The sequence below is a fragment of the Solanum lycopersicum genome, chromosome 2, assembly GCF_036512215.1.
Source record: "Solanum lycopersicum chromosome 2, SLM_r2.1".
Classification (NCBI taxonomy): domain Eukaryota; kingdom Viridiplantae; phylum Streptophyta; class Magnoliopsida; order Solanales; family Solanaceae; genus Solanum; species Solanum lycopersicum.
Genome location: NC_090801.1, coordinates 65775686 through 65892860, shown reverse-complemented (window position 1 = coordinate 65892860; position 117175 = coordinate 65775686). Strand labels below are relative to the sequence as shown.

Sequence of the window (117175 nt, the reverse complement as noted above, 5' to 3'; positions counted from 1 at the left end):
AATTAGATTTGATTTTTTAAAAAAAAATTAATTAATATTAAAAAAATTATGAAAAATAATTAAGAAAGAAATTCACACTCTCAATATTTTAATTTTTTAGATATGAAACTCATAAAATTAGATCTATTTTGACACTTATAGCATATTTTATCGAATCATCTTCGTAAATCTACCTATTTTGCTGAAACACCGACTTTATAGGAAAAATCAATCAAAGTAGCGAGATATCATACTTAACTTGTCCAACCATATCAAATTTCTCTAATTTTTTCTTTTAAAGAAATTAAACTGCTTAATGATTATGGAAAAAAAGTGAGAAAATTGTTATATTTTCTTTTATTATTAGCTTAATCTTTCCCCCAAATCTACGTAGTTTCCAGTCTCCAGGTTACATTTTTTAGACTTGTTTTATCTAAAAAGTTTGATGAATTGTTTCGGGTGAAGCCTCTGAATTAATGTATATGTATATATAATGCATGATATTATTTGAATAGTTTATAATCATGTATAGATAATGTATAATTCTATATATTAGAGATATTTTTAATTTAAAAAATTTAAAAATATATTATAGATGGAAAATTATTCACTTGAAACAATTCAGCCAGTCAATTTTTAAAGGACCTCTCGTAGAGTTTTGATAATTTTTTTTGCAAGTATAAATTATACATTAGAGCCCATTGAGATACAATCCGTTCAATTACCAAAATAGGCTTTAGTTCATTCTTGAGATAGAAAAGGAGCATTCTGTTGCGATTTTCAGTATTTTGTAGCCAATGATAAAATGTAGCAGTCAAAGCCTTCAAGTTGTCAAGTACTGCAATGGTATGTGTTTGCTTCAATGGTAAATTGTTGGAGAAGAAGCGTGAATATGATGAAGAAAAAGGAAGAATTTTTTATATCGGGTAAATATTCTAAATAAATTTATACCATTAATTTAGAGTCCAAATTATCGTATAATATTTTATTATTTTTATTTTAATATTAATACTATTTAAATACATTTAAAAAAAATTAAATATTTTTAAAAATAAGATACACATATAAATTTCTTTTATTCGCTATCTGAATGGATAATAATTAAACTCTTTCGAAATCGAAAGTCAAATACAGGAAAATTGAAAGTAAAAAAATATACTCATCCCCACCAAACACACCCGTAAGTGTTGGTTTGGTCAAACACGTTTCTTTCTAGGAATTGCTTAGAAGACTTCGAATGTTCCATTTTATTTTAAGAGCCTAGAAAATAATTTAAATCTTAATTTATGTAATTAAAAATATATTTTAAATTATCCTATTCTTTAGGTAACACATCAAAATTTTAGTGGCGGCGAAACTAATATTTACTTGATTATATAAAATTGTGCAAGAGGCTAAAATAACGTGCACAATTTATGCAAGCTCGAGTTCTTTCCAACAATGCTTTTTTATACAAATATAATCAAATTTGACTCTTTTTAAAAAATTAAATTAAATTAGTTATGATTCAACTTTTTAAATACTAAGAATGTGTTTGAAGGAAAACTTTCTCTAGAAAATATTTTTCAATTTTCTCACGTTTGGTTGGGACAAAAGTTTTGGAAAATATTTTCCAAATTAACTCATTTTCCTCAAAATTAAGGAAAATGATTTTCCTTCAAAAATTAAGGAAAACATTTTCCAAAACTCTCTTCTAATTTCAAATTACATTTTTTTTTTGGAAAAATATCAATTTTAAAAAAATATTTTCAATTTCAAAATTTTATTTTTTTCACCCGATCCCTGACCCTACCCCAACCGACCACCCCCCCTCCCGAAAAGATTAATTTTGTTTTTCAAAAATATTTTCAACTTTAAATTTTTATTTTTAAACTCTTACCCCCTCCCAACCCCCCCCTCCCCCCCCAAAAAAAAAAATATCTTTTTTGTTTTTTATAAAATATTATCAAGTTTAAAATTTTATTTTTTCACTCCTATCCCTCTCCTCCTTCTCCCCACCCCAAAACAAAAAATATTTTTCAATTTCATAAATTATTTTCTACTCTAGTAAAAATAAAAGTTGTCTCTTAAAAATATTTTTCATTCATAAATCAAATACTAAAAATCATTTACGGAAAATATTTTCTACTCGTCAATCAAACATGAGAAAATAAATTCAAAATTACTTATTTTTCAAGAAAACATTTTTTATGAAAAACATTTTCCTTCGTACCAAACACACCCAAAATGCTTTATGCTAATGGAAAAAGAGAGAAAATTTGTGTACTAATTTCTTTTATTAATTAGCTTAATCTTCCCCCAAATCCACTTTTCCAATCTCCAGGTTACATTTTTTTTTTGACTCGTTTTTTTTTATAATCTAAAGAAGTCCAATGAATCGTTTCGGGTGAAGCCTATGGATCAAGTAAACAAATGGATTGGGCCAATTAAACTGCAAGTTACCAAAATGTGAGTTTGATTTTAGGGTTACTTACCAATATGTAGGGGTAACAAAAATTATTTTCAACAAAATGGACATATGTATGTAATGTATCGAAGGGGCGATTTCTTATCGTAAAGTTACACGGTATTATATAAAGTCTGATTTTAGTTTAATAAATATATATAAATATTGACATTTTTGACATAAGGTAAATTTTTAGTCTAGTGGGTTAAGGCATTATGAAATTTTTTAGTCTACTGGTATCGATATTTGCATATAATGCATGATATTGTATAAATAGTGTATAATCATATACACATAATATATAACTATGTATTAAAGATGGTTTTTTTAAAAAAAATAATTAAAGATGTATTAGTAATGTAAACTTATTCACTGCAAAACGTCAATTTCTAAAGGACTCCTCATTGAGGTTTAATAATCTTTTTTAAGTGTAAATTACATTAGAACCCATTGAGATTGAGATACAAAACTGTTCAACTAACATTAACTAGCAAGGCCTTAATTACCTGTTCCCATTATATAGATACTTATAGTACCAAAATAGGCTTTAGTTCATTCCTGAGATACAAAAGGAACATTTTGTTGTGACTTTCAGTACTTTGAAGCCAATGATAAAATGTCAGTAGTAAAACAAGTATTTTTCCAGAATAGCTGTACAGAACAAAGGATGGATATATATATATCCAATGATAAAATGTCAGTAGTAAAACAAGTATTTTTCCAGAATAGCTGTACAGAACAAAGGATGGATATATATATATCCAATGATAAAATGTCAGTAGTAAAACAAGTATTTTTCCAGAATAGCTGTACAGAACAAAGGATGGATATATATATATATATATGCCAACAATTTTGCTACTCCTTTTTTTCCCATAACGGCATATTGTTTCTTCCTGTACAACCCCATACTCGTTTTTGGTTCATAAAAGATGGTGTAATTTTTCCTGCCTTTTGTGTGACGTCCCATTCTGCTTTCAAACTAATGGTTCACTTGTTTGAGATGCCTTCATTTTTGTAGTTGTGTAACAAGGGGAACTTTTGATCTGGAGACGACTCGAGATCACTAGAATCATTATATTCAGACATCTCTTTTGCCTTTCCCCACATTACCGTATAGAATCCAATTGCAATTACCGTTGCTCCAACGATGCTGATTGTCAAACAAGAAAGTGGTTAATTAGATTACTGTACTTAAAGAAAATAAATGCAGAGTTGGGCACTTGAGTTTGTACCTTCCCAAATAAAGAGTATCTCCTAAGAGAATGACTCCCATGGCAACTGCAATCGCGATGGACAATGGTTTAAACATTGCTACATATACTGGTCCTTTCACGCGCAAAGCCCAGGTGTGAATTGTATTATTTAAGGATGAACCCAATATTCCCTGGGTGATGCAATGCATATCATTTCATCGTACATGAACAGAAGTAGCAAAACATTTAGTATAAAGATATAAAAGAAATCAAACTTATTTCTTGTTTTCACTTACAGAGCAGAGGATGGAGGCCAGTGCGATATCCGGTTTAATTATCCATTTGTTTGAGTCAGGTTCAGATAAAAATCCTACAATAGCAGCTAGGATGCTAACAGTTAAGTTGTAGAAGAAAACTACCGTCACTTCTGCTGGATACACCTTCATAATCCATGTCTATCATAAAAAAAAAAACACTCTATTCAGGGACTAAGTCTGCGTAAAAAAAAAAACTTGCCCGCACAATGAATCAGGAGTCACAAAATAAAGCGAGAATATACATATGAAAGAAAATTGTAAATAAGACACGTAGGTGGCGTAATTTGCTTGTTGTAAAAATTGAGTAGGAGTAAAATAAGAATATCATACCTGAACTATATACCACATTGGGACTAAAAAATATTCAGTTGTGAGGAAAAGGCCACCAAGCATCCAATTCGATTGAGATGAGCTGAGAGGTTGACGTAGTAAATTGGGTGTGGCTGTGGTAGGCACTAATATTTTTGGGCCTTTGTACAGAGTTACTACGAATGCTCCAGCTATGGACACCACCGTGCCCAACACTTTGGCTCGAGTGGTTGATCTTTTCAACTGTATCTTCTCCATCCTGTTTAAAAGATCCACTCATCAAATTTCTTCTTCTAAAACATAAAACCAGAGAGACATTTTTTGAACTTGACACCACAGGTCTAATAATGAAAAGTGACGAACATTTAAATACAATCCACACATGAGTTTATTTTTGTAAATTAGCGTGAAATGAATCAGTTATACCGTTGGCCTGTTTTGAGGTCACTCTTTAAATTTAGTCCCCGTTAGTCAAATTGAGATAGCTTTGCCCTTTGCAGTAGAGTTGGATGAATTTTTCTTTTACAGACCAGTTTAATCCAGGGACCTTATAACATCGATGCAATTATAATAGTGGCCTCGAAGGGTCATTTATGCAAATGATTCGATATTTTTTCAAGCCTTTGGCCTACAACCTTTTGTTTTCAAATAATGAATCAAATGGCCTACATGCTACAACTTAGATATCAGTAATCTTAGTCAAGTTTTTCCTTTATTTCAACTATTTTTTTCGGTTGGAAAAAAATGATGGATGCTGACAAAAGATATCAACAACTTGACAAAATTGGAGATTAAAAAAAAACAATCTAGTTTCATTATAGTGGGGACAAGAAAATGACCTGAAATTAGGACATGAGATTATAAAAGAGAACCTGAAAATGACAGCCAAGACGAAAGTAAAAGCAGGGACGAGATTGCTGATGGCGGAGGCAAGCGTTGGAGAGGCATAGATAATGCCTGTATACCCCATTATCTGTGATGTACACCTGCACTTCCAATTATGCACTATATTAGTATACATTATGAAAAGGTAAGAAAACATAATTATATTTTGTTATTGGACTATTTAGTTAAAATTTACTAGAATAAAACACCAGTGAATGATCATCAAAGCGTATAGTCTAAAATGTTACTGGTGTTTGTTGGATTTCCACTTTACCCTGAATAATTTGCACCGTATGGCCTTAAAAAGCAAGTGGATGCATTTTTCATTTTCACAGACAAATTTTTAGCCAACTGAATTAATGTGAAACGAATATATGTGGTGCCCTCAAAAGAGGTCATTTGCGCAAATGCCCAGTCCCATCTATATTAGTAATGAAATAAAAAGTAAAGGACAAAACTTTACAAGAATTCTTATTGACATTGTGCCTTAGTATATGAAATAGAATTACTATTGAAGTATCAATCAACTTGTACTTTAATCTCAAATTATTGAAGTTGACTTTTTGATCTCTCTTTATTGGTTCAGCACTAACTTTAACAATTGAATTCTGTCAAATTAGGCTTTGACCGAACTAACACCCCAAAAGTCAGCTCAATTGAACGAGGATTGCTAAGAGACCATGGTCCGGTCAAATAGATCTCTCTGATATTATGTCAAATTAGACTTACCGCCTAAATTACACCCCGAAATTGGTTCAAAGCAGAGGACTGTCCGAACCTTACAAAAGTGTAAGAGATATGTTCTCATCTTAGTTCGACGTGGATCATCTCATCAACAAATTCAATTGATTTAATCATTTATAAGACCAACAACATCAAATTATCCTAATTTTCTCAAAAACAAAAAACAATTTTTGGGTTTTAGCATATCTACAGTGAAAAAAACAAGAAAAAGAGTCAAATTATTACCCGATAACTCCAAGAAGAAAGATTTTGGCAAGAATCGAGCAATTGAGAGGTGGAAGAATTCTTGATCTGCAATTAGATAGGTTTCAATTTTTCAATACCCCATCAGATTCTTGATCAAATTTTACAAACATGCAATACAAAAAAAAAAAACAGAGCATGTACCTGGTGGAGAAGAAAGGAGAAGGAAGAAGCAGAAGAGCCGCAAGACCATAACTATAAACAACAAAGACATGATTACTCATGCCTTTGTTAGTAGCAGCTTTGTAAAGCGTATTTAATCCAACATTTATACATTCCATAGTCACCATAGCTGCAAATGGTAGCACTTCTTTGTAAAAAGTTGTCTCTCTGTTATTGCTTCCCATTTTTCCTCTGTTTTTTTCTTCAAAATCTTCAACTTCTACGCGTGGCGGACATGAGCTTTACCTAAAAATCTGATATTTATTCATACGAGTGTGTGTGTTCAATAAATACGATATGTTATGGTCCAGGATTAAAGTAACTGTTTTTTTTTCAGCTAAGCTTACATTGAAATTGAAGCAACTGTTTTTTTAGCTAAGTTTTATAGGGAAAATTAAAGATGAAATTTTTTACACTTTTTTTTTATTCCTAAGGTCCTACATTGAAGATGACATTTTTTTATTATTATTAAAATAATTTAGACCAAAGGTTGTGCAAATTTCGTTAATTTCTAACCATCTATTCATCAAAAAGTATGGTTTTTTTTTTTTTTCATTTTCTAATCCGACAGCGCTTTCAACTTGCAAAAGTTATTTTCGAATCAAACCGTCTTTGTACAATTTGTAACTAGACCAAGACTCAATATATTTAAACCTAGTTATGTTAGTATGATTAGTCGAACGAAGTTATTATTTGTGTTTGTTCAATTGATGTGGGGACATGCAAATAAAAATTGATTTATTATATTTATTTTTGTCAGTTTTATCTATCTATAATCTTAAATTGGAGTCCAAAATTCTTGTTAAAACCTAGTTATACAGAGAGTTTTGAGATTTTATATAAAGATATACTTGTATTTGGTTGAAATTTAATAATTGATAACATATCATTTTGCCGAAAGGGAATTAGTTAGTGCATATAATTGTGATGTAATTAAAGATTAAGAAAAAAAACATTAGATGAATGGGCACGCTAAGTGGGAGTTATCCTCATGAGAGATGAGAGTTGCTTGTGGAAGTGATAAAAGGATGAGTGACTATTATATTGTGCTTTTGTGTGATAAAAGGGCAATCTACTAACTCTACATAATTGGTTTCCTTTTGAATAAACGACAAAAGAGCAAGTGAAGTTTGAGTAACATTGGGGTCGATTAAATATGAATTTGTGTCAGCAAAATTATAGTATTTTTTAATAAAAGTGATTTTATACGTAGTTAAACTTAATATGAAACGTTTAATTAAATATAATAAGTAGCTACTACTCTATCCTACCTTATCGGATATAATTGGCATCCATTCAACTAAAGATTAAAAAAAAAAACAAGTGAAGTGTGGAGTGGAGCTCTAACACTGTGGAAGGTGAATGGTGACACAAATTGATTGTTGACATTTCGACAATTTATGCACTTTCCTTTCAATTATTGATACTTTCACCACTACAATAATGCTTATAAAAAATAAAAAGTCAGTGCTAGACAAATTGTGAAATTGACCTACTTCTTTTATCAAAGAAAAAAATTGCAAGGAATTAAAAGAGCTAGATTAAAATCAGAAATAATACTAATTAAGTAACACTGATATTCCTAGGCGTCTTCAATCATAATTTCAAGTTAAGATTATGCTTTAAAATATAATGATAAAAGTTTAATTAACTATAAGATTAATTCGTTGATCTTGCTGCTTGATCAACAGGGACATGTCTAGGCTTAATTTTTTTAAAATACAAACATGTAAATTTGTTATTGTGTAATGTGTGGCATGAAATTCAAACCTAGAACATCTAAATTCTACCTTCTTTAATATAAATTATATGTCATGCACGTCTCCTATATAGTATCTAAATTGGCATAATTTTGGGTTTTGTTTTTATATTAAAAAAAAATACTACAATAATCTCGATCCCATACCTAACATGATATCAATATGTTAGAAAAAAAATATATTTAGATAAAATAATCACATACTTCAACATGAGATTAGACGGTCACATAAATACGCCATAAAGAATATATCCAGTTCTCCACCCCTATAAAAGGATTACTTCTTGCACTCGTAATTAGAAGTGAAAGCTGAATGTACAATTCACTTTACATCTTCTCCAATGACCACTTTTCTCGTCTCTTTTGAAAATGAAAAACTAATTTCATGAATAACATATCTTCTTTCTTTCTTTAATTTCTTTTTTTTCTAACCTAACATAAGTATCTATCTCAACCAAATTATATTAGTGTTCCTTCTATGGAGATCAATTATTCGCACATAAATAGAGCGAGATTGAAAATTAACAAGACATATAATGGTCTAGTTACACTCTAAACTATTATTTTTAAGGGTTGTGTTTTATCGTTAACAACTAAATGGAAACAGAGGGAGTAGAATTTACCAACTTCTTGATGGCATAAAATGCGAAGTTACTAACAGAAGAAGCTTAACCAACTTTACTACATTACTTAGTCTTATGTTTTTCTTGCCACAAGTTACTTGTGCAATAGAGGGCTTGTTTGATCTGTTGAGTCAATTACACAAACAATGTCCTCAACTTCAACCATGGACTTGATCTCCTTAGCCTTCCCCCACAGAACAGAATAAAATCCAGCAGTTATAATTACTGCTCCAATAACACTGCACACAATATTCAAATAAATAATTCACTACATGAATGTTGTTCTTTTTCCGAAAAATGCTGGCTATGGGCTCTTCAAAATCAGAAGGAATATGTTATCACATGTTTAAAACCACTCGTTTCAAAAGCCATTTTTTTTTCCTTGTTAAACGTTGTATCCAGTCAAATATATTCAAATGGAGGGTGTATGTAATACAGGGAAAAGAGAGACAAGGGGTTAAAGGTTAATTCTTAGGAATAAGCATTAATCTATTTTTGAACAACAAAGCTAGTTGACTAAAGATCTATAAGCATGAGTAGAAGGATGGCGTTGTCTATATATTACCTTCCTAAATGGAGTGGATCTGCAAGGAATATGATCCCCAGGATTGCTGATATGACCATTCCCAAGGGCTTGAACATGGCCACATAAAGAGGACCTTTCTTGTCTAAGCACCATGTCAAAACGTTGTAACGGAAGACACTTCCGGAAACCGCCTAGAGTTCAAGAAGATTTATAACCGATGAGTCACATACATAATATATCTATATATAAAAAAAGAACAAGGAGAAGAAGAGACAGAAAACGAAAAATGCATCAAATATCTTACGGAGAAAACAATGGCTATCATCCCAATCCCAGGCTTCACCATCCATGTCTTTGGATTGCTTTCTAATGCCAGAGTTAAAATTGCACATTGAATACTCCCAAAGAAGCAAGTAAAAAACACTATTGTCATGTGTTCGGGGTATTTCTTCACGGTATCTGTCTGAGTAAATACAAACAGATATATATGAGCATGTGACTTATGTTCTAATTATGAGATATAAACATATTTATACCTACGACGCAATAGAGCAGCTACAGCCTACAGTTTAGTGTCTAAAATGATTGAGAAAATGCCCAACTAAAACTAAAGAAGTAAAATTTTATTTGAAGTATAAAATGAATCGATCCCACCAAAAGGTTGCTCGTGGGAAAATGTTTTAAACGAAGTATATTTAACTAAAGTAAGTCCTATATACATGAAATTACCTGGGAGATTTTTAAGCTGATTTTTAACTTCAAATAATTCATTTTCTCAATCTTGAATGGCTTTCTAATATGTTTACCTGAAGAATGTTCCATCCAGAAGACATGATGCAGGTGGTAGTAATCAGAAGACCTCCCAATATCCAGTTTGATTCTTGTGAAAGTACTAACTCGTGATGGGATGAATCAGAAGGTAAATTTGATCCTAGTACCCTTGGTCCTTTGTATAATGTCATGATGGATGCCCCCATAATTGCCACTACGGTGCCCACAGATTTTGCTTGACTGCTGGCCTTTGTTATATCTAACTTCTCCATCCTAAAAATGTCAAAAGACTGAAAGAATGAACAACTAGTTACAACTGAAACTTATGATCTAACATAGTACCACTTTTACTAGAAAAAAAGACATAGTGCTAGTGTCAATACCACATATAAGAGAACACAGATCAGTAATTTTTTAATTGTCCTCCGTCACACAATTGTGAGCATATCTATTAAGTTTAAACAAATACTCAAGCAATGGCAGACCTACATGTACACTACTGTATGCTCAAGCACACATTGTTCTTTACACGATCACTATATTTTTAATAGGAAACTAGCATTTACACCAAAATAGATTCACGAGCACCTTCTGTGATTAAGAGCAAATAACCTACAAATTCTGGGTCTGCCACTATATTGAAGACGAGAAACTATTTAGGTTTGCAACAGAAGAAAGCAACTTTTTTGCACATATTAAAGAATGATTTAGATACTGGAAAGTGGAAACCCCTAACTATGCACAAAAGTGAGCTTAATTTCTATAGCATTAATTAGTAAACCTAATGATAATGAATGGTAAACTATGTTGCCATAAACACTGTATATAAATCGAAGAAGAAATTAGGAGTTGGCGAAGCCTCACCTGAAAATGATGGCAAGCAAAAATGTAAAACCTGGCATCAAATTCCCTAAAGCAGCTGCCAGTGTAGGAGTGCTGTACTTAATACCTGTAAAGGCCACAGCTTGCACCAAACAAATTCTGCATTTCAGTTCACAAGTTAAATTTTCCCCAAATTTGATAACAATAAAACAGAGAAGAAAATTAGTAGAATACCCCAACAGGCCAAGAAGGAAGAATCTCCACAATATAGGCAAAGTAATAGGAACCATATTGCTTCTGAAAGAAAAGAAAAAAGTAAGACTTTTTTAAATTTGAGTAATCTCAAGAAATAGGATTGATGATTTTTGACAAACCTGTGTCTATGGAAGATTAAGCAAGGAAGAAGAAAAAGGGTACCAAGGGCATTATAGTAAACAACATAAACAAGATTGTTCAATCCATCATTCATGGCTGCTTTACCAAGTGTAATCATCAACATTTCACAACATTCCACCATCACCATTGCCAAAAAGGGCAAGAAATCAGTTGACCAACATTGCATCACCATTTTTCTTTCTTTACACTCCCAGTCCCACACCTAGTCAAGAATCCTTTTTTTTCTTCAGAAGAAAGACAACAACTTTTTCATTGCCGTACAAAATTTGATAATGTTTTTTTTTTTTTTTGGTTTCATTAATCAAGTTGGACCCTTTTTATTTGCCTATCGTGCTTAAACCTAAAAGAAAGAGAAATTTGACTACTGCGGCCAAAGCAGGGTAGGGTAGAGTTGTCAACTTGAATATTTTTCGTATTTAAATAATTTGTACTAATGAAAGTATGAGTTAGTTCATGACAACTTGAAAATATCAAACATATATTTAAAAAATAATCTTCAAAATCTACTCTTAGAACTTGTGGTCAATCAAATTAGAAATTTTTGTATGTAATAGATTATGTCAAACACAAAATCCTGCTTCCCACCACTTATGACTTCTCTATAAATAGAGGCCACAAGTAAAAGTTACTCGAAGGCACAACTTGTGTAACTCTTATTTCCCACTCAAAATGCCTAAACCCAGAAAGCCTGGAACTAAAGGATTCGTGATTCAACTCGGTAGAAATCACATATAGCAAATAAAAAATTTATATTTGTATGTTATAGCAAAGTTTGCATAATTGTTCTTCATAACAAATATAAAATTGTATAATTCGCGATACATATACAATTGTATAATTCGCTGGCCTAAATTGTATAATTCGCTGGCCTAAATTGTATAATTCCCTAACCTATTTCGCTGCAATTGTATAATTCACTATCCTATTTCACTGCAATTGTATAATGCACAATTGTATAATTCGTTGCCTATTTCGCTGCAATATTTTCATAAAATTTGCTTTGCATATAATTGAATCGAATTAAGATGTATGTATATTGCATAATTATAAGTGTATAGCAAGAAGATATATGTTTCTCTCTCGCTTTATACAAAAACAGAAACACAATATATATACTTCTGTTGTATAAAGCTAGAGAAAATTGTATTTCACTGTAATTGTATAATTCGCAATTGTATAATTCGTTGGTCTTTTTCTCTGCAATATTTATATAGAATTTGAATTTGTCTACAATTGAATTGAAGTAAAATATTTGTAAATTGTATAATTAAGTGTATAACACTATGTTTTTGCATGTGTACATACAATTTTCTCTCGCTTTATACAAAACAAAAACAGAATTTATACACTTCTGTGTATAAAGCGAGAGAGGCGAGCAGAGGGAGAGTGGCGAGCGAGATTTTGGAGAGAGAGGCGTCTGGGAAACTTTGGCTAACGTTTGCTATGGAGCACAATTAAATCAAACCTAGCTACTCCATTTATTTTAGGTTATTAGTTTGCTATTATATACAATTTCCCCCTTTTTTTTCTAGATCTTATTTATAAGGGGTGTGCACTGTTTAGATTAAATTGAAAAATCAAATCAAATCAAACAGAATTTTAATTTGGATTGGTTTTTAGATTTTTGGTTTGATTTTGCATTTATAATTTACTTTATTTGATTTTTTGATTTGATTTCGGATTTAGAAAAACTAAAATAAAAAAAACTGAATTTTATATAAATATATAGAATTATGATGGAGTTAACCACTTTTATCCCTTTTTAGTTATTTTCCACATGATGACATTTATAATTGATATACTTTTAAGTATTGTATTTTACGTTTTACTTGTGATTTATATTAAAAGGTGTATTTTAATAAATATATAAATTTTATATATATATATAACTTTATTGTAATTCTAATTATTGACATAACCGATTAATCAAGCCAAAACAATTCGAACCAAAAAGAGAAAAATCAAACTAAACCAAATTTATTTTGGTTCGGATTGGATAATTCTTCTTCAAAATCCAAACCGAATAGTATAAATCGAATCGAAAAATCAAATGCACATTCCTCTATTTACTTATAGAATATGTTATTGTTATTATTACAAAAATCAAGATGATACAAATGTCTATTATAATTCAAGAAAAAAAAAGCAACTTAGCTTATTGTGTGAAGTCATAATCATGAAAAAAAAATAAAAACACTTTCGTCCATTTATTTGAATAATTCAAGAAGATAAGCACATCGTGTGGTGCAATTTAGGGATTTATAATGTATGTTTTCTAATCTAATCCCTTTTTCAACGACTAAGACTTGTTTTAAATAAAATTTCTTCACCTGATTATAATTGCCTTCTTATAAGGACAAAATAATTTGCTTTAAGTAAGAGGTTTGATGTAAACTTCATTGTGGCAATAATCTTATTCATATTTAATATTATTAATTTTTGTATGGAGGGCAGATTGCAAGACACATATTGTATTATTATTGCTAAATATAATATATTCATAATATTTTTATTGCTAAATAATTACTGTAATATTCTTTATTTATTGTGATGTATCCTTATTATATAGATAGGTAATATGTAGATATATTTTTATTTTTTTCGTTTTGGCTTGATAAGTCATAATATATGCTACTTGACTCTTTTGAGAACTGTTACAAATGAATTTAAAATTCTTAAAAAAGAATATCTTTATATCTAACAATTATTTATGCATTTCGATTTATTTTTTCTCAGATCCTATGCAGTATAAACGGAATCTAATCCTCGGTAACTTGCAAAAAGTATGTTACATTTGCTTAAACTTCAAGAAAGTTAACATTTTATTTATTTGTTTTAACATAGAGTATCTTAATATAAAGTCTTCGATTTTGTTAGAGGATATTTTATTCTTAGTATATGACTTTTTAGCATGAAAATTTAAATGTAGTCAGATTTTAACATTGTTATCATAGAGTTGTCTATGTTAGAAAATGGTTTATCCCTAACATATGATTTTTTGATGCAAATCTAAAATTTAATAAGATTTTGATATGAATATTGAAAAAAAAATTGTGCTGAAAATGAGGCTATCAAAATTTGTAAGTGGTCCAGTTGGCAAATGACAAAGAATATAAATTGTTTATTACCCAATTTTTTTTTTCAAAATGAGTAAAGAATATCGTCAACATGCCTATATCAAAGGAATAAATAGTAGTAATTTGCTAATTGTCTAATTAAATTTTATTTATTTCATATTAAATTAGAGATTTGAAACCTCAAGAACATTGCATTAGATTGATACATTCACATCATAATATTTCCATTTCAGTTTTTCATCATTAATGTTCTCCAAATAAATTATATTTAATTCCTATTAAATCTTATTGTTTTCCTTTTTAGCTTTTTCTCTTTATCTTTTTCTCCTTTTACCTTTTTTTTTTCCCTTTATCTTCAATTTTTTTTTAATAGGAAATTAAAAGGTGCAACAGTAGTAAGTATTTCTTTTTGTCATTTTTTACTGTTTATTTTGGAGAATAGTGAGACTTGTCAGTTGACAGCTTTTGGTTTCCAAATAAGTCAATGTCCTTTTTCAGTTCAAAATCACCCCTCTAACTTCTCTGTTTTATATTTTACACACTATTTTTTTCTATGTTGCTAAAAACTAGAAATTGTTTAAACATAGAGAGAAAAATAGGCTCAAAAATATTCAAACTTTTTTTTTTCTATTTATGTTGTAAAAGGGATTTCAAGATCCTATAAATGTCTTAGGGTTTTGCTGCAGCCAGAAGTGATTCTTTATATAAAGGGATTGTTATAAGTATTGTTTTTCTGTGTAATGGTGACTAAGTGGGAATCAAGACAGGTAAAGATTCTGTCTTTAGCATTTTCTGTTTGGTTTCATCACTATCTCTTGTTATTTGCTCTGTCACTAAATTGTGTTTTCTTTTGAAAAAAAAACAAAAGACTCCAACTTTTCTTGAATCTGAAGGGACAGTGATTCTGAATGTTTGAGTTTTTCTAAGCTTCTGAGATGGTGAAAGGTAGATAAAAAAAGTTGGTTTTTTTTTAATGAGTTGTTGAGATGATTTGTTCATTTGGTGAAGTTGAGTCACAAAGATGGGTTTCTGGGCATACCCATCTGAAAAGTTCTTGGATTCAATATAGAAAAGATGGTGTTTTTACATATCCTCCTCCTCTGTTTCCCCCATCTCCTCCTCCATTTGGTGGAAGTTCTAGTTTTCATAAGGAACCAAACTCATCTTCTTCATCCCCATCTGGAAACAAGATTAGTCCAGCTGTTCTTTTCATTATAGTTATATTAGCTGTCCTGTTTTTCATATCTGGTCTGCTTCATTTGCTAGTTAGGTTTCTTATCAAACACCCTTCTTCTTCAGCATCATCTCAATCTAATGGATATCCTGAAGTTTCTAGTTCAGATGCTTTGCAAAGACAGTTACAACAGTTATTCCATTTACATGATTCTGGTTTGGATCAAGCATTTATTGATGCATTACCTGTCTTTTTGTACAAAGAGGTTGTTGGTCCTAAAGAGCCCTTTGATTGTGCTGTTTGCTTGTGTGAATTCTCTGATAAGGACAAATTGAGATTGCTCCCTACTTGTAGCCATGCTTTCCATATCAACTGCATTGATACTTGGCTCCTCTCTAACTCAACGTGCCCTCTTTGTCGAGCAACTCTTTTCAATCCCGGGTTTCCCATTGAAAATCCAATTTTCGATTACGTTGAACCGAGAGATGATGATGGTTATCATGGTAATGGGGATCACGAGTTCCCCACTTCTCAAAAGACTATGGAACTAGAGGAAGTTGTGGTTGCTAAAGCAACATTTCCTGTGAGACTTGGTAAGTTTCGAAGATTGAATGATGGGGAAGAGGAAGTAGAAGGAGTGGGAGAGAGCAGTAGCAGTAATTTGGATGCAAGAAGGTGCTTTTCAATGGGTTCATATCAGTATGTGGTTGGTGATGCTAATCTTAAGGTAGCCTTGGACAATGAGCGGAAGACGAATAATATGAATCAAGCCAATTTGGCAGAGCATGGTCCTAATCCGTCAATTGATGAAGAGATTGAGGGGAAAAAGATAGGTATCGGCACAAAAACAGATAGTTATTCTGTTTCCAAAATTTGGCTTTGGTCGAAAAGAGGCAAATTCGCAAGTTCTTCAGATTGCCAAATGGAAGATCAGCCTCCTTCTGGTATGGACTTTCCATGGCTTAGAAGAACAGAAGGCATGTAGTGAATTCTGATCTCTTGTTCTCTTTGTTTTATCCTTTTTTGTTAAACGATAACAGAGAGGTGAGTTTGCCTTTTGGCTAGTATTCTTTTAGATGCTAATTCAACAAAGCATGCCATACTTGATAAATGATAATCAGCTTGATTCAAAAGTTTGTTCCGCAACTGCTATTTACTATTATTCTTATGTTCCTTAAGTTCTGTAAATGTATAGTCATCTCTTCATTCAATTGGTTCATGAATTCTTTCATGATTAATATATGAAAAGCCTAATGATCAGAGTGTTGGGATAACATTTTTTTTTTCATTTGTCATGAACTGTATTAGTAACCACCTGTAACATGCCCAAAATTTGCAACTTAGTCCTTAAGCAGTTTCAATCTGAGTCGTTATGTGTTATTTGAGATGAGGGTCTTTTGGAAACAAACTCTCTATCTCCACGAGGTAGGACAAGGTCTCCATTCACTCTACCCTCCCTAAACCCCACCTGTGGAAATACACTAGGTATGTCGTTTCTTGAAAAAGGTGGATGCTGTAGTTACCTTAGAGTCACGAGTGTGAGATACACAGTCATCTTGATTCTTTTTTGATAAGGAGAGATGTCCAATTGCTAGTAGGCTCAAAGTTCATGTGTGGCAGTACTCGAATTTGTGACATGTGCTCAACTCAAATATCTCTCACGGGTTGTTCTTTTACCCTTGAATCAAACCAATGCCCTATGGCACAGTGGTCTTAGTTAATAGAAAATGAAGACTGGGATTCTCTTTGGTTCTCTAAGCATCCTATTAATTTGGCTTACATGGTCTATATTTTGTATCTTTTGCCTTAAACCACACACATGCGCAAACTTCACTCTTTCTTTTCTTCTTTTATCTTTTCTGTTGCAATGGAGGAGGGGTGCTTTGTGGGGAAGGGCGGTGTTTGAACACATATTTTTGGTGTAGTGGTGGGATCCATGAAAACAGTGGCTTTGTTGGAGACCATATTAAGTGGCATCAGTTATGTGTCATTTGTCTTCAAATATGACCCTGTTTGTAATTAAAGCCTTGTTGATTCTCCAAGAAAGAGTGCTGGCAAAATCATTAAGTTACAAGTAGAGATTAGATATCATAACCCCCTACTAAATTATTAGTTAATTGACAATAATAATGTAGCCTCACATGTTGCACTGAGGCTTAAACTTTAATAATTATCTGAAAATGTATTTCTCTTTTAGTACAGTAACTCTGCTAAATTTCCCAAGTTTTTCAAGTTTGACTTCCTTTGCTTAGCTACATTAAACTTTCCTAGGCCTACGGATTTAGATGATTCTACTGAAAAAGTTTTTTTAAGATGTGAGAGAAAAGTTCCCTAAATTTTCCCTCTATATTTTGCTTCTTTGTACTTTTCCTTTTTCTTCTTTGCGTCCCTAGATGTAGGGTAAAAGGTGGCACAAATTATTTATTGCAACAGCTTCTATATTGTTCCACATTCTATTGTGGGATCAGTTAGATTGTCCTTCAAAGCTCTCCTTGCTCCTTTTCTCTCTTCTTTATATCCGAATCTCCGGCTGGCTCTACTATAGTTGGCCATTTGAACTTGTGACATGCTCCTAAGTCCTAACCAACAAGATATCGCGTGTTGTATATATGTACAAAGTCATGTGACCTATAAAGTTCCCTATGTTATAATCCAACCAGAGTGAGTGTAGCAAATAATTTGTAGTAAATGGCATCTTCACGAGTGCAGATTATAGTAGGACAAAGTCCTTATCAAAGACTATATCTTGAAAATCTGCACCACATGACAACCCACAATAGTTTTAGATTTATTCAACTACAAGGGTGGGGTGTTAGCTTACTTGGACTTGCTGCACATTGTATTTTCCTTTGGTTTAGGCAATGAATTGTCAATATTCTGCAGTGACTGGAAAATGACTTAGTTATGTGGTCCACACATCATATTAGTTAGTACTAATAATAGCTGAAGCTTCACCTTTCAATCATGCTGAAGTAGGTCCATTATTGGTCATTCATCATACTTTTTTTTGTCTCTTCTTCTGCTTCATTTCATCATCACAAATTATGAATTTCAATTGTTTAACTTATTCTTAATTTCAATTATAAATGTCGATTTTATTAGATTAGGTAATGACTTTGTCTCCTCAGATAACCCCAAGGAAGCTGCAACTACTACCCACCGTATAATCAAATAATAATAATAATAATGCTAGTTGAGATGGAGAATTACTATAGTATAATTGTGGCTATAAGAATTAAAATGAAATAAAGTTGGTAGCAATTAGCAAATCTTGGTGGGGAGTTGAGCACTTCAGTAATAGTCAAGAGGCTACTGGATTCCAACCCTTTGTCACCATGGTTTCAATGAAATGCCTCTTTTCGCATATTTAAATTCATAATATTCAAAAGTTAGCGTGATGCTTGTTATTAATTTTCAACTAAGTTGTCGATTACATTTGAAGAAAATATATTAATTTAGCCCTTAAACTTAGCCTTTGTGTAGAGTTTTTTTTTTTTTTTTAGTAAACATGAATTGATGATTCAAGTAACAGCGAAAATCAACTATAGAAACGCAGTCAATAGTGTTACTATTAGTTTATGCGGACCTACGATGCTCATGACATAAATTGAGGCGTAAAGTTTATCCGTATCGAGTGTTTACACTAATTTATTTTAATTAATTAACATATATTTTATTTTATTAAATTACATAATAATAAAAATTGATTTAGTTTGATTAAACATCTAGTACATAAAAATTTTTTCGAAATAAAGTATTATAAACTACGGAAAATTTTTACATTTTTTCGATCCAATGGAGACAGCTGTTTAAAGAAAAAACTTACATTTGCTTTCCACAGTATAAAATTGGTAAGCGACTCTCTATCTATAGATTTAAGCGCCATTTGATGATGATTCATTCGGAACTCAATTAAATTCTTTTTTTAGAACTCAATTAAATTCTTTTTTTTTTCCAGTTATTTTCTTCATTTCAAAAAGAATGATTTTTTTATTTTTTTTAGTTTGTTTAAAAAAAGAATGGTCCCTTTTATTTTTTTGCTATACTTTTAACTTTAACTTTTCACCTGACTTTTTTTTTGCTATACTTTTAACTTTTCATGTGGCATATTTAAATCACAAAATTAAAGGGCATTTTGGTACATTTGACATAATTTTAATTTTGAACAACATAATTAAAAAAATTTCATTCTTTTCTTAAAGTCCGTTCCAAGTCATACTAGGTCATGCTTTTTAAAAGGGAAGGAATATATCTTTTTATAGTCCAGATTAAGTTAACATTCTCATCTTAATCAATGCCATAAATATAATTAAATTAACCTTCTGTAGACATTATCATTAATCACTTTAATTTTATGAATCATCCCATATAAAAGATCAATGCTAATCTGATGTAACAATTCATCAAAAGAAACTAGAAAAATAATGTGATTTATCAAACTGTAAACAAACAAACAAATAAAAGTTGGTAGTTACATTTTTAAAGAATTAAATCGAATAATACCAATTGACTAATCAAATTCTCAACTAAAAAAATAAAATAAGAGTACTCAAATCTTTTTTTTATTTCCCCAACTCAATCAACCGACCAAATTTTATGTCAGAGAGAATCAAAACCACCTGTATCATCACCGTCACAAGCGTTGCAAATAACAGAGCCCTGCCCAATTTCTCCGCCGCAATTCTCGGCCCATCGCCGCCGCTTGTCCGATTCCACATCATGGCTTCCTAATTCGCCGCTTCAATCAAGATTCCGGCGGCTGAGGAATTCACAACAAGGATGATGAGTCTTTGCCCAAATCCATTGAAGACTTGGCAGAAACCGGAATTGAAGCGAATCTCGACGAGAAATCACGAAATAAACGATCGTCTTCCGATTGATCGTTTACCCCTGGTCCATCATCGAAATTCAAGGAGTAACTCATGGGGTCGTAATTGAATTTATTAGTTTTAGAACGATTTTTATTGAATCGTCTAATAAATGTCTTCCATTTTGGACCTGCCACAAGTTCCGACCACTCCCTGACTTTCATAACAACGTTTAACCCCTTATCCCACCAATGCGTTTCTTCCTTTTGATCACTGGTAGAGACTCGTTCCCAAACGCCTCTTCCACATGTGAAAGATGGAAACCAAAAACAACAACCCCTTTTCGTGAATTCGAGCTCCTGCAATTCTTCATTCACGTCCGAGTCTTTTGTGTTTGTTTGACCCGCCATGTTTCAAGAAATTGACGACAACAACAAGAAAGGAGAAAATATCACACAATCCGCAACCCCTTTAAATTAGGGGTTTTGTTGTTTGCAGATAAATATGGAATTTTATCAGAAACCCTAAAGCATTCGGGTCTGGATTTCTCTCTGTCCATTAAGTTGCGAATGTTTATAACGGAAATATAGGAAGAGATAAGGGAAAACCGGTAAATGCCGGTGACAAATTATTAGTTGGGAGGGTACAACTGTTAGAGGAACACAGCTGGAGCCAACTAATTTTCGGCTTAGTTATGATTTGTACTCGTGGCAATTTTTTATTGGAAAGAATATCTATACAACTGTGGGCCTGTGGCGCCTCTCCTAGTTAATTTGATTCCGTCTTAACAATTAACGGATTGTTTTGTTGAAAGTCACCTATTATTGCCGGTAATTCTTGAGGGTATTAAAGTCCTCAACGGTCGAAAATCGAAGTAACGATAAATTTTTTTTTTGTCAATCTTCCTTTTTCAGTTTGGTCTTTGCTTTCACATTTACTTCATGTATTAAGTCACCGTAATTAAGATTTATATACGCTGTTTATAAATTTTCAAAACGTCATATTATTATTTTTATTATGTATCTTATTGATTGATATTATATCATTTGTGAATATATGCAATATATATCGTATCAATTTTTTCATTTCCTCTATTACTTAAAAAAAACAACAAGCTAATGATGCAACATCATCATGATCGGCAAGTTAATTATTTGGTGTAACTGTGTGATATGAGTAGTTTTTTATTTGTTGACAATGATAGAAATTATTAAAATTGAAACTTTGTTACTCTATGATATACTCATCCAATTTAAGATGGACAATTTTTATATCATATAATAATTAAGAAATCATTAATAGATTAAATTTTACTAATTCTTTTTCTTTGTTTATATTAATAATCCTCTTGAAAAAAATTCTTATGTCTTCAAAATTTGTTTAAACTTCCAAAGTTCATATATTTATAAGTGTAAAATGAAAAAAAATAATTAATTTTGTTTTGATAAAGTAAGTGATCAAGTAATGTGAGACAAATAATTTTAATAAGAAGCTCATCTAATATGAGACGGAGTAAATAGCTCAGAAGTGAAGGATTCACTTCTTCTTCTTCTTTTCTTGTTAACTTCATAAAAAATTGAAAATGTTTTACAATTAGTTAAATTAAAAGAGAAAAAAAAATAGTTCAAGGTCCAAGATATGTTGAGGATATAGAGTTTTAATGGTGATTATGATTTGAATAAGGGAAATGATATTCTCAAAGATTTCATTAATTTATTTATCGCGATCTCTCATCATAAAATGGATCATATTATTAAAGAACATGTGTATGATGGGGAAACAAAATTGATCTGCCATGTACTTACTAAATGTGAAATTAAGTGCTTATATATATGTTTTATACTTTATTTCATTGGTGTCAAACTATTTATCATGTCATATTTTTCTAGAGTTAAAATAATAAAAATTTTAATTGACATTTAAAAATATATTGATTTATTATATTGATATAAAAAAATATAATTTTTTAATAATTTTTTGAAATAATTAATTTTAATCTAATCAATTAACATTAAATTTTGAAAAATAAAATGTGATCCAAAATACTTTTGTATGGAGAGATGGAGTAGTAATTAAATTTGCAAACACTATATAGAAGTCTTGAAGTTCGTTTCTTCCACCTAATAATTTTCTTGAAAGATGAACCTTTAAATTAATACATATAACTCTTGAGTTCATTTATTTTCACCTAAAATAATTGTATTTATTATTCATAGTAGCAGTAGCTTTTAGTCAACTTAGAGGAAAAAAATAAGGAGAATAATTCTGTCTTTATTAAATTTTTAAAACTATATAATAAAGAAAGTTATAATCCACCAAACTCTTTGTGTGCAAATATTAGTATAGCTGGAGAAGCAATTGATAAGGGAGTAGGACACACGCAACCAAATGCTGAGCCTCTAAATAAAGGGAATATGGAATCTAGTATAATATTTTTATTTTTTTTTATTATATGTGTATTTGTTAGCACTTTAATTAGTTGAAGAAAAAAAACTTAACACTTTGATAACAATAATAATAATTAGAGTGCTTGGTGGATGTTATATTCTAATCTATCTCTCTCCAAAATAATTGTATCAACTCACACCTTCAAATCTATAATCAATCTTTTATGTTCTATATTTTACTCGAGAACATTCATGATTTGATTAATTACCAGAGGGTATATTTGAAATATCTCATAAGAATGTATGTTAAAGAAAGATTTGAGAAAATTGTGTGCTATGTCATTCGGAGCCTAAAAGGTGAAAAATGTTAACAAAAATTTCAAAACGCTATATGAATTATTATTTTTAACTAAAACGGTAAAATCGCTCAATAAGTAGCGAATTTGTCCGTCGGAAAAAGTAAAATCGGTAGCGATTTGTTAAATTTGAAATTTAAACAAAATCGCTCCCGAAGGAGCGGTTTTCAATATATATATATACATATAGTATTATATTTTTGTTATGTGGCTGTTGAGGCAGCGTCTTGAGTTTTTTTTTAAAAAAAGTTTAATAACTTTTTAAAAAAAATATCAAATCGCTGTCAAGGCAGCGATTTTAAATCAAAATCTTTTTTAGCGATTTGATTTTTTTTTTAAAAAAAATTAATCAAAAACCACTGCGATTTGATTTTATTTTTTAAAAAAATTATATAAACTTTTTTTAAAAAAAAAAAGAAGCAAAAAAAATTAAACTTAAGTCGCTGCCTTAGCAGCGATATATTAAAAAAAGAAAATTTTAGTTTGGAAATCGCTCCTTTGGGAGCGATTTTGTTTAATTTTTTTTAAAAAAAATAATCAAATTTAACAAATCGCTGCTATTGCAGTGATTTTACTTTTTCAAGCGGACAAAATCGCTACTTCATGAGCGATTTTACCGTTTTGGTTTTAAAAGAATTTCATATACAGTTTTGATATTTTTATTGGCATTTTTCACCCTTTCGGCTCCAAGCTCTGCCGTTGTTGTGTGGTGTATAAAGAAAATCGACTGATTAATTCATAATTCACAAGTAGATAATATATATTGGAAATTATCAACATTAATGAAGGTTGAATTCATAACCTTAGATAAAGTGGATGGAGAAGTTAAATGACTCCGTCGATGAAAACTTCATTTTGGCCCAAATCGTTGATGTTATAGGTATATCTAGTGACGGTCAGACGATAATTAAAAAGGCAAACAAAAAATCTTATCATATATGATAAAGGTATAATATCATTAGTAAACTATATTTTATAGTGAAATTATCATAATTGATTATTTCAATTCATCAAGAAATAACGTGTCAGATTTACTTACATAAAACTTTATCACAAAAATGGTTGAATGATCATTGAAGAAACTGAGATTATGGCTGAGGACAAATTATCATGATGATAACTTTACCTATATATAAGATTGAAGATCCTAAGACCTAGCTAGGTTCAAAAAGATCAAACAAAGTGATTGATAACAATTTAATATTATCAAATTAAATAATTTTTTGATCTATTCTCATGATGAGATGACGTTCATAAGCAACAAGGATAAGATGTCAAGGCCTTATAATGGTTTATATATATATATATATATATATATATATATATATATATCACCAAAATAAGTGTAAAGAGTAAGTTGTTTGAAGGGAAAATTTGTTATGTCAATTATCTACGTATTTATGAATCAAGCAATGTTCATAGATGAAATAAACAAAGTAGTGAAGTTCAAAGGCAATAGTGAAGCATATGTTCATACTATCAGTCAAGTGATGGACTAAAATTTCAGAACTTTATCAAACATTTTAATAAACAAATATTGAGAGTTTGTGTGATTTATATTACCTTATTATTTGCATTCGACAAAGTGGTGGGCATTTAAGGTACAATTTTGTAGTCTCATATATTCAATATTTCAAAAAAAAATTTCATGAGAAATATGATTTAGTAGGAGACTTGAACTCGAATTGTTTTGACCAAATTCAAAGTTGAAAAAGGAGAGAAATATTTTGAGGTGAATTCCCCTGTTGTTCGCGGTAGTTGTTGATTAGAATTTAGTAGTAAGTTAACGTTAAAAATGCAATTTGTATGGTAATGAGTCAAGTTTACGCCATCATTTTCGACCATTTCCCACATCAAATTCATAAATACTACTACTCATTCTTCACAATTATTTTTTCTTTCAACTTTTTCTCACTAAAGCCATTCACAATTATCTATCAAATCAAATATGAAAATGGGCACAACAAAATCTTTAGCTATTTTCTTAACCTTCTTTTTGTTAGTCACTTGCATCCAATGCCGTCCAATCACAAATCATCCTAATGAATCAATCAACAATTCAAATTCTCATAACCAACGCATGAAAGTTCATCAACTTGGTGGCTCATCAGTTTCTCTAACTGAAGCCAAGAACTCGGGTCCGAGTCCTGGGGAAGGCCATAATGTGGTACACAATGAACACAATTGATATTATTCTAATTGTTAAGTGTTTCATATTCGTTGATATGATAGAGAGAATTATGTTTCTTTTTATATTATCTTGAACAATTTTGATCCTTATATAATTTATCTTTTTTGAATGGACTTTATGTCCGAAGTTGCAATAGTACATACACAGTTCGTAATTATTCATCACTGCGCATTTGCTTTAAATTTTTTAATTTAATTTTTCAAAATTTTATTCATGAGTACTCTAATTTAACCGGCAGCTAACTATATATTCTACTTTGATTTCTATTTTTTTTTTGTAAACGCATCAATAATGTTAATTTGATTTGTTTTTATCATCTATGTGAATTTATTTATATGTTATGTTTACAAAATTACTTGCTATACGTTGTTGTTTCAACTTTTCATCGTATTGGCAATTGCTTGACGAGCCGTGGATTATGCTCGAAAGAAATAGAAATAGAGAAGAGCCGCATCACATGAATCTATTATGATTTGTACTTAATTTTATTTAGTATTTCTGCAAAAGCTTGTTTCTATAACTATTGTAAATTTATATTTTTCGGAGTATAAAATTTTGGGTGCTAAATTATTGCATTACACAAAATTTTGCGTGCCATGATATACTAATCAGTGACCACGATGCATGTGTCCTATTTCAGTTTGTTATTCACAGTGATGTTACTTGAGAAAAAAGCGTAACTACTGGTCAAGTTGATGACTCTTCTCTTAAAAGCTTTGAGTGATTAAAAAGTCATTTTTGTAACTTGTAGTAGTACTAATTAAATGAAGACCATTTGCTTCAATTTAATGAAAAAAATAAGAGGTACTGGATGAAATAATCGAGATATGAACAAAAAGTTGAGGGTGAGATTGATCCTCTTGCGTCACACATTCCATAAGTCATTTCAGTAATACCCAAGTAAGAAGGTATACTGAAGTTATTTTCATGTGTTTGCTTGGGGACAAATTAAAGTTCCTTTGAAAACTCAAGTTAGACCTGTTTTTGGACTAGTATGCATGAGAGATTTCTTCAAGTTTACTTTATATTTAGGTCATTATTGATTGTTTTAAAAGGAAATTGATCTCCACACCACTCAATGTCTTATCAAAAGCATTTTCTTCATGTCGTAGATCATCTAATAATTTTTTATTATTATTAATTCTATATTTGAATTTATCTCTAAACAACATCAAATCAGGCTGAAATAGGCCACAATTGCTTAATCTTTTAAATTCATTCAACTTTTATAGCTTATACATTTCGTTATCTCGACAGATTCAATTTACTTGTCCTGCCTCTTTAAACCTCACGTATAAATTTAACTGTATAAATTTCAATCAAAACAAAATATACTTAATTCTCAAAAAGATTCACTATAAGTTATGGATTACAAAAGAAATTCAGAATTCATATACTTTGTTGGTGCTGTTTTCTATGATCATATCCATTTCCCTATGAAAGATACAACAAGTGAAATCCAGACAGAGTACAAGTTGATGTTTTTCGCAATGGTCGTCTAGCTATTACCATCAGAATGAGTAACGCGTGCTGTAGTTGTACCTGGATCGAACGTTGTGATTGTTATAAGCAGGATCCCCATAATCAACTGCTTTTATCACCATTGTTTCATGTCGTCCATCCTGTTCTTGAACTGCTCCAAACACAATCTCTTTCGTTTCACAGCTTTCCTCGTAGTATGTTTGAGGACTTGATGACTGGTGCTTGTCGTGATGCTGATACACTTGTGGAAGAAACTGTTGTTGATGTTGATGTTGTTGTTGCTGAAAATTGCCATGCCCATGTGCATTGCCATTCCATCCTACATAATGTGATTGACTTTGTCTGATATGTCGTGGTTTCTCCGGGTCTTTGTTCATGATTGGATAGGTTTTTCGGGGTGTAGGGTCTCTGGTATCAAGGGGTGGGGCCTCATCTTCATCTCGAATTACATAGCTTTCCTGCATTGGCCATGTACTCGATTGTTTGTGATTGTAATGGTAGTGCTGCTGTACATGATGGGGGTAACTGTTCTTTCTGAAACCTGAGAACATTCCTCCAAATATTTCAACCACAGTCGAACCAGTGTTCATAACAAGCCTTCCTAGTGATAGAAACAGGTTTTCATCCTGTTTCTCGTATTCATCTTCTGGCGGAATTATGGGAGGCCTCACTGACTTCATATTTCTCTGATATGGTGGATGTTGCATGCCTCTGACAGGAGCCCGCTGATCGTCCTGCCAATCAAGAAGGAAATGCATTAAAGATTTTCATGATGCTCCGCACTAATTGCTCCTTTCTATTAATCCACATTTGTAGGGAGCTTGGTGTTGACATAAATAAGGAATTATTTTCTGATTCCTGGTAAATTTTATGCTCATTGCATCCATCTTTCATCTTTGTTCTATCTCCTTTTCGTACATACTCCTAGGGAATGATAATTACTTGATAGATTCTATGATTAGGGAAAGAACAAAGAAACGGATTCTCAAGGTCATAGTTGCTTACACTGTTCGATGAAAAAAGGGCTCCAATTCTACGTTGTAACAAGGCCAGCATGTAACCAAAAAATACAGCCGCACAAAGCAGTGCAACACCTGCAGGGACAACATATATTTTCTTCTGAACTTCTTTCATAATCAGTGGTGAATTAATTGGTAACACCAAGAAGCAGAAGAGTTGGGTATACCAAGTTGTAGATTGTTATCGTCATACTGGTGTGAACAGTCATCATCATTGAGCTGTATCTCTCTAATTGCTTGGTTTCCTCTGTCTATAACTAATAGCGAGCAGCTGCTACCAACAAAAACCACATCAAAGTCATCGGAAAATTGTGCATCTTCACTTGGCCCATCAAGATGACCTCCACCTCGGGCTGACTTTCCTCCAGCAATAGTTACAACTCCTGCAGATTATATAAAACATGCTGGAGTCATGAACGATACTTGATTGAATTTCTAGTAACATTAATTTTCTTATCGAACTAGTAGTACCGTATGATATTACCATGATCATGTGCATGTTAAATTAGATGTGCCAGCCAAATGCTGGTATGGGTTAGATTTCATAGCATAAAGAGTTTATGCATAAATCAGGACAAATGTTAGGCAGACATTCAAAAGTTTACCAGCATCGCTGATTTTTCTGATTGCCATATTCATGGTATCCGCAACATATATATTTCCTTGATCATCCATTGCAATTCCTTTAGGATGGTCCATCCTTGCTTCTCGTAGCCTCCCATCCACATGCCCTGAATACCCTTCAGGAGATCCAGCAACCAATTTTGGACGGCTATCTACAGTTCAATCATCCGCGTAATCACAATGTCAAAATTTGATAGAAGAAAAACAAGATCATGTAGAAGTGCTTATCAACATCTAAAACACATGCATTCCTCCAAACCAAGAAAAGAAGTGAGAGAAGCTGAACTATACAGCAGCACAGAAGAAATAAGTGAGAATGAAGACATACATCCTACACAACTAGTTAAGGCATTTGATTAACTGAGAGTGAAAACACACATCTACTTTTGCTCGGAAAATTAAGAATGAGTTCATTTTAATTTAGAAAAGGGATCATAAGCAATTAAACAGTAAAGTGAAAGACGTTGGTCACAAAATAAGATGGGGGGAACTATAGAGTTTAAATAGAAAGAACCACCAAAGCTCTATCTGCTTCAAGAAGTGGCCCCATGGTAAGGAAATGAATGTGAACCTCGGAACAAAAGGAAAAGAAAGGAATATTTCAAAGTAATTTAGAGCATGAAAACTGAACAAGTATTTGAGATTTTAGAGTGAGTGTTGTAAAGCTATTCAAGCATCTAGACTGTGATTATTTCTTTCTTTTATACTACTAAAAAAACTTTTGAGCGAAACGTATTTGAATAACAATTGTAACTCCCATAGTAGGACCACCTAGCATGATTCAAAGCTTTGTAGTAATAATATACAAGGGAACAATGAATAGTGCAGAAGCATGAGTTCATACTTTACCCACAAGAGACACAACCTTTTATTTTGGATTGGATTAGAAAAACATATAGGACCCCATAGAAATGATTACCTCCCTCTTCAGTAAAGAATAAAGCAGAGAAGTTTAGCCTAGCACTCAAGACTCAAGGAACTTGGTCCCAATACAAAAAGTATAAATTAACAAATTTAAAAAAAGATGGGCTTCTACATTTAACTTAACTAAAACAAAGAGGGTAAAAAAAGAGAGATGTTCCATCTTCACAAAAGCAAAAATGAACCCCAAACATAGAAGTCCATTGTAATAAAATTCAGATTCGCATAAAGCTTGTAAATGAAGTTGTTCGGCTAAATCAGCTCAAAGATACTTTTTACATGGTGTGATATTGTCCGTTTTGGGTCAAACCGGTTTTCTTCTGAAGGGCTCCCACTGTTAAGAGATTGCACATATTATATGTAGTTTTCCAATCTTTTCAGCTATCAATGTGGACACTTTGTTCGCACACGCAACAAAAACAATTAGAATAAGAATATTATGAAAACTGACAAAGAGAGAGAGAAACATTAACTCCCAGGATTAAGTCCTAGAATGTGTTAATCACAGCCATAATGGACATAAAACGATACTGATTTTGTAGTTTGAATTAGACAACACTAAACGAAACGAAATGCTGTAAGACAATAATTAAAAACTTACATCGAGACAACGGTGTTGACACTCTGTAAATATTACTATTCTCACAATCCAAAATGAGAACTTCTCCAGTTGAAGAAACCTCCACTGAATAAGGTTCAATTCCCATCTTGCTTCCATCAAACACAGTTTCAACAACGTATCCACTCTCAAACTTTATCATTGAACGGGTAGAAACAGCTGCTTTAATCAACACAAACAAAAACACTGATAAGGCACAATTGAAAAAAACAAAAACAGGGGATATACACCAAAATACCTGTTTTTGTCGTCGATTTTAGTGACCACGCCCACTTAAACATCACAGACGCAACATTAGCAACAACCCCACCAACAATCTCTGCAGAAAAAACATAAAAGATTGAAACTTTATATAAAAAAAAAGATTTGAATGAAGAAAACAGAGAATTTAGTTAAGAAATGTACTAACTTGCAGCCGGGGTTGCTGAGGCTGATGAGACTTCAATCAATAAAAAAAAGATAACAAGAAATAAGACAACCCAATTCCTTTTCATGATTCTTGCAAGTTAGGATCCAAGATTACAACTTTGAACAATTTAATACAAGGTAAGACAAAAAGCTCACATTGTTGTTAATTTAAGTGAAAGAAACAGAGCAGACAAATATACAGAGAAACAGAGCAAAAAGCTAGTAGTAGTAGTATATTAAGGATACTAAAAACTTGAAGTTAACTCTTATACAAAAATTTGTTAAAATATAAAGTAAGAGAGGAATCAGATGCTTCTTTACTTTTTTGTTGTTAATTTTTGTTTTAATAAAGAGTTTGGTCAGTAAATAAAGAGCGGATTTGCAGCGCATGTGTGAATTGACGGAAATAGCCTTGGGTATTGAGGTACTGTAATCGAGAATGATAAGGTTAAACGCGACCTTTATAGAGTAGAAAGTGATGTTCCCAAGACAAATAAAAACAACAACAAAGACAGGTGCAGAATATCAGAGCTCATGCGTGCGTCTGCTATGCCGGTAACTCTAATTATTTCTACTTTCTTTTTTCTCATATTACTTTTATATTTAAATAAGTAATATATAAAAAAAATTAAACTAACAAAAACATCTTATTTTACCATTGTTTCTTAAGTTTTCTATCATTTATAATAAAATATAACTAATAATTTGTTATTTGAAATCTGGTGGGTATGGGGGTCCAAACCTTGAGGAACTTGCCTGAGTTCTTTTTATTTAATTCGTGATCTAAAAAGAAAATAATTCATTCTTTTTATTTATTCATTCTTTTTGTTTAATTCGAGACTTAAAAAACAAAAATGATTCATTTGCTCTTTTCCCTCGTCATCACGTTTTGTCAAGAAAGAATGAGTAAAAGATTCATTGCGTCTTATGTACTCTAAGTAAAAGATTCATACTCATCCCAAAATTCCGTTATTTAATTTCCATCGTTTCTTCGCAACAAAAAAATTATTTAGCGTATGTTGGATAAGAGCTCATAAATTTAAACGAATTAATAATTTTTTCATAAATCTTATATGTATATTAACTTGTAAATTTTTAATAAAATTGATTGACAGTTATTGTTCAGTGTTAAATAATGGAACGTAAAAATATTTTATACTAAAATCGTAGGTTAAAGACTTAGAACCCCTATCTTTTATTTAAAAAATGAAACAAAATTTAGAACCGAAACTCTTCCTTTTCATTTTAAAAGAAAAAATTTAGAACGTCCAACCCTAGCCCCGTTAGACATAGGCCACGTAATAAAGTAGTTATACATAAGAAGAGACATAGGCCACGTAATACATAACAAGATAATATTAAACAACTTGTTAAACTCATATTTCCATCTCTTTATTCAAACGTACATGCCTCTAAAGTTCAGTATTTCCTTTTAATTTATTGCCTTGTATAAAGCAAAAACTCGTGTACCATTACAACATTTACAAAGCTTTTCGAATTTGAAATACAAAAAAAAACAAAAAACATATGCTACAATTCTATCCTTTAATTAGAAAAAAAGTAAAGCATAAATTATACATGGTAGATCATTCCAACCTCCAATGTTGAAGCTTGAGGGAAGCTCAATGCATATGTTGGTCCACGACAATTTCTTCTTAAAAAGTCATATCCTATGTTAATCACCAGCTTTTTTATCAAACTTGAACCCCTTTTAGCTCTAACATAACAATGACCAAGTATAAATGCCATCCCTGCTTCCCTAGCTTCCATAAGTTCTTGCAACTCTTCGCGAACACTTGCATCCATTTGTGGGCTCTCAGGCACCAGAAATCTTACTCTTTTTCGTGGAACTTCTGGCGAGCTGATCTCTATCATTTCTGTATCTACATGAGTCAACTCTCCGTTGTCCTCGCATATTCTTATCCCATCAATGTGTGTTGAAGTTGTCCCAATAACAGTCAGCCTTTCATTCGCGTCTATATCTTCTACAGCTTCAAAACTATGTCCTCGTCCCTCTGAGCGGATGAATTCAGCTATGCTACAAACTAAGTCCTTTTCAAACTCTACGTCATCCATGTGAATGTCTCGATAACCATATCGTGCTATGCATCTGTAGACACGGTACTCTTTCGGTCCAATTCTTCCAACAAGGAACCTTTCTTCAGGTCTCACGTGAGGTACTGGGACGGACTTGATGCAAAGGAATACAAGAACCTGGTGGAAAGCAGGGAGGTTGGTGACGAAATGGGAGAAAATAGCTGGAATTCCTGTAACAAGCTCGGTGTGAATGAGGCCAATGCCACGGACCCGTGTAATACCCAGGTTGGGACTCAAGGTGAGCAGCCAGTTGATGGGAATTTTGTTTTCAACATCAAACTCGTACTTCTTCAGGGTTCCGTAATGCCAACTATACATGACTCCTAGAAATATAAAAGACAGAACAATCGGTACCCAGGCCCCTTCGAGGAACTTGATTAGGGATGCTGAAAAGTAGAGGGCTTCAATGGAACCAAAGAAGAATATAAAGCAAATGGCGAACAACACGTTTTTGTGCCAGCAGAGGACAATGACTAGAGACATGAAGCAGGTAGTGACCAGCATAACAGTTATAACTGCCAGACCTGAAAGAGGAAAGGTTGCACTGTAATTTCCAACAAAATTTAGTCCTACCAACCATTCTTCAAACCTCAGCAAAACACAAGCATTCAAGAAACGGTAAATCTGCAAACGTAATTACATGTAAGCATTGCAGACACTAAACCAACATTGTCATTGTCATCTATCACATTCTATGAGATTGAGAGTTAATTAAATTCCTCAATAGTATATTTTTAGAAGGCTGTCTTCTTAAATTTTGTAACTTGCAACTTATCCCTGCAGTTTCCGTACTAACGTGTATCTAACCAAGTGATTCTAATGTTATAACAAACCAACAGGACCAATTTAAAATCAGAAAATAACAGGGAAGTGAATTTTCTGTTCTGTCCACGAATGTATTAAAAGAGAGTTCTGTTCCGGTCAGGAAAGAAAAGGAGGAATAAGCTGTGAAAACATGAAAATCAGGCATTTATATAATAAAGCATATTATTTAGCTGTTGATGATACCTGATGCATTGCTTATGTGTTTTGTGTCGCGGAAGCCAATAGTAACTGCCAAGCACAACACCATCAGCGTCCAGTTTACCTCTGGAATGTAAATCTGGCCATGGATTTTGGATGATGTATGTACTATTTTGACCCTTGGGAAGCAACCCAAAGCAGAACATTGCTTGATTATGGAAAATGTCCCAGTGATGATGGCCTGGCTTCCAACCACTGCAGCAAGTATTGCAATAGCCAGAACAGGATAGCGTAGTTTTTCTGAGACAGTGATGAACATATGAATATGCTGAGATGTTAAAAGAGATAACAATGCTGCAACTTCAAATGCATTAAAAAAAATGAGGATGTAGAGAAAAGAGGAGCAAAGTACTTACCAGGTACTGATACATAGAACCCAATGTGGTAATCACTTGCGATAACGTGATGCTTGGAAAGATACGCAGCTTGTCCCATATAAGCAAGAATTAATGATGGGTAAACAACAAAGGTAAAAGCTATCTGCAGAGAAGCAGCTCTTGTTAGGATTTTGGTTGCATTTGCAGTTGCCAAACATAAAGCACTTTAACTTGGTACATCTACAAGGACCTTTATTCATATTGAACAAAACAGCAGAAAATCTCATTTTGACGATAAAAAGTTTAACACACATTAGCTCAGTATCCTCCAAAATGTGGGATACATATTTGATGGCACTCTTTTGAAGCAAAGTTCAGGAAACTGATGCAAAACCGTCCTGTGTCAAGACTCGAGTTAATTACCTTAATAGACAGCTGTGAGAAGTGTCCAAGATCAGCAAACATAGCCTCTGAACCTGAATGATGGACAAGCACAGAGAATACAATATTAACTCAAATAACTTGAGGAATTTGACAAGCAAAGAAATGACAAATCCCACCGTAAACATCAAGACAACAATTTCACATCAATGAATGGGCTACCTGTTATACATAATAAAATCCCACCCAGTGACATCCATCCTCCTCTTTGGGTCTTCTTCAAGAATTTGTACATGTAGTATGGAGATAATGCTTGGTAAACATGGGGATTCCAGTGGATGATGTTGTACACCCCGATTGCACTAATGCACAAAAGCCACGTAATCACAATCGGTGCAAATAGAAATCCTAGTCGATGTGTCCCATAATGTTGGAGAAAAAATAAGAACACAAGTATGACACAAGCAACTGGAACTTCTACATCTGCAGATACAAATCATTTCAGCATAATATTCATTAGTTCCACAGTTATTGCTTCTTGTTTCAACAAAAAGATTTTCAGTATGATCTTAGACTATAACAATAATCAGTGACATCTTCATCATCCATAGAAACAAAATAAGTTTGCTTCTGACTCCCATAATTTCAAAAATTAACTCGAGAAATCATCAAAACTCCATACTAGTTAAGCAAGCATCATCAAATAACTGTCCTGTATCTGTAATTATATGATTGGTTTGAACCACATTTTCAGATTTTTTCTTGATACAGAAATCCATAAGTTGCTAGTATGAGTCCATTTTAGAGAAGGAATATCCATATTATGGGCCACACGCAATATTTATATGAATAATAAGATTTCTTAGCTTATTCTCCAAACAATTGCAACAAAACTATCAGTTATCATTTTGCTGTCAAACAGACACACCCAACTATTTAGGTAATTAGTTTCTACAGTTCCTTATCATAATCACTATCTACAATTTTAAGGCATATCAGTAAATCTTTTGCTGCATTACTATGTTCCAATGTTAGATTACTATGTATAAAAGCTCATAGGTGTACTTGTCCAATTCATTCCCCCATTCTATCTGCTCATTTCTCACATTCTAAATACCAGATATGCAAATCGTGACTCAGGCACAACAGAGAGGGCAATTGTCTTTAAGGAGCTTCAAGAGACATCATACCAATAGTATATTTTCTTTCCTTCCAATTCAGTGGAATACGCATTTTAATCAGACTAACATACTTTATACCTATAATAGTGGTTGTACCAAACTAACTTAATCTTTTTCCACTAATTCTATTCAATTTCGGATATAACCAAACATAATCCCGCAGCCTCTTGCTTTATGAAATAATACTATTAGTCTCAAGTTGAATCCTTACTTTTAAAAATAAGGATAACATCAATATGGTCTACCACAGTGGGGAAAGAACCTAACTTTATTTATTTATGGATGTTGATCTGACTTTGATTACCATATACATTTTTGTCTTTAATTTAGTATCAAGGGACCCACAATAATGCATCTTCATCAGATATTGGCAACCTCTCCATGTCACAAATTGCACGTCCATTAGAAAAAGTTTCCAGATAAAGAAAACCAACTTTAAATCCCTGAGTCTCGTTACATGTAACCCAGATATATCTGATTAAACTATGCACAAACCAAATTATAATAAGATAGTGGCATCAGGAAAAGCTAAAGATAATCAGATGAGATCAGCCAGAAGGAATTGATCTCTATCTTAATATTCCCTCGTTACAATATGTTTGTCTTACTTTCCTTTTAGTCCGTTTAAAAAAAGAATGTCTCTCAATTCCAATTGTTCATATGACATGCTTAAGATCACAAAATTAAAAAATATTTTAGTATAATTTACCTGTCTTTAGTTTAAGAACACTTCACTTTTTTAAACTTCATGTCAAGTCAAAACCAAACAAATAAATTTTAACAAAGAAAGTAGTTCATTATGACTACTTTAAACCAGACATACACTAGACCAGAAACTATTTTCAATTATTATATTCTACACTTTGTCATAAACACTCCTAGGTCTTTTCAGTTAATCAGTTAGCTAGAGCATCAGAATATCATCTAATAAGTACTGTTTTGACATAACAAGAATGAGCATCTTTTAATAATATGGAAGAAAGCTGTAAAATATAATAGATATGACTTATGATTCTTCATTTTCTTCACCAAGGGATATGGGCAAGGGGGCCATTAGGGAACAACAGATCTGCCAAAAGATATGGACTCACATTGGTGATGATGCTTTGCCATTGAAAGTTCTAGTCCAGAGACAGCAGAGAACACTGCAGATTCAATGCACCATAAATAAGATTAAAAAAAGGGTTAATTATCAGCAAGATCACATCTCCAATCTGGCAATAAACTAAGTCAAACAAGCATTATACACGAGGCAGATCCAGAATTTAAATTTGATCGTTCAACCTACCCCTGAACTCATTGCACTTTTATGATTACAGGTTCACAGCATGATAATTGTAAAAATTTAATGATTTTTCACACACATATTGAAATCTCTGATCATATATACCTGAGATTGCAGGCGTAAGGACTCCATCACCGATAACCATACAAGTACCAATCAATGCTAAAATGAGCAAAATTTTCTTCAAAAATCTGTGTTTCTCCAAAGTTGATTTCAAGCTCATCCCAATCCTATCAGCTGATAAATTTCTATCATTCTTGTACTCATACAGATCCTCATCAGCCAATTGGCCATTAGGCAAAGTGCTAACCCGGGTATATCGACACAACAGGGAATACAAGGCAAAAGTCCCACCTTCACCATTGTCATCAGCTCTCAACACAATGAACACATATTTTAACAATGGAATAAGAGTTAATGTCCAAAACACAAATGATAAAACTCCAAATATCTCATCATTAGATTCAGAATGTTGAATGTCCTCTGCGAAAGTGCTCTTGTATACATATAGAGGTGAAGTACTCAAATCTCCATAAACCACACCTAAACTCTGATAAGCTAAAGCTATTACAGTCCTCCATGATTCTTTCTGCAACAAAATTGGATTATCAAAAATGACTCAAAACCTCAATTTTTTTTCAAACATGGGCAACATAATATTGGCAAAGTTCTGACCTTTATGGGATTTTGACGGCCCCAACTTTCAATATCCATTACTGGAGTTATCAAACACTTGAAGAGAAGCTCATACTATAATCTTGAAGAAATTAATGACCCAATAAATGGGTAGTGGTTCCCTTAATTTGAAGATATTGGAAGCAAAATCCAAGAATTTTATGAGTGGACTGAGCAATTGAGTGACCCACAGGAAAGAAGATCAAAGGGACAGACACAAAACACCACAGGGAAAAAAACAAAGATGATAGTATTGGGACGAGGAACAAAAAGTTGGTGGGAAATTGGAAGTAGCTGCTTTTTCTTTTTATACAAATGGAATAAATGATGACAAAAAATATATATACATATATGTGACACTAATCCTTATTAATATCACACAATGGAATATAAAAATCTCAACTTTTTATATGACAAGAACCCAATATTATACTTTCAAAACAAGAAGGGTGGCCTCAATCCATATTAATGTGTGAGATTTGGGTTATCTACCACACCCACTTTTGTTTCTTGGCTGGAGCTTCTCTAATGGAGTCGTAGAATATTTTTGAGTGGGGGCCAGGTAGAGGGTAAGAAATTTACCAGTAAGGTGCAGAGCAAGAAGGTGGGGTGAGTGAGTATTTGTCAGTGAATGAATGTATTGACAGGAGGCACCAAATTAGCTGATATTCTGACATATCGCACTGGACATAGAAAGCAACCTTCATTTGCACCATAAGCAAATATTTTTTTTTCTTTCTTTCAAATATACTATGTTATAATCCAAATTACAAATATTTATGTGTATAAGTTAAATTTTATTTTTAATAAAATAAAAGGAGAAAGTGTTAAAAACGGAATTTTCATTTATCAGCCTTAAATATGACAGCGTTCATATGCTGTTATAGTTGGTCAAATAACTTATGGCAAAGTTTAAAACTTCTACTAAATTGTTTTAAATATAAGTGACTTTTATTAGTCTTTTATGGTATTTTACTACCATTCGACGTTTTGAATAGTATGTTTTTCTATTCATACTTTTCAAATGCTCATGAAAGGAGGAGGAAAAACAGCTTTAAATTTATTTTGCTGCATTTTCTTTCAGATTTAAAATTTATATCGAATTAAATCGACACACCTCAAACTACATAATTTATTGTGATTTCTAATATTTTGCGACATAATAACTCAGGGAGTTGGCTCGGACGGTGACATGACAATTACAAGAAAGAATGTGGTTATATGCTGCTATATTAGAAATAAAAATAAAAAGTAGATCAGACTCATAGAAAACAAAATTATACAGAGAGAGAATAGACAATGAGGAAAGAGAAGTGATCGGTTATTGTCGGACCAATATGTAGAAATACAAAATATTTCTACATTTATGAAAATTGAAATATTATATGCCAAACGAATCTCAATATTCATGACACTCCTCTTTAAAAAAGATGATTGAAGTAAACATCTGTTCTTTTAAATTTATACATGTAATAGTTTTATAGTTAATTTCTATGAGCTAATAAATTGTCTTCCTAATTTTTTGAATTACTATGTGTTTATCGAGGTTTGACAGTAAAACTAACAATGTTGTCTATATGAGTTGAATAAGACTTGAGATGATCAAATTAACTGAAGGTTAAAAGTAATATATTCATACGACGAATATTATTTGAGTACTTAGGTTATTTATGACGTTTGGACAAGTTATAGATAGGCAGTCATGTACTTATATGTCTATAATAATATTACCCAAATGTGTTAAATGAGAATAAAATAAACTTGAGCTAATTTATATAAAAATCTCAATCGAGTCATTTAATATATGATTAATATAACGAGTGATAATCTTTGACACTTATGTGACATGAGCACCACAAATAAAGCAAAGTTTTTTTATCTTAATGGATGTTGAAATATGTGAATGCGAAGTGACGATTAAATTGGGGCAAATTTGTTTGCTTATGTAAATTGTGGACCACAACTTTTAGGATTGGAAACTTCAAGAGAGGAAATTGATAAACTAAATTGAAGAAAGGGGGCTATCAAGTAATCCTATATGGCCCCTACCTATAAAGCACCTTTAGCTTGCACTCGACTACTTATCATCCTTTCTTTAAAAAAATAAAATGAGAATTTTCAAAAATCAAATAATTTTGGAGTATAGGGTGGCTATTATATTATTGGCTTGTAATATTAGACTCTAAATTTTATTTTAAATTTTAATTTTAATTTTTAATTTTTACGGTGCATAAAAAGAATTTAATTATCTAAACTTTTAATAAATAAACATGTGAGTTCTACGTAGCAAAACGCGTGATGTGCACATATTTTGCGCAAATTAAAAGAAATTTTGAGGCTCACAATGGTAAAAAAAAATGTTGAAATGACAATGCTATCCTTAATGAATTCCTTTTATTTATATTTTTATATTTCCAATCAAAATCTCATTTTAATTCTAAAATGGACCTATAAAACATTAAATTAGTCAGCAATTATTGGGTGACTCACTAATACACATGGAGCGTTTGCATTTCACTGATCTCTTAGGCTTCAAAAATTGTGTGTTTATTTATTTAAAGGTAGAATAGTTAAAATTTGAAACCAAGTTTAGAATCAAATATATATATTATGCATATATTAAATATGAAAAATTTGTATATATTCAAATAAGTGTGGAATTCAAAATTCATAAATTTTAAATTTTAACTCCGATCTTATTTTGAAAATTGAAGATTGAAAAGTTTGGATACTATACCAAATATTTTTTACACTTATAAGTTATATTTGTCAATTTTTGCAAAGACCTAGTACTTTGAAATTCTCCTTCTAAGTATTTGGACAAGCAATTTGCTTTTTCCATGATCAAAGAAAACAAAATTAAATAGGTTCTTGGCCACAAAAAAATAAAAAAAAATGAGGCTTTGCATATTTGCTAGTGTTTCAGTGCTCAGCCTTTTCCATTTATTTAACTTTTGAAGAAGTGGTGGGGATTTTCTTTTTAGTTCTAGTGGTGTTTCCACCTTGATCCACAAAATTATGTAAATCAAAGAAAAGCAGAAAATAAGAAAGAATGTTTAGCACTCTAACTGTTTCAATTTTGTTTGTTTTTTTAATTTATGAAAAAATAGAAATTATGCTATTACTTATCCTCGTTTCGTTTTATATTACTCCTTCAGTTTTTCTTTAATAAGAAATCATAAATATAAAGAGAATTTCAACAATTTACCTTTTTTTTAAATCTTGTAGTAATACTAATTTGTTTATGAAGATTAATGAGTATTTTAAGGAAGAAAACAGGCGTTCGACAAGATTAAGGTAACTCTACTTTCTTGAAGTTTGCCCTAACACTGGCCGGCCATCACCAGATTCAACATATTTTGTTTAGCTTAATTAGTGGCATTAACCACTAAACTAGGGCATGTAACTTACTAAATTATTTTTAATTACATAAAAGCGAGCAAATTTATACCCATTATATATATTCCCTTAATTTCTATTAATATATCGTTCTTACTTTTTACTAAACATAGATTAGTACTTATCGTTTCACAAAATTAAAAAATAAAAAAAAGTATTTTTTATATTTCTTCCTTAGTAGCATTGAAAATACAAATTTAATTACTATAGAAAAATGAAATAATGTTCATTAGTTAATTTAATTAATTAAAATAAATTAATTTATTTAAAATTTGGGTAGTATTTGCGAGCATCTTCCCAGAAGATGTCATGTTTGTCTCTTAACAAAGCTGAATATTCAAAGTCAAAATTTTTGGCCGGCGAATTTAGGAAGTAATAGTTAGTTTGACTGAATTTTTGAAAAATTAATTAATCTATTTAAAATTTGACTGAATTTTTGAAAAATTAATTAATCTATTTAAAATAAAATTCAGAGCTGTTTTTTCAAAAGTTTAAAATAGTAATAGTTTTTTCCTCGAAAGTATTTTTGAAATATTAAACGAGCACAAGGTCTTGTTTTAATATCGATAAAAGAAAATTTAATTGATTATTCAACTATTTACTTTCTTTTTTAAAAAATAGTACCTAAAAAGATATTTTAAAAAATCAAATTTGACAGTATTATTTATTAGCGAGTAGCGACTCTTGATAAATTTAATGGGGTGTTCACAATTGGCATGAAACACGAAATTATTGGAAAAACTTTGGTATAGTCAGAATAAAATAAAATAATTAGGATGTGATTGATACAAAGAAAAATATTTTTAATTTTTTGATGTTTGGTTGGATTAAATTTTTTTAAAAATATTTTTCATATTAACTCATTTATCAGTCCCCACCCCACCCCTACCATCCCTTCGCCCCACCCACCTACGTTATCAGCCCCCAACCCACTCCCTTACCACCCCCCTCCTACCCCTACAAATATTTTAAGTTTACTTTAAAAATTATTTTAAATTTTAAAATTTTATTTTTTCACTCTTACTCTTGACTTCCACCCCACCCCACTAGCCCCCTATCAGCCCCTCACCCACTCACAATTTCTTTTTTTTAAGTTTGTTTGTTTTAAAAAAATTATCTTAAAAATTAGGGAAAAGGGCCTAATATACCCATCAATTTTGTCATTTGGAGCTGATATACCCTCGTTATAAAAGTGGCTCATATATGTCCTTACCGTTATACAAACGGCTCACATATACCCCTGCCGTAAAAAATGGTTCACATATACCCTTCATTTAAATAGAAGTTAGAAAATTAGTTTTAAATTTATATTTATTACTTCTAATTTTTTTTAAAAAAATTATTTAGGGGTATATATGATTCTTCTATCAAAGTACAAGGTATATTTTAATTTTTTTCATATATAAATTATTTTTTGACTTCTTTTATTGTAACTAGGGAAAAAGGTCTGATATACCCCTTAACTTTGTCATTTGGAGCTGATATACCCTCATTATAAAAGTAGCCCATATATGCCCTTACCGTTATACAAACGACTCACATATACCCTTGTCGTTACAAAATGGCTCATATATACCCTTTATTTAACGGAAGTTAAAAGATTAGTTTTAAATTTATATTTATTACTTTTAATTTTTTTTAAAAAATTATTTAGGGACATATATGATTCTTCTATCAAAGTTCAAAGTATATTTTAATTTTTTTCATACATAAATTATTTTTTGACTTTCATAACAAGGGGTATATCAGCTCTAAATGACAAAGTTGAGGGGTATATCAGACCATTTTCCCTAAAAATTATTTTCTACTTTATAAAAAATTAAAATATTTCTCAAAAGTATTTTTCATTCAAAAATCAAATACTAAAATATTTTTTGCTCAATACTCACCAATCAAACATGAAAAAATAAGTAAAATACCTACTTATTTTTTTGAGAAAATATTTTTGACCAAAACATACCCTTAATTGCTTAAACAGAGTTATGAAAGGGCGAAGAAAAAGGAGGAAAATAAAAAGAGTTAGTGGAAACATTCAGTTGCATGACCAATCCAATCTGCAATAATTTAAATATTTTACTATTTATTTTTATTTCTTTTTATATATATAAGTGAGTTTGAAGATGAGATCAGAGTATCAACATATGATACTATTGTTTCCTTTTTCCAAAAAAGTACTCTATAATATAATTATATTATTCCTTCGTAGTAATATTTTTATATATCTTTAAAATATTATAATTTATAACATTTTTAAAACTCAAAAACTATTATTAATTAAATAATTTGACTCTTTATTTTTTAACAATATTATTTAATATTTTGGAATAAAGTTTACGTGGGACAGTAGCGCCATGGACGGATTTATGTAGTGCCTTGTATAGGTCACATAGTTGAAAGGTAACGTGTCCCAACTCGATTTTGTTGCTATCAGATCAATTCAAAATATCATCCATCACTTAAAACCAAATAAATATGCGTGTAAATATCCTAAATATTTATATATTATATTCCCTCGTTTCAAATAATATCGGTTTAAAATAAAATTTTAACACAACATTGATTATTTTTGTAGTTTTATTACTATAAAGACCTTAATTACTGAGAAAATAACATAAATGAATAAAGTATAAGAATTTAATAAAGAAATACTATAATTATTATTATTTTAACACATTAAAAAAATATACAAATAATTAAAATTTTATTAGAAGTAAATATATAATAGAAAAACACCACAAATAATTTGAGCCGTGAATTTCTTGAGAAGTTCAATTTGGCTGCTAAAACGAATAACTATGCTACGATTTTTTTTTGGAAGAAATCAAGTCATCATTGGAATAAATCAACAGATTCTCGATTCCATCCCTAGAACCTTGCTAACACAACATGTACATTGAAATTGAATTATAGAGTAAATAACAACTAATTATTCAAATCAAATAATACTATGATATATTAAACGGTTAAAAAAAAGTGATTGCCTAGAGTAATATTGTTATTTTATTTGTATTAAGAGTAAATAAAATATTACTAGTAAGGATTTAATATGTACAATAACGAAGCCAAGGTACTACTTATTATTCAGTCATTTGCAATCAAACAACATAGTGCATGAAACAAGCTAGCAAGTGTGGATAAGTTTGATTTAACTATGTTACAGAAGTATTAGGAAACAACATAAAGATGGATTAATAAACACCAATTATTGAATTAATTGATATTAATAATTAAGATCAAATAATAGTGTACGTGAGAAGTAAAGGGATGTTTTTTTTAGAAAAAAAACATCGATCGCTATCAATGAATTATGGTGAGTATTGAAAGAAACAAAGTTGTAGGAAACGTGTAGCATCTTTATTTAATTTTGTATACGTATCAAAACCATATCTTCCATGCATCATTTCTCACTTTTTATAAATCAAGTGGCCTACCAATTTTGCACCACTTTTGTGGAAATAAATTCATTCAAGATTGTATATATTTTGGATTAAGATTATCACAAAAAATGATTGTTTATACCCTATGTGGTCACTTAACTATACACTTTTCTCTTATAAAATCAGTCAACTTTCAATTTTAACTCAAAAGTTATTCAATTATGTTCTTCTCTCTCAGAAAGACACTCAACTATTAACTCTTTCCTCAGAAAGTCACTCAATTTATTTAATTATTTTTTTAATTTAAAATTTACTGATATTATTTTTTTATATCACAAAACAATTTTTTTAAAAAATCAAAAATACCATTTAGTGATCCACCTACTTAATCCGATGACTCATTTTATTTTGCTCTTAGGGTGTGTTTGGTACGAAGGAAAATATTTTCCATGAAAAATGTTTTCTTGGAAAACAAGAAGATTTTGGACTTATTTTCTCATGTTTGGTTGGTGAGTAGAAAATATTTTTCGAAAATGATTTTTAGTGTTTGATTTATGAATGAAAAATATTTTTGAGGAACATCTTTTATTTTTGCTAGAATACAAAATAATTTATGAAATTGAAAATATTTTTTAAAATAATTTTTTTGGGTGGTGGTGATAGGGGGTGGGGGGGGGCAGAGGGAGGGGGTAGAAGTTAAAAAATAAAAATTTGAAGTTGATAGTATTTTTAAAAAATAAAAATTATTTTTTTTGGAATTGGGGTTGGGGGTGAGGAGGCTGGTAGGGGTGGGTAGGGGGGTTGGCCGGGCGGGGGGGGGGGGAGGTAGGAGCTTAAAAATAAAAATTTGGAGTTGAAAATATTTTTTAAAAAACAAAATTAATTTTTTGGGGAGGGGGTGGTGTTAGGGGAGGGGGGAGGGTGGTCAGAGAGATTGGGTGGAAAAATAAAATTTTGAAATTGAAAATATTTTTTTTAAAATTGATGTTTTTCTCAAAAAAAAAATGTAATTTAAAATTAGCCTTTATTTTTGAAGGGAAGACATTTTCTTTAATTTTGAGAAAAATGAATTGATTTGGAAAACATTTTCCAAAACTTTTGTCCCAACCAAACATTAGAAAATTGGAAAACGTTTTTCTTTCATACCAAACACACTCTTGATCCTAAATTGACAAAGTAGATCATTTTATCTAGGGAATCTTTACTGGCTTGTGAAGTATGTTTATTTGAATGAACATTATTTCATGTTGCATCAATATCATTACTATATTAGTATGTAATGGTGAGAGCATATGCTTAATTAGTTGTTCTACTCTTTGTCAAGACTGAAATATATCCCGAGGCTATGACAACATCTTTCTACACAACTGTATGTATGACCTTCCTACGAGGAATGTACATCCAATAGGTGTAAGAATAACAAGATTGAGATGTAAATCTCTTGGAGTTTACATCCATTTGAGGGACTAATTTAGAATTAAGGACAAAATAAAATGAGTTATATTATATTTTTTAATAGATCGGGTTAATTGGGTGGATCACTAAATGATTTAAATGATATTTTTTATTTTAATTTTTTTTTGATTTGTTATATAAACAATTAATATCAGCAAATTTTAATTAAATAATAATTAAATAAATTGAGTGACTTTCTGAGGGAATAGTTAATAGTTGAGTGATTTTTGAGTTAAAATTCAAAGTTGAGTGACTTTTTGAGGGAAGAGTTAATATTTGAGTGACTTTTGAATTAAAATTCAAAGTTGAGTGACTTTATAAGAGAGAAGTGCATAGTTGAGTAACCATCTGAGGTATTAACTATAATTTGTATAGTTTTGAAAAAAAAAAAAAACTTCTGCTATTAAAATATTTAATAGTAAATGAAAAAAAGAGAACGGAGGTCCATTGAATCTAAACACATCTATAAGATAGATACTCTACAGATATTTATTTGTTCCTAAATTTATGTGTTTTCAGTTACATTTCATATTTAGAACACACATAATTAGATGTATATGTTTACTATCTAATTGAGATTCATGTTTTTTTTTTGATGTAACCTATGAAATTTAGATACACATAATTAGATGCATATGCTTTTTCTTCTCGTATATTACATATTAGATGCACATAATGCGAGATACATATTTTTAATATAACGTATAAAATTTATACTTGATTAATTAAATTAATATTACACACATTTATTTAGTATTTTTGAAATTTTGAGACATTGCTCTATGGATATAGCACAACTTCAAGCAATGAAATAACTAGTATCGAACTTTAGAAAAAGAGAAACTCCAACCTAGATACATGAAAATGTATAAATTTGAGATGCATTAGAAAATCGAAAACCTAAAGAAAATCTTACCTCTTTTTATGTATTGCTAATATTGAGAAATTGGTTGTTAACTTAGGACAATGTTTGAGGAAGAAGTGGATTACATGGGTTGTGGAGGTTAATGAGATTGGGGAAGGAATCGCTGATGTGAGGTGAGATATAATAATTTTTGAATTTTTAGTATCCCGTTAATTAAAGAGATTATATTTAAGAGATTACGTGTAATACGTATATATGATAGTAAAGTATGTGAGGTTATGTCACAAAAGAAAGACCCAAAGAAAAGAAAAGGAATCCAAATGGGGCCTGGCCCATTTCGTGGTCGCACTAGTAAGCCCATTTCATTGTACCTAATTTCCCGCTTTTTTTTTTCCAGTATGATGAAATAATGCTTATTGAAGAAAATAAATCAATTCTAATGATGATTAGGATGTTAAGTATTTTAATTAATACTGTATTTGAAACTTTGACATGTGTTGTTAACCAAATCCTACAACCTTCCGAAGTCACAGGTTTTCCTCACACAATTTTCAATGGCAGTAAAGGAAGCTTTGATGAAAAAAGGAGCTTCAATGGAACACTCTTAATTCATTCTTCCTTCTTTTCTAGCGCTAATTTTCACTCACTGTTTCATTCATAATACAAAAAAATTATTGGAATCTGTTGTGTTTTCCAGAAGAGAGACAATCTTCCGGAATCCGATTTTGATATCGGACTCCGCCATGGAAGATGACTAGAATATTTGCAAAGCCGGCGTCTCACCTCCGTCATTTACAGCAATCTTTGAAGAACAAATCATTTTCGAACGATGTGCCATGGTGGCGCCAAATTCTCGATCCAAACAGCGATATCGTCAATCGCTGGAACTATGTCTTCCTCCTTACCTGTCTCATCTCTCTTTTCATCGATCCACTCTACTTCTACGTACCTTTCGTCAGCGATAGAGCTTGTATGTCCACTGATGACGAAGCCGCCCGTGAAATTACCATCTATCGTTCTCTCACCGACATCTTTTACTTCCTTCACATTGCCATGAAGTTCCGCACAGCTTTTGTTGCTCCTAGCTCTAGGGTTTTCGGCCGGGGTGAGCTTGTTATGGATCCCCGTGAAATTGCTATACGATATCTCAAAACTGATTTCATCGTTGATTTTACAGCTGCTCTTCCCCTGCCTCAAGTCAGTACATATCCATTTAGTTTAATACTCTACTTTTATTATTGTTATTTTTAATTAATAGTGCCATTGCAGATTGTTATTCGCTATGTAATCCCAGCAGCCAAAAGAAATGGTTCGGGTCATTCCAAAAGTACACTTGCACTTATCGTTCTCATACAATATGTGCCAAGGTTATTCGTTATTTTCCCATTAAATCAGCAGATTATCAAAACTACAGGTTTTATTGCTAAAACAGCCTGGGCAGGAGCAGCTTATAATCTCCTTCTGTTCATGTTAGCAAGTCATGTAAACGCTCATTTCCCATTTCCTTTTATTTCGTAATAATTTATTTGAGACCTGGTTTGAGAATTGTTGCCGCCTTTTCTTCTGTGTGCAGGTGGCAGGAGCTTCCTGGTACGTGGCATCTATAGGAAGACAATTCTCTTGCTGGGCAATTGAATGTAATAAGGAGCGTGATGCAGTTCCACCCTGCATTCTTGAATTTTTGGACTGTAACAATGTTGATGAGGATAGTTATATACGCGATTACTGGCGAAACAGCACACGAGTGCTTGAGAAATGTGATGCTGTAAATGATGAAGATTCTGGTTTTAAGTTTGGAATTTTCGCTGATGCCTTTACTAATGAAGTGGCTTCATCATCGTTCTTGGCAAAATATTTATACTGTCTTTGGTGGGGTCTAAGAAATTTAAGGTTTGATTTCTTCAACTGCAAATTTACTCTTCTTCATTCATTCTCAGTTTTGCATATTCAATGGTGTTGGTGATTATAATTGAAAGTTGGCGTCTCAAAGTAATTCCTAGGGACATTCCTCTTCTGACATACTCCTTCATTTTTTGTTATTTATATGACAGTATTTGAGAAAGAAATACTATTTACACATACGCTAAATATAAATGTCTTACCAAAAGAAACCCTTAGATCTTTTGGTCTTAATGTCAAATCATTCCTATAAAAAAAAGGGACTAATTAAGGGGTAATATGGGAGCATCTGAAATGAATGGAGTCATCTTCTTGAAATGAAAATTGGGAAAAATATTATTTCACTTTTGCTGCTTTTGCTTCCACCTAATACATTCTGATAGAATTTATGTAATATAGTCTGGCTTTTAAAGGACTCTTTGCGTTTAGATCTGCATCCGAATATGCAAGTCACTCTGTCTGTTTGGTACCCTGTCTCTTATGTTTGGTTAATTCATCAGGCAGCTAAGACTGGACTAGGAATTCATAAATGTTCACCCTTGTCTATCTCAGCTACTGAATTTTTGGCAAGCATTTTCACCGCTGTTAATCATTGTAAATGATAAAGTATACTGATCCTCTGTAAACTGTCTTGGATCATGTATGGCTACCACATAAATGTCACAATCAAGACTAGTGTGATTTTGGATCACATAAATTGTTTAAAATGAATTTCTTGTCTCCTTTGTTGCTTAGGATACCATCAAATTACTCGGTTCTTTTTCCAGGTAGAAATCTTATGTTTATCTTTACGAATGTTGTCTTGCAGTTCATATGGGCAGAATTTGAATACTAGCACATATATTGGTGAAACCTTATTCAGCATTTTCATAAGTATCATCGGTTTAGTTCTCTTTGCACAGTTAATTGGAAACATGCAGGTAAGATTTTGAGGATAAGATTTGTCTGTATAGATCACTAGTATCACCTAGTGCAGTTATCTGAAGTAATTTCACCATGGTTTATATACATGAATGATTAATCTATACATGTTATGTCAGACACCTTCAAGTTGTTATAATTATTCACCTCTAGAGCAATGTTAAACATGATAACTTTGTTAATTTGTGATAGTTGATTTACATAATGTGCTAATTACCAGCTAAATATTGTACGGAGTTGGATTAATTCTTTGAAGAGTAATCAGAAATCTCTAAGAGCTTTAATTTCATTTTTCAAGTTAGCAGTCCTGCTATGTGCCATTACTCTAGATATGTTCCCTATAATCTCAAATTATAAGCAGCTTAGGTCCATTGGGATTAATAGTATAATATTATTCAACATTACTTCTGGGTTGAGTTGGATACTGCTTTCAGATTACGCTTAGGGGTTAGTCGGTGATTTGTAAGGGTTTTTAAGAGTTTGAGCTACCATTTTAGATTTGTTTCATCTAGTTTAGGACATGCTTCTTTGTCCTTGATATACTTCTGAATTTCTGCCCTTTCCAGACTTATCTGCAATCTATGACTGTAAAAATTGAGGAATGGAGAATTAGAAAAAGAGATATTGAAGAATGGATGAGACATCGACAGTTGCCTGAAGACTTGCAAGAACGTGTTCGCCGTTTTGATCAATGTAAATGGCTTGCAACAAGAGGAGTTAATGAAGAAGAGATCTTGCAATCTTTGCCTTTGGACCTTCGTCGTCAAATCCAAAGACACCTATGCCTTAATCTTGTTCGACGAGTATGTCTTTCTGGCACTAAATATATCATTATTTTGCTTGGCTCGTGTATTATATATTAGACTATCATGGCATATTGATGTACTTCTCGAGACTTGATAGGTTGTCAGTGTCTTAAGCAGAAACTCTGACCACTGGTTCCCAGGAAATCCTTAGTTCCTAAATTGGTATAGCTGATATAAATGGTCATACTCATACCGACATTTGCGTATTTTAACAAAATATTTGCACATTTCATGTTTTAATTTACGTTGTTAAGACCCGGAAGCGAGAAACAATCATTGTTTATAGATTATGACATTTGCATCAGCACTTGTTGATGTTTGATGATAGATTTATTTTCTGTCAAGGTTGCCCTTTTCATTGTGATCTTTAGATATATATATATATATGGCATAGCCAGATGATGTAATATGTGGTGTTTGCAGTATTTCACTTCTCTTGGAATTGAAATACTTTCAGGAGGCAAACATTAAGGAAAAGAGCTGCAGGCAGAAATATTTGCCAGTAGTTAAAGATTTGAGCAAAAGAAATAAGTACTAATAAGTATTAGTGAATGAATAAATAAAATAGTTCCATCTCTTCAGTCATCAATTTAAGCTTTGACTTGTCTTGTGATGTACCTTACGTTTTGTATTTGCATCAGCCACATGTTTGGAGTTGTATTTTTACTCTGTAAATGCCTAAACCCATCCACTTTTGTTTGCTAAGCTTTAGAGACCCCAAAATCTCCTGACTGCGCAGGTTCCATTTTTTGAGCAAATGGATGACCAGTTGCTTGATGCAATATGTGAACGCCTAGTGTCGACCCTGAGCATAATGGGCACATATGTTGTTCTAGAAGATGATCCAGTGAGTGAGATGCTCTTTATCATCAGGGGACAACTAGAGAGCTCCACGACAAATGGGGGAAGATCTGGATTCTTCAATTCAATCACCCTTGGACCTAATGATTTTTGTGGTGAAGAATTGCTGACTTGGGCCTTACTGCCTAACTCAACGCAGTTGCCAGCTTCAACTCGAACAGTGAGAACACTTACTGAAGTTGAAGCATTTGCACTTCGAGCTGAAGACCTGAAATTTTTTGCAGTTCAATTTAAACGTCTTCACAGCATGAAGCTACAGCATGCATTTAGGTACTATTCTCATCAGTGGAGAACATGGGGTGCTTGTTTTATACAGGCTGCATGGAGAAGGTATAAGAAGAAAAAGATGGAATACGAGTTGGCTCTACAAGAGAGCTATTATTATAATCAAGATCCTAATGATGAGGGTAACTACAATGAGCAAAGTTTTGATGACGCTGGTCCTGAGCAACCGTTAGTAGCCAGTGGTTCTCGTGGTTCCCAACAACTTGGAGCTACAATTTTGGCCAAACGATTTGCTACTAATACGAGAAGAGGAATAGAACAGAAGATGGCTGATTCTTCTTCTAGCTTAAAAATGCCCAAGCTGTTTAAGCCAGATGAGCCTGATTTTTCTGCAGAATGAAGGCCACATCATATGTAATTAGTTAGAACACCTTGCATTACTGAAAGGTACTGGTGACTGGTGAGTAATGACAAAGCTAGTACCCTTTTTTTTAAAACTTTTTTGTAAATTTCAGGAACTATAGGCCTTTTTGATTACAACATTATTCCCTTTTCAATCATGTGAAATACAACCTTCTTTTCTAGTTGATTGTGCCTAAAAGTTATCTAGTTCCAAAGGTAATATTGGAAAAAACTTACCCGTACCGGATGTTTACGCCAAACATATTGTGGGTAAGTTTTACCTGTACATATTAGATTGTTTTTGATTGGACAGAAAAAAAAGAAGGCAATATTTTTTTCATAGGGTTCAGGAAAGGAATAGTGGAATGGAACACAGAGAAGAAAAGGGATAAGCTTATATCTAATGAATCAGCTAATTGATGACGTGCAAGTAGTTAGACTACCTCTGCATTTTTAGCAGCAGCAAATCTGTCTCTGTCCAAAAATTACTCTGTATCTGAATTCTTGACGTTGCTCCGATTCTTATCTCTTCTTCTCCATCTCTATTTAATTTTCTCGTCTCCAGCAATGAATACTCATACACGACGGATCATTTCTCAGCTTCGCACTTCAAGTATTTATACTACGTCTTTACTACTGTTTATGTGCAAAAGAATGGACTGCATCTTAATTTAGTACTCTCTCTTTTCCTTTTTTTTTTTTTATATCTCTCACCTGTTTGGATTTCACTTTCATTAAAGTTAATTTTTCAAAAAAATGATAGGTAAATCATCTTTTATTTTTAATTTGTTTGTTAGAGATTCCTTTTCAAAATTATAATATGAAAATTAATTACTAATTTTCTTAAGTTGATCAAATATCTATTTTCGAAGTAATTAACTATCATGAGTATAATAGAATTTTTTTTATATAATTTATGTATTAATTTTATGAAGTTATTGATAAACTATTTAGAATAACAATATAAAAAGGGAAGGTAAGGAAAGAATATGATTGTAGCTTCTCTTGTTCACTGATGACACTCAAAAAATTGTTTTGGTGAATAATTTTCTATGCCTAAGCTGAAAAACTAAAATGCCTTTTATAGGCAAAGCTGAGAGACAAAGAGATTTGAAAATCTAAAAGCTAATCTTCTGATTGGCCCTTGATTCTCGTCCGTTGCTTTTGGTTAAAGCAAAAGTAAAGTGGTTGTCATCTTCTTCTTTTTGAAAAGCAAAGATGCCTGACTTAAAGTTGTTTGTCATCTTCTTTTTTTTGAATAGTGAAGATGCCTGACTTTGTCTGCCATGATGTGGGCCTTTGATAGCGAATTCCTTTCGTCGTGACTGAGTCAGCAAAAGATTCCGTCTTCTTTTAAGCTCCATTTGCTTCTTCCTTGGTAATTCTGATTCTATGAATCTCTACCTGGAAGACTAATTATTCTGGCTTTTAATAGCCTCAATTAGGACTCTTCAGTCAAAAGGATTTAGATAAGATCTGGCTAATGCTTTTGGATTAAGCATGTCGCCATTGTCATCACTTTGTGATGAGGCCTCATCAAGTAGCTGGTTAATAGCAGCTTCATCTGGATTTTCGTCAAGTTTTGAGAGAGCCTTTTCAAGTCTCTTTTTTAAGTCACTCTTTGAAGGTGACGCCTGAGATATTTCCTTTCCCTTTGAAGGAGATGGATTGCCTTTTCTGGTGGGAGACCATCCTTTAATTCGGATTTCTTTGGACAAGAATTTGATCCTGTCAAAATCTGCAATAACAAACGTCCATGATAAAATATAAAATAAACGTCTTTTTATAAAGTACTTACAGAGCTTGATGTGCTCTGGGAGGGTTGATATGCCTTCTTCAGCCTGGAATTGGGGATAATTTTCTACAAACTGACGAGGCATCACTTGCTTATTTCCACCAAAAAGGCTCCACCATTCATAGAACCATCTTGGTATGATTGAGGCTGATACCTCTGGACAATATTTGATAAACCACGTGTGGGTGGTTGGCCTGACATACATGAAATTTATCCAAGCGTTTTTATAATCAAACCAGTTGTAGGTTTGAGGGTTGGATCTCTTGGATAGATTGATCGGAGTTTGCAGATGGTCTACAGGCCAGTTATACGGAGATAAGATCTTTTTTATCGTCAATTTTGAATAGGCGATGCTTTCTGGGTCAGATTTATCTGCCAATTCATGTTCTATTTCTAGTGATCCGGTATCAATGAGAATAAACTCAAAGTACCTTCTGGTTTTTAAGGAATTGTCTGTCTCGACGTAATTCCTGTTGGTGTAGATAGGCTTCAAGAGATGTTTGACCTCATAACCTTCATATTCCTTGTCGAGTGCAAGGATTGGGATGATATTTAGAGAAATCATTTCAAATTTCTCTTTCTCTCTTGGAGTCGTCTAGGAGCTACTTGGAGTAACTGCTTCTGCAAAATTTTGAGGCTGCTTTATTGTGTAGCAGTCACTTGTCTGTTTCTGAGAGAATCTAAGTTCTCCGCTTGGTGATGAAGAGGTGCTGGCTTCTTGATCCTTTGCAAAAGGTTTCTTTAATACCAGCATTCCGGTTGGTCGACTCTGTGGGAGTACTGTTGGATTAATGGGTGGCAAACTTGCCAAAGCTGTGTACCTGTTTACATCAGGTCTTGCTGGGTTAATTTCAGGCCTCCTTGCAAAGGGACCTGTACTGGCTGGTTCATTAGGATTGGTCCTAACTGGTTGTTTGCCTGCCATTGGCCTGATTTGTGGTCTCATGTTTACCCTGCAAAAATTCTCTCGTTAGATAATCAGGCAAAGAGTTATTTTCACCTTTAATGAATTCGATTTGAAAATCGAAGCTGGATAATAAAGCTTGCCATCTAGCAAAAATTTGTTTGGAAACAATATTTTTGACATCCTTTTGAAGGATTTCTTTAGCAGATTTACAGTCCACTCTAAGCAGAAATTCTTTGTTAACTAGATCATCTTGGAACTTGGTTATGCAAAGAACAATAGCTAGGACTTCCTTTTTGATCGTGCTATAATTCTTTTGGGCAGAATTCCAGGTTCCTGAATAGTAACGGACCAGCTGCTCCGTAGATTTGGGGTCTTTTCTTTGTTTAAGAATGCCACCATATCCGATGTCAGAAGCATCAGTCTCAACAATCATAAAAAAGTCTGGGTTAGAGATACCTAAGCAAGGAAGGTTCTTAACCATATTTTTAAATAGAACAACTGCCTTAGTATGATCGTTACCCCAAGGTGAAGGAGTCTTCTTTAACCTGTCAAAGAGGGGCTTGCAAATATGTCTAACTTTAGGAATAAAGTCAGCTACATAGTTAAGACTCCCGAGAAATCTCTGTAGTTGGGTTTTATCCAAGATGACATCTGGGAAATTATTTGAAAACTCAATAGACCTGCAGATTTTGACAGGATCAAATTCTTGTCCAAAGAAATTCGAATTAAAGGATGGTCTCCCGCCAGAAAAGGCAATCCATCTCCTTCAAAGGGAAATGAAATATCTCAGGCGTCACCTTCAAAGAGTGACTTAAAAAAGAGACTTGAAAAGGCTCTCTCAAAACTTGACGAAAATCCAGATGAAGCTGCTATTAACCAGCTACTTGATGAGGCCTCATCACAAAGTGATGACAATGGCGACGTGCTTAATCCAAAAGCATTAGCCAGATCTTATCTAAATCCTTTTGACTGAAGAGTCCTAATTGAGGCTATTAAAAGCCAGAATAATTAGTCTTCCAGGTAGAGATTCATAGAATCAGAATTACCAAGGAAGAAGCAAATGGAGCTTCAAAGAAGACGGAATCTTTTGCTGACTCAGTCACGACGAAAGGAATTCGCTATCAAAGGCCCACATCATGGCAGACAAAGTCAGGCATCTTCACTATTCAAAAAAAAGAAGATGACAAACAACTTTAAGTCAGGCATCTTTGCTTTTCAAAAAGAAGAAGATGACAACCACTTTACTTTTGCTTTAACCAAAAGCAACGGACGAGAATCAAGGGTCAATCAGAAGATTAGCTTTTAGATTTTCAAATCTCTTTGTCTCTCAGCTTTGCCTATAAAAGGCATTTTAATTTTTCAGCTTAGGCATCGAAAATTATTCACCAGAACAATTTTGAATGCTCTCTCTTTATGTAAACATTATGCTTTGTATGAAATAAAGGTCCTCTAAGATTTCTGTAAGCAACTTTGAAAATTTCTGTAAGTTCTTCTTTATTTAAATTCCGCAACTATGAAAATGGTAAGGAAAGAGTATGATTGTAGCTTCTCTTGTTCACTGATGACATGACAGTGTGAATAATTTTGATCAACTATGATTTAATCAGTTAAAAGTAATCTATTTATCTTATTTTTGAAATGACTAGTTTGGCTTTAGATGGTACTATAAAGTAGACCTCATTATTTTAGGTTACGCAGAGTGTTTACTTGATTGTCTAAACAAAATTTAGAAATAAATTTTGAACCTAAGCTAAACACAGAGTTAAAGGGTTTCATTTAATCATTAAATTTGTCCTCCGTTATAGTTCTTTTAAGGGAAAGCTCCGAATCAACCCATTTTATCCAAAAATGAAAAGATAAAACCACCCGCCCCTAATATAACCCGCATCCGACCAACTAACATGTAAAACCCACCCAAGTCCAAAGAAAGCAAAACTAACCCTTTAACGGCGGCGGCGGCGGCAGCGACGGCGCAACTTTTTTCCATGAGTTGATTTCCAAGAAAATGGAAATAACTTTGCCCGCATTGGATCTAACTAACAACTTATTGTTCTACCCAAGTCCAAGAAATCAAAAACAAACCCATATAATGGTAGCGTGGCGGCGGCGCGTCTTCTTCAATGGTTTCCAGGAGAAGGGGAAATAACTTTACCCACATCCGACCCAACTAACAAGTAAACCATCTTTCCCGTTATAGTTCTACCCAGGTCCAAGAAGGCAAATACAAACCCCTCTGGGCGTGGCAGCGGCGCATCTTCTTCCATGTCTTCCAAGAAAAGGGAAAATAACTTTGCCTTTTCCCATCTTCTACAGTTCCCTTAATTTTGCATTTTTTTAGAATCTAACTCAACAGTCCCTTTATGGACTTCATCACTTCTAACCAAACACAAATCCAACTAAGAAGAGATAAAACTCAATAAAATGAATAGCGTCCCAGAGGAAAATCTCAACACCTGAGTAGACATAAAAAAGAATCAACTTAGCAGTTAAATAAAATATCACATCATCAACAGCAGAAGTTGCCGCCTGAATCGCCACGAACCCAACCACAAAAGCAGAGACAAATTTCCCTTGCTGAAAGAATCAGCCCAAATCCACTACATTCTTGTACTGCAATTCCAATTACACTTGCCTCGAAATTGCCGCAAATACAGTAACTTGGTGACTTTTGAGGAAGATGGAAAAATTGATTCTTTTCTATTGGGTGGACAAACTCACCAAGAGTAATTAAAAATAAATATGGTCTGTTTTGAGGTTGAAGTTTAATTCAGGTGACATAGTACTTTGCTGGGTTTTGAGGAAACTGGAACAGTATTTGTTTTTTAATCATAATGTTGAGTTTATTTAATTTGGTTCGGATTTTAATTTGATGGGTTTGCGGTCGGATTCATTCTAACCAATAAAAGAATGTTGATGGTTATTTTATCTCCAATAACTATATTGCAAGTACTTGTAAACCAAAAATACATTCACAGATTATAATTAAAGTAGTCTTTTTCTAATCAGAAGAATTATTTTCACCCGTGTTTTCTTTCTTTGGTATCTTGATGATTGAACAAGCTAACTGTGTCTTGATATTACCCCACTTGATTTGTTTGATATTTTAACTGATTTTCTTGAGAAAGGAGCTAGCTAATTATAGGTTCTGCAATTTCAATCTACAGTTAGGTACTCCAACTACTGGAGAAAGGGTATCAGAAGGTTTTGTAGCAGTGCCGTGGTGCATGAAGAGCCAATCACTCCACCTGTTGAGGTTAAATATAATCAGCTTCTCATTAATGGACAGTTTGTTGATGCAGCCTCAGGTTGACCTAAAGTCTTTTCATTTATATGTTATTTCTTCTATAAATCTCAAGTGTAATATGGAGAATTCTACGTCTTCAGGGAAGACATTTCCTACATTTGACCCTCGAACAGGCGAAGCTATTACTACGGTTGCGGAGGCCGACACTGAAGATGTCAACCGTGCAGTCTTTGCTGCCCGTAAAGCATTTGATGAAGGACCATGGCCTAAAATGACTTGTGCAGTAACCGAACTTTCTTATCTTTCCATATCCTCTTCCTTGTCCCAACAGTGAGAGGCGGATTTAGAATTTGAACTTAACATGTTCAACCTTTAAGGTTCTTATCGCTGAACACATTGATCTATCGGACATACGTGTTTAGATTTTAATATTCTCTCATTTTAGTACTTTCACATATATATTTATTTCCTGTATTATATGGTCCCTCTACCGAAGTTAATTTCTCAGTTGGTCGTTCAACTAATAGTAATTATTTGAGTAATATAAGTCACTTTCTTTGTTGAAGAAAATTGGAATCAAGTTGAAAAATGACTTCTTGAGATAATAACTATTTAGCAAAGTGACCATATGAGAAATCAATCCGCCTCTGCAGACAACTACAGCTTGTTTAAACTCCCAGTCTTACTTAAGCATGTACAATAATGTACTTACTTAACCAAATATTTCCAGGAAAGGTCATGTATAATGTTGCAGTTTGCTGATTTGCTTGAGAGGCACAGTGATGAACTTGCAGCACTTGAGACTTGGGATAAGGGAAAGCCTTACGAACAAGCTGCAAATGAAGAAATACCAATGCTCATTCGTCTTTTCAGATACTATGCTGGTTAAGAAAATAAGAAAAATGGCGTTATGTTTCCTTTTGACAGTTTAATAACCACTTATTGTATATCAATTGACGTTCTAATGTTTGCTGAATCACCCTAAATGCTTTTCTAAGTATTTCTGCTTACATTTCTTATTCAGGTTGGGCTGATAAAATTCATGGTCTTACAGCTCCTGCTGACAGTTTGCACCATGTTCAGACCCTGCATGAGCCAATTGGTGTTGCAGGACAGATAATACCCTGGAATTTTCCGTTATTAATGTTCGCCTGGAAAGTTGGCCCTGCACTTGCTTGTGGTAACACTGTCGTACTAAAACCAGCAGAACAAACACCACTCTCTGCCCTGTATGTGTCAAAGTTATTCCATGAGGTATATAACCATTTTTAGTCTGCACCGGTCGTGAATTCACAGAATTCTAATGAGTACTCATTTGTACTTGTCATTTAGTTATTTCTAGTATGTTGTTTACAAATTTAGTAGTTTCAAATATAGAAGTGGAAACTTTCCACAATTATTGCAGCTCAAATCGAAGATTTCTCCATCTATACAAGATGATAGAATGTAATTTGTCTTCACTCCAACTGTCAGGTTGGACTTCCCCCTGGAGTCTTAAATGTCATTCCTGGATCCGGTAGTGCAGGTGCAGATCTTGCCAGTCATATGGATGTCGATAAGGTATTTTCTGAGTTTTGGCTTTAGTTCCTGAATAGGAATTTACAGAAGAAATGGCTTATGTTTCTTCTGATAAACCTACACGACAAAGTCCAAGGCAGTTTCAGTATCAAATTTGAAATGTTGGATTGTATAAAGGAGTGTCAGAACACGGTATTTCAGTTTCAACATATCTCTAGGTAGCAATGAAGCTATCCGTCGCTAATTCTACCCCCTCTTCCATCCCAAAGAAGATTAAAAGAAGTAAATAGCCTAATTATAGTGTCTCATTAGATAGTATAATCCACATGTAGAAAATGAAGAAAATCATATCTTTTTCTTCCAGCTTCCCCATTAAAAGTCAATAAACAACATAAAGAGGTTATGCATCCTGATGTCCTTTCAGCTTTTGTATTTCATGCTTGCTTTTATTGATGCAGCTGTGATGTGTAAAGTTTTCTGAGTGAATACTCTGGAATAGATGAGGGAGACTGAAGGAGCACTGACATCTTCTACTACTTGTTTTCGTATAGATTTAAACAGCTTGGTCCTCGACATTACTTGCATCTTTTCCCCCTGTAAAATGTTTTTTTTTGGTGATTTTTTAATTTTTCTGTGATGTCTAAATTGCGATGTGTCTCTACATCACTCCTTTTGGTGTCTACAGATTGCTTTTACAGGGTCCACAGAAACTGGTAAAGCTGTCGTAGGTGCAGCTGCAAAGAGCAACCTAAAACCTGTGACATTGGAGCTCGGAGGAAAATCTCCTTTCATCATTTGTGAAGATGCAGACGTTGATAAAGCTGTTGAGTTGGCTCATTCTGCTGTTTTCTTTAACCAGGTAGCAAAAATTTCCACTCTTGGAAAATTGCAACCTCTGATGCTTGCTCCAGAATGGAATAAATTTCAAGTATCTGCAGGGACAATGCTGCTGTGCTGGATCTCGGACATTCGTACATGAAAGAGTATATGATGAATTTGTGGAGAAAGCCAAAGCTCGTGCTTTAAAACGCATTGTTGGAGACCCTTTCAAGAAGGGAGTTGAACAAGGTCCGCAGGTACTGTTTTTTCGTGTATCGCTGTCCCCTCTGTCATGGATAATATATAAAAAGAGAATAGTTAAACAAATTCTTTGCCAACTTAAGGACAAGAAGGAATAATATATGTTCACCAATTTGGATGTAGCCAACTTTTCAGGCAATGGTACCTTTATTATTTCCTTTTCAGCATCTTACACAAACTTAAATCATGAATTTCCAGCAAAGAGAAGTAGTAATTACGGACTTCCATTTACATTTCTGAAGTAGTTGTAACATGAATGTTTTGTGTTATCAATAGATTGATACAGAGCAATTTGAGAAGATCCTGAAGTACATAAAATCTGGTACTGAAAGCGGGGCTACTCTCGAGTCTGGAGGGGAAAAATTGGGTTCCAAGGGCTTCTATGTCCAACCTACTGTCTTCTCAAATGTCCAGGTATAACTGCCATTGTCCATAGAATATATCCATACGTAAGGTGAAAAAGATGAGCATCGTACTGATGACATTTAATTGTTTTGTTTAAAATTATTTTTCAACTATTTAGGATAACATGCTGATTGCCAGAGATGAGATATTTGGACCAGTGCAGTCCCTCTTGAAATTCAAGTGAGATTACATTTCATTTGTATTGTATCTGTGCTTGTATTTTGTTTATTAACACTGAACCTGACCTTGAAACAAACAGGGATGTTGAAGAGGTCATCCGAAGGGCAAACTCGTCACATTATGGGTTGGCAGCGGGTGTTTTTACCCAGAATATAGATGCAGCCAACACAATATCTCGAGCCCTTAGAGTAGGGACAGTGTGGGTTAACTGCTTTAACATCTTTGATGCTGCCATTCCGTTTGGTGGTTATAAGATGAGTGGACATGGAAGAGAGAAGGGAGTCTACAGCCTAAGTAACTACTTGCAAGTCAAAGCTATTGTTACCCCTCTGAAGAATCCAGCATGGCTGTAGTTTTCCCCCCTGCTTTCTGGTACTCCTGAGATGTCGTGCAACACGGCAATCTTGTCTTTTAGAGGTCACTTGTATACAGTGTAGATAAGACCAAAACGCTGTATTGTGTGTGTGTTATTGTTTGTTACTAACTTCTTATGATTTGATAACAATATGCAAACTTGTTTGTGTGAGACCTTTCTTGATTTCTGTAGCTCTGATGCAAAATAGGATCTTGTGTTTGAGTTTTGTGGGAATGTAATGAATTATATATAGATGTAATGTTATAATTCTATATTACTACGGTATATATCTTGTTCAATGAACTGTCTATGATGAGATAGATTAGGTGACATTTTCAACTAGTGTTCTATATTGCTCTTGGAAAGAAGTTGAAGACCACACTGGTGTAGAGTGAGGTGTTGAAGCTTTTTCCGTTCTTGTTATAGCTAAGGCCTCCTCCAGCTTGTCAACTACTTTCTCAATGGAGGGTCTTTGTTGCTTTGGTGCAATGCAAGAAATAGCTAGCTCCAGTGTGAGCTGGAAAACATCTGTTGAGTAATCTCCATAAAGTTTTGGATCAACAAATTCCACTGCCCTTCTTTCCCTCAACAGCGATTTGCCTGAAATGACAGGTATTTATCAACATCCGTATAATCTTCTACATGTAATGAATTATATGATTTGTGAAATGGTTATTTGTTTACAATTTTGTCCAGCCGTGTTGGTTTTTCCATGTTCATATTGATAACTTTCCTTCCAGAGAGGATCTGCAGAAGTACTACTCCGAAACTATAGACATCGCCTGCTAAATTTACATGATGGTTTGTTTCATATTCAGGATCGACATAACCATAGGTGCCCCTCACTTCTGAGATCATGTAGGATTTCATCAATGTCTATCACCTTGGACAATCCGAAATCAGAAAGCTTAGCTTCAAAATCCTGGCCTAAGAGTGTGTTTGTAGGCTGTGGATTAATATAAAGCAAGTGACTTAGCCATTCAGGGAAGTCCAAAGTTCAAAAATTTGAAGGGAATTCATAACCATTTTCTACCTTTATATCGCGGTGGATTATACTTACGAGTCCCTTAGCACTATCAATGGCAATCTCAAGCCTTTGGGTCCAGGATAATACTCTGTTGTTTGCTGTTTCAACAAAGGTAATCTCACCATTCGCCATTACATAATAGAGAGAAGGGACAAGGAAACAAAAGGAAATGAAATAGCTCTTTCAATAGCACTCAATAGTGTGACTTAGCATTCAAATCCTTTAAAAGACAAAAAAGCGCTAGGTGGATTTCTTTCCATCTATTTAAGCCTTGCTGAGTAGAGTTATGCAGTACTTGTGCAGGTTGAAACAATTGGAGAAGTTGACATTTAAAGCAGAGAGAACTGTTACATACCAAAGAGCCACTGAGAGAGATTGCCGTAGGGACAAATTTCATAGATGAGGAAATATTCTTTGGCATTCTTGCTGTAGCCAAGCAAGGCTACCAGGTTTGGATGTCTGACATTAGTTAGGCTTTTGACTTCCCTGAGGAATGTTTCTATACATTCTTCATGGATTATGTGCTTAATTGCAACCTCCTGATTGTTAGGGAGAACTCCTCTATACACCTTTTCTACAGGAATATTATTATTAGTGAATTCAACAGTAAAAATCAGTTCCTATAAATGGAGAACAAAATTAATATAGGTGTAACCTGCTGTCCCCTCACCAATGAAGTGTGATTCATTTAGAATGTTTGTAGCTGAGTAGACCTCCTCAATGGAGACTTCCAAACTAGAATCTTTTGGCATTGCCAGATCTATAGCTGCCAAATAAGTTATGAACCTTTTTAGTTCGTATATGGAGAGTTACAAAGATGAAAAAGGTGGCAATAATCTTTCAAGTGACCTGATAGCGTAAAAATTCTTGTAAACTGTTAGAAGGTACACTGAGTGGCAAAAACATTGCCAAATTTCTTCTCAGATGCATCTACATTGGCCCTCTTTCTTATGAATGTCCACACTGAGATAAATACAGTTATCAGGACTGCTAGGATTCCTCCAATTAGGACTGGTGAAACTGTTTCAAGTTCAAATTACACATTAAACGTGAAGTAATCCATCTTCTAATGATGCACAAAATTCTAAAAGTTGGATTACCTGGTCTAAACTTGTGTTTTTCTGTCAGCTCCGAGTGCTCGTCTTGCTCTTGCCTTTTTTCTTCTGTATATGCAAAGTTCACAGGTTGCTTTTGATTTGAAATGCTATTGTAAAGCTTTCTGAGCCATGCTTGATCTATAATTCTAGTACTTGTTAGTGATACTAATACTGCAAACCTACATATATCTGATTCTGCCTTTGCGTATTTATCATTTTTCGACCTCACTTCCTTTATATCTTTCCAGCTATTTACACAGAACTCGCACAAATGACCTCTTTTATCTGCAGTATCCTGAAATTGACAGTTATAACTCAACTTTCTGAGTTTGTCTCCGAACTTCATGTTAACGTCATCAACAGTGAAATCTGAGCAGCTGCTACCAGTTTTTGTTAGCTTCTCAACACCACAACCTGAAACATCAATTCCATTTCCTTCATCATTCATCTTAGTCAAGCAGTTTGTTTGTTGAGTCGAATTCAGGTACATTTGTCCTGTTTTATTTGCTCTGATTCCCATTGCATAGAGGTAATCTCGAAAGGGTCCACCACAGGCTTCATCATTCAAGAAACTACCCTAGTTTCCATCTTCATCACCCACGTTATATGGTACTGAAAATTTTCCTAGTTGAAGGATTGCATTCAGCAGTAGAAGGCTGTGAAAATGTGAGGCAGCATGTGTTGATTAAGTTGAAAATGCAGATAGAAGTAATGACATTGAGATGTTTAGTCCTGTCCCTTGTGTAAATTCCCATTAGAAGTTCTTCCATCAGCCCGTCTTTCAAAAACAGAGAGGAGGACGTATTGAAGTATGTGAGATTTTTAGATAAGATAGTCACACAACTCAATATAGCACTAGATATTTTCACATGTTCGACCCATGAAAAAGAATCAGGTTACTTGAGATGGCGTTGTTGAGACATAAAATAATTAATTGTGGACTTTCTCTAACAACTTAAGATAAGATTATTCAAATAACATGATTTTCATAGTTCCAAACTGCTTAATTATGTCAGCCAAGGGAAAAAGTTATGCTCCTTAGAAGAAAGTTGAAGAGAAGTAATTGGTTTCTTGGATGTAAAACAGTTCTGATTTTTATACGTGAAGGGTAAACAAGGTGGGTTTTCGATGTGTAGCTGTTTAGTCACAAAGTAAAGAATACTCTTGGTTTAAACCAAACTAGCACCTGTCGAACGCCGGCTTACACCTATGATGAAAATGTAAGGAGGTTTATAGCTTGTACTATGTTGTCACTTTGATTTTTGCTTTGTTAGTTTTCATTTGTATTCGAGAAAGAAAACAACTAGAGGCCAGAGACAGGTATCGATCCATATAATGTATGTTCAATAGTTTTCAAGTTTTGTGCATGCACTCACAGGTCCCAAATATTTTGATAATCAAGTTACAGTATTAATAAGATAATCTTTATTATGAACATTAACTGGTACTACTCTTTTCCACATAGCTCACAAGTTAGTACAATATAATTTTGTAACCCAGTGTTTAAATGTATCTGAATATATACAAAAGAAAGAACATCACTCTGCACACAAACTAAAGCAACTGTTCAATTCTGATAGTAAATGCTTAGCTAAGGTCCAATTCAATCCCAGAGTCACCCCAAATCCAGGACTGAACATCTGGTGCGTGGATATGAGCTCTTTGGTAAACCAAGAATAAAGACGAATCTACTCACTATCAACTAATTAGATCTATCAATTTCTCGTTTGACCACTTCCACTGCATCCACTGCTTTCTCCTGCAGATATGGAACAGTCCCTCAGAATATCGGTGCTAGTTCTGCAAATTGGACAATAGAGAGACTTAAGGAGCCACAAGTCAATGCATTCGGCATGAAAACTGTGGTTGCATTGAGGCAACATTCTGCACTTATCACCCACCTTGAAATTATCCAAACAAATTGCACAGTCCACTGGAGTACTAGTTCCTTTCTCTTTGGCTTGAAAAATGAAGCAAGGAAGCTTTTCTATATCCTCCTTGGACATGGACATGTTGGTGCTCCCTCTCTCCGCCATGTTAATGTTGTCGCTTCTTCTGTTGAACTCCCTCACTAGTACACAGATATGAATCAGGACAAGAACTCCGACTAAAACAAATAGCGATAGCACTGATATCACCATTGCCAGGATTATAACCCGTGTGGCAGTGCCCACTTCTTGGTTCTTCATTGTAAGTTGAATTCTTTGGAAAATCTCATATGATCTGAGGAATGAGGAGATTACTTGCACATTGCAATTACTGAATGATTATTTTTTTATGGATTGAAATGAACTTTTATATAAAATATATCTATTAGACCTATCACTCTAAAGAATTTCGGACGGCATAGGAAGTTGACCCGTAACATGTGTTGATGAAGATACACACAAGACCAAGTCCAAACTTGTATCTTCCAACCATTTCTCTTGATAAATTGAGAATGACGCACTTGGCCAAATTAGATTGCCTCAGCGAAAAAATAATTCTTTTTGCATTGGTATAGTGTTGGCCTGGTTGCACTCGTGACTGATGGACTGTGCAAAGCCCTGGATTCTAACATTTGCAATTTAAATCTCAGCATAGTTGTTGGCCACCACACGGTGTATGATCCTCTTGCCTCAAGGAGTCGACAAGCAGAAGTGCTACCAGCCTATCGCATTTGTTCAGACAGGACTTCCCCTTACATAGTGGATACATCACAAGTACAGCTTTATACATCATGAAATTAAAGAAAAAGACGCAAGTGGACAAGGAAAATCTTCATATATATCATAGGGAATAATTCAGCACAAGATGGATATGAGAGCACAAGACGGTAATTAGAAGTAAGCGTGAAGATGAAATGCAGCAACTTCCAAAACAAAAGGCTTAATATACCATGGGAAAAGAGCAGCAACTCCCGAACGAACATAACATGGCAAACAATGCCATTATAAAAAACTTCTCTTGGCTTCACAATAATGGAATTTGCTTTTCAATCATTAACATACCATGGGAAAAATGAACGAGCACAATTACATGTATACTGCAATGCAAAGCAAGCATTCATGAATGACTTTAAGTATAATGCAAACGTAATCTAAACCATATTTCAAGAAACTATAGAACTATAGCTCTATATATGGTCTAACTGCCTCGCAAACACCTGAAACCTTTCATGGTATATACAGGTATAAGAAACCAAACCAAAAAATGGAGGACAATGGTGAATTATAGCTCATTGCTTGAACAAATACTATGAACCTAAAACAATACCCTCCCTAGTGAGATTGGTTACACGAAGAACTGCTTGAGCACTCAAAGGTGAGAGCTTTGATTGACAGAAATGCTCCCAGGATATTGTTTCTGGGTCCTCACTCACGGTAATTGTTTCTGGGTCTTCATTCACTACTGGTGGGGGGATAACATTGAATGCTTTTTCGTAGATATTTTGCAGTTCTAACAACAGTGAACGAGCGGCCTCCCTCGACTCAGGAAGCTGGTCACTGAGCTGCGATGCAGCTATTCGGATCAAGTTCTCAATTCCATATGCTTTAATTCCCTCTACTCCCTGTAAAACATGCAACTCTGTTAGTAAGGACCAGATCTAGTAGTAAAAAGAGAATTGGGCAACCAGCTAGAAAACAAAAACTAAGAACAGGACAAAGTTTATTCCTCTTTCACATTTCAGTGATATGATCATACATGAAAAGACACAAATGCCAGAAAATGTTTCCATGTTAAGGGGCCGTTAATATGTAATCTTTCTTGTTTCATTCAACAAGAACAAATTTATACTGCTGAATAATAAAATAACCACCAGAAGGGTATTGAAAGCGGTTAATTATAGCATTGTGAACAAAACTTATTGGAGAAACCATGTAAAAGTTCCTAATATACTCAAATGACTGACAAATTGTTACCTAGTCATTTCCTTAATCAGAAAAATTCATTCTTCAAACGCTCTCAAGAAGGGTGTCCTACTAGGGTAGAGTTCAGCATCAAGGCATTGTCAATAAAACATAGCCAAGGGAAAGATCTTAGTCAGAGTCAGCAGATAAACAAATTATTACCTATCCATTCCTTTAACCAGTAAAGTAATTAGTAAACATTCTCAAGAAGTAATTCTTAAAACGCTCTCAAGAAGGGTTTCCTAGGGTGGAGTTTGTATCAAGATATTGTCTATAAAACAGTCAAGGGAAAAGATATTAGTCAGCAAATAACAAACAAACTACGTTAACAACAATTGCAGGAAAAAAATGTAAGAATGAAAATAGTAATTACTAAAATTCACAAGTCAGGGTGCATAAGGAAGAGATTTTAGAACTTTGAACTCTCACCAGACGTGGTACACTTCGAGAAAAGCAGCTTGAAGCTTTTGCTCGAATTCTAGGATTTCTGTGTTTCAAATTTGGTTGCAACTTCGGTAACAACAGCGATGGAGAAACCCACATTGTCATTGCTTTTAGAGCTTTTTCAGCTGCCTCGCAAACAAATCGCTTGTCTTGTGAAGACTTCAGAAGAAGTTGTACAAGCTAAGCAAGGAAACAGTCACATAATAAGCACAAGAACAAGGTAAAATTAGGTGAAAATATATTGCCAAGGCAGTCACACAAGTCACAAAAGAGAAAAGTTACCAGTGGATCCATCAAGTCAACTATGGTGTCACAGTATGCTTTGAAAATGTCAGCTGATGCCATAATAGCAGTCTTACAAACAGCACTTCTCGGATTTTTCAAAGATTTCACAACAAGGGAGATCACATTTCTCCTGCTCATTTTAAGTAATAAGCATAAGTAAGACCAGACAGAACAAAAGGGGAGCATACACAAAGATATGTCTAACCAGCTAGAACATCATGATCAAACATCTTTCAAGTTATATCCTAGGTGACAAAGACTTACAACATATCAACCATTGCTTCTTTGTGAAATAGGGACAGACGCCGAACGTCATTGAGTGCCTCACAGACTAAAACCCAGTCCTTGGAGTCAAGCCCAGTCAACAGTGTCTACAAATGAAAAAGGAGAGGCAAAGACATTGAAAAGAGACTTTTGTAAACCAATATAAAGAAGCAAAACCGAGATGCAAAATACTAAAATGAAACATCAAACTATATCAGGAATCATTACCTTGAGACTTGTGTCAACATCTTCTACATCATTCAAATTCTCAGATTCTATGTATTCCACTTCAGAATTTCCCACCTCTGCCCCAGTATTCACCTTACCGTCTCCATTAAGGCAAGGTCCAACCAGTAAGGCAGGATTTTCTCTTTCCTTATCTTTTGAATTTTTATCAATGCTCTCAACCCTTATTGCTGGAACACTCCCATTACTGGGGATCTCATTGTTCATCCCAGCTTCAGGTAGTGGAATGAGATCTCTAGCAGCTTCCTCAGACATCATATATGGATTAGATCTGAAATACCAGCAGTGTAAAGGGTTTTTATGAGCCACGTCAGCAATGCACTTAAGAAATCATTTCCGGTCGAATAGAAGAGAAGAAAGCTAAACAGATATGTGAACTCCGGAGAAGAGGAGAATGCAACATAATAAACAGATATGTGAACTCCAGAGAAGAGGAGAAAACAATATAATAAACTGATATGTGAACTCTGGAGAAGAGAAAACAACATAATAAACAGATATTTGAACTCCGGGGATTTTAGAACTAACTTTTGGACCTCAGTAATGCCTTTTCATATTTGTGGTCATTCCAGTAACTTACTTTTTTTTCTTTCAAGGTCCCTTACCTAATTTTCCATATCAATACTTAGTTCTTCTACTGAAGTTTTTGTTTATGATCGATGGAAGATAATATCAATCTCACAAGGCTTCACTGATAATTGTAATTTTCTTAGCGGAACAGTATCCTAGAGAATACAGCTATTAAGGCTTCCAGGTTCAAACTACCAGTTATAACACCTGAAGATAGCTGAATAGTTTAGGCATAGAAGTATCAACCTGAAGATTCCAGGTTCAAACTACCAGTTATAACACCTGGAAAGAGCTGATTTGCTTCAGTGTAGAATGTTACCTAGTGGATTAGTCAAGGTACCTAAGCTGGCATGACACCACTAGGGGACTCACATTATCAAGTAAATGATGTAGCATTGGCTGGAGAACTGGAAAGCGCACACAATAATCTAATGCCTTTGAGAAGAAAAAAAAGGAACAAGTAACATAGTGATCTAATATTTCTGAATGAACAATCCAATTTCTTATTTGATGAACTTCAAGATTGAAGGTTTGACAACACTACTTTGTTTTCAATTGGTAGCATTGGGTGTGAAAATCCTTCAGCCAGTAAATTAAGTAGAATAGATGTTGCCAATGTACAAATCACGCAAGTTTTTACTCAAATCATGCTGCAGAAACCTTTTAAGAAAAAGAACGAAACCCTAAGTTAAGCCCAAATGAAATAGTTAGCTTATTTTTGTCCATCCAAGTTAGCAACAAAGCACTTCGAATCACTATTATAACAATGATTAGACACATCAAACTCCATTAAACTATTTACAAATAATCACTAACGGAAAAATTCCTCGTATTAATAATAGTAACGGCAAAAAAATCGCATCTACATTACAGGATCAGAACAATCAACTCCAACAAGCACTATCTACAAAGTAAAACAATCCAAAACGTATTAAAGTAGAATAGCCAAGATCTCAGAGAGAATAACCTTCGCAGATCGTAGTTAGCAACTTCAAAGCAAATACAATCAACAAACCTATACAACTTGATTACTCCATCAGCGATTTACAAAAAATGCAATGTTTAGGGGCTTTAGTAATTCGAATGTACAATACTACCTCTTTAACATACCTATAAACTAATAAATAAACAGAGTAAGCGAAGATTGAGCATACCAGGAAAATGCGGTGAAATGATCGGGTAAAGCAGCAAATCGAAATGATTTTGAACTCTCCTCTTCAACGACAAGCAGATTTTAACCTACTAAACAATGGAGGATTTTATGTGTATAGTGAGTGAAGAGTAATAGACAGAGAGAGTAGAAAAGAGATATTTGTAACCGGCGAGAACAGTAGAATGAGACGGCGCTATTTCACACCAAAATTGGGCCGGCAGCACGGGATATGTACATGTGACCGCGGAGCAGAGGGAGTCCAAGGACATAAATTCGCAATTTTCGCGTTGGCGAAATTACCCCTATGTCTTTGTCAAAATTACCCCTATGTCTTTGTCAAAATTACCGACACTCATACTAATTCTGTTTTATTTTAATTATCGTTTCAGTTCAGATAAAGAGCATGAATACATTTGATATAAGATGCGGTAGAGAAAAGAAAAATTAAAAACTAAGTTTCCAAGTGTGGTAATTTCAATTGTTAATCGTGACGTAATTAAATATTGTGCATATTTTTTTAATATATATTGAAGAGTATAGTTAAACATATTTTTCAAATTTTAATTTCTTAAGATAAAAATTTTTGAGATAACTTTTGAATTAAAACGATGGTAAAATAATTCCCCCTGCTTATGAAAGTTGAGACTTCATTTTGAACTGACCTTTCAACAGAAGAAAAGCAATTTTTGAATTTGGTGCCACCACATCATTTGAGTAGGACTGTTTCTCCGCTAATTAATTTGTTATTAATGTGTTTAAATAAAAAATAGGAAAGACTTTAATTAGACAATAATGCTCTCATATCATTTACAATTCAAATTTGAATTGTGAAAGAACTAAAAGATGTTGTTAATCACTACCAAAAATAAACTAAAATGATTACATGATAAACTGTTAAATACAGTAAGGAATCAATAATTGGCCGGACTGCCAAAATTATATTTTATCTTTTGGGTTTGTGTACTTCAACGGCATAATCTTGATAGTAGTTGAGATCCACAAATGATAATTATCTATTTTTATTTTCTGTTGTTATATCCGAATATAATATATAAGTAAAAAAAGAGTATATTTATTTATGTATTTTTAGAAAAGGGTTGGATTTGTCATTCGTCATACTTTTTTTTTTTTGATATACTTATCCCTATTATCCAATTTTTGGCAAATATTTGTTCTTAAACCGTTAAGTGTCATGTCTCTTACTTTTATCATCCTACATGGCGCATCTGTGGCATATCTACATGGATTCCATTAAAAATTTCTTCCTAATTTAATTATTAAATCAATTCATTATCTTAAACACAACTCTTAATATTATTTCATAATAAAAGTGAAAGACATGATACTTAACAGTTTAAGGGTATCTATGTGTCTAAAGTTAAATATTAGGAGTAAATATATCAAAAAAGTATGATAAAGGGCAAATCTAATCCTTCTCGGAGTAGAGGGATAGATATTACCCTTTGCCAATATATAAATTATATACGACATAACTACTTGTACTATTTTTTTCCTGATCCACAAATGTTAATTATATACTTAGCAAATGATCTAAAAGTAATACTAAATAAGACAACCGTTACAGTTTAGGGAATCAAAATTTGGCCACAATATTAATAAAATTATCATATGATTGTTGAGATCCACAAACTAATAAATATGTACTTTTTTTTCTTTCTTTTCTTATTTTGAATGAGATTGAGTCAATTTCTACTGTTGCTTTAAAGACCTTTGTTATTTGCAAAACTATGTAGTGATTTGTTTAATAGTATAATGATTCAACTGATTTGGTGCCTGTACAATTGGTGATTTCCCTTGTGTTTGATTTTTATAAGTTGGAGACTTTATCATCTAACATTAGATTATAATTGCTCTGAGTCTATAATTTTGTTGTAAATACTTCTAGTAGTTTAAAGTTTTGAAACAATGATAAATTTAATTTTATTTTTATGTGACCTTCAAACCGTGAAAATAACTACTAATATTTAAAACATGTGCGTCACACATTTTAACTTTAATTTATTAATTTTAATTCGATAATACAAATGATATCATATCATATTGAAAATGTGTCAGTTCACAACCTTACAGCCATATTGGACATGAATGATGACCCATCCCATCTGATTTTTTTTCTCTTATAATTGAGCAAAAAAATGTGAGTCAGCACATGGGATGCCTCACTGGCCACTGGAAGCAAATGGTCACTCATCAAATTAAGCTAAGAAAGCACGAACTCTATTGACTATTCCATTGTCTAGTCTATACTATATAGGTAGTACGCACATTGGACATATATTCTCACATACTATATATTAGCATTGCACATGGACACTGCAATTGTGGCTAATCAGATCAGTTTTGTTCTTTTGTTTTAGGACATTGTGTCCTTGAGAAAAGATAGGGATATTCTTCCATGGCACAACACAAATTATATTAGCTATAATACATAAATATGACCATTAACTTAATGTCAGTTGGTAATTATGATCCTTAACTTTAATTTTGGATATGTACAAATAGCCACTTAAACTTGTATAAAGTTGAACAAGTAAACACATGTATCCTACATGGCATGATACACGTAGGACGTCATGTAGGACACAAAATTTTCATGTAGGACGAATGTGTCAATTTGTTCAATATTATACAAGTTTAAATATTTACTTGTGCACATCTTAAGTTAAGGGTCATCGTTGTCAAATGACGCCAAGTTAAGAATTATGTTTATGTATTATGTCATTATGTCAAAGGAGAGAAAGGCCATACATATTATTTGTCCAGATTTTATTTACTCTTTTAAAAGCCTTAGAGATTATTGTTATTGAAAACAATAATTATTTTATCTAAAAATTTAACTCAATTGAAAGAACATAATTTAACTAGATTGAAATCTCACACATTTATTTACTCAATTGGATCTTCAACAAGTGCGTAAATGAAATAAGTAAATGGGGCAGATGCGGGATGGATCTACTGTGGTCATTAAGGAAAAACAAAATGTCATGGGCTATAAGGTCTATTTTGTGCTTCTGCTGTACCCATATTTCAATAGTGCCCATCTCTTTCAATTTATTTGAATAAAACGTTTTTATGACAATTTTTAGTTTCAGTTTTTTATATGACATTTAAAAGATATATACATTCGATATCTTTAAAAACACACAAAATTTAAAAATTTTCTTTATTTTAAAAAAATTTGTGTCCAAATCAAAAATCAGATAAATAAATTGAAACGGAGAGAGTATTTATTTAATGAGACTATAATATTATAACAAAACATTGATTTAGACAGCAGCTGTTGGTAACATGGAAGTGCTGATTCTGTATACAAAGCAGAAATTGAATAAAATCTATTGAGTTTTGCTGAACCCCAATGTGGGCTACAGCTCATTCACTTATTATACACTCGATCGGAACATTGTAGTATGCAAATAGGGAAATATTCTACTCTTGAATCCTAACGTTAGACATGTCACCAATTATTAGTATATGAACTCCTCTTGTATTCGATCAAGCACGTAATTTGAACATGTAGTAAAAATAATAGATGAGAAATATATGAAGAAACATCAAGAATCAGAACTAAATCAAGAGAATAAAAGCTGCAAAAGCATATTAATAGATGTTTAAATAAGAAGTTGGAATTACGACACTTATTTCATCATACAAAGCGCGCGTAGATAAGAAAAACTGTAATATAATATTCTAAAATTCAATTAAGACCAGAACCATCCAATAGGCTCTTCTCCTTGTTCATGGTGCTGCTCTTCTGCCACAAAGACGTTAGAGAAGTAGCCATGGCAACTGCCATGATCATCACTACCATCATCTTCCTCCGATTGTAAACCATCCATGGGTGGAGGAACATTGCATCCTCCAGGCCCTGGATACTCCTCATGATCAGTGTGAAAATATGAGTCCCCACTGTCCACCAGCTGTGGACTATGCTCATCTACCACCGCGCTCCCACCACTGCCACTGCTCAACCGGTCCTCAGCCTTCACCTTCACTTGAAGGATCGTCATAGCATCCACCTCCAAGATGTCAGATTTTTCATTTCCCCCTGCTCCTCCAACCACTTTCCCCTGTAACTTTTCCATCAATGAAACAACCTGCATTTTTCCCCAATTAACAAAATAGTTTCAAATCTATTACTATATACAACAACTTAATTACTTGCACGCTATCATGTAAGCTAAAAAGATAAAATCACATTTAGTGGGATTAGCAACCTCGAATACAAGCCAAGTCAGGTGTACCTACTATACAATAAGTTGTGATAAACTTATATATAAAATTTGATTTGATGTGTGACGTAAATGCGCAAGTCTTACAATGTATACCAACTCTTTGACGTATTATGAAGAGTTGCCAATTGTTATAAGTCAACTTAGCGTAATATTGTAAAAAAAAAAAATATGCTGTTGATAACCCTATTATTACATCACTTTTAAAAAAACGAAGGTGCAAAATAAAAGCAAAAGAATAAATTAGTAAAAGTTTACTAAGAAATAACAGTAGCGTAACTCTGATAGTGATACATCCACTATCTATATAGTAAGGTCTTCATCACTACGCATATTTTAAAGCAAGTTTTCCCAATATATCAAAAGTATATTCGCTTTTTTTGAAATTGAAATCCAAGTAATAGAAAAAAACATTGAAAGTGGGGGGGTTAGAACAGATGCTACTTTATTTATTTGACTCTGATGCAAGATGACTCAGAAGGACATTGACAGATATAATTTTCTATTCTAGGTGAGGAAGAATATTGTTTGTGAGGTTCCCCACTACTAATATTGATGGCCAGGTGTTACACAGAATATGACCTCAAATTAAAAGTCAGATTAAAATTTCTACCAATTACCAACTTCGCCGACAAATTTCGTCAACAAACATATCTTAATATTCTACTATATACTACAAAAAAATTATCATAGACTCTCTCCTAGCTAGTTTTTATTCAGTAAGGCATCATATTATTCTACATATATATCCGACTCCCCAGTGTTACAAGAAAGGCGGCTTTTTGTCATTGATCAAATCGTTGCAAGACAGGTGTGTTATCCAAGATTTGTTAATTCTTTCTCATAGAGTATTGCAAAAGCTAAGGCCTTAAGGACATAGTATTAATAGATATGCCAAAAATCGACCAGAAAAATCGATGTTAAGAGGTTGGTACAAAGTATAATAGAATCTAAGCAAATAAAATGATCACAACACTATTACTATATGGTTATACCTCAGATTTGAGCTTATCGTTATCTTTGCGAACGGAGTCAAAATCAGAGAGAAGGGAGTCATAAGAGGATTTGAGCTGATCATAATCCCTCTCGAGCTGCTTGGTCTTCCACCGGGCACGGCGGTTTTGGAACCATACAGCCACCTGTCTGGGCTGCAGCCCCAGCTTTTTGGCCAGCTGGGTTTTGCGCTCGGGCTCCAGCTTGTTTTCTGTCTCAAAGCTCTTCTCCAACAAGTGCACCTTCATTTACGTACCCAACAACGCAGGACATGCACTTATTGCTCAGCAAGTAATCGAATCCCACAAAATTATAAAATTTTGCTTAAAGAAAACGCTCGTTGATAAAAAAGAAATTCTCTTCTTTTCAGGGTTTAAAGGTAGATATTGTGAAGAATTTGATGCTATAGTGGTGAATATGTTCCAATATAATTAAAAACTTAAATCACTTTAGAGGGAATCTTCTTTAGTTACTTAATTATAATTTGACTAAACAAATCGTTTCACATGTAGTGGCCAATTGCCAAAAATATGTGATGGTGAGATTTGAACCAAAAAATTTAACTATCTTGATAGCTAGGAGATATATGTCACAGTATGTTGAATTGATAACTACTCCATCGAACTATTAAAAAAACGCATTTACTTAATTTATATTTTTGGGTAGATAAAGGAGGAACAGGATGCTAACCTGCTCAGGAGTGAGACGGCGCTTCTTCTCCGGTGACTGCTCGTCGTAGTATTCCTCGTCATATAGATCCTCCGGCGAGCTAAAGAAGGGTCGCCTCTTCGAGGAGTCCTCCATCTTCATCATCGTCGATCTTGGTCCTGTATCAATCAATATAAGTCAAGCTTCAAAATAGAATAGTATAAAAGGCCACCCTTAGAACTTACATGCAAAAAGGTTGTTACAATTTTATCATTATTTTTACTGTACTAGAGATAATCAATCTATAAAAACAATACCCTAAGTGAATTGAATTTAAAACTATCTATCTGAAACAACTTATAAAAATATGTACGAAGGATCTACGTATATCTTAACCTCTTCGTACACTGAAATTATAAATCATCTATCGCAGGTTACCCTACAAGTTAACCGCTTCGTTTCATCTTGTACGATTCAGAATAAATTAACTTGGACAAAATATTTCTATACTTGTTTTGGTTGTAAATTTGAATAATAAAATTTACATCATTCAAAAAAATTAAATCAGATCAAGACGAATTTCACTTTCTAGTGATAGTGTTACTCATATCATATACATACTTTACTTTCAATTTTAATAGTGGAATTGAGTCATCAAAAAAGTTCTTAAATTATATTTTCATAGTAATATAAGTAATTGGAATAGAGAACATAATGATTAGAGAATACCTCGGAAAACAGGATCTCCGCTCCCAAGGAACAGCATGTTGCCGTGACACGACGACGGGTCGAAAAATATATGCCCAGATCCCATATTTTCAACTATCTGGAAAATCGCCTATTTACACACAGAAGATTATTTATATGTTTCCGGCGAAACAGAAAAAGGAAAACAAAAACTCCAGCACAGAGTTCTTCTTTTTTAGCAGGGATGTGTATGAAAAAAGAGAGTTGACTAAGTTTTAGAAGAGCATAAGCTTGTGGCGGAAGAAACTAGTACTCCACAGTAATCTAGCAGGAGTTTCCAAAGGACAAATACAAAATCCCATCACGAAATCCACCTTAACCAGCTCAGGGGTTTTCCCGTTTTCAGATTAAATAGAAGCAGTTAGAATAACTACTTCTTCCGATCGGAGGTTAATTATTTGACCTCCGAACTAGAAAAAAAAAGTTTTAACGGCCGGCGACAGTGAAAATAAGATTCCGGCGAGGGCGTATTATGTGATTTTGTCTCTATATATATGTGCTGTTTTGTAAGTTTATTTTGCGACTAAAGTTGATAGAGGTGAACGATGAGGATATTATAGTGAACGGAGGGTATTTTGGGTAATATAAAAATGAAGCATGATATTGATGGGGGGAGTGACTAACTTGCGCCGTGAGTGTCTGGAAGGGGGTATAGTTTCTAGAAATATTCATTGATTGTTTAATGGGGAAAATTAGCATATGTGCCAGATCAGGGAAGAGAGTGTGTGGCCCCCAGAGGAGCCATTCCCCGCGGTCGGGAGTTTGTCGGATGGATGGAATGGCTGTGTCAGTGTTTCCTCTTTACCGTCTGATTCATTTTTATCATGTGATCCTTATTTTGCCAAATCTAGATTTATACATTCAAGTTGGAATTTTGTGAGTAATTAATTTCTCTATGTCAAAAAAATTATAAAAGGGAACATTGAAGTCGGTTTTCATTTCGATTGACAATTCACTTATAATAGAAATATAACTGTAAAACACTCCTAATTAACTATTATGAGTCTCAAAGTTGACTTAGTAAAATTTTGTATGTTCAAAAAAATGTAAATATTGAAGATAAAGATGTTTAAATTGATATGTGAATATTATGAGAAATAGAACAAAGTGGTGGATAAAATAAGAGTGGTGAGCATCACATAGTTTTGAATATGTATATAAAAAAAATGTATAAATATTAGAGCAATTTTTAAATATAATAAATACAAAATTCATATTTATATGTAATAGCAAAGTTTATATAATTGTGCTTCATAAAAAATATAAATATGTATAATTCGCTATACATATACAAAGAAACCAACTGTATAATTCGTTATACATATATACAAGTAATTAGTTGTATACAAATCAATTGTATATTTTGTGTATGTATAAAACGAGAATGAGAGGAAGAAAAAATAAAATTGGGCAGGAGAATATTTGTATTGTATAATTATAAGTGTGTATGACGAAGATATATGTATTTGCAATTGTATATACAATTTTCTCTCACTTTATACAAACAGAAACGCAATTTATACATTTCGTTTATGTTTGTATAAGCGATAGAGGCGAGGGTGACGAGCGAGATCTGGGAGAGGGGAGAGAGGAGAACGAAAATATATGTATACATACAATTTTTTCTCGTTTTATACAAACAAACAAAAAAAATTTACACACTTGTGTTTGTATAAAAGTGAGAGAGAGCAAGCGAGAGAGGGAGAGTAGCGAGCGAGAGTTTGAGGGAGAGAGGTGACTGACATACAGTTTGCTAAAGGGTACAATTAAATTAAAATGTGATTATAGTATTTAATTTTGATTTGTTAGTTTGTCATTATATACAATTTTTCTTAAATATTTTAATGAAGTGGTGCAAGAGGTAGGTTATGCGATTTGAAGAAAGTAGAGATGGGTAGAAAAAAATATTGAATAGATGTAAAGATATGATATGAAACTTGATCTACAACTATTTGATTTCATGATATAAAGGTCGAAGAATAATTTAGACAATGTGTAGATAAGTTGTCGAGCATTATTTTCCTTATCGTTATTTAAAAAGAATTACTTTTTAATTTGTAATTAAATATTCAAGTAAACTATTATTATTTCACCTAAAATAATTGATAATTATCTTGATTTAAGATCCTTAAAACTTCCTCTTGGATAATTATTTTGATTTAACATGTAAGAGGAAAACTTCGTAAGCTTACAATTAAAAACTAATTAGTGGTAGCTAATTAGTTATTTTCCAGTGGAGGTTACAACGGAGGCGTGTTGTAGTGCGTTACAGGTGATCAAATTTTGATGCCTTGGTCTCCTCATATTCCCAACTACCTTTCTAACAGCCCCTTTTGTGGGACCCAGGGAATCAAAAACTCCTTTCCGTTTCCCTTGGTGGGGAAATAAAAGGTAGCATCAAGCTTTAATTACTGACAACTTTCGCATAACAAATAAAAATTTATATTTATATACTATAGTAAAATTTATATAATTGCGCTTCATAGCAAACATAGAAATGGTATAATTCGCTATACTTATACAATTGAAGCAAATGGTATAAAATGAAGTATATAAATCAAGAAAGAGAAAGACACTTGGACAGAGAACTGTATGAAAATGAAGTGTATAAGACGAATTGTATTATTATAAGTGTATAGAACAATTATATACAATTTGAATTTGTATAAAATGAGAAAGAGAGAAAGATAAAAGAGACTTGACAAAGAATATACAATTGAATCGAATTGTATAAAACGAGAAAGAGAGAAATTGGATACAATTTGAAAATTGTATAAAACGAGAAAGAGAGAAAGGCAAAAGAAACTAGGCAGGAAAGTATTTTTATTGTATAATTGTAAGTGTATAGGACGAAAATATATGTACTTGCATGTTTATATACAACTTTCTCACGCTTTATACAAACCGAAACGCAATTTATACATTTCGCTTCTGTTTGTATAAGTGAGAAAGGCGAGGGTGGCGAGCGAGATTTGGGAGAATGGCGAGTGAGATCTGGAAGAGGGGAGAGAGGGCAACAAAAATATATGTAGTTATATAATTTTCTCTGCTTTATACAATTAGAAACAATTTTTATACACTTGTGTTTATATAAAAAGTGAGGAAGCGAAGAGAGATTGGAGGAGAGTAGCGAGCGAGATATTTGGGAGAGAGGCGCGTGACAATTTTTTGCAAACGTTTGCTATGGAGCACAATTAAATCAAACCCTAGCTACTCTATTTATTTTAGATTATTAGTCTGCTATTATATACAATTTTCTCTTTAATTATTAACGGCAATTAATATTTAAATGTTGTTAATTAGGAGTATATATTTTAGCTATAGTTGATATTTTTTGTGTATATCTCTAAAAGTCTTTAGTAATATTGATTTCAATGACACTTAACGAATATCGGTAAAGACTTTAACACTTTTTATTAAAATCAATATTTAATGTTACTAAAAATTATTTTTGTTATAGTGATATAAAATTGATAATTAATCAAAAATCTATATTATAAAATATTTTTATTTTTTTTATCGCTTACAAACTGAAGTAATAAATTATAAAGGATGTAACACTTTCTAAGAATAATAATCTTCACTCAGAACTTAGAAGAGTTTATTCGAACATTAAGATAATGTCAACGTATAACAAATCGAAAAAAGATGAGATTAGTTGTACTACAATAAAAGATTTAAAATAGAGTAAAGGGTTATAAATGCTTGAAAAATTATGTTTATACAATTAGAAATATACATTTTATATATTTTTAAAAATATACAATTAAAATGATTATTTCAGTATATATATTGATCTCATTTCGTCATTTGATTTTTTATTTACACTATTTTCTATTCATTAGCAATTCGTTTTTTCTTTCACTTTCGATGATTACTAATCAAAGTCGAATACTATTACATTTAAAAGGGTTTAGTAGGTGAACGAACATGTTCTTCGAGACTTATCAATGATGTCCTAAAATTTTATATATGTTAAATTTTTATTAAATTCAAATTTTGCTATACGCATAATTTTTCAGGTATTTAAAATCACCTAACCTCAATTTATTTTACATATATCTTAGAATAATTATTCTTTGAAACAGTTAAGTTTATTAATTTCAAGGACTAACCACAGACTTCAAATAGTAGAAGGTGAATGTGCCATAACACAAACTAAAAGAAGAATATGTAATAATACATGGATTAAAATTACTTTTTTCCATTATGGTATTAATATTTAAATTAAATATCAAGATAATCATACTAAATTCTTCTTTATTATTTACTCAATAAAAGGATTTAAAAATATATTAAAGTTGAATTTGATATTGTATAAATTGATGCGTTAAAATTCAAAAATTTTAAAATACAACATGAATTTATTGAAACTTTTACTAAAATTACGATAAATGGTAAATCTCAGTTCATATTTAAAAAAATTAGGCTCACATAATTTTATTTTTTTTAAAAAAAAAAACACAAAATGTTATGATTGACCAATAAAATTTAGGTTGCTTGGATGGTGGGGTCACGTAGTCAATAAATCCAAAGTGGAAGTATGATATGGATCTTTCTACTGAAAGAAAAAAAAAAAAAGGAAACCGTGTGGGAGACACGGAAGAATCTATTTCATTCGTGTTTTTTTTTTAAAAAAAAAGATTAACTAAAAACACCTCCAAATTTAGTAAATATTATTAGTTTTGTTTTTATATTATGGATAGTACTAAAAATATATTTTTATTTGATTAATTGAATTTGAATATATCATCAATTTTATAGTATGATTAAAACACATCCTAAAATTTTTGCAAAGTTAATGATTACTTTTAAAATTTCTCTCAACTTTTTATGTCGATCATAAATTGAGGATGTATCTAATTTCAATAAGTATTTTTATAACTGTCAATAATTTAAAAATAAAACAATAATTTATATCAAATTAAAAATATTTTCAATGATTCATCTTTTATTATGACATTTTAAAAGTCAAATTATATAAATTTAGATTAATATTTCATATTTGATATATTTTTTACTAATATATATGTTATAATTTTCTAAATACTAAATAATTTTAAGGCCAAATACATAAGCAGGTCCCTAAAGTTGTTTGCGTTTTTCCCCCAGGTACCTCAACTAACCAAGATTCCTATTAAGTCCTTTAACCCCCTATAATTTGATCCTTTTAAATATTCTTGGCTGATGTGGAGCCAAATTTCAATAAATTATTTTTGGTAATTAGGCGCGTGAGATGAACCTTCCCCGCGTGAAAATTTTGACCAATACATTCCAACCCAATTACACGTCAGTGCCACATATTAAGTCATCAAACCTAAAAATCAATTTCCCCCAAATCACTTCTAACCCATTTCTAAACCAGAAAACCCTAAGAATCTCTCCCTTTCAATGACTTTTACAGCTGAAATTCTTAGATTTTAAAGTGATTATAAGTGTTTTGTTGAAGGAATTGCAGACGATTTTCGTAGATGAAGAAGAAGAAATCGATGAAGAAGATAAATTCGACATTGGAACTTGATGATTAAGAAGAAACCAATGAAAAAGAGATATAATATAATGAGGTAAAGAGGAGAAATAATGATGAAGAGAAACAAAAGAGAATAAATAATGGAAGAATGGGAGAAATTAGGGTTAAAAGGGGGAAGAAGATCGTTGGTGGGTGGTTCAAGATCCACATCAGCGCTTTTAAAGAGTCTGCACGGCTTAAAGGACGTGAGATCACGTTTGGCTCCACATCAACCAGGAATATTTAAAAGGATCAAATTATAGGAGGTTAAAGGATTTAATAGAAATCTTGGTTAGTTTGAGATATCTGGAGGGAAAAGCGTGAACAATTTTAGGGACCTGCCTATGTATTTGGACTAATTTTAATATTCTTCATTGGATCAAACTCTGGATCATGGACACATGGTATTTGGGCTAAAGTTTTGGATGTTTTAAGGGCCATGATGGAGGACGTGACACGTCCACATTCCCATGTGTTATCCAGTTGTCGTTGTTGGATAGCCGTCCAAGCAATTCCAAAATACACTTCATCAATCTTTTTGGACTTTGAATTATTTATTGATTTGAAATCCAAATCGTTAACGATACTTTTTGGACTGATTGGTAATTTCATATTAATTGTTCACTTTTTTTTACATACTTTTTTAAAAATATAAATTATTAAATATTTTACTTATTCACAATCACTTAATTATTTTCTTTCTCTTTTTTTAAATTTTTTTATAAGTTTGTTTGATTTTTTTAAAAAAATAATTTACGAGTTAAATAGAAATAGTTTAATTACTATATCTAAATTTTATAAATTAACAATAATTTGAGGATCGAGATAATTATTTATAATAAGATTAATAATTAATGTGAAACAAAAGAAGTAAAGAAGAAATTTTAATTCTCATCAACTATTCTTAAAGTTTGATCATTATTTTTTTTTAAAAAAGTGGAACGTGTAAATCAATTTTGATGTTTCTGTGACTTATGATTAAACTCCATGAACTAATTTAAATTTTAAAAGATTGAGTTCAACTAAATTAAAATTTTTATGATATCTATTTCATTCATCACAATAAACTATATCATTAAATAATTTATAGCATTTCCATTAAAACTCCTTAAATCAATAAAATCAGTTCTAGATAAAAACGCTATAACAACCACGTATTTAGTATTTTTACAAATGAAATCTATATAAAAATATTTAATCTAATTACTTTTAGACATGTAATTTATTCTCTCTCTCTTTTTTTTTTTTTTTAAAAGTAGTCATGTCCTTTAACAGAGCATTTCAGAGAATAAAAATTTTATTCCAAAATTGACTGACATGAGACCCGTTTAATTAAAATACTAAGTTCTTGTTTTAATGATAAAGTTTATATACTTTCAAAGTTATATCAAGCTTAGCCTTTGTCCTTAATTAACGTTTAACTTGTAATCTTTTTCATGTCAAAGTAAACATTAGCTTATGTTTTTTAATTAAAAATTTCCACCCATTACAACTCATAATGAGAGAAAAGCTAACTGGATTTCACAGATTTCGAGAAGATAACATAAAAACCAAATAATTATACTATATAGTATAGTATTATACGTAGTAACATGATTTAAGAAGCGGTATCTGTTCCATAAAGACTGAACATGTTGTAATTAATTTAGTATCGTAACATATAATCATTAATCGCTAATCTACGCAAACAGTGGCGGGCATCTTGTATTAATGGAATCAAGGGGACAATCCTATTAGTAGTAAGTTTTTTTAATTATTGTTTCCCCATGCATATGCAAATTATGCATGGGTCTATCATCACTCAAATTTAATCAATTATTTGCTATAATTCTTTCATAAAATTGTATCTTCTATTATATCATAATAGAGAGTTACTGTAAACTACTTTCTTTAATTTTTCTTATAATTAATTTACTACTTAAAACGTAAAAATTGATCAAGGCGAATTTATTATTTTAATGGCATCTTCAATTTATCACACCAAATTTTATATTAAACATCATTTTAGCATAAAATTACACTAAATTTTACACCAAAAAGAAATTCTTTTATATTCTTCTCCCTTTCAATATTATATTATTATTTAATATTTTAAAAAAATTATATATACAAATTAAAAAGAAATTATTTTGATATTGAATAGTGCAGTGTTGGATAGGAGACTCAAAACACTGATCTAAAAAAATAGTGTTGAAATTAGAGATGGTCTAATATAATTTTGTGTAATGAATAATTTTAGAATATAATTTGATGCTTAAAATTTATAAATACGTGATATTATATATATAATTCTCATGTAATTAATTAATTAAATTACTAAAATTTTCGTGCACATATATTTTGTGATGAAAAAATTAAAGAGAAAAAGAGTGATGGAGTGTAGTGCGGCCGATAAGAATAGGTTATGTGGATGAGAGCTTAAAGCTTTAAAGATAAACTTTATTATTAATGGCGTCTTTATGTTAAAAAAAGTTGTAGTACTTTAATTGCTTATATGTTAAGGTGAAGAGAATGTGGAGCACGAATTGATATATGGGAGACACCTTTTGACTAAAGAATCTTTTTTTATATATCGACATTTCTTGATTTACGTGCCCACCTTTGATATTTATAAAAATTTTATTTTTAAAAATGTTAAGAGGAAAGATCAATTTAATCTTCAAAATAGCTAAATATTCTTAGTAAAAAAAAAGTAAAGTTGATAGTTAAAGTTTAATAGCTTGGTGATCTATTAATCTTTTTACACACTTTCGATGGTCACTAAATGCACATAAAGGAGACGTTACACATTTAGGGCTGCATCAAATATATATGGAATATTATAATTTGACGATTATTTTTTTTGATTGATAATTATACCGCGTAAAATGGAATTTTTATAAGCAAATGTTATGTAAACTACGCGTACGAGCATATATAATTCATAAACGATGCCCTACATATTCTCTATATCTACTTGGGATATTATTTTTATTGTTGTTATTAATTGGAATACTTTTTAATGAAAAAGACAAATACAATAAAGGTGATAGAGGATGAGAATTAAAACCATGCACGTATTCTCTTGCAAGAATTGGGAGTTATGGGAGAGGAAGAATAGGAACCCTATTCGTTTGGTAAAATTAGTTTTAGTAAATTAAAAGTGAGATTTGTTATTTTTCTTCCGATTATCCTTATTGTATTTCAAAACACAATTAATAATGATAATTTAGTAAAACACGCCCCTTAATAAATAGTTTCTTAAATAAAAAAGTATAATATATACAGATCGGTTTGGTTTGATTTTTCATTAAAAATAAATAAAAATTAATTATATCGAATTATTAAATCAAAAATCTAAATCATATCACATTAAATAGGATTTTTTATATGTTTGATCTGAGTTTGCTTTGACTTTTATTTTTTTAAGGGAAAATTGTATAAAATAGCAAACTAATAACCTAAATTAAATTGAATAGCTAGGGTTTGATTTAATTGTGCTCCATAGCAGACATTGGCAAAAAATTGCCAGGCGTCTCTCTCCTAGAAGTCTCGCTCGCCACTCTCCCATTCTCGCCTCTCTCCTAGAAGTCTCGCTCGCCACTCTCCCATTCTCACCTCTCTCGCTTTATACACAGAAGTGTATAATTTCTGTTTCTGTTGCATAAAGCGAGAGAAAATTGTATATATACATATGCAAAAATGTATATCTTCGTGTTATACACTTAATTATATAATTTACAAACATTTTACTTCAAATATTGCAGAGAAAAAGGCCAAAAAATTATACAATTGTGAATTATACAATTGCAGTGAAATACAATTTTTTCTAGTTTTATACAACAGAAGTGTATATATTGTGTTTCTGTTTTTGTATAAAGCGAGAAAAACATATATCTTCTTGCTATACACTTATAATTATGCAATATACATACATTTTAATTCGATTCAACTGTATGCAAAGCTAATTATACAATTGCAGCGAAATAGGCCAGCGAATTATACAATTTAGGCCAGCGAATTATACACTTTTATATGTATAGCGAATTATACAGTTTTTATGTTTGCTATGGAGCGCAATTATGCAAAGTTTGCTATATTATACAAATATGATTTTTTTGTTTGCTATATGTGAAAGTTGCCCTCTTTTTAATACCAAACCAAGAAAAGAGTGTTCAATTTTTTTCAACGCTCAATCAAATCAACAACTCATTTTTTTATTTGATTTTACGATGGACTTGTACACCCCTAGTGTAAAAATGAACAGAATGGAGTATTGTTCTTTCTCATTCATCATCCATGAATGAGATACAAACTGGTAATATTCTCTTTATCTTGGTGTGTTTGGTATGAAACAAAAATGTTTTTGCTATAAAGTTAGCCGGCTTTTAATTTTTTACTTATTTCAAGCGTTTTAGAAAGTAAATAAGAAAATATTATCTTGATTATATCTATATGTTATCTAATAAAACAATATAGAGACCGGATGGGAAGGGGAGTTGGGTGATGTTCAAGGGGTGAGGGTTGTGGAAATCGGGTCGATAGGAAGAAGACAATAAATTTGGAATATGATTTTTGACAATTGTTTTTTCTATTTTCATCTGAAAAATCGTAATTCTTATTCATAAAAAACTTATTTTTCTAGGATAAATAATTTTTTAAACATGAAAAAATTAAAAAATATTTTACTTTCTACCATACACACCCATCATTAACCATAACTTACTTTATCCAAGTATATATGCATATGGACTATGGAGTAGAGTTAATCGGGCTAGAAACTTCCTCCTAAGATCCAAGTCAAATAAGTTTGGCCCATCTTTTTAGCCAGGACATCTTGGGGTATTGGGCTATCAATAGGTTAGAATCTCCAGTTGGGCCGATGACTTTACAGATGAATTGTCAAGCTCTATACACAAAATCATGGCCCAATTATACGAAATATTACTACTACTACATTTTTTCATTTTTGGTCATTCAAGTATCTTCTAAGTTCCGATTTATCACTATATACATTAAAGATAGTTTGGTAGAGTGTATAAGAATAATATCCAATAGAGTATATAAGTTATGCTTGCATTAATAATGCATGTATTAGTTATACTTGTATGAGTTTTGCATTGATTATTTCTTACGCATTTTTTTTTTTAACAAAAGTATTCTTCACAATAATGCATGTATTAAATCATGGGATAATTGTATAGAATGACAAGCTAATTATATAAAATAAATATAGCAGCTATCCTTTGATTTATCTGTGTTCCAATAATAAACTGTTTGTCAGTCCCTCTCTCGCCACACTCCCTCTCTAGCTCGCTTCCTGTCACTCGTTTATATACTTATAATTATACAATACAAATATTTTCCTGCCCAAGTCTCTTTTGCCTTTCTCGTTTTATACAAATTCAAATTGTATATAATTTCTCTCGTTCTCGTTTTATACAATTCGATTCAACTGTATATTCCCTGGACAAGTCTCTTTTTGTCTTTCTCTCTTTCTCGTTTTATACAAATTCCAATTGTATATAATTTTTCTCTTTTCACGTTTTATACAATTCACTTCAATTGTATACGTATAGCGAATTATACATATATAAGTTTGCTATGGAACACAATTATGCAAATTTTGTTATAACATACAGATATGATTTTTATGTTTGCTATTAGTGAAAATTGCCCTTAAATTATTTGCATTACTAATACCTAGAAATTCACAATATTAGTAATATACTACTCAATACACAATAAAGCCTACATAGCATGAAAAAAGCCACACCAATCGAGGGACTATACATATGATTAATACATGTATTATTTTTGTTAATATACTCTACCAAACTATCCCTAAAATTTTTAAAATATTGCATTGTTCTAATAACTCTAATACACTGGTCAAGAGGCAACAATTTAACAATTAAGTCACGAATTCGAATTCCATTAATTTCATGGATATATTACTGTTAGTGGGCAAATTGTTATAACGAGGATAAAACACACAAATTTGTCTAAACTACAAGGAGAAGCTTTTTAATTAATTAATATAAGTGGTTAAAGTCTTCACAGAAATGCTCACACGTCTTTTAAGTAGCCTTTAATGTATATGGATATGGTTACGGAGTTGAGATGAGGAGAATTGAGGATTATTGATTTCGAGCGATCATTACAATGATCAAGTGCGTACAGATGTGAATCTATCCTTATGAGAACGGTCATATCCATTAAGAATTTAATTTTCTTTGATGCTTATCTTTTTCAAATACAAGAAAAAGAAGTTTAGATCAAAATTATTTCTGATTATATATGTGTAAGAACTCGATTTTGGTATCCCACAACTTTGACCTACACCTGAAGAGGTTGCTCTTGTCCATCATAAGTCTTGGAGTCACGAAGAAGTCCGTCAGACATTACTTTTTTTAATACGGAGATACGGGATATTATAGGTAGTCGAATATAATTTGCACTAATATGTATCCTAATGTTAGATTAAAAATATATTTCTGTTGGATTTTGAAAGTGATTAGGGCGTCATGCGAAAGTTTATAATTACAAATCATGACATCAATAAATCAGATGACAAAAGGTAATACTAAAAGTCGAAATATTATTATATGGAATTTGATCAGTTGTCCTACTTATTAGATACTAATAAAAACATTTAAATTGTAGAGAGAATAAAATTCTCGAATAGACTATATTGTGAATGCTATTGTATTGTTGATACGAGAAGATGTGTATTCAATTTATAGAGTCCTAACTTTTCCTTCAAAAAAAAAAGCCAAATAATAGAAGAAAGTTACATTCTCTTTTCGGAAAAAGTTCAAGCATTTATGATAATTCTTTGATATTCAATTAGGATAAAAACAAAATCTAAAATATGTTAAAAAATCAATGCAAAATCATAACAATTTCTCCCCATCTATCTGATTATAACTCTCAAACACTGTAACTCAAGCTCACTAATTTCTTGCTTTCTCCGTAACATTGTTATCGCATCTATTTTTTCGATAACGAAAAGAGTTTTTCTAATTTAAATAACAATATCGATTAAAGGATCAATATAATTGTGGGAAAAGGATACTAATAGGCATTTATGTAACTTAATTATGGTAACTTATTAAACGAAACACATACTACACTGTTTTTGCGTGATAGTTAAAAATAATGATAATGATAATATAAATATTTAGTTTTTTCGGAGTATATATTATAACAGGTTTCCAAGGCTCTTATCAAGTTATTGTCTAATGCTAATTCAAAGTAATATTTAACACTTGATTGATGAATTTTAAAATTCTTTAGTTTAATTAATACTTTGAAGTTTCATGTACGTTATTTAAGTTTAATTATTCATCAAACTTTATCTTCTTATTAGTAACATAATTGACTTTTATGCCAGGATATGTAGGTTGTGTAATTAACCAATTAGAATGAGGAAACTAAACGAAAATAAACAGGAAAAAAAAATACCAATAAGCAATTTATGTAACTTACAGTAACTAACTAACCCAGTGCACTCTCTATTGGCGTGATAGTTTGTTCAAAACAATAATAATACTAGTAATAATAATAATCACTCCGTAAATATTATTTAACTTTGTTGGAGTATATATATTATTATAACAAGTTGGCAAAGGCTCTTATCAAGTTATTGTTTGATGCTAATTCAATAATACTTAATTGTTGATTCATGAGTTTCAAATTATTTCTTTAGTTTTAATTAAGATTTTGAAATTTCATGTACTTTATTTTGGTTTAATTCACTACTCCATAATTACGTATTTAATCATTTGGTATATATCGGAAGATATGATAAAAAGGTGAAAAATAAAAAGTAAACTTTATAAAGGATCGTGATTTAAAAATTGGATAAAATTCTAACCGGAGTAGATGAAAGAAACGAAGAATCCAAATTAGATTAAAATCTGTATTAGTTGCAACACAGTCCGAGTAAAACTCTATTAACTAATTAATTTCTACATCTATATAAACACGCTTCTCTTCCCTCCATCACATTAGTCACACTTTTCTTCCCTTCTCTGAATCCGGAATTCCTCTAGCCTCTAGTTTTTTCTCAAAAGCTACCGAAGATGGTGATGAGTACGAATGATATTCGTTTTATCGTCGGCATTATCGGTATGAGTTTTCGATCTTCTCTTCGATTTTTGATTTTAAATCGTTTTAAGTTGATTGAACTCTGTTAATTGATTCTCATTCGAATTAGTGGTATGAGTTTTCGATCTTCTCTTCTATTTTTGATTTGAATGGATAAAGTGTTTATAGTTACATTTAAGTTGATTCAACTCTGTCAATTGATTCTCATTCCAATTAGTGAATGAATTGAGTGCTGATACTTCGATTTTGTTGAATTTCTTCTAATGAACAAGTTTTTTTTATGCTTTTTTGATGAATCGATTCGTCCAAACTACTCTTCCTCTGTTTTTTTGTTCTGCTATTTATCGAAGTTCTCATGGACACATGCATGGCAGCATTAATTCTACTAACCTGAATGGTTTTGGCGTAGGACGTATGAATTTTAAGTCTGTTTACATACATACATGCATACGTGTTTGATAATGTAAACAATTTTCTCTAATAAATTCGATCTCTTCTTCTTTTGCAGGCAATGTCTTATCGTTCGTTCTCTTTGCTTCGCCAATGTAATATATCTTCTCTCTATGTATTTTGCTTAATAGCAGTTCGATTCGATAAATCTCATGTGTAGTCACTTAACAATGAGATTTAATTCATAGAAACATCAATCAAATTAGGCATCTATATGAAGAAAAAAATCAAAGTTTAAATATACTCTGTTATCCTCAAAGTTTATGTTTACTGAATTTGATTTCTCTGGTTGATTCAGGCCAACATTTCGTCGAATCATCAAAAACAAATCAGTGGAGGAGTTCCACCCGTACCCATACCTTGCATCTACAATGAACTGTTTGATGTGGATTTACTACGGCATGCCTTTCGTTCATCCACACAGCATTCTTGTGGTCACCATCAACAGCGTTGGTCTCTTCATGCAGTTGTGCTATATTTCCATATTTTTCTTCTACACTGGCAAAAGATATCGGGTAACTATCTAACCAATTTTTAATGTTAAGTTACAAATTATGCTCTTATATATAACACTTTGTGTTTTCAATCTCAGCTACAAATAGTTTCTATTTTGTTCGGTGAAGTCGTGGGGCTGGCCGCCGCTGTAGCTGGAACCATGTTAGGCTTGCACACTTACGCAAGTAGAACCACTGTTGTAGGAATTCTCGCTACCGCCTTTGGAATTTGTATGTATGGATCCCCTCTATCAATCATGGTATGTACAAAGGCCTAGCTCATATATGTAGAATATCAAACTTATAGTAGTCTGGTTAATTTTAATTTTTGTGGTTTTCCTGAAAACAGTACAAGGTGATCAAAACAAAGAGTGCTGAATTCTTGCCAAAGACGCTTTCCATAGCATGCTTCCTTAATGGAATCTGCTGGGCCATCTATGCTCTCCTCAAGTTTGATCCCTACATCTTGGTGTGTCTTTTTATCTTAAATTTCATCTACAGTATTTCTTTCTGTTCACTGGAATTAATTTGTATACCAATTGACTTGTAATGCTCTGATATCGTGTAGACTGGAAACGGAGTTGGAGCACTATTAGCTTTAATTCAGCTGGCATTGATCGTCATTTACCGCAACCCACCTCCCAAAGACCAGAAGCCCTCGAAAGTGGAGCTCCAAAACGTCGTCTGATTCCTCCCTATGATATCACTCTTTAGATTTTGATTTTGATTTTGTGGGGTTCTGTTACCCCCTTCCTATTTCCACGAGAATACGAATTTCTGCGGCATTTGCTCTAGTCATTCAATTGTCAGTAAATTCTTTTTTATAGTTAATTAGATTCTTTATCTCAGTTTATAATACTAAATTTTTTCTTTATCCTTGCTGGCATTTTCTGCTTTCCATATAAAATTGCATAATGTATGGTTTCTAACACAACTCAAGAGTAAAGCAATTTTAGTATACTTAAAAACCTTGATCCTCCCTATTCAATTATCATATACGCGAGAGTTGCGATCTAGCGTCCAAAATTACGTAACAAATTGAATCATGAGATCTCTTTAGCTTCAACAGTAATATTCGCAAAGAGTTTTCGTCCTTCTAGTCATCTACTACTTTTGTACGTATAACCTTAACGAAATCTGTTTGGGCCATAAACAAATAAATAAAGGAATTCTTTGCTTCCCGGACTCAACCACTTTTACTCCATATATGTTATGTTTTTCAACGACTGCACCTCCTGTATTTAATATCCTATAAATTATAGGAATCACATTTTGTAGGATATAAATTAGTATAACTTACGTAAATATCCCTACTTTTTTTTTTATTTACAAAATTCCTTAAAAAATGTAGCATCCGGATACACTATGTTCAATTGGATACGATACATTAAATAATTAGACTATTGCGCTTGTTCCAATTCTAATAGATTCAGAGAAATCAAAATTCAAATTTTTCTTCTCCACCATCTATTCTAAATCATAACTGATTCAAAATAGACGATCCATGATAACTTTTACATGATGAGTATATAAATTTTTTATCATTTTAAATATTAAATAAAGCTTTAGTTTTTAGAACTATAGAAATAAAATACCTTTTCCCAAGCGAAATTTTACTATTTCATACCAAATTTCGCGCGTTTAAAAGGGCGCGCGAAGCGAAATTGTGTGTAATTGTCTCGGCCCAACTTAGCGATAAAGCCCAGAAAGAGCCTACTAAACGTCACCATACGAGTAATATCCAATTAAAGTGACACCGAATTATCTTATCCGGAGCATGAGGTTGACCTGAGTCTCTGGTATTCCAATTTTATCCTTATCTCTTTCTACTCTCCTCCTGTCCATTACACCTATTTTCAATCTCAATTTCTTCATTAATAACAGTTGCATTTTGTCAATTTTTTTCCCTCCAAACCCCAAATGTCCTCTAGAATTGCTTGACTGTGTAAACAAACTAGTTGTAAATTCATCAATGGCAGCATCTGTTTCCTGCCACTATTTTTCTTCCCCATTAACAACTTCCACCAAATCCATCAAGCCTAAGCTCAATTACAGCCATTTCGCACCTGCTCTTAGTAAAGGATCGATCCGCCATTTTGTTCCACTATGTTCTTCACAACGCTCGCTTCCTTCTGAATCGGAATGCCAAGACAAAGAGGCAAGTTCTATTATTCTCCTTCACTTTTTTTTTTATAAAAAAAATAGACGTTCATTAGTTCGAAATGAGTTAATGGAAATTCAAATATCTAAATGAGAAGTTTGAGTGTACAATTGCATCTATTACTTCGTACTTTAGTATAAAAAAATCGACTATATGCATATGTAGTTTAAGCCGAATCCACTGCCTCAGTTATACAATGTTAGCATTTGTAAGTAATGACAAGACTGCAGTTGGTAGTTCTTTCTAAAGTTCTCAAGTGTGTGTTCTTAATAAGTAGGAACTTATATGATGAAGATTTTTCCCAAACCTGCAGAAAGATTGGTTTTTGTCATTGAAGAAATGTGCAGCTGCAGTAGCATTGTCGGTTAGTTTGATTAGTGGACTACCTGGATCGCAATGGTTGGGTCCTGCTCATGCGAGCACCCCAGCATTGCCAGATGTCTCTGTATTGATCTCAGGGCCACCAATTAAGGATCCAGGGGCGTTATTGAGGTATGCATTGCCTATAGACAACAAGGCGATAAGAGAAGTCCAAAAACCCCTTGAAGATATTACTGATAGTCTCAAGATTGCTGGTGTCAAGGCGCTTGACTCTGTTGAAAGAGTAAGATGTCATTTGCTTAGTTGTTCCCACTTTGATAATTTATTGGCTTGAATCTACTTATTAATGTAGTTCTAGATTCGTAATGGTGGTTCGTATTTTAACTGTGTAGAATACAAGACAAGCATCTCGAGCTCTCAAGGAAGGGAAAACCTTGATTATTTCAGGAGTAGCTAAGTCAAAGACTGACCACGCTATTGAATTGCTAAACAAACTAGAAGCTGGGTTAGGTGAGCTTCAACAAATTGTTGAAGACAGGACTCGAGATGCTGTTGCACCTAAACAGAAGGAATTGCTTAACTATGTTGGAGGGTAAGTGTAGCTAGCTTAGTCTACTTCTAAAAACAGTATTGCTAGCTTAGTTTTCCATGTTCTTTGATGCACATTTTCATAAACCCTGCGAGTTGTAAAGAGTAATGAGTTGTCGGGCTTTGATTTTCTGCTTGATGATGCATCAATATGATGCTTTGTTACTGCTTCATGGACTTAATTTTATCTTCACATGAGACTGAAAAAGAGACCAATCATGCACATACTTAGCCGAAGTATCTGTTCTTCTGTCCTGAATATGTATTGGGTAGCTTGGTTTAGGCAAAGTCAATATCCATATAAAGTGTTGTATTTTCTGTGCTTTGTTACTGGAAATGTTCTAAAAGAAGGTGTCAAAACCTTAGTACAAAATAACTTTTTCTTCTGAAACTTTCACAAAGCAATTGCTTTGGTAGAATTTATGCCACAGAAGCACAGAAGTGTCATTGGACGGATGCATGTTTAAGTAGGCTACTTATTCCAGTTTGAATACCAAAATAAGATTTTTTGTTGACTATGGACCAATTCTATGAATAGAAAGTGAAGAGTGATGAAAACTTTTAAAAATGGTGAATTTCCAAAGTTATGCCTTTCTCATTTAGACCCCTTGTCATTGACTGCAGCTGAGATCTTCCTGGGGCATTCGATTTCTGCAGTGTTGAAGAGGATATGGTGGATGGATTCCCATATGAAGTACCTGAAGAATATCAAAATATGCCTTTACTGAAGGGAAGAGCAACTGTGGATATGAAGGTCAAAGTCAAAGACAATCCCAACCTGGAGGAATGCGTATTTCGTATTGTTCTAGATGGATATAATGCTCCAGTTACTGCTGGAAATTTTATAGACTTGGTCGAGAGGCATTTCTATGATGGCATGGATATTCAAAGAGGTGAGCTTATGATTTTTGCTCTGTTCTTGCGAATCAATGAAACAAATAAAACTGTCTATGCATCAAACAAGGAATGTTGTCCGTGTATGGTCCAGTGGTTTGAGCTTGGAATTTCCATGTTGGAGGTCTCAAGTTCGAAACCCCTTGCCAGCAAAGCAAGGGGTTTGCCTTCTGGGTCGAGCTCGTTGCACCAGGCTTGCCTAGTGCGGGTTACCTCTCTTATGTGGTTTGCGAGCTATTGCATAGGAGCGGAGTTTTACCCTGTGCGCACCCAAAAGGGTAGCGGCTGCGGGTTTCCCTTGTCGTGTAAAAAAAAAAAAGGGATGTCCGTGTAGTTTGTGACCTGAATATGTTCTTGAAACTCATTATTGTGGATGTTCTGCAGCGGATGGATTTGTGGTACAAACAGGAGATCCTGAAGGTCCAGCTGAAGGTTTTATTGACCCCAGTACAGAGAAAACCCGGACAGTACCTCTAGAGATTATGGTGGTTGGTGAAAAAGCACCATTCTACGGAGAAACTTTGGAAGTAAGTTCATGTTATTGTCATTTTGCTGCCTCTAAATTTAACTTTTTGGTGTCCTACTCCTGATCACTTCTCTCCAATTGCTCAGTAGAAGCTATAAACAGTATAAGAGTAGACGTTGTCAGCCAGGCTATCATATATGGATTATACATTTATACCCAGTTTATTGAGATGGTCTTAGAAATTACCATAGACCTGTAATTGTGGAGAGAAAGATCACTTGCCCCAGCATTTGGGCCATTGGCATGCCTGCTCTTGCATAGATCTCACTCCTCAATTCATCCATAGAGTAGGACTCCATGTTGAGAAATGGATTTATATTCCCTCAGCACTAAACTTTCCCTACTTACGCCATCACAGATTCACAGCCTTAAACAAGAAAATTCTCCGTTATACTAAACCAGCGAAAATGTTTCTGATACACTCAACAAAGGTTTCATATTTGCCTTTATCATGGTATTCTTCTCTTCACTTTATATTCCTTGTTATTCCTTCTGTTTTAATAAGGCTCTGGAATTATTTCTACAGGATCTTGGTCTATACAAGGCTCAAACAAGACTACCTTTCAATGCTTTTGGAACAATGGCCATGGCTAGAGAAGTGAGATACCTTTACTTTTGATGTTGCATCTGCTTATTTCATGTAACTTTATTTGATGACCTTTATATTTGTTAAAACTCATTGGATTATGGGCGCTTACAGGAATTTGAGAATAACTCTGCCTCAAGTCAGGTGTTTTGGTTGTTGAAAGAAAGTGAACTGACTCCTAGCAACGCCAATATATTGGATGGTCGATATGCTGTGTTTGGTTATGTGACAGAAAATGAGGACTTTCTGGCAGATCTGAAGGTGGGAGATGTGATAGAATCAATACAAGTTGTATCTGGCCTCGATAATCTTGTGAATCCAAGCTACAAGATTGCTGGTTAGAGATGTCGTTTAAGTGAGGAATTATCGGAATTAAGACCTACCTGCATTGAGTTGTTCACGAAACTCTCTGAAGAGTATAATCATTATTTTCATCATATATTCAACAATTTCAGTTTCTTGCTTTTGAAATATCATCTCCCCAGGATTAATCCAAAAGGTACCATTTTACCTTCCACTCACTTCAATAACTAACTGTGGAGCAATATATGTGTTTATTTTTCTTCCATCACTCTAAATTCATAATCCGAACTAATAATTCTCTTGCTATTGCCCAATTGTTTTATAAATCCATCTTTTCCAAAAACCCAACGGACAAAGCAGAGTTTTGACTTCTAACTTTCAACAAACAGAGTCCATGTTCAGTTGCATGAAGATACATCTGAAATCAAATTCATACCTTGTGCAAAATAGCGGTTGTCACTTCTGCGAAGCTCTAATCTGGATATGGCGTGTCACAACAATATATTTTCCACAGGCAAATTGCAAAGTTATATACATCACGCTTACGATTATAGGAGATGCCACTAAAAACCTGCTAAGTACAACATACCAGAAATACGTGCATAGTAAAGTTAATGAGACGACAAGGCACTGCTTGGGCATTTGATGCTTAGTCTCTGGATCACATTTATATGGAAATTATGCAAGCGCAAGGGCAGATTCAATTTGTTTTTTTTTTTCTTTTTATCAAAATGGATTCTGAATCTAGAAGGATCAACAATTATAAAACCCTGAAAAAATAAGGAAGCGAAGAAGATAAAAAAACAATATAACCGAGTATAGAGATGAATACTTTTCTATATGCGGCAGAAATAAAAGAATGCCAAGAATATACGTAACCTCCATCAAATATTGCTTCTTGCTACAACACTAAGTTATGAATCTCAGAGTTTTAGTTACCTTTCGCAGTTGCAACTTTATTTTCATAGATGGTACTCATCATGAATAGAACTGTTGCTCTTTCCTTCAAAAACCAGCACATAAACAAACTTTAGCTACATCAAATCCTCTTAACATATATTCATTCACCAACCACCAAGTAGAAAGAGAAGGTATTATAAAAGCATCAGCTTCTGTAATATTCAGAAGTCGGTTATACCAAGAAATCCATTTTTCGAGTAATGCTAGGATACAAGAAATTGTTGAGAGTACTCGGAGGATATTATCATATCCAGTAAATGGTAGCAACTTTCTACAAAAACTCTAGTATAACTCTTGAGAGGCCTTTCACGTGTCATTTAAAGACTTCTGTACAAATGGACTGTAATATGTTGCTTGAGATATACTATAATCACATATATCTACTGTGGATTTTGTAGTGATGACTGGGGAAATATCATACACGGCGTTTTTTCTTCTCAGGTGTTGCATGAACCTGTGCTTTTATTCCATAAGTCTTTAACTGGAAATTTTCAAATGCATCAGAAATAGCTTCCACCTGAAAATTTGAGTAGGATACAAAAAAACTGAGATCAGACTTTGATGGAGAAGAACGCAAAAAACAAATGCATACTCGTTATCTGGACAGACCAGGTGGGGCTTTTTGGAGTAGACTCTCACAATCATATCTTGATATGATGATGGCAGCAAGTGGCTGATGCGATCATCAGGTATAGAGAACTTCTCCTCACTTTCATAATCCTGAATTTCAATCAAATCATTAAGAGTGAGGTCGGGAAAGATGAAAAACATGCAGACAAGAAAAGTAATAGATTTTGATGATCAAACTTGTAGAACCCATAGTCTGTACCTTGAAAAAATGGATACTGGCAGAGGCAACACGTCCAACCAGCATACAAAGAAAATAAATTGAAAGGTTCAGAATGATAATAAAAGTGGAGGAGAGGGATAGAGAAATTGCATGCAAGTGCAAGAACTGCATAGGATGACCCATTTTGACCAACCTTTCAAGCGGATTATGCCTCCCGCGTGTCAGATCTATCCTGACATTGGTCACAGCAACATCCTCTTCATTAAGTGTCTCACTGCTACTTTTCTGTAAGATAATGATTATTACCATAGAAATATTAAAGACTCCCAAAAACAGACTACTATATGTTAGCTACCTGCGAACAGACAATATCATGTGCCGTGACATCCTTGAAATGCTCTATTTTGTCTCTTGGGACAGCATACTCATTACAGAACTGCAATGTGCAAAAACAAGAATTAACCCGTAAACTTCAAACATCCCATAATACTCATATAACCTGCTTAATCAACACCCATTAGATAACCTCAGTACCTGGTACAAATCTCTCCTTCGGACACGAAGGATCAAATCCCTAGATTCCTTCAGTTCCGGGTCTGGAGCAGTCTCGATGGTTTTTAAAATGGTGTCATCTAACTACTTCCACATACACAGAGAAATTATTTTCATGGTTCCATGAATTAAGGAGGTTGAAGCTAACAAAAAGACCATGCCGACCTTCCAGTATTGAGAAGGATGCTCTATATGTGATGATATGTGTAGATAATCATTTGCTTTCACTAGTGCATCTACAATCATAAGCTCTATTGCCTGTACAATGATATGGGAAAACAAATTGAAAATGTGTACATACTTAAATATGACATACAAAATGATAACTTCCACATTTCAGATATGCTGGTGAGAAAATCAGTGCACAACTTCGTCAAATTAGCTATGTACCTTCACTTTAGCGTGAGTATAAACAGTTCTGTGTAGATCAGCTCGTGTGGCAAATAACTTGTGGATGGTTAAATCTGAGGATTTATCCACACAAATAATAAGACCAGAAGTCAAACAAAAATAAATAAGATATTGGTTAGAGTTGAGTACTAACAATCTTTGGCTCGATAACATATCTCATCTCCCAATACTCTCATAGTTTCCATCAACCTACAGAAAATGAATACAGTTCACGGTAAAGAATTATTTTCCCTTTCTCTCGATATTTGTGAAAAGATGTCGATTCACAATAGACAAAAAGATGAAAGAGAAGACCTCTCAAATTGAAAATTGCATCCTACTGCACACGCACGGCTATCTCGGACAATGTAATCAAACCTGCAAACCAAAGAAAGCTTCATCCGGTGAAAGCTGGAAAAGAATAGGTTGGAAAAAAAAGAGAAGAGAATAATCTATAGTTTAGAAACCAACTTGTCAACATCGACTCCATTTCGACCATTAGCCACAATATCATATAAGAACTGCTTCTCCCTTGAGCTCTACATATTAATCAATCAAATTGAAGCAGTGCACAAGTTTCAAAAATGGAATATGATGTGAAATGATGAGCAGAAAAAGCTAAAAATTCCAGATTGAAGTGCAAATGCATGTCAAATGAAAACAGTCAAATTGCAAGAATCACGTTTTTTTTCCTCCTGATAACTATGTGCTGGAAAATGGAAAGAGAAGGACTTACTTTTGTCAACGTAAACTTGGAACTAGCAAGTATCATTTCCTGTCAAATATAGAGGTCAAAAGGCCACGTTTAAAATTTTTCCTGCTTACAATATAAACAAGTCTTATGATGACTTGTGGCATGTACAATCAATTTGCTTTTAGCTGTATGAAGAATAGTAACTCACATGAATATCTCAACGAACATAGTCATAGCTTGGTCATAGAATTTGCATGAAGTAATAATAACTCACATGAATGGTGAATAACTTTATTATCTCAACCAACGTATAGTCATAACTTTGGTCAAAGAATTCGTTCACTAAAATTTGACATTAGTTACCATTGAAAAGCATAGTAAAGAAGAGCATTGCAAATCAGCAGAAGCTTTTTCTTACTAGTAGCTCAAGAGAATTTAATGAAAGAAGCTATCTCTTTGCAGGTTTTAGTTCCACACATACAAATTCTCTTTCAGCCAATAGCTGACAAAGTTCCACGTGTCTGCCATACTTGAGTAGCACCTAAAATTCAAATTGCTTCTGGAGACGATACAAGTTTGCACAAATACTTCATACTCCCTCCATTTCAGTTTGTTAGTCCTACTTTCCGTTTGAGTCCATTTTTTAAAAAAATGACTCTTCCCTTTTATGGCAACTCTTTAATTATAAATTTTCACAAAGCATGTTTAAGACCACAAGTTTAAAAGACAATTTGGTACATTCTACAAAATAGGACAATCAAGTTGAAACAGAGGGATTTTTTTTTTTTTTTGAAACTGACAAATACTACATGTTATAAGCAAATTACCATTCTCATCTCGTATGATATCAACTAGCATAAATCAAAATAATTCATCTTACCTTGACCCTTTTAATGGTTCCAGAATCAATATCAATACGACGCTCATCAACAATGTGATCAATCATGTCCACAGACATTTGCTCATGAGACCTAAAATAAAACATAAGACAAGGTCATTAATATGCACTATACTAAAATAATGACATCACCTCATTATGAGTGCAAGAAGCTTCAAAGAAACTTGAACAACAAAAACATTAAGATAGTTAACTAGGAAATATTTTCTCAATATCAACACTACAACCAGCAGGCAAGAGCAGACACAAACAGTTGGAAACAACTAAACAAAATCATCATATGCCAAGGTCCTCCACCATGATTAATTACAACTTTAGGATTTCTACCACATAATGTATGCTGTAAGCATAACTTTATTTTCTATGATTAAATGATAAAACTGTCCAACTAGTTTGGGATAGAAATATATTGATTTATTGAAGTTAAAAGGGCAAAACTAGAGCTTTCCTAAAGACTTGCCAATAATCCAATATGAAAACATTCCCACTCTAAAAAAGTAAAAATTCATTTCTTCCTTATTTGATCACTTCAAGCCTTTACTAAAAGTAGAAGATTCTTGCTAAGATCAAGTACGTTGCAGGGAATTGGAAATGTCAAAAATTCAACTCTTATTAGCCAAGAAAAATTGAATATCATCTATTTCAAAAAAAAAAAAAAAATTGAATAGCATCTATTTCAAAAAAAAAAAATTGAATAGCATGAGAATGTGACATATATCTTGAGAGGTATCCAAATAACAGAATTCATTCCACAGTAAAGTATTACCAGTCCAATCCATTGCAAACTTGAGGAAGAAACTCGCGTTCAAACAAGTGGCTAAAAGGTCCATGTCCAATATCATGTAGAAGACCTAAGAAATTCAACCACAATGGAATGGAAGTTCATTATTCTGCATTAGGAAGAGCATCCATGCACAAGGCATTCCATATCACTTACCTGCAAGTTTCACTGTTTGTATATCAAAGTGATCAATTCCAAGCTCCATACCCTGTAAAAGGAACACTAGGATTACATAACAACCCCTCAGGTATGTCAAGTTGAGAAACCAAAATAATAGTATAAACAAATTAATACTTGGTGGGTTTTAAGCTTATGGACAGCTTCATTGGCAAGCCAATACACTCCAAGGGAATGCTCAAATCTAGAATGCACTGCTCCTGGATAGACCATGTGTGTCACACCTTAAAGTGAATACAAGAGCTCATATTAGTAACAAATTCAAGCCACTACCAGGCTGTTAACTCCTAGACTTACAATGTTTCCACCAACATTGAGCACAACAGTAAGAGCCAGTGGCTGCATCAAGTACTGATTGGAAGATGGATGATTTAAACTTCTTGAACAGATAACATGGATCTCATTTTAAGAGAGGGTGAAATTTACCCATTGAGCAATAGGAGACCATATAGCCTTTTTGTAACTTGCATCTAGGCTTGTAACCTTGGGCTTGCTTCAGCCTCTGCAAGAGGCTTGTATGGGAAATATGCATGCAGGGCTTTAAAAGCTAATTTTGAGTTCTTAAGTCATCATTTACACGAATATCCAGAATTTGAATAACCTATATAGATATGTCTTCATAGGACACTAAGAAACAAGATATCTTTGCAATTATCGTAAGACCTTACAAGGATCCGACGACAGTCACCAATGCAACCACAATTTAGATACCACTGAAGTTGAAACAGACTATTTATACGTTCAAGTGTCACCGCTAATCACAAAGTGAAGCTGAAAGTTGCAGATAATGTCAGAACATATTTAAGAGGCAAAGATAGTTATCAATTTTATCATAGTTTTGATAACCAAAACAACTCACATTAAGACAAATAAAATACAGGTTAGTTACATCTTTTATGTCATCCCACATTTTACTAGTAATAATTTTGCAATATGAAAGAACTAAATGCCACATTTCAGCGGACACGTAGATGATAGATAAGAAAACTTCTTCATATCCCATTTTGAATCACAAGGCTAAATTTGATGTTCTAGCATAAACAAGCTTGCGACCAGGTATGCAAATAGGGAACAAGGATAGTAACTTACCTAGTTGTTTAAGATCACGAAGCCTGGAAAACAAAAGAAAAAAACAGTTCAATAATTCTAGTAAAGCTCTCATGATAAAGTGTTGAACATACAAACGAAAATAAAAGAAAATAAAAGATGACTATCAGGTCATAGGCAAATTGCAGCCAATATGAAAACATATACTCGAAAAGTACATAGATTTATAGTAGGGATGCAATAAACTGAGATCTACCACTAATACTACACTACTAGAAGTAGATGATAAGGAAACTTGCCTTTGAAATTGTTCTGTGTCAATGAACTTCAAGTAGAGCTGCAAAGTTCAGAAAAGAATAAACTTCCAGTAGTTTGCACAAAGCTCTCAATAAGAAGTTAAAGAAAATGTATAAGAATAGTGAAAATAAGAGTGTAGATCTGATATCACAATGAGAAAACAGTAACCTCCACACCCCAGTGTCTCTCTTGCCTGGTAAACAATCACATACTAATAAATAAATACGGGCGAATAACAACTCATTGATCTATTGGATAAAATACATGTTTTAGCCTGAAAGCTGAAAGAGGATTGTGTCACAGGTTAACCAAGGACAGTGTGGGAAAACACTTTGTTGCTATCATTCTTTTAAGATCGATCCATTCTTACCAGCAAAACAAACTTATGAATTTTGACCTTATATGCTTCTCGAATAAATCATGAATGAAGAAAAAATCATCTTCTCTTGTTAATTGTTATGGTCACATGGTCACTAATGTTTCATTAAATGAAACAAAATCAAAATTTTGGCACAAGCGTTCTAGATAACTTTTTTCTTTGAACATTGGAAGTCACAAGCATTCTAGATAACTTTTTTTTTATTTGTTGAAAAATTTTAAGAAAATTGTGGATAACAAAAATTTATGAATTGATATTCAAAATAGTTTTGAACTCATTTATTCAGTCTGACGGTTAACAATTTTGGCTAATTTGCGAGTACAATTTCGGCACTGACTTACCCATAGAAAACTGTGGATAATAAAAATGTATGAAGTGCAACTTAAAATAGCTCTGAATTCTCATTTATCTCATTGACAGTTATCAATTTCCTTTAAAATAGTAGTACACTTTTGGCTATTAGATAGCACAGAAAACTAGTGTAGCATACACATTTGTGATTGCTCTTAGAACCAAAACAAAAGAAAAACTAACTACCTATAAATTCAAACAGTGCAGGTATAAGCAAAGCATGTACAGAAATGTAGAAAGTTAACTAGCCAGCAGAGAGTGAGAGACAGCAACATACCGGGTCGATGTAGATGTTGCCGTGAACGTTGTCATGGATTTGCTTAGAGAATCTGAGATCCTGAGAGGAAGCGAAGTCGAAATTGGAAGAGAAACTAAGTTCTTCATTTGAAAAAGCTCCCATACTCACCCTTGGGCTCTCTACTTCACCACTCTACACAGCACAGAGAAAACAACAGAAAAATTGCAAAATGAATAAACCTAATATTGGTAACGGTTGAGTAATTGCGTACGCGTTTACATACCTTTTGAGGTGCCGAAAGGAGAGAGAAAGAGAGAGGAGAGCAGCTGGCGTAGAGTAGGAGGAAGAATATATTTGATTTGCACGAAAATGGGAAGGAGAATGTGAGTAGTGATATAGTAGTGCCGTCAAAGTCTCTTTATTTCAATTACTATTATCAAATGTCTCGTTTTTTTAATTTCTGTTCTATTGCTGCAGCAGCAAGCGACACAGGCCGTCCGCTAGGGAATTGGGGCCAGATAGGCAGTGCGCCAGTGAACATTCGCCACTAACCATGATTATATAGCAAACACCGGATTTCTAATAAAAAAAAGTAGAGGAAGAATACTTACAAGTTACACCAAATTGTTTTTTATAGGCTACTTAAGCACAAATTATTGCTCTAATATCAGTAAAAATTTATTTGAAATTAATTGATCACACACACATTTAATTTATTTGGCCAAGTTTTAAAACTTTATTATTTTTATCAAAATTATTTTTCAAAAAAAATAATAATTTATGTTTGACTAACCAATATAAATTTCATCACTAGTAATATGGAGAAATAATTTGTGTTTGGCCAAAGTCTTTTAAAAAAAATATAAGAAAAAAATTGCTTTTAAAACTTCTTTAAAATAAATATTTCTACTACTCCTATTAATATAAAAGAAATTAAGAACCTTAATTTTTTTTACTAAATATTTTTGAAAACTTAATCAAATATAATTTAAGTATTTAAATAAATTTAATTTAATCAAAAGGGCTACGAAAAAGTAGATGATTTTAATTTTTTTAACTGTATTACTAATATTATTATTATTTGAGAGTTAGATAATGAAGCTCATAGCGAGATAGATTCCGAAAAGATAAACAAAAGGGGCAAATATCAAAACAAAGATTGAACGTCCACCACATGTAACACTATGGTGGTTGTCTCCTCTCTCCACTCTCCTTCTTCTTCCTCCTCCATCTACTGTAACTCAATCTCTCCCTCTCTTCGTTACTTTCGACGTTTCTATACATTTCCATCCAGAAGAAATAATTCCAACTCCAATGGCGGTGCGGTCTTGCTCGTCAAGGCTTATATGGATGAGACCACAAATCCAATTTCTAGTTTTGCTAATAAGGTCATCGGTTCACTGCCTGTTTTTGGTCTCATAGCCAGAATTGTCAATGAGGAAGGTGGTGTTGGAGGCGATTTTATTGATTTTGCGGAGTTCAGGAGGCGAGTCGGTAACAAGTGTTCCATTAATGATTCAAGAGCTTTTTATGAATTTCGAGATCGACGTGGCAAGGTAATTTTTACTTGCAATCAAGTGACTTGGTTTTATCTATAGATTATTGACCTTGATTTTCCTTGCCTTATTGATAGACAGGGGATCCTCTGTATGTGCTACTGTGTTGTTGGTTAGCTGCAGTAGGAGCTGGTTTACTCAAATCTGAGGAAATTTTGGAAGGGGTAGCAAGGCTTAGTTTAGCAAATGATATTGAATTTGAAGAACAAAACTTCATCGCAATGATGAATGAAGCAAGGGAGGTTCGTAAGATTTCATTTGCCAACGATTTTTAGCTTCTTTTCATTTATGTTACCTTACTTTCAATGCTTATCAGTAAATTTATAGCATACTTACTCGGATACTGTCTTTGAGGCATACTTCAACTTCTGTTTATGCTTCATTCTTTTGATGTGGTACTTAGAACTCTGCCTCCATGTTGTTCGAATCCTCCAAAACTGCATATATTTTAGAGTATCGACACATGCAGACAGTATTCTTGGACGATTCAAGCAGCATAGCTCTGCCTAACTCTTATTGGGAAGCTTGCTTACAATAGTATATCGAGTAAATTTATGTTTGCAGCTATCCCATTACGGGCTTCATTAGATTTAGCACCAAGCACAGAATGTGCACGGTTTGATAGCCATATATCACACTTATATTTGAACTCTCGTTTATGGTCCAGTGTTATACCCAGTACCATTTTTGCTAACATTTTCCTTTACTCGTGCAGAAGCGATCAAAGTTGGGAGCTCCAGCACCTACAATCCCCATGGAATTTCGTGCTGAGAAAGCTCTTGAAGCTATACATGTGTGTTGCTATGGAAGGGATCTGATTGATGAAGAAGATGAAAAACTGCTAAGTACCATGCTTAATGCTGTCTTTCCTACAGTCGGGCGGCAAAAGGTAGAAATCATTGTCAAAGAGAAGGCAAAGAGAATGGCAGATGGAACTGAAGAAATCAAATATGAGCCCAAGCAATTATCAAAAGAAGCAGTTCAGATGCAAATGAAAGACCTTGAATTTCTTAAGCAAAACAGTTTGAATCAGTGAGGCATGAAATTTATCATCATTTTTAAAGTAAATTTTAGGTACTGGTGACTAACACCAACAGGAAGATTATCCCACAAACATTCGGTATAGGAAATCACAGCCACATGTCATGAATGACAAATCTTCTTCGCACAATGTCGCCAACTAATTAAAAAACATTGCATGTGTATGCTGCCTGCTCTCTTTCTTTTGTGATCAGTCTGCATTTTCTACTTGCACTTGAAAGATATAGTGGCTCTGATTTGTATTCAAAAATTACCTATTACTATAACTGTAATGTTAATGACGACAGTCTCACGTCGAAAATGAGTAAACTCCTTATTAAGGCTTGAAAATTCCTCCTTTTGAACTAGAACTAGCTTTTGGAGTGTGAATTAGATTTAAGATCTAATTCAAACATGTTATATACTAATTGACTTTTTTATTATAGACAAAAAAGCGTAACTGTAAAATGAACCACTCCAACTTGGGTGTCAAATGGCGCATATATCGCATTTATTCGCTTGTATGTGAAGAAAGAGGTCGTTTAAAAATCTGAAGTTCCAGACTGATGAAGTCGGCTTTTCTTCCCAATAAAGCAAAATATACTGTGATGTCAAATTCTGTTTCACATCATTTCATTATTTTTGCCAAGTTTTTCCTGGCGTCGTAGAAAAGATTAACCTAGCGACTGCAACAAATACTAGCAAACAAGAAGATAATTTTTTTTAAAACATAAAATGTCCAGGAACACCAGTACAACTACCACAGCAAGGAAGTTCAGTTATAGACTCAAGAAAGACACTGGAGGATCATACATAGACCTCCATCACAGAAGAGGACATATGTTTCCATCACAAAAGTTACAGCTAACCCGGAGAAAAACTGCATTAGAGTTCTAGAAGAACATAAAGTAGCCAATTTTATCAGCTTATTGAAGACACGGCTTGCCAGTTTATTTAACACAGAAATCTAGACACAACTCTATACATAAATAATTTAGCGATACTGAGGTGCCAATTCCCCATCCTTGACAATGTAATTTTCAGCAGGGAAATCCTCACCCTTGAAGTACCTGTCCAACATATCCTTTGTTCCAGCTGCATACCTCAACTGCGAAATTGAAAGTAACAAGCTTCTCTCAGTTTAATCGCAATTATAATGTCGTGAAAGTAAAGAAAAAGCAAAGCCTAAAGAAATTAGAGAAACAGAGTATTTACAAACCTGTGCATCAATGGTAGTCCCAGAAATGTGAGGAGTCATAGCTTGGTTTGGCATGTAACGCCATAGATGGTCCTTGGGAGCTGGTTGTGGGTACCAAACATCTCCACTGTATCCTAAATTTGGGGGGAAATAACCGAAAGAAAAGAACTCAATATAGTTTTAGAAGTACTTCTTTCTTCAAAGGATTCGGCAATTCCACAAGATATGGAACTACTTCCAAATGTCGATAAAATATATTGAAGAAAAGAAACAAGCAAGAATTGAAGAAAAAAATATAATGGTGTGTTCAATTGATATTAAGGCTGAGGGCTCATCTCTGGATGATGTGTTCAAGTTATGTTAAAATACCTGCAATATGACCGCTGTTACAAGCATCAACAACTGCTTGAGTGTCCATAATTGCTCCTCGAGCATTGTTTACAATTAGAACTCCCTTCTTCAACTTTGCAATTCTTTCCTTGTCAAACATTCCTCTGGATCACATAGTTAAAATTGTGAGCAATTTGCGATATAGCACATGGAAACAATCAATGACCTTAGTGACATGAGAAGAGTGATGTATGGACAGAAACAACTCTTACATCTCCAAGAATCTTAAAAATACTCCATTGGCAATCATATTATTCTGGCAACACAAGTTGCTGAGAACATCTATCATCCTACCGATGACCTCTAACTGATGACAAATCTTCAAATAGAAAATTAAAGGAAGAACAAAAAGAAAACATGATCTCTAAGAACATATTACTCGTAGCAGTGGTTCACACAGAAAGAATATCAAATGTTTTTTGCATCATGCCAAAGGTAAAAGACAACTTGGCCAAGCAATTTTTCTTTAGCCGTGGCTTATATAGGTGGAGAATCCATGGAGGGCCATCATTGAGATAGTCTTTTTGAGCTTAGCCAAAGTCATGTATCATAGTATATGGTGGATGCTCAAGAGAATTTCTTAACTTAGGGAATACAATCGGGGAATCTAAATATACAACTACTTTATATATGATCTAGAGTGATACCAAAAAATTACGATGACACCAAAGATTCTCCTTCCCTTCGCTAAATATCATATTTCATTCTCAATGAATATTCACTTTAGCTTACTTAGTTCATTTCATAATTAAGTCATTGTTAAAATAACTTGAATATAAGAAGCTTTGTCAATAAATATTATTGTATAGGTTTACGACGGGTAATTACAGAAACAGAAACCTTACTTTGTTTTCTCTGTAAGAGGCGTATTGATGACCACTATGTCACATTTCGAGAGCATCTTATCGAGATCTTCCTCAAACTTTGCTCCAATTTGATTCTCTAGCTCAGAATCCATCTTAAGACGGTCATGGTAAAGTAGATTACAGTTAAATGGCTTCAATCGCTGGAGTAAAAGTCTGCCAATACGTCCTGCACCAACAGTTCCAACAGTCTTGCCTTCCAAATCATAAGCTCTGTGCGCAATTGCAGCAACATTCCACTCCCCATTGATAACCTGATGATGTCCAGGTAAGAAATTTCGGACAAGAATTAAGATTCGCATCAGTTCATCTTCCGCAACTGAGACAGTATTGCTTCCAGTGACCTCTGCTACTGTCAATCCAGCAGCAGCAGCAGCTTTCAGATCAACATGATCTGATCCAATTCCAGCTGTCAGCAGAAGTTGTAGATTTTTTGCCTTCTTGATCCTTTCAGCCGTGACATAGGCAGGATGAAAAGGGGTCGAAATCAACACATGGAGATCAGGAATGTGTTTCTCAAGCTCTGCAGAGAGAAAGTCATGGGAAAAAAAAAAGAAGCTATTATAGATGGACACACTCAAAAACTTTAGCTCAGGAGAAATTTCTTTGCATAGAGCATAGTAAAGGATTCAACAGTGAAAAACTAAGACACAGAGTAGTTTGTGTGTCAGACTAGGGCACCATTCTTTCTCATGATAAAAGATACTAATAAGCAAGGATTTACACTAAGCATGTCATCCATCAGAAAATCACTAAAGCATCCATGTGTGCACTCTACTCAACAACTAAACAAGCCCCTGCGACTTTGATAAATCCTTGTTTAAATTACAAAATTTAGCCATAGTCTTATCAAACTAGTACAACTTACACCTGAGTCCTGAAGTATAGACGTTTTGCAAATGCACACCTGTATATCAAGGTAAAATACACTCTTTTTTTCCCTCCTGCAAGAAACTACCTCACAATGTCCTGATCATAATTCACTAGCAGCAAAGGACCAACACTAACAAAGCAAATATTGTTTACTTTGCTTTGCTCTTTATCTAAATAAATGTTCCTGCTATGACCGTTATATTCTCCTCACGTGAGCCATATATTTTTAAAAAACTTCAGCACATATATGCATGTTTTAAATGCAAAAATACTCCTTTTAAGATGTGTTTAGTTGTACAAGCATGAAGGGTAAAGAAATTATCTTTAGAAATGCATAGGCTTCAGTGGGATAATGGATAGAACATGAGAGATTATAGATTAGCAGGAACTAACCACAATCTGGTCCTTCTTTGTCAGGAGTGACTATGTACTGATGACCTTTAGACTCTAACCATTCACGTATCCCCAAGGCATTTTCTGCACAGCCCAAAAAGTTGGGGTTCATTTCAGCATATTCATTTGCTTTGTAGAAAACACCCACAATCTTTTTGGGGCCAGGGGAAGCCTGTAAAATAATGAAGAAATAAAAGGTGAGTGGACAGAATATACATGAATATTTTAAGGTCATATAAGCATGCTGGATGTGCTAAAATTATAATCCAACTCCTATAATCTCGTAGATGCACCAGTTGGCAAGAAATAAGCATTATTCAATATACTTGCTTTGATCATTTTTGTCCAAACTAACAATTAATAGTTAAAAAAAATCATCATTGTCACATATAATATATTAGGCATGGTAAATGAGTTAGTACAATTTGTCACTTCTTTAAATAAGAAATATCTTCTTCTTTTTTTAATCAAAAAATAAGAAATATCTTATTTATTCCCCAGACAACTGAATATGAAAAGATTTTCCAAGTCGAACTAGTATAAACAAAGTAATAATATAGCACGTGAAGATGCAAAAAAAAATGAAGCACTGCTGCCATTGTCCTTGAGACCCGTGAAACATTTCACTCTTCACCTACTCCGTATAAAAATATCAGAAATCGCACGTGAAAATCAAGTATCATTAGTAATGATCGGAAAAGAACTGTTGTGGTCCTGCCGGGTTAGATTTTCAGTTAAAGGAAAAGCAACCTAAAAATAACAAATTAATAAAATCTTTTTTTTCCTCACTCGATGTCTGATATCTGCATTGGAATTAACTATATCTAGATTCACGCCCATACTCGAACTGGACACCGTTTCTCTGTGGATGAAGGAGTACCCTTCTTGGTATATAAACTTGCCGTCTCTAAATTTATGTAACATTCTTAAATTTAACTTGGTAGCAATTTAATTTGAAACATATAACTCTACCCTAATAAAAATTAGGTATATTCACGCAAATTAAAACTGAAAGCTTAAAAAAGGACGCAGTAATGAAAACTGAAAAGTTATTAGTCCTTTCATATCCGAGCCATTTCATTTGGTGTGTAGAGTACGGGGAAAGCCAAAAAGAAGAGACGAGGGGTAGAGCACCAAATACAGTGTGTTTAATTTTTTCCTTTACACGGTTAAATTCCTTTAGTTTCCTCTGTTCCAATCTCCAACTCACTTGATTCTCGAAAAATCGGAGTTGATCCGTGCCGGTTTCCGATAATTCATCAAAGGGCGAAAACTAGGTCATATAAAACAAAAGCAACAAAAAGTGGCTATTGAGGAGAAATGGCTAGTTACCTGAAGTTCTCTGGTAAAAACTAAGGATGAAGGTGAAGCAATAGCACGAGCTGCTGTAGAAGCTACACGCCTCATCGCCATCGGAATTTTTTTTGGATTTACAGAAAAGGGTTTCGTACTTACTAAAAACAGAGAGAAGAATAAACTCCAGTTGGCTGAGATGACTTACTGGAGAGACGTAACGGCTTTTTATAGGAAAGGGCGAAGGCCCAGTACTTAGAAGCGACCTGCTTCAACTCCAATTTAAATTTATCTAAGTGCGTGCATATATAAATTGAAACACGTGTACCTATGATCCTCACGCATGTGACCTCACATACTCGGTCTCAAAATAATACTTTTTCTTCGTTTAAAAAGAATAATCTTTTTTTAAGTATGTTTCAAAAAAATCATCTTTTTTCTTTTTTGAAACTCAATTTTAATTTTTCACATGGTATTTTAGTACATTTGACATAACTATAAATTAGAACCACAAGATTAAAAAGTCTTCTTTCTTTTTTTAAATTTCGTTCCAAGTTAAATTAGGTCAATCTTTTTGAAACAGAGGAAATATGTATTGTCTTTTGTTAAAAATGTTTATCTTAAATTTTAAAATTAAAATATTTTATTTTATTCTTGATGGTAGTTGTTATATGAACAAAATGACTATTATATCTTTTTGATTGAAATGATAAAAAAGAAAATATACATGTTAAAAAATACATAAAATAAAATAATTAAACTTAAAAGGAGGGGGTAAAATGAAGGGAGTCCAAAAGCCAACATTCATGATGCTCCTATATGCTCCTGTCCATATAAGACAAATCTGTTAGGTAGGATATTTAAAGATCGAATTAAAATGTTATTTTTATTATTATCTTTTGTGATTATTTTAAATTATTTTTTAGAAAATATAAAATGATTAAGAACTTTATTTAAAAAGAAAAACATCTCCAATGTTCTTTTAAATTTGAAATATGATGTTATTGTGAAATTTTAGAGAAAAAAAAAACAAATCGAAAGCATTATATGGAGGTGTTTGTCATATCTTGTGCAATTTGAAAAAAAATAATTTTAATTTTTAAAATAAAAAATGAATTTGAATTTGTTTGTATATGGTCATCAATACAAATTGAACTTGTTTTTGACTTTTTAATGAATAATTTAGAGTGAAAATTTCAAACTCAACTCTAAGATAAATTTTATAATTATATACTCATAATCTTTTCGAAATTCAATTCCTTCCCCAAAAAAAAGAGAGAGAGAACAATTGGATTACTATTGTTGTGTTCTTTTTCTATAGAAGTAATTCCATTATATCTAAAGATAGCTTAAACTAATTACACAGTACTCCTCGAAAGCTCACTCACAATATATGGCTCACTTAGGGCTAGAAAGATAGAATTTTTCATACAAAGCCAATCGATAACTAAATCGTTTCTTCTTTCAAAAGAGTTCCCCCCTCCGCTATTACTACTACAAAGAGACTAGCCGCGGCAAGAAATGAATGTTTATGTTTAAGTTTCTCAAAAAACTTGAAAAATAATAAAAAATTAAACAAAAGCCCAAGGACCTATGTTATAAAAAAAAATTGTCTATATCTTTTCCTTGGTGCCCTTGTGTGTCTTTGAAAGCTAAATTTTTTATAGCTGATAAATTTTGTAAGTAAATATTTGAAAGCTAACTTTTCATCATATTTAAATCATGTATATGGACAAGTGATCTCGCATAACATTGGAATTATAAGGGATAGTATTTCATTTTTTTTCATTCGCGTCTTACTACTGCTGCTTCTATTTTTACTTCTTAATTTTGAAAAAAAAATAATCAAAATTGATTTGGTTTTAATTATTTTTTAAAAAAAATAACATTTCATATGATATGTTTTTAACTATGAAATTTAAAATTGTTCTGTAATATTACGCATTTAAAGTTTAAAATTATTTAAATTTAAAAATCATAATTAAGTTTTTAAATCACATTTAATCAAACTAAAATTTATAAAATGAATCGGAGAAAGTATAAGTTTTAAAATTCATAAAATGTCAAAAAAAAAAAGAAATTTAACTTTATTTTAGGAAAATAAAAAAGGTAATATAAGGGAGACATTAATTCCACGAACTGTACATTTTTGAACTATAAGTAGGTCGGAACGGCCGACACCAAGTGGCCCGTGATGATATAAGAAGATGGCTAAATAATCAATTTAAAATTGGGCTATAATTGTGAGTTATTTGACATAATTATGTTGTAGTTTGTACACTGAACTTGCAGATGACAACTCAGATTTTTGTTGCTCTATCCAAATAGCAAATTGATCAGAAATTTTAAAAAATTATGGTTTTCTTTTCTATTTTTAATCAATAATTATCAAAATTAAAGGGATAAAATGTATATAATAATATAAAATGATATAGTGAAAAATATTCTAACTAAATTCTAGTTAAATTATTTTATTTAAAAAAGAATAAAATATCTAAAAAAATAAAATAACATAATATGAAATATATTATTTTATCATTCTGATTAATTTTCTTTGTAAACAGATTTATGGTATTTTAGAATTTGCTTTTGAATTTAGTGGGAGGATGGAAGATGTGGAAAGAGGCGTGATGGATTAAGCTAATAATGCACTCCATTATTGAATGCGAAAGGTCTTAGTTAATCTAGAACACGTCAACGTAGAGCTGGATTGCTAATTTGGCAAGTTGCTATCTACTCTCGCCCTTTCTTTTTACTTAAATAAATATACATATGTTTCATTTATAGTATGTTTTTATCAGATTAAGGAAAAAATATACGCTAAATGAATTTAATAGTAATCAAATTTAAAGTTATTGAGCATTTTGTTAATAGAAAATCATATATAGTATAACAAACATTTGCTATATATTTACTATACATAATTATTCCTTTAAGAAATTACTATTATAATTTATTATTGGACATCACTTTTTCTAGCATGTCTCTGGTCTCTCTTCCTCCTGCAACTCCTTTTGCTCTAGCTTTATCTGTTCTTTTATTTTTATATTTTATTTAGGTAAAGCATAGTACCTCCTCAATCTATGTTCGAAATCTCAGAAACACACTTATATTATATTAATGTCTTGTTAACTTTTGAACTTATTTTATCAATAATTTTCTACTCCTTTTCGGCCTACGTGGGTCCAACGCTTGTTGACTTTTTTCAAGCTAGTATCACGTAGGCTGAAAAGGGATGGAAAATTACTTACAAGATTAGTTTAGGAGAGCTACAGGACCTTAATATAGTATAAGTGTGTCTCTGAAATTTCGAATTAGGTTGAGGGATACTTGTGCAGTTTTCTTTTTTTCAAAATAAAATAAAACTTGTGTTTTTATGAATTGTATTCCTTCTTAACACACATTTTCATGGTTGATAAATATGTATTTCCTCTATTTTTTCTCTGAAAATCCTTGACGCAATAGTCTTTCCTTTAGTGTTTTTGTGTATCTATATCAATTATATTATACATTACATAATAAATGGATACAATAAATTAAAAGAAAAAAGATACTTGTATCAACTTTATCAATTACATCAACATATATGATATAACTTGTATTTTCTATATCAATGTATTTGTGTATCTTTTTGTATCAATATGAGTACAAGTGATACAACAGTGAATGTATATAAGTGATATAATTGCATCAACCTGTATGTATCACTCTCTTTCTTCTGAAGCTTGTGCAAAATGGTAACTATAGCCTCGCATCGACATTACTTGAACCTTCTCCGATCAATTGTTGATATAACATGTAGTTCACCTGTATTCATCCTCTCTCTAGCACCTGTCAAAATGTTTGTTCGCATCTTTCCTCTATAAAATTATTGCTATAGATAATAAATACCTAAATTATAATTATAATCTTTAATTATGTTCAAATGTTAGTCATTTTTAAAATTTTTCTTTTAATAATCGGCAATTTGTGGACTTCCCCAATTAGGCATTCTCTGTCTTGGGTAGGGCTTGATCGTAACATGATGGACTAGACAACCCGGAAACAAGAGATAATGAGCCTCCAAAAGGGATCAGCCCAAGGAAGATAAAAGGTTAAAGAATCAAACTTCAAAAGGAAATTGTATACAATAGCAAATTATTAATTCAAATTAAATGCTAAAAATATACTTTGATTTAATTGTACCTTATAGCAAACTATAGCTATTTTCGTCACTCTTCTTGGTGGAATCTCGCTCGCCACTCTCATTTAGTAGCTGTCTCGCTCGCCTCTCTCTCTTTTTTACAAACACAAATGTATAAAATGCGTTTGTGTTTGTATAAAGCGAGAGAAAATTGTATAAATACATATATTTTCATTCCCCTCTCTATCCTCTCCCAGATCTCTCTCGCCACTCTCCCTAATCTCGCTCTCCTTTCTCGCTTATACAAACAGAAACGAATTGTATAAATTGTGTTTCTATTTATATAAAGCGAGAGAAAGTTGTATATACACATGTAAGTACATATATTTTCGTCCTATACATTTATAATTATACAATAAAAATACTCCCCTGCCTAGTTTCTTTTGCCTTTCTCTCTTTCTCGTTTTATACAATTCAAATTGTATATGATTTATCTCTTGCTCGTTTTATACAATTTAATTCAATTGTATATTACCTGCCCAAGTCTCTTTTGCCTTTCTCTCTTTCTCATTTTATACAAATTCAAATTGTACGGAATTGTCCTATACACTTATGATTATACAATATAAATATTTCCCTGCCCAGGTCTCTTTTGTCTTTCTCTATTTCACGTTTTATACAAATTCAAATTGTATATAATTTCTCTCTTTATCGTTTATATAATTCTGTTTAATTGTACATGTATAGCGAATTATGCATGTGTGTGTATATATATATATATATATATATATATATATATATTTGTTATGAAACACAATTATGCAAATTTTGCTATAGCATACATACATGAATTTTGTGTTTGCTATATGTGAAAGTAACTTCAAATGACGAAAAGTTAGCAGGAAAAGAAAAGAACATGAACAAAACAGTTATCGCGAGAAAATGGTCATAAATAGTCCTTCATTATAAGAGTAAAATAAAATCTATCATGATTTTTTAATTATACACTTATTAGACTTAGTCTTTTCATAAAATTTATCATACGTGATCTTTTAACTATACATTTATCTATTTTAGTTTTTTAACTATATATTTATCGATTTTAGTTTTTTAAATATTTTTAAAACTTCTCAAAATTGGATTATGTTCATTTTTTTATGCAAGTAACTTGGATTTAGATTAACGGAATTCATGCCTCAAAAAATTAAATTCTTTAGCCATTTTTTCTCTCTCCAATATTTTTTATTCAAATTTTCTTATGCAAGAACTTTAACCTCAATAATTTAAAAGAAAACTACGAAGAATGAAAAGATATATCATAATTTTATTTAAAAGAGGATAAAATGAAACATATTATTGCTATGAATGATTTGAATATGCTAAACTAAATTCCTACCCGTTAAATTTGAAGTTTGTACGTTGTATTCCAACGAATCTACTAAAGGGAAATTGCTTAATTTTACAGAAGATGAAATTTA

At 32.7% G+C, this 117175-nt stretch overlaps 18 protein-coding genes and 1 long non-coding RNA gene across 22 annotated transcripts; 6 read left to right on the top strand and 13 right to left on the bottom strand.

Moving 5' to 3' along the window:
* Positions 1-3079: 3079 nt before the first annotated feature.
* Positions 3080-7601, bottom strand: LOC101246684 (WAT1-related protein At3g28050). Its single transcript, XM_004232234.3, has 7 exons — positions 6264-7601; positions 6102-6167; positions 5120-5233; positions 4269-4506; positions 3918-4076; positions 3661-3812; positions 3080-3578 (listed from the first exon to the last, which is right to left on the bottom strand). The coding sequence occupies exons 1-7, from the start codon at positions 6464-6466 to the stop codon at positions 3416-3418; spliced, it is 1095 nt and encodes a 364-aa protein (XP_004232282.1). The 5' UTR covers positions 6467-7601; the 3' UTR covers positions 3080-3415.
* Positions 7602-8529: 928 nt separating this feature from the next.
* On the bottom strand, positions 8530-11817 carry LOC101246983 (WAT1-related protein At5g40240-like). Its single transcript, XM_004232235.4, has 7 exons — positions 11157-11817; positions 11017-11079; positions 10825-10941; positions 9996-10233; positions 9494-9652; positions 9229-9380; positions 8530-8902 (listed from the first exon to the last, which is right to left on the bottom strand). Exons 1-7 carry the CDS (start codon positions 11348-11350, stop codon positions 8758-8760), a joined length of 1068 nt encoding a protein of 355 aa, XP_004232283.1. The 5' UTR covers positions 11351-11817; the 3' UTR covers positions 8530-8757.
* Positions 11818-14694: 2877 nt separating this feature from the next.
* Positions 14695-16562, top strand: LOC101247279 (RING-H2 finger protein ATL46). The gene has a single exon (XM_004232236.5). The coding sequence runs from the start codon at positions 15242-15244 to the stop codon at positions 16412-16414; it is 1173 nt and encodes a 390-aa protein (XP_004232284.1). The 5' UTR covers positions 14695-15241; the 3' UTR covers positions 16415-16562.
* Positions 16563-20197: 3635 nt separating this feature from the next.
* On the bottom strand, positions 20198-20647 carry LOC101247878 (uncharacterized). Its single transcript, XM_004232238.5, has one exon. The coding sequence runs from the start codon at positions 20645-20647 to the stop codon at positions 20198-20200; it is 450 nt and encodes a 149-aa protein (XP_004232286.1).
* A 5837-nt stretch (positions 20648-26484) lies between these two features.
* Positions 26485-30582, bottom strand: LOC101247577 (uncharacterized). Of its 2 annotated transcripts, none has more exons than XM_004232237.5 (7): positions 30246-30582; positions 30075-30155; positions 29819-29995; positions 28278-28448; positions 27840-28055; positions 27659-27747; positions 26485-27387 (listed from the first exon to the last, which is right to left on the bottom strand). In XM_004232237.5, exons 1-7 carry the CDS (start codon positions 30328-30330, stop codon positions 26683-26685), a joined length of 1524 nt encoding a protein of 507 aa, XP_004232285.2. In that variant the 5' UTR covers positions 30331-30582; the 3' UTR covers positions 26485-26682. The 2 variants fall into 2 exon arrangements, with proteins under 2 accessions (XP_004232285.2, XP_010316279.2); XM_010317977.4 differs by having other exon boundaries at positions 29819-29998; positions 30246-30574.
* Positions 30583-31602: 1020 nt separating this feature from the next.
* LOC101248158 (potassium transporter 8-like) lies at positions 31603-38501 on the bottom strand. The gene is made up of 8 exons (XM_004232239.5): positions 37204-38501; positions 36634-37117; positions 36335-36388; positions 34285-34545; positions 34105-34157; positions 33721-33844; positions 33350-33604; positions 31603-32865 (listed from the first exon to the last, which is right to left on the bottom strand). The coding sequence occupies exons 1-8, from the start codon at positions 37240-37242 to the stop codon at positions 31817-31819; spliced, it is 2319 nt and encodes a 772-aa protein (XP_004232287.1). The 5' UTR covers positions 37243-38501; the 3' UTR covers positions 31603-31816.
* An 8242-nt stretch (positions 38502-46743) lies between these two features.
* Positions 46744-51595, top strand: LOC101248443 (cyclic nucleotide-gated ion channel 18). The gene is made up of 6 exons (XM_004232240.5): positions 46744-47496; positions 47569-47781; positions 47873-48189; positions 49007-49118; positions 49686-49922; positions 50665-51595. Exons 1-6 carry the CDS (start codon positions 47050-47052, stop codon positions 51409-51411), a joined length of 2073 nt encoding a protein of 690 aa, XP_004232288.1. The 5' UTR covers positions 46744-47049; the 3' UTR covers positions 51412-51595.
* On the bottom strand, positions 50439-51991 carry LOC138342247 (uncharacterized). The gene is made up of 3 exons (XR_011215080.1): positions 51857-51991; positions 51651-51694; positions 50439-51400 (listed from the first exon to the last, which is right to left on the bottom strand). It is a non-coding gene; the product is annotated as an uncharacterized lncRNA (long non-coding RNA).
* On the top strand, positions 51644-61196 carry LOC101250474 (aldehyde dehydrogenase family 2 member B7b). Its single transcript, XM_010317981.4, has 11 exons — positions 51644-52026; positions 57280-57420; positions 57500-57642; positions 58090-58243; positions 58384-58613; positions 58833-58919; positions 59563-59736; positions 59816-59953; positions 60234-60371; positions 60481-60542; positions 60622-61196. The coding sequence occupies exons 1-11, from the start codon at positions 51981-51983 to the stop codon at positions 60893-60895; spliced, it is 1587 nt and encodes a 528-aa protein (XP_010316283.1). The 5' UTR covers positions 51644-51980; the 3' UTR covers positions 60896-61196.
* LOC104645717 (uncharacterized) lies at positions 52098-56905 on the bottom strand. Of its 2 annotated transcripts, none has more exons than XM_069294558.1 (2): positions 56056-56905; positions 52098-54161 (listed from the first exon to the last, which is right to left on the bottom strand). In XM_069294558.1, exon 2 carries the CDS (start codon positions 53771-53773, stop codon positions 52865-52867), a length of 909 nt encoding a protein of 302 aa, XP_069150659.1. In that variant the 5' UTR covers positions 53774-54161; positions 56056-56905; the 3' UTR covers positions 52098-52864. Both variants share the same exon structure in this region, with proteins under 2 accessions (XP_069150659.1, XP_025885351.1).
* A 23-nt stretch (positions 61197-61219) lies between the features above and the next one.
* Positions 61220-62056, bottom strand: LOC138342193 (probable LRR receptor-like serine/threonine-protein kinase At4g29180). The gene is made up of 3 exons (XM_069294410.1): positions 61958-62056; positions 61744-61843; positions 61220-61497 (listed from the first exon to the last, which is right to left on the bottom strand). Exons 1-3 carry the CDS (start codon positions 62054-62056, stop codon positions 61220-61222), a joined length of 477 nt encoding a protein of 158 aa, XP_069150511.1.
* Positions 62057-62271: 215 nt separating this feature from the next.
* LOC104645716 (phytosulfokine receptor 1-like) lies at positions 62272-63541 on the bottom strand. Its single transcript, XM_026029123.1, has 4 exons — positions 63025-63541; positions 62813-62944; positions 62580-62690; positions 62272-62498 (listed from the first exon to the last, which is right to left on the bottom strand). The coding sequence occupies exons 1-4, from the start codon at positions 63539-63541 to the stop codon at positions 62272-62274; spliced, it is 987 nt and encodes a 328-aa protein (XP_025884908.1).
* A 2431-nt stretch (positions 63542-65972) lies between these two features.
* On the bottom strand, positions 65973-70116 carry LOC101248933 (HEAT repeat-conatining protein). 2 transcript variants are annotated; one of them, XM_069293113.1, is made up of 6 exons: positions 69688-70116; positions 68133-68421; positions 67905-68011; positions 67638-67770; positions 67341-67535; positions 65973-66571 (listed from the first exon to the last, which is right to left on the bottom strand). In XM_069293113.1, the coding sequence occupies exons 2-6, from the start codon at positions 68406-68408 to the stop codon at positions 66257-66259; spliced, it is 1026 nt and encodes a 341-aa protein (XP_069149214.1). In that variant the 5' UTR covers positions 68409-68421; positions 69688-70116; the 3' UTR covers positions 65973-66256. The 2 variants fall into 2 exon arrangements, with proteins under 2 accessions (XP_069149214.1, NP_001353649.1); NM_001366720.1 differs by having other exon boundaries at positions 65980-66571; positions 69875-70099.
* Positions 70117-73462: 3346 nt separating this feature from the next.
* On the bottom strand, positions 73463-77035 carry HB-1 (leucine-zipper transcription factor HD1). Its single transcript, NM_001247367.2, has 4 exons — positions 76494-77035; positions 75807-75943; positions 75119-75358; positions 73463-73988 (listed from the first exon to the last, which is right to left on the bottom strand). Exons 1-4 carry the CDS (start codon positions 76576-76578, stop codon positions 73593-73595), a joined length of 858 nt encoding a protein of 285 aa, NP_001234296.1. The 5' UTR covers positions 76579-77035; the 3' UTR covers positions 73463-73592.
* A 12971-nt stretch (positions 77036-90006) lies between these two features.
* Positions 90007-91929, top strand: LOC101251355 (bidirectional sugar transporter SWEET6a). Its single transcript, XM_004233653.4, has 6 exons — positions 90007-90132; positions 90620-90656; positions 90860-91076; positions 91154-91315; positions 91405-91524; positions 91624-91929. The coding sequence occupies exons 1-6, from the start codon at positions 90087-90089 to the stop codon at positions 91741-91743; spliced, it is 702 nt and encodes a 233-aa protein (XP_004233701.1). The 5' UTR covers positions 90007-90086; the 3' UTR covers positions 91744-91929.
* An 898-nt stretch (positions 91930-92827) lies between these two features.
* On the top strand, positions 92828-96602 carry LOC101249229 (peptidyl-prolyl cis-trans isomerase CYP38, chloroplastic). Its single transcript, XM_004232242.5, has 7 exons — positions 92828-93213; positions 93530-93820; positions 93930-94129; positions 94783-95018; positions 95404-95546; positions 96072-96143; positions 96246-96602. Exons 1-7 carry the CDS (start codon positions 93028-93030, stop codon positions 96471-96473), a joined length of 1356 nt encoding a protein of 451 aa, XP_004232290.1. The 5' UTR covers positions 92828-93027; the 3' UTR covers positions 96474-96602.
* A 911-nt stretch (positions 96603-97513) lies between these two features.
* Positions 97514-104589, bottom strand: LOC101249513 (uncharacterized). Its single transcript, XM_004232243.5, has 20 exons — positions 104272-104589; positions 104028-104180; positions 103023-103060; positions 102766-102788; positions 101794-101900; positions 101656-101707; positions 101485-101569; positions 100701-100791; positions 99863-99901; positions 99598-99665; positions 99442-99504; positions 99281-99336; positions 99127-99200; positions 98902-98994; positions 98719-98820; positions 98540-98620; positions 98378-98469; positions 98224-98239; positions 98004-98114; positions 97514-97911 (listed from the first exon to the last, which is right to left on the bottom strand). Exons 2-20 carry the CDS (start codon positions 104148-104150, stop codon positions 97810-97812), a joined length of 1416 nt encoding a protein of 471 aa, XP_004232291.1. The 5' UTR covers positions 104151-104180; positions 104272-104589; the 3' UTR covers positions 97514-97809.
* A 425-nt stretch (positions 104590-105014) lies between these two features.
* LOC101249783 (photosystem I assembly factor PSA3, chloroplastic) lies at positions 105015-106747 on the top strand. Its single transcript, XM_004232244.5, has 3 exons — positions 105015-105544; positions 105622-105786; positions 106260-106747. Exons 1-3 carry the CDS (start codon positions 105173-105175, stop codon positions 106578-106580), a joined length of 858 nt encoding a protein of 285 aa, XP_004232292.1. The 5' UTR covers positions 105015-105172; the 3' UTR covers positions 106581-106747.
* Positions 106748-107281: 534 nt separating this feature from the next.
* Positions 107282-111843, bottom strand: FDH (formate dehydrogenase). Its single transcript, NM_001247928.1, has 6 exons — positions 111614-111843; positions 110282-110453; positions 108998-109538; positions 108132-108256; positions 107784-107896; positions 107282-107672 (listed from the first exon to the last, which is right to left on the bottom strand). The coding sequence occupies exons 1-6, from the start codon at positions 111692-111694 to the stop codon at positions 107559-107561; spliced, it is 1146 nt and encodes a 381-aa protein (NP_001234857.1). The 5' UTR covers positions 111695-111843; the 3' UTR covers positions 107282-107558.
* Positions 111844-117175: the final 5332 nt, after the last annotated feature.

What these genes read in the sequence shown, in the direction of transcription:
- LOC101248158 (XM_004232239.5), bottom strand. Translation starts at nt 37,242, where the DNA reads ATGGATATTGAAAGTTGGGGCCGTCAAAATCCCATAAAG. An exon ending in GATTTTATTATGTATAACAG is followed by an intron (nt 34,158 to 34,284) that starts GTAGCCCATTCA and finishes TCCATCATTCAG; the next exon opens with GTTCAGAGGCTATGTTTGCT. An exon ending in TCTCACAGCTGTCTATTAAG is followed by an intron (nt 33,845 to 34,104) that starts GTAATTAACTCG and finishes GCTTCTCTGCAG; the next exon opens with ATAGCTTTTACCTTTGTTGT.
- LOC104645716 (XM_026029123.1), bottom strand. Translation starts at nt 63,541, where the DNA reads ATGGGAATCAGAGCAAATAAAACAGGACAAATGTACCTGAATTCGACT. An exon ending in AAAACACAAGTTTAGACCAG is followed by an intron (nt 62,945 to 63,024) that starts GTAATCCAACTT and finishes AACTTGAAACAG; the next exon opens with TTTCACCAGTCCTAATTGGA. An exon ending in CATTGGTGAGGGGACAGCAG is followed by an intron (nt 62,499 to 62,579) that starts GTTACACCTATA and finishes ATATTCCTGTAG; the next exon opens with AAAAGGTGTATAGAGGAGTT.
- FDH (NM_001247928.1), bottom strand. Translation starts at nt 111,694, where the DNA reads ATGGCGATGAGGCGTGTAGCTTCTACAGCAGCTCGTGCTATTGCTTCA. An exon ending in TTTTTACCAGAGAACTTCAG is followed by an intron (nt 110,454 to 111,613) that starts GTAACTAGCCAT and finishes ATTATTTTACAG; the next exon opens with GCTTCCCCTGGCCCCAAAAA. An exon ending in CCTCTTACAGAGAAAACAAA is followed by an intron (nt 108,257 to 108,997) that starts GTAAGGTTTCTG and finishes TATGTGATCCAG; the next exon opens with AGGAATGTTTGACAAGGAAA.
- LOC101247279 (XM_004232236.5), top strand. Translation starts at nt 15,242, where the DNA reads ATGATTTGTTCATTTGGTGAAGTTGAGTCACAAAGATGGGTTTCTGGG.
- HB-1 (NM_001247367.2), bottom strand. Translation starts at nt 76,578, where the DNA reads ATGGGATCTGGGCATATATTTTTCGACCCGTCGTCGTGTCACGGCAAC. An exon ending in CGGAGATCCTGTTTTCCGAG is followed by an intron (nt 75,944 to 76,493) that starts GTATTCTCTAAT and finishes TGATTGATACAG; the next exon opens with GACCAAGATCGACGATGATG. An exon ending in GCCGTCTCACTCCTGAGCAG is followed by an intron (nt 75,359 to 75,806) that starts GTTAGCATCCTG and finishes ACGTAAATGAAG; the next exon opens with GTGCACTTGTTGGAGAAGAG.
- LOC101248443 (XM_004232240.5), top strand. Translation starts at nt 47,050, where the DNA reads ATGACTAGAATATTTGCAAAGCCGGCGTCTCACCTCCGTCATTTACAG. An exon ending in TGGGGTCTAAGAAATTTAAG is followed by an intron (nt 48,190 to 49,006) that starts GTTTGATTTCTT and finishes GTTGTCTTGCAG; the next exon opens with TTCATATGGGCAGAATTTGA. An exon ending in GCCTTAATCTTGTTCGACGA is followed by an intron (nt 49,923 to 50,664) that starts GTATGTCTTTCT and finishes CTGACTGCGCAG; the next exon opens with GTTCCATTTTTTGAGCAAAT.
- LOC101247577 (XM_010317977.4), bottom strand. Translation starts at nt 30,330, where the DNA reads ATGAAAAGGAATTGGGTTGTCTTATTTCTTGTTATCTTTTTTTTATTG. An exon ending in CTCAGCAACCCCGGCTGCAA is followed by an intron (nt 30,156 to 30,245) that starts GTTAGTACATTT and finishes TTTTTTCTGCAG; the next exon opens with AGATTGTTGGTGGGGTTGTT. An exon ending in AAAATCGACGACAAAAACAG is followed by an intron (nt 29,999 to 30,074) that starts GTATTTTGGTGT and finishes TGTTGATTAAAG; the next exon opens with CAGCTGTTTCTACCCGTTCA.
- LOC101247878 (XM_004232238.5), bottom strand. Translation starts at nt 20,647, where the DNA reads ATGGCGGGTCAAACAAACACAAAAGACTCGGACGTGAATGAAGAATTG.
- LOC101248933 (XM_069293113.1), bottom strand. Translation starts at nt 68,408, where the DNA reads ATGATGTCTGAGGAAGCTGCTAGAGATCTCATTCCACTACCTGAAGCT. An exon ending in ATGTTGACACAAGTCTCAAG is followed by an intron (nt 68,012 to 68,132) that starts GTAATGATTCCT and finishes TTTCATTTGTAG; the next exon opens with ACACTGTTGACTGGGCTTGA. An exon ending in TTGACTTGATGGATCCACTG is followed by an intron (nt 67,536 to 67,637) that starts GTAACTTTTCTC and finishes TTCCTTGCTTAG; the next exon opens with CTTGTACAACTTCTTCTGAA.
- LOC101250474 (XM_010317981.4), top strand. Translation starts at nt 51,981, where the DNA reads ATGAATACTCATACACGACGGATCATTTCTCAGCTTCGCACTTCAA. An exon ending in TGTCAAAGTTATTCCATGAG is followed by an intron (nt 58,614 to 58,832) that starts GTATATAACCAT and finishes TCCAACTGTCAG; the next exon opens with GTTGGACTTCCCCCTGGAGT. An exon ending in CTGTCTTCTCAAATGTCCAG is followed by an intron (nt 60,372 to 60,480) that starts GTATAACTGCCA and finishes TCAACTATTTAG; the next exon opens with GATAACATGCTGATTGCCAG.
- LOC101249513 (XM_004232243.5), bottom strand. Translation starts at nt 104,150, where the DNA reads ATGGGAGCTTTTTCAAATGAAGAACTTAGTTTCTCTTCCAATTTCGAC. An exon ending in ATGTTATCGAGCCAAAGATT is followed by an intron (nt 99,201 to 99,280) that starts GTTAGTACTCAA and finishes ATAAATCCTCAG; the next exon opens with ATTTAACCATCCACAAGTTA. An exon ending in GAAGGAGAGATTTGTACCAG is followed by an intron (nt 98,621 to 98,718) that starts GTACTGAGGTTA and finishes TGCACATTGCAG; the next exon opens with TTCTGTAATGAGTATGCTGT.
- LOC101249783 (XM_004232244.5), top strand. Translation starts at nt 105,173, where the DNA reads ATGGTGGTTGTCTCCTCTCTCCACTCTCCTTCTTCTTCCTCCTCCATC. An exon ending in TTCGAGATCGACGTGGCAAG is followed by an intron (nt 105,545 to 105,621) that starts GTAATTTTTACT and finishes CCTTATTGATAG; the next exon opens with ACAGGGGATCCTCTGTATGT. An exon ending in TGATGAATGAAGCAAGGGAG is followed by an intron (nt 105,787 to 106,259) that starts GTTCGTAAGATT and finishes TTACTCGTGCAG; the next exon opens with AAGCGATCAAAGTTGGGAGC.
- LOC138342193 (XM_069294410.1), bottom strand. Translation starts at nt 62,056, where the DNA reads ATGGCGAATGGTGAGATTACCTTTGTTGAAACAGCAAACAACAGAGTA. An exon ending in TTGATAGTGCTAAGGGACTC is followed by an intron (nt 61,844 to 61,957) that starts GTAAGTATAATC and finishes ATTAATCCACAG; the next exon opens with CCTACAAACACACTCTTAGG. An exon ending in AATCCTACATGATCTCAGAA is followed by an intron (nt 61,498 to 61,743) that starts GTGAGGGGCACC and finishes CTGTCATTTCAG; the next exon opens with GCAAATCGCTGTTGAGGGAA.
- LOC101246684 (XM_004232234.3), bottom strand. Translation starts at nt 6,466, where the DNA reads ATGGGAAGCAATAACAGAGAGACAACTTTTTACAAAGAAGTGCTACCA. An exon ending in TTTCTTCTTGGAGTTATCGG is followed by an intron (nt 5,234 to 6,101) that starts GTAATAATTTGA and finishes TTGGAAGTGCAG; the next exon opens with GTGTACATCACAGATAATGG. An exon ending in CAATGTGGTATATAGTTCAG is followed by an intron (nt 4,077 to 4,268) that starts GTATGATATTCT and finishes TTTTTATGATAG; the next exon opens with ACATGGATTATGAAGGTGTA.
- LOC101246983 (XM_004232235.4), bottom strand. Translation starts at nt 11,350, where the DNA reads ATGGTGATGCAATGTTGGTCAACTGATTTCTTGCCCTTTTTGGCAATG. An exon ending in TTCCTTCTTGGCCTGTTGGG is followed by an intron (nt 10,942 to 11,016) that starts GTATTCTACTAA and finishes ACTGAAATGCAG; the next exon opens with AATTTGTTTGGTGCAAGCTG. An exon ending in CTGGATGGAACATTCTTCAG is followed by an intron (nt 9,653 to 9,995) that starts GTAAACATATTA and finishes GTATTTACTCAG; the next exon opens with ACAGATACCGTGAAGAAATA.
- LOC104645717 (XM_069294558.1), bottom strand. Translation starts at nt 53,773, where the DNA reads ATGATTTCTCTAAATATCATCCCAATCCTTGCACTCGACAAGGAATAT.
- LOC101251355 (XM_004233653.4), top strand. Translation starts at nt 90,087, where the DNA reads ATGGTGATGAGTACGAATGATATTCGTTTTATCGTCGGCATTATCG. An exon ending in GTTCTCTTTGCTTCGCCAAT is followed by an intron (nt 90,657 to 90,859) that starts GTAATATATCTT and finishes TGGTTGATTCAG; the next exon opens with GCCAACATTTCGTCGAATCA. An exon ending in AGTTTGATCCCTACATCTTG is followed by an intron (nt 91,525 to 91,623) that starts GTGTGTCTTTTT and finishes GATATCGTGTAG; the next exon opens with ACTGGAAACGGAGTTGGAGC.
- LOC101249229 (XM_004232242.5), top strand. Translation starts at nt 93,028, where the DNA reads ATGGCAGCATCTGTTTCCTGCCACTATTTTTCTTCCCCATTAACAACT. An exon ending in CGGAATGCCAAGACAAAGAG is followed by an intron (nt 93,214 to 93,529) that starts GCAAGTTCTATT and finishes CCAAACCTGCAG; the next exon opens with AAAGATTGGTTTTTGTCATT. An exon ending in CAATGGCCATGGCTAGAGAA is followed by an intron (nt 96,144 to 96,245) that starts GTGAGATACCTT and finishes GGGCGCTTACAG; the next exon opens with GAATTTGAGAATAACTCTGC.